A 107,084-nucleotide genomic window follows, 5' to 3' on the forward strand; every position below is an offset into this window, starting at 1 on the left:
GGGGGGAAGGAGGTGAGGAGTCTGGGCCTGGGGAGTTAGAGGTGGCTGTGGCCTCTCCAGGTGAGGCTGGGGTCCCACCGGGCAGGGGTGTCTGGAGCTCCCTGAGGAAGGCTGGGGGCGCGGTGGGACTTGGGGTGGAGCCTCAAGCCCAGAGACGGAGCCCTGGGAGTCGGGGGAGCACCCAGGCTTGTGCAGGGCAGGAGAGGGTGGGGGAGGGCCTTGGGCCACTGCTTAGAGGGGAGGAGGAGCTGGGAGCAGACTGCAGCTGGCAGTCAGGAGGAGAAAGGACACCCTGGGACAGGAGAGGCAGGGCTGGGCCGGGGAGTGGGGTGCAGCCTGCGGTGGGTCCCTGGGGACGCACGGTGGTAACCCACGGGAGGTCGCGGTGCCTTGGCAGCGGGAGCCCTGGGGCAGTTCGGAGGTGATGGAGGCCCAGTCACCTAAGGCTCTGCGTCGGCTGCAGCCCTGGGAGCTGCGGGGGCTCCGGGAGAGCGAGACCCCAACCATGCTCTCCGGGAGTTCCCATCCTGGTAGAAACCAGACCCGTGGGCAGCAGGGAGTGCTGGGGCCTGCTGAGAGGGCGGCGGCCTTCCAGGGGGAGGAGGTGGCCTTGGGCCTGAAGGGCAGAGGCCACTGGGCTCTGCAGAGGAGGCTGGGGGGATGGGGCAGAGGGGACACAGGGAGGCCTGCAGCCTGGGGAGGTTTGGGGTGGGCCGAGGGACCCGCTGGGGAATCTGGGCAGGCTGGGTCCTGGGGGCCCTCACTGCCTGGGCTGTGTGAGTTCCCATTTTGCTCATGTGGACTCGTTCGGATCAAGTGACAGTAAAGCAGAATGGATCCTTCTCTCTTTGCCGTGAGATTAATTAACTAAATTCACGAACAAAGAAGAGATCGTCGCTGTGGCAGAAGCCAAAGTCCACAGTATCTGCAGCCCACCCAGCCCGATGAATGAATCCAGCTCCCTGGTCTGCTGCTGGGAGAAGTAGCTTGTTCAGCGTGAGAACACGGGGCAGCGATGTCTTACCCGCCTGCACTCGAACCCAGTTCTGCCAGGTTCCAGCATGGCATTTGGACTTTGAGCCTCAGTGTTCTCATCTGTGAAATGGGTAACATTGTGCGCCAAACACAGTGGGCGCTCAACCAGCTGCCTTGGCTGCCTCCCCAGATAGCAGTTGGTGTCCCTTAGAGGATCATGGCCTGTCATGTCCACCCATCCATGCCAGCCTCCAGGAGGCCACAGGCTCCAAAGTGATTGTCACTGTGGGAGACAGAAGCTCTACCCTGCGCGGTACAGAATGAGGGGGCTCGCGTGGTCTTTAGAGAACCTGCCAGGCTCCAGGAAGCAGGGAGGTGGCTTCTTGGGCCCTTCTTAGGGGTTTTATCAGCTTTTCCAGTTCAAACTCACACCAACTCCAGAGAGAGCATTTAACCCACCTCCTCCACGCCTTTCAGTAGCAGTTTCAATTGATGGAACCACTTTGGGAAAGATATTTGGCAGTAACGATGTGCACCCCATGGCCTAGGAGTCTCATTATTAGGGATACACCAAAAAGAAATGCCTAAGTGTGTCCCCAAAAGGGAAGGTGCACAGATGTTCTTGGCCCTGTGGATCAGAGCCCCACACTGGAAGGGGCCGAAGCGTGCACAGTCGCAGGGGCAAACCCATTGCTCTGTGTTCACACATCGCCCAATGCATAGAAATGTGGGTAAAGGATGCACAGTGTGCAGCAAATGAGTAATCTCGTGAACAACACTGAGCGGGGGACGCCAGATACAGAGGAGCCTGTACCCAGTGATTCCCGTTGTAGAAAGTGCAGCATCAAGCAACACTGAGCCCTGCTGGTAGGAGTCAGGGTAGTGGTTTCCCCGGGGCAGGGGGTAGGCATCAGATGGGGCTCCAGGAGATTTTGGGGTGCCAATAATCTGTTTCTTGATCTGGGTACAGGATACAGGATGTGTTCAGTATGTGGGAAAAAATTATTGTCAATTTTATATCTGTGTGAATTATACTGAAATTAAAAATCTTTAATTTAAAAACATCAGGTTGCATATCAAGCCCAGGATGAAAGAGGGACCCTCAGCCTGTCCTGCCTTCCCCAGCACAAGCAAGTTCACGGTGACCGTGTGGTCCTCTTGGTGTGGAGAGGCTGCCACCGGGTCTAGGCAGCGCAGCATCCTCAGGGTGACAGCCGAGGCCCAGGGCTCCAGCACGCTCCTGGTGAGCTACAAACAGGGCCACGTCCACCTGCGTGCCAGGATCACCGTCGGGGCCTACCTGCCCTCAAGGTGAGCCAGGGGCCCTGCCCTTCACCACCCACCCTGCCCAGTCCTTCCCTCATGGGAATCACTCACTTGCTCTGACAAATCTGTATGAAAACCCAATGGTTCAGAGGAGCTTTTGGCATAACTCCGTCTCCCTGTGATCTTCCGGCTGAAAGCAGGAACTGCTGCAGGAGGAGCAGAGCCTCCCCCACGGGGACAGTGGCTGCTGACATGCATGTGATCACGCGAGACGGCGCTTGGCAGGCGTGGCAGGGTGCTGACCTGCCAGGCTCTCCTGACGAAGGCAGGACTGTGGGCTTCAGAGGCTTCGAAATGTTTGCAACAGAGGTCAGAGCACAGGGCCGCTTCTGGCCCCCTCCAGAGTTACCCTTCAGAGTCCTTACAGGTCCGCAGCATTGGGACAGTGGCCTTTGGTGTGTTCGATTCCAGGCCCTCCCGGGACCTGCGTGCGGGGTGGATTCTGCCACTTGCCTGACGTCTGTGAATCCCTCTTCCCACCTGAGGAGGGAGGCGGTCGAGGCGTGTGTATCCGAGCACACGGCCTCAGCCTCCACACTGGCTCCCGAGCCTGAGTCCAGGGCTGATGCACAGCTGCTCTGTACTCTGCTCATTTAACGTCTCTGGCCTCACGTTCCCGCCTGTGAAATGGGGCTGGACAGCACCTGCCCCATAGGGTTGTGCTGAGGGTGAGCTGAGCTAATAAATGGAATGGGCTTAGCAAGCAGCCTGGGAGGGAGTGAGCGCTCAGCAAGGGTCAGTTAGTAAAACGTGACTAAAAACAACCGGGCCTTCCTCCGAGGGTGGCTGTGAAGGCTTCGCAGAAGGGCCACACACAGTGGGCTGCTGAATGCACTTGTCACTGTGTTTGAACCCCGCCTCCTCCACAAGAGGCCAGAGAGGGTTAGTTGGTGGGGAGTTCCTGCTCCTGGAGGAGCCCCCACCCTCCCAGGCTGGGCCAGGCAGCCCTCGCATTTCCTGCCACCCAGGGTCAACCTCGCAGACAGCGCTGGTCCCCGTGGTTTGTAATATTCTTTTTCCCTCTCTCCCATGAGAAGCACGCTCAGTGACCTTAGGATCTTCCATCTCTGCCCCTCTAGCCCTGGGCATCGTGCCTGATACAGAGCAGACACCAACCAAGCGTGGTTTTGTTTGGAATGAATGAGTGAGGGAATGTGTCCAGGGTCACCCAGCCAGGCTTCAAACCGAGGCCTCCTGACCACCAGAGCAAACACAGCAAGTCTTGCAGCTGTCTGCCCTGTCCCTCCTGCTCCAGCCATCCAGTCACGCAGCACCTGTCTATGACACCTTCCTGGGCCAGTGCCTGCTCTAGGCCTGAGATGCAGCAGAGCAGAAAACCCACAGAAACCTGACATTCAAGCAGAGGGGGGGGAGAGGGTCCCTAAACCACCTAAAGAACTAACGTATTTTGTCTCTGCTGGCCATGGAGAAAGGAAGCATGCAGGGGTGATGGGGGAGGCAGTTTAAAATGAGGAGGTCAGATCCCATCCCTGAGCAGGTGCGAGTGTTCTGAGAGCAGAGTGGAGGTGACAGAAATCCCCAAGGGCCAGCAGGCATTCTTGGGGACCCCCTGCCACACCTTCTAAGAGAAGGAGCGTTTCACCAGGAGCCTGCGGCGGGTGGGGGAGATTCTTTAGGGCCCTCCCTGGCTGCTGGGCTGGAGCAGCAGAGGCCAAGGCTCAAGCTCACTGTCATGAGCTGGGATGTAAGGTTGAGGAAATGGTAGACATGTCCCTTAGCAGGGTGGCTACCTGATTGGACAAATGATAGAGAAAGATGAGTGTGGGTCTCATATCTTTTAGTTTTTATTTCTGCACGGATAGCAGTTGAGATCAAGGCAATTTACAGGGAACAAAACCTAAAATGACAGGAGCTTAACCAGTAGAGTAGTTTATTTGTCTGTCACACATGAGGTTTCATGCAGGGTTAGTCTGGCTGGTCTATATTCATAAGGGATCCAGGCTTCTGTCTTTCCACTTCATCATTTTATTATGTGGCCTGCATCCTTTAGGTCGGCCCCCCCCCACCCCCGACCCGCCATGGTCCAAAATAGTTGCTACAGCTCCAGCTGTCACATCTGGATTCCACGTAGCCTGAAGGGGAAAGCACTCACCTCTAAGCTGACCTAGTTTCCTTTATTAGCGTTATCAAAAGTTTAGAAGAATAATTTCCACCTACATCTCATTGATCAGAAGTTTGCCCATTAGCCACACTAGCTGCAAGAGAAACTGGGAAATATTTTCTCTGTGCAGTTTGCCATGCTATAAAAAACCGAGTGTCTTTGCCTAGGGAACAGGGGAGTGTGGGAACTTGGAGGGCAGCTGACAGTCACTGTTGCACCCTGTGTTTGCTAGTGCGTGCGTCAGTTCACTCTGCAGACAGTCGTGGACACTGTTGGGGCCAGGCCCAGGCTGGGAGACAGGATCTAGGGAGAGTCCCACCCTCTGCCCTGGGAGGCTGCCAGCCTGTGGGGAAGCAGGCTCTGGGACAGTGCAGTGAGCGTGGTGGAGGCCACGAGTCCCGGGGGGCAGGTGGAGGGTGAACAGAGTAGTAGCAGGAGAAGCCGGGGCAGGGCGCCTGGCTGCTGGGGCACTCGAGGCCCGGTGTTGTGCCTGCTCCAGGGGGACAGCTGAGCCTGTGGGGGTTCCCCGCTGAGGGGCAGGAGGGTTCTGAGTGGTGTCGTGGGACTTGGGTGCTCTCCAGCAGCAGTGAGCAGCCAGTGCAGTCAGGGCAGCGCCAGTGTCAGCTCAGCACACCAGCCCCCTGCAGCTGGCGTGGGAGGTGGACAGGCGCGTCGTGAAAGTCACTGGAACACAAGCACTCGGGAGAGAGACCGTCTTCAGATCCCTCTGCAGGAGCTGCTGTGCCCTCCCCGGGCCAGACTGCACCTGACCCCTCCGTCTGCTTGGCCACGGGGCACTCGTGCTTGCCAGACACCTGCTTCCCGCCGCAGTCACCGACCCCAGTCTGTCTGCTGCAGATGTCTGGCGTGCCTTGTCCCACCTGTGGGTCACTGTGCAAGCCCGTAAGCGCATGAGTCTGGGGGCCCAGCTGGCTCCTTCACTCCATGGGTGTCCATGTAGACTGTACACTCTGACCTGGAGGCTCTGGGCCAAGCGGGTGTGAGCGGGGCCCTCACCTCCGACTGCCCAGCCCCTCTGGCTCCGCCATGTCATCTAGACTGAGTGTGAGTGTCGCTGTGAAGAGGCGTGTAGGTTCTGCGTCTTTCAAACACCAGCTGCCAACACTGGGGGTCTCGGGGGTCAGGCCCAGTCTGCTGTTTCGCTACCCGGGACGCCACGTCCAGAGAGGAGAAGCCTTGTCTGAGGCGCGTGGGGCCCTCCCCTCTTCAGCTCTGCTGTAGGGACATTTGGGCTTTGACACCCACCGTGGGGCCGTCACAGTTCCTGAGTGTCCTCCAGCAGCATTGCTGATCACTGGTCACTGACCCGTCTCCTTGGTACAGGGTTCCAGGTCGCGTCTGTGCCTGGGAGGGAAGGGAATTAGACAGGAAGGTGGGAACCGCAGTCCTCCGGGTGTTAATTCCCGGACACGCAGCCCCTGCCCACAACTCTTTCCCTCCGGGCTGGCCACGGAAAAGTCTTTGGCGAGACGCGCGGTGGCCTGCTTTGCCCAGCGGAGTCTCGCTGGCTGTGAACAAGGGACGTGGGTAGGAGCAGGGGATCTGGGGCCAGAGCAGACCCAGGCCCCCCAGCTGGGCGAAGGTGGTTAAATGGCCCTGCTTTGCTCATCAGGATGAGCCCTCTGCACCACAGTGTGGCGCTGGGTGAGAGGACACAGAGGCCACCTGGAGGCAGGAGCGCTGAGCCCTACGGTGTGAATAGGGGCAGCAGGGCAGCCTCTGTGAGGGCCTGGGGACGACAGGGCCTGGTGCGCTGGAGGAGGGATGCCACTAGTCTGAAGGTGGGACTGGGGCCAGGCTGGGAATGCGCGAATCCCAGGACAGACTCCGAGCCTGTGTTCTGCAGCGGCCTGAGCAACAGGGTAGTTCAATGCAGAGGGGACGTGATCGGGTCTGTGTCTTAGGGAGGGACATCTGGCAGCTCTTTGAGGGGGCTGACCACCCCCTCTCCTTACCTGAGTGTTAATTAGGATGAGCCAGTCTCTAAAGAGACCTCATGTGACTGGTACTTAAAACAGTGTCCTAGCAGGTGGTTTCTATTGTGCTTCCCACATCGCAGCTGGGAAAAGTAAGGTTTGGGGATGTTCCAAACTTGCCTGGGCGGTAAGAGGTGGGGCTGGGGTTCAGCCCAGGCTGTGGGACCAGACACGCTTGGGCTCTGCTTTGCTGCCCTCCCCGCCCTGCCCCCAAGCCCTGTGGTCAGAGAGGGAAGGGACAGACCCCAGGAACGATGAGGCCCAATTCGGCCTGCGTTCCCAGGGCAGAGTCTGCTCTGGGTGTGAGAGAGAATGGCACCGTGGTGGCTTTCAGGGTTTGGACCACCCCGTGTGTCTCCCATCCGGAATCTCCTTTGAGTAGTCCCTTGCCTGCCCGGGCCTCTGCTTGCCCATCCTGGCACCTCGCTGGGGTATGGAAGGAGCAGGCGGGCACTCCACCCGGAAAGCAGCTTTGCACACCCAGCGGCTCTGGGCAGCTCAGGTGTTGTAACCTGCGTTCCCACCAAAGCACCGGGGCGGCCTTCCTGGGGGTGCTGAGGTGCCTGGGGTGGAGGGTGGTGCAGACTGGGACAGGTGAGGGCAGAGGGAAGGACAGCACCTGCCTGGGTGGAGGTTCCCATCCTGGCACTGTTGCACTTGGAGCCAGTTTCTGTGGGGCCATCCTGTGTATCGTGGGGATGTCAGCATTGTCACTGCCCTCTACCCGCTAGGTGACAGGCAACACCCCTCTCAGCAGGGACAGTGAGAAATGTCTCCCAGGGTGGCTGAAGGACCCCCTGGTGGGGAAGGGGGTTCTCATCCCCCATTAGGAGCCACGGTCTGGACGCAGAGCTGGCTTGGGCCGGGCTGGCGGGGCACGTGCCGGGCGGCCGTGGTGGAGATTGTCACTCACTCACTTCCTCAGCACAGCCCTGAGCCCACAGTGCAGCTGCCGGCTTCAGTGTGCACTGCGTGGTCAGCAGTGGCTGTGACCAGTGCTGGGTGTGACGAAGGCATCTCACCTTTGCTTCTTGCAGGTTCCGGTCTCCAGCCACTGAGACCCCCTGGGGGACCTGGCCACTTATAACCTGCAGGGACACCGATTCGACAACTTCAGCTCTCTGAGCATCCACTGGGAGTCCACCAGGCCGCTGCTGGCCAGCATTGAGCTTGACCACCCACGTGGTTGGTGTCCCAGGATGACGGGAGCGGCCAAAAGAAGCTGCATGGTGAGCAGGCTGGCGAGCACGATGGCCCGGGCAGGAGGACAGAGACCAGGGAACCGTGGCCAGACAAGAAGTGTGCCAGGGCAGGCTGGTGCCCCTCGGGAGCTCAGCTGTCTGGGACTCCCCTTCATCCAGAAGTAAAATGTAGGGTGCACTGTGAGCTCCTGCTCTTCTTCAGTCCTGCACGGACACTGAGGTAGCAGGGACAGGCTCAGGCCCCACGGCAGGGGAGTCTCCAGTGCCAGGGTGTGCGGCAGATCTTTCCAGCTCCATCACCTGTGCTACTTTATGCCCAGGTGCATCCGAAATCCCCATAGCCAGAAGTTAAATCTCTTTCCCCAACTCATCTCAGCTGCTCCATGAAGCCTTGCTCAGGGCCTGTTGACTCTCATAGTACACACAATTTCAACAGACTCAGTTACTGGTTTTCAGATTTGAAACTGCAAATCAGGAGGAGGAAGGGGTTGCTTCAGCGGTGGCGATGGGGAGACATCCAACATCATTTCCCTCTTCCTCGACTCAGGTTTGCGGCCATGTCAGTCCATGAGGCGTCGGGAACCACAGCCGTCACTGCCACCGCGACTGGCTACCAGCTGTCCCACCTCAGCACGGCCAGAGTGAAGCAGCAGGTATCTCCCAGGGCCCAGCGGTGGGAGAGGCCGTGGGCAAGGCCAGGAGATCTGATGCTGTCTGAATTCTGCCCAGATTCCACCTGGTGTCCACGTGTCCTGAGAGCCCTCACTGGCCACAGCCCTCAGTCCCCAACGTGCTCCCTGAACTGGGAGTGTGCTCACTGCCTCGGATCTCCCCTGCCCCACACCCCTTCCGTGTGGGCTCCTGGAGGGATCCACTGAGAACTCAGACGGACCCTGTCACCTCTGGGCTCCAGCATGCTCCTAGTAGCCCTCAGACCTTCAGGAGGAAGCTGTCCCCACGCTCCTGCCTTACAGACCACCCAGTGTGCCCGTGGGGGTCACACCATCAACGCACGGTCCCTGCTGTGGGGAACGCCCCCTCCCTCCTCTGACTCTCCCCCACTGGGTAATCTCTGTCCTTCCAGTCCCAGCTAAGATGTCAGCCCCTCCGGGGAGTGTCCCTAAGCCCTGGACACAGACTGGCTTTCTGCCCCAGATCCCAGAGCCCTTGTCCCTCCTGCTGTCACAGCACAGAAACACCCCCCCAAACACGCTGCGCACACTATTGCCACCATCTGTGCACGCAGATCACCGCCCACTGGCCCACCCCTCTCAGCCCCAGCATCTCATGGGGGCTCCAGGAAGAGGCGTTGCTAGTGGGCCCAAATCGTGCATCCGAGGTAGGAGTGGGAGGGGTTCCCCACGAATGGTCCTTCCTGGACGACAGCCACCCCATGGTGGGGGGCGTCAGTGACGTTGTGTTTTGGACAAGGTAGAGGCAGCAGAGAATGGCTGGAAAGGGAATGTGCGGCCTCGGGATATTTCTTCCTCAACACGAGCACCGCGGACATCGTCAAGGTGGCCTCCCAGGAGGCCAGGGGAGTCGCCGCGGTGAGTTGGCTTTAGTTCCTCAACCAGGCCACTGTGTGGTTAGTGGGTTGACTGTTTGATAAGCTGGCACTTAGTCGCACCAGCCAGAATTAGCAGGGTCTGTAGATTCTCCACTCCATTCAGCAACTGTAGTCATCGCCGTGCTGCCCCTGTGGGTTTTACTCCACTTCCACACACTCTCACGCCCTTAGTTACCCAGTGGTTTCCTTCCAGTCACTCTTTTAATCAGGACTAAAACATTATTCATAGGCAGCACTATGATAACCACAAAGAAAATTGTTTTTAGAGGCTACATCAGCTTTTTCTATGAAGACTTTTCCCATGTTTCTTTCCTGACGCTCTCCCTGTTCTCACACGTACTGACTGAGCTGTGCCCGTGGGATGCAAGGATTCGGCACTCTGCCTTTTCCAGTGAGGTCACCCTGAGAGTTTATATTTCTCCCTGCGGTGATACAGGCCAGGTGATAACTTTTGTGCTGTCATTTGTACTGTAGCCGTTCTCTTTTTGTAGAGCATGTGGGTTGTTTAAAACATTTTGTTTTTAAAAAATATAGCAAAGAATAGGATAAAAAGAGCAAAAACAAACGCCAGCATCCTACATGTCTGCACATCTGCAGGATGGATCACTAGGGAATCGTCAAAATTGAACTCACCTTTAAAGGAAGCTCTTACCACTGAATGTGCGGTGAAACCACTCCCGCAAGTCACAAATGCCGAGGCTGGGCACTGACAGCCACCCCTGTGATTTCAGTGGAAGTTAGAGCTGGGCACCAGGCTGCAGGACAACCTGAGGGACAGATTCTGTGCTGCACCGCAAAGTGCACAAAAGTGCTTGGTGAATTTTACATACGAAAGCACCATGTGTCACCACAGTCCAGATCAAAATGCTGAGCGTTTTCAGCACCCCAGAATATCCTACTGTGCTTCCTCCTAGCACGGCCTCCCCACGCCCAGAAGTAATGAAGGTGCTGATTTCCGCCCTGGTGGATCAGCTGTGCCGGCTCCTGCACTCTGTGTCAGTGGCACAACACAACATGTGCCTTCTTGTGTCTTTTCTGTGTGAGACTCACCCATGTTGTCGCCTGCAGCTGTAGTTTGTTCTATTTCCTGCTGTGCAGTGTTCCATTCCTTGCAAATGTTACCACTGATGTTTCCATTGCTTTGCTTTGGTGGTTACAAAGTGTCATTTTGTGGGCATGTGCACTTTTTAAACAAACAGACTATTTCTTTAGAGCAGTTACAGGTTCACAGCAAAATCGAGCTGTGTGAAAGTGCGGAGTTCCCGAGTCCCCTCCCCCCACAAACACAGCCTCCCCCACTGCCCACATCCCCCACCAGAGAGACACATCGTTCCACTCGGTGACCCTACGCTGCCACGTCATTGTCAGCCACACTGACTCCTGTAGCATTAGGGGGGCTCTGTCATAAATCCCTGATGACTTTTCTTGCTCTGACCCTGCTGTGGTCCCTGCTTTCTCTGATTAGCGTTAGCATGATGTGTTCTTCTCCATCCATTCACTGTTCATCTGCCGCGTCTGTGTATGTAAAGTGGGTCCTGGTGGGCAACCTGCAGTCAGGGCTTGTTATCTGACGCACTCGGACAACCTCTGTGCTGTATTTTAACCATTGACATTTAAAGTAATTATTGATAGAGTCGGATTACTATCTACTACATTTCTTACTGTTTTCTATTCCTTGCCCTGGCTCTTTGTCCTTATTTCTGAATTCCCTTCCTTTTCGGCCTTTTGAAGTTTTAATCATTTTTCTATGATTCTATTTTTTTCTGTTTCTTAAGTACTTCTTTTTAAAACTTTTTTTAGTGGTGGTTCTAGAGTTTGCAACTAATCCGAGTCAACTTTCAAATAACACTGTACCCCTTCATGGGTGGTACAAGTACCTTATAATAAAAAAAAAAAAAATCTTATTTCTTTCTTCCTGTCCCTTGTATCATTGCTGTCATTCATTTCATATAGACATAAACATAGAGACACACACACACACACACACACATCTACTTATAGTGAGTGTGTTGGTACTATCATTTTCAATAAACTTATCCATTAGATCAATTAAGAATAAGAAAAATAAAAGTTTGTATTTTTCCTTTACTTATTCCTTCTCCAATGCTCTGCTTTTCTTTATATAGATCCCAGTCTCTGCCCTATGTAATGTTCCCTCTCTGAGGAATTTCTATTAGCATGTCTTGCTAGCCAGGTCTACTGGCAACAAATTCCCTTGATTTTTGTTTGTCTGAGAAAGTCTTTATTTCCTCAACTTTTTAGGAGTGATTGTGCAGAGAATAGAGTTCTAGATCGGTGGCTATTTTCTCTCAGCACATCCAATATTTCACTCTACCCTCTTCTTCCTTGCGTGTTTTCTGAGGTGAATCTGACATAATTCTTATCCTTATTCCTCTATTGATAAGGGATCCCCCCCCACCATGGCTTCTTTCAAGATTTTGTTCTTTATCTTTGATTTTCTGCATTTTCAATATGATATGCCTGTGGGTATGTATCCGTGAGGGGTTTTTTGCTTTTTGTTTTCTTTTTCTTAACAATTATCCTGCTTGGTGTTCTCTGAGATTCCTGGATCTCTGGTTTGGTGCCTGACACTAATTTTGGAAATTCTCAGCCATTATTGCTTCCAGCATTTTTTCTGTTCCTTTCTGTCTTTCTTCTCTTTCTTGTATTCCCATTTTATGTATGTTACACCTTTCGTCGATGACCCGCTGTTCTTGGATATTCTGTCCTATTTTTTCAGTCCTCCCTCCTCCTCCTCAGGGTTGGAAGTTTCTGCTGGAGAATCCTCAAGCCTAGAGAGCCTTCCTCATCTGTGTCCCGTCTTGGAATGAGCCCGTCAAAGGCATCCTTCATTTCTGTTGCCCTGTTTCAGATCTCCAGCATTTCTTTCTTACTCTTTTTGGAAGTTCCATTTTTCTTGCATTACACATCTATTCCTGCATGCTGTTGGCTTTTGTCATTAGACCCCTGGGCATATCTATCCTAGTATATTTAAATTTCCAGTCTGATCATTCCAGCATTCCTGCCATATCTGAATCTGGACCTGATGCTTTATCTACCTTTTGAAACTGAGATTTGATTTTATTTTACTTTTGCCTCTTAGTATGCCTCATGAATTTTGTTGAAAGCTAGACATGATGTCCTGGGTAAAGGGAACCCAGGACAGGTAACAGCCTTTAGTGGTGTTACCATAAGGTGTTGGGGGAGGGGAGGCATTCTTTAGTCCCACAGTAGGTCTAAGTCTCTTGGGGAGCCCGTGCCCTGAGCTGTGACCTTCCCGTGTGCTCTCGGTCTCCTCCCCCACCCCGTTAGGTGGAACAGGATGGAAAGAGTGGCTGGAGTTGGGAATTCCTCTTCCCCTGCGACACTCAGGCTCTGGTAAAGCCCAGTGGGTCAGGCCCTGGTTAAATGGTTTCTCACGAGGGGCCTTGTTAAGAAGAACAGAGTGCTCTGGCTTATTTCCCAGCCCCCTGTGGGAGGCACCAGGGGGATTTTTCTCCAATAGTCCCTGTAAGAGCCTGGTAGGATTCCTGGAGGTAAAACTCACGAAAGTGTGGGGCCCTCGGACTGGGCCTCCTTGGAGTGTGTAACTCTCAGACTTGTCCACACGGAGCCCCCAGCAGTGTGTCAGCTGCAGGTTAGGTTTTCCTGAGCTGGTACTGGTTCCTGGGGAGGTTTCTGCTCTTTGCTCTGTTCTGGTGACTTGTGATCTCTGTATTTGCCTGTCTGTCTGTCTCTAGTTTGGGGGCAACACTTTGCCCTGTCACCTCACTTCTCTGCCAGACGTAGGAAGAGTTGTTGGTTTTTATTAGTTCAGTTTTGGCTTATCGTTAGGACAGAGTGATGACTCCCAACTCCTTGGACTGGACGCTGGAATGTGCACTTACTGTTACCCAGGGGTGAGACTGGGATCATGAGGTATGTGCATATTATGATAATACTGCCAAGGAATTTTCCAGAGTGCTCGTACCAATTGACATCAGTAGTGTATAAGAGTTCCAGTTACTCCACAACCTCACTCGCACTTGGAACTGCTAACGTTTAATGTTTGCCATTCTGCTGTGTGTGCTGGTACCTCATTGTGTGTCTCCCTAACGATGTTGAGCACATTTTCATTCCATGCTGTATTTAACTTCTCTTCAAGTCCCTTCTCTTTGGATTTATTTCCCGAGACTCCTGTTGCCTTCTGAGGTTAGCACTGGTGGTATTTGCGTACATTTCCCCTTTACCTCGTGCCTGCTGCCATTTGCCTGCTCTGCCCAGTGAATCCTGCCCCAGCTTCTGGGACCTCAAGCCTCCCTGTGCTCCAACTACCTGTGGGAGTAATGAAGAAAGTACCAAATTCCAGCATGGTCTTCCTACATCTCACTCCCTCTCACCTGCCACCGAAGCTCCTTGGATGCCCATGTGAATAGACCCTTAGGAGCCCAGCTGGGTCTCTTGACAAATCTGACTATGCCCAGGGCTCATGGTGACTTCAGCACCATCTCAAGCTGGGGCTCTGCCGTGCTTTAGTAAGTCGAGGCACAATCAGAGTATTTCAAATTTTGATTCTGTGGATTTTTACTGAACAGAAAACACTAGAGATAGAATCTGACTCCTCTTTGTCATGGCCATAGGTTTCTTCTAAAGGCCAGTCAGAATTTGCACTTCACAAATACCCCAAACCAGAATGTCACTATGGAGTGACTTCATCAGCACCTGACAGGGAGGGCTGCTTATTGTGAAGGCACAGGCTTAAGACCTTTAGATGATTGAAGCTGTCATGTACCTTTGTGGTAATAAAAATATATGTGCTAACTCCAACAGAAACAATCAGCTCTACACAAAGTCACGGAAACAAAACAACCTACCACTGAAGGATTATTGGGTCAAGGAGGAAATTAAGATGGAAATCAAAACATTCTTTGAACTAAATGAAAAAAGGGACACAAGTTATCAAAATCTGTGGGACACAGCTGAAGCAGTCCTGAGGGGAAAACTTATACCCATAGCTGCCTACATCCAAAAGGCAGAAAGATCACAGATCATCAATCTGATGAATCATCTCAAAGAACTGGAAGAGGATGAGCAAAACAATCCCAAACCCAGCAGAAGAAAAGAAATCCCCAAAATCAGAGCAGAACTAAATGAAATCAGTAATAAAAACCTATACAGAAGATTAATAAAACAGAAAGTTTGTTCTTTGAAAGAATAAACAAAATTGACATGCCTCTCACTAGATTAACCAGAAGCAGAAAAGAAAGGACTCTAATAAGCTCAATCAGGAATGAAAAAGGAGAAATTACAACTGATACCATGGAAATACAAAATATCATCTATGAATACTATAGACATCTCTACACACATAAACTTGAAAATGTGGAAGAAATTGACAAATTTTATGAAACAGCCTATTTAGGCTCAATCAGGAAGAAATAGAGCTTCTGAACAGACCAATATCAAGCATAAAAACTGAAACAGCAATCATAAATCTTCCTTAAAAAAAAAGTGCCGGACCAGATGGTTTCCCACCTGAATATGACTGGGCCTCCAAAGAACAGGTCCTATCATGCAGAAATTATTCCACAGCCTTGAGAATGAAGCAATCCTCCCCAAATGTTTTACAAAGCCAGCATCTCTGTTATCAAAACCAGGAAAGGACTCAACGAAAAAAGAAAACCACAGACCAGTATCTGTTATGAATACAGATGGAAAAATGCTCGATGAAATCCCAGAAAACTGAATTCAGGTGCTTGCTTGAAGCTCTGGCTCAGGGTGGGGGGCAAGGGCAATATATGTCAGCTAAACATTTGTACCCCTATAATATGCTGAAGTAAAAAAAATTAATAATTACGACCAAGTGGGGTTCATCCCAGAGCTGCAGGGATGGTTCAACACTTGCAAATCTTTGACTGTAATTCAATACATAAATAGAAGTAAGTGTGCCTGCAGGAGCATGAGTGGACCTGGAAGGTCCTCTGAAACCAGGTCACACTGAAGGAACCAGAGCCTCTTAACAGCAGAGGGAGACGAGGTTTCAAAGTCCAGACTTCAAGTCCCAGCTCTGCCACCTCCTGGCTGGGTGTCCCTGAGCCAGGTTCTTCAACAAGAAAAGCAGAGACTGAGAACAACCCCAGAAACCATCTCAGGACGGCCGTGTGGCTACCTGAGGCAGAGGATGTGAGGAACTGGGCTCACAGAGAAAGCCAACTGGCTTGGGGACCCAGAGAGTGAAGCTGGGTCTCCCCAGCTAGTCCTACGGTCAACTCCCAACTCAGACCATGCAGCCACGGAGTGGACTTCCCAGAAGGTAGTGAGCTCCCTAGCACCAGAGGTATTCAAGGCAGATTTAGATCTGCACCCTCCAAACCAGGAGCCACCGGCCACATGACTGCTTGAAATGTCGCTAATCTGAACTGCAATGTGCTGTAAGTGTAAAAGAAACACCAGATTTCAAAGACTTATTACACAAAAGAAATGTAAAATACCTCAGTATTTTATATTGATTACATATTGAAATGATACTATTTGGCATAAATTAGGTTAAATAAAATATCTTATTAAATTTAATGTCACCTCTTTTTCCCTTTTTGATGTGACAACTGGGAAATGTTATGTGACATGTGTGGCTTGTGTTATAGAACATTTCAGCTGGACGGTGCTGGTGGAAACCCCGGGTGCTCCGAGTGTGGTTCCTGGAGCGGCGTCCGCATCTCCTGGGAACTGACTGGAAATGCAGAGTCTCAGGTGCCGCCCGGGCCCCACACACGGACTCGGCAGCTGCATTTGCACACGCTCCCCACGTGACTCGTGTGCACACTAAGTGTGAGACGCCTGCAGAGCCCTGGACTGGAGGTCTCAGAGGGGGTCCCATCTTCAGCCAGAGGGGGTGGGAACACCTGGCCTGAAGCCCCGCCCACACCATGGGAAATATTAAGTAACTGATGCCTTTGTCCCTTAGTCACACGCTCATCCGGGATGTCCTTTAAACCCAGCTCTGTCACCAGGAAGCAGCCACACACTGTAAAGAGAAGAGGGCAGCTTTGCAAGGGATTCGGCTGTCTTGCTTAGAAGTGAGCACTCACAGAATACACCGACAGCTGCCCCGCAACCTTTTAAGGGCTGGGAAACAATCTCAGAAAACAACTGAAAAATAGGTCTGTGTGTTTAAAACCAAAAACACAACACAAAATTTAACCAACTCCCCGACCCCAATTCCTTCTTCCTTTTCTCTCAGAAAACTTGGCCAGCGAGCATTAGTGGCACTAAATATAGAAAGGGTGAGCAAGTAAACCACTCAGAGGTGCCACATGTCCCCAGGGCCTGTGTTATGGTTGAGTTGTAAACCGTGGGGAGCTGGGAGCTGTAATCCAAATGCTGACGGCCTCCCAGCTGTGAAGCAGCCAGGAGGGATCAGGGCCAGGAGCGCATCCCCCTCCAGGGGGTGCAGGGAGGTGGTGCCTTTCCAAAGGCAGATCAGCCCAGGTTCAATGTCCTCCGTCGCCATGCAGGACACGGCCAAACCCAAACTCCCCCCTCCCCAACACGCCTGTCTCCTCCCTGAGAGCCGCACTGGCCTCTTTGCCTCCGGGCTCTTGGACTAGCTATTCCCTCCGACTCAAATGCTGTTCCCTAGACGGTCACTTCCTCACTGCCTGTTCACAACTCACCTTCTCAGAGAGGCCTCTCCTGACCACCCAAAATAAACTGCCTCCTCTTGCCATCTCTGCCCTTTCATCTTGCTTTATTTTTTCTTTCCTAGCATTTGTTACTCTAGGACAATAGATTCTACATGCATTCTATTATTTTTTTGTCATGTGCCTTACCCTGGAATGTCAGATCCATAAAGGCAAGTACCATGTCTAATCCCAGAGCCGAAAACAGTACCACACACATTACGTGTTCACTAAATATTTGTTGAATGAATGAATGCATAGATTTCCAACCCTTTCTTTGAGCAGGTGTGGTGATCTCACTGGGAATGTGTCCAAATTTCTAGCAGTGATTTCACCTTTTCACTCATCCATTCACCCAGTTTTCCAAACAACTATTCATCCATTCATCTGTCCATCCAACTAGCCAAGCATCCATCCACACAGCTGCTAATAGCTATTCATCTAACCATCAGTCCATCCATCCATCTATCCATCCCTATAACCATTCATTCAGCCATCCTTCCAAATACTATCTACCTCTCTATACTTCCGGTATCTATCCAGCACCCATCCATCCACACATCCACCCATCCGTCCTACCACTCAGCCATCCACACATCCAAACCAACCCCCCAATTCTTAGATCTTCTATTCTGGGGCCCACAGTCCCTACACTGTCCTCCACCAAAGCCAGTTCATGTCGCCATGTTTGCGTGCAGTGATTCACTCTTCTCCCTCCGTCACCAGAATGGGAGCCCCTCACAAGCAGAAACCGTGTCTTATCTGTCTGATTTCCACGCCTACAACAGCTGACATATAGTAGGTGTCAGCACCTGTCTGCCGAATGAGTATGTTTCTCCCTTTCCCTTATTTACTTGAGCATTTCCTCCTAGATGGCCACGGTGCCATTTCTTGGTCTCTAAAATCTTGCACCCAACACAAAGAAGACACTATAAATATTTAATGAATGCACAGAAGAGAGGAAGGCTAGCAGGCATGTAGACTCTTGGGGCCAGACCACCTGGATTCATAGCCTGGCTCTCTACTTATTAGCTGTGTGACCTTGGGCAAGTCAGTTAGCCTCTCTGTGCCTTAGCTTCCTCGTTTGTAAAAGGGACATAAAGTGCTTACCTCATTGTGTTGTTCTGAGAATCTTATGAATCAATATATATGAAGTACTTAGAATAGTGCCTAGAGTAAGACAAAAGCTACATACAGGCTTTAAAATAAAATATTCATTCACTGCTAGCCCACTGGAGCAGAGTTAGGAAGGTGGGAAGGAGCTTCCGTCTGAGCCTGTGCTGTCCCGCAGGAGGCCTTCCGCAGCGAGCGCTCTCACTTCTCCCAGCCACGCCGGGATGACTTGGCGAACTACCAATAGCATGTCAGGTGGTCACGAGGGCTATGCAGAACAATAAAACATGGGCGGCAACAGGAAGTGGTGAGACCGGTGGGAGGGCAGCTTCAAACAGAGTGGTCGGGAAAGGCCTCCTGGAGAGGTGACATTTGGGCACAGACATGAGGAGGTGAGGAGTGAATGACTGCAAGGAGAGCATCCAGGCAGAGGGGACAGCAAGTGCAAAGGCCCTGAGGCAGGGACTTAGGGGTGTGTGTGAGGAGGCCCGTGTGGGTGGGGCAGTGAGCGAAGGGGAAGGAGAAGGGGCACGGGGCCCCAGCTCAGGCAGGGTCCTGTTGGCCACTTGGGCTTTGCTCTGAGTGAGATGGGAGCCATTGTGAGGTTATGAGCAGAGGGGGATAAGAGGGAACTTACATTTGAAGAGACCACGGGGGCGGGGCAAGCACAGAGGCTGCTGTGCTGCTGCAGGGAAAGGATGCTGGTGGATGGGACCCGGGTCAGGGCGTGTTGTACCACTGCAGGGAAGAGAGGGTGGTGGCTCAAACCATGGGATTTGGGGTGCAGCTGGCAGAGGGGCCGATGCAGATAGACGTAGCTAGAACTGACATTGGGTGTGGGGTGTGAAAAAAGCAGAAAGGTCAAGGCCAAGGCCAAGGTTTTGACCTACACAACTGGAAGGATGGAGCCGCTATTTACCGAAGCAGGGGAGGGAGAGGAAGGCAGGAGCGAGTTTGTGGGGACAGATCGGGAGGTAGGTTGGGCTGGGTGAGTTTCACGGAGCAGCAGACCCGGGAGCAGGGAGGCGGGGGCAGCAGGTCGGGGCAGGAGCCTGGACTTTACGGACAGCTTTCAAGGTCGTGGGCCGTGGTGTGCACTTGGGGACGTGTGGTGTGGGGCTGGAAAGGACAAGGGCAGCGTCCTCTCTGGAGGTGGCTGCTCAGACGTGACTGAGAGGCCCAGATGGACTTTACCTGTCTCAGAGGAGGGCCAGCGTGGTCTCCTGTGACCCTCCCTGTTCAATGAGGTGACAAATTTCAATGACCGCCTGGACAGCTCCATCTCCCCAAGTCCTTCTAGCTTGCTATGTGGCCAGTACATGGAAAGAATGGAGTTTTAGAGCTAGAATGATCCTTAGGACTAGAATGTAGGGATTCAAACTCGGTGGCTACTGCTAATAATATTCACACCAGCACTGCTGTTTTCCCAGCACTCGTCATGCGTGAGGACACAGGAGGAAGCGCTCTTGGTCCTTGTCTCATCTAAGCTGCACAACAGCTCTGAGAAGTCAAGTTCTCATCGCCTTTTTTCCAAGGAGGAAACTGAGGCTCAGAGAGGAGTGACTGCCCACGGGCACACAGCAAATAGCTGCACAGTCAGGGTATGTGACGAAGTGCTCTCTGTGCCCACGACATTTCCACTTCCCACATGGTCTGGCCGGGAGCCCCCCACCTGCCTGCCGTCCAGCCCAGGGGAGAGCGACTCCCTGCAAAGCCACCCTCCCAGTGGCTTGAGTGGACCCAGCCAGAGCCTCAGCTGCCTCACCTGCAAGATGGGCACAGTGTCACCACTCACCTGGAGGACAGGTTGGGCCTTGGCCAAGCAAAAGTGTTCATAAAAGGTCTTGCAAGTTGTAAAGTGTTTTACAAATGTCATGTTAAAATCAGTATCATTTCAAAATACTGCCAGTCCTCCCAGGTCCAAAAGTACACACACGTACACACACATGCAGACACACACACACACACACACACACACAGGTACACAGTTGAGGGCTCAGAACAGACTGCACAGAAGACAGGCAGAGCTTGGGTTGCAGAGCTGAGATGGCTGGGAGGGAAGCCTGGCTCAAATGCCTTTCCCTGGGCAACCTCAGCACCCCACTTAGCCACTCCGCACCTCAGTTTTCCTCCTCTGTTAAATGGGAATAGCAACGGGCCATTTCCTGTGAGATCATTTACGGAGAGCACTTGGAACGGGATCCGCACAGGGGCTAGCCTTGTCCCGCAGGGCCTCAGGATGGAGAAGGACAATGGGGCCGCTGGGCAACGTGTCTGTAATGCACACTCTGAGGCGGCAGAGCAGGCGTCTGGAGCCCTGTGACCTCAGGCAACCCGCTTCACCTCTCACTGCCTCTTTGCCTCGGCTGAAAACTGGAGCGAACACGGCACTAGTCACAGGGAGCTGCCACCAGGATTTCGTGAGTTATTCCAGGTGACATAGTAAGTGCTCAGTTAATGCGAACTAGTGCCGCCATGATTTGGACGCCCTCCTCCAGTGTATCCTTTGCTACAGCTGTGATGAAATGTTGCCTTTCTCAGGCTGCCACCTACACACCTTTGCACATGGCCCACCCACTGCCCCTCCCTCCCTCTCTGTGTCTGCTGAGGAAATTTCTGCTCTTCCTTCACGGAGCACGTCTTCTCGGAAGTGTTCCGTGACCAGCGCTTCTCCCCTCACCAGACAGGTACTCCATGAAGTCTTCCCTCTCCTCGCCGTGTGTGTAGCACCAGCCGCGCTGCACCTTGGCGACAGCGCCACGGGGAGCCGTGGCTGTGCGTTCACACTGCTGTGCGTTCACACTGCTGCGCGTTCACACTGCTGCGCACTGCGGTGGAAGGCTCAGGGAGGGCCGGCCCCTCCTCAGGGACCCCACGGCTGCTCGTGGGTGGCCGGGTGGCCAGGGCCCCGGGGCACATAGCGCACAAGGGCACCCCAGGGGAACCCCAGCTTTGAAAGGGAGAGACCATGCCTGGAGCAATCAGTGACTGACACAGGATCTCCCGGGTACCGCACAGTGCAGAGGACCCCGGGCCCGGAAGAGGCCCGAGTGCCGGGGTCCCCGCCTCAGGCACAGCTCCTGGGCACTGCCCAGTGGGGTGCTACTGGGGGCCCCCAAAAGAATATGGAAACACTCTGCACCCTGTCACACGTTTGACAGTTGACATCTACAACCTTAAAGTGTAAACACAAGCAAAGGCGTACATTCCTGCATGTGGTAAATATTGACATTTGAAAATTAACGGTTCCATCTCTTGTGTGACACTTTCAGTGGCATCTGCAGCTCACAGCGATCGGGTGTCCACCGCTTCCAGTAGAAAAACTACACGCACAAGCGCTGCTGCTTTCGTGACGTTTTACCTCATTTTGTTTCTCTCTGAAACTTGCATTCAACTCCACTGTCCCTGCAAAGTTTGAGCCCAGTGTACTATATTGTCATGCCTGAAAGTCTCTTATTGGTCACCCCATCCTGCTTCTCCATAGCAAAGACTATGGATGTAAACTGAAATGTCAAAACTTTTAAGTTTTCTGTGACCATAATCAGGAAATGCCCTTCAGCCCTTCTCCCTCTCCAGGCCCTCAGCAAGACCTGCTGCTGGTTTTTTGTCTGTCTTAGGAGGGGGACATGTTTGCTTTCCTCTCCCAAGGCTGCTTTCTCAAGAAGTGGCTGCCCACAGGGGCATCTTTGATGCTGCATTTGAAGCGGTGGGCAAGTCAGGGGGACGCCCTGGCCGAGGCCTGGGCAGACGGGCCATGCGGGGAAGGACGGATGCAGGAGCATCCTCGGCCCACCCGCTCCTCCCACGTGCCCTGCCCAGGGCCTGCCCCTTCTCGCTGGGGGGACCTGGGGCCTGCCCAGGATCGTGCCGTTAAGAAGGGGGAGGCTACAGCCCATGACATCCATCTTTGTCAAATGACTTCAGCCAGAGAAAACTGAGTGAATAAATCGCCATTAAAATTAAGGTGAACAACTGAACATGACCCTGGAGTAGACCCTGCCTGGAAGGGGTGGGAGGATGCTCTGGCAGACCCGGTCAGGACAAGCGGCAATATTTGAGTAGGATTCGCAGATTACGGAATAGTATCGTATTAGCGTCAAGTCACTCGATCTTGCCAACTCTCCTGGGCTTGTGCAATAGAATGTCCGTGTTCCTGGGACGCACACACTGAGGAGTTTAGGGTTCAAGGGCCTCACGTGTGCAATCTACTGTCCAATGCTTGGAGGGGGCTTGACTATGCAAGGGGGGGAAGCAGGTGTTCAAACTGGGTGAATCTGAGTTGTGAAGGGGATCCAGGAGTTCTTGGTACTATTCTCACAACTTTTCTGTAACTTGAAAATTATTTCCAAACAAGCAACGCTGGTCTCTGTCGCCCCCTGGTGGCTTCCTTGAGATGTGCACCCTTCGTGTCTGAGACCTTGAAACTTCCTGCCTGGGGAGGAAGCTCCCAAAGTCCCCAGGTGTCCCTGCCTGTGCCAGTTCCATTTCCCGTCACACTTAGGTCTGTCTGAGTCTTTGAATCATTGCAGACCCATTTCTTGTACAACCAAAGCGAAGTCATATTTTTTTTTTTTTTTTTTTTTTTTTTGAGACAGAGTCTCACTTTGTTGCCCAGGCTAGAGTGAGTGCCGTGGCGTCAGCTTAGCTCACAGCAACCTCAGACTCCTCGGCTTAAGCGATCCTACTGCCTCAGCCTCCCGAGTAGCTGGGACTACAGGCATGCGCCACCATGCCCGGCTAATTTTTCTATATATATTTTTAGTTGTCCATATAATTTCTTTCTATTTTTAGTAGAGACGGGGTCTCGCTCTTGCTCAGGCTGGTCTCGAACTCCTGACCTTGAGCGATCCACCTGCCTCGGCCTCCCAGAGTGCTAGGATTACAGGCGTGAGCCACCACGCCCGGCCGCGAAGTTATATTAATCTTGGTTTGAGATGAGCCCAAATTTCAGAGCCTCCAGCCCAGATGCTTTCCGCAAGGGAAACTGAGGCCCAGAGACGGAAGTGAAGGAGCATGACTAGATCCAAAGCCTTCCTGGCTTCCTTTTTTCTCAGCAAGCAGCCGGTGCAAGCCCCACCGCTGACTCTCGAATGCGGCCCGTGTGGCCTCCCACGGCCACTCTCGGACCTCGTGTCCACTCGCCACTGGCCTCAAACCCACTGAGCACACCCACCGTGCGGTTCCCCTGCCCCGACTCCCCACAGGGCCACCTCTTCACCCTGCCGTGTCTCAGGGGCGTCGCCTCCCAGAGAGCCTTCAGTGACCACCTCCGTGACACGAACCCTCCGCCCACTAGTCTCCCCCTCTGTGCCACTGAACATTCATTTATTGTTGTTGGCTTGTTGCTGTCCATCCCCCACCCCCCGCTGGCAGGGGCTCGCGCAGACCACCCTGGCCACCTGCTTTCCCAGTGTGTCCCAGTGCCTGGCACAGAGTGGGGTCTTTGGCAAGGGCGGGAATGTTTGTCCCTGTGTTACCGAGAGTTCTGCGCTTGTCCACAGGGCCGCATCAGAAGAATGAGGACAAGTGGTTTTAGGAGAAGGAAAGGGAGGTTTATTAATTTGCTGGCAGGTGAGGGGGATGTATCATTTTCCTATCTAGAAGCAGAAATACAGAGCTTTTGAATGGAGGGCCTCAGGCTACTGCTGTTTAATCATAGTTGTTGGTCCTGATCTGTCCCATCTCTGTCACAGTGAGAAATCGTGACAGCCAACCAGACAAATCCGTTGAGCATTCTCCTGCGCTACGAAGAACAAAGGGCACTACCCTGGCCCTGACCGCCGGCCTTGGGCAGGAATGCAGGTTTTAGTTCTCAGGAAGAGGGGGACGATTTTCAGGAGAAAAGTTTTAAAACATTGAGCCCTTTCTCAGGCCCTTCCCTCTGTTGCCCATGGCTCTGTTAGTCCCCGACGTTGCTCCTGGTGACCGTGCACGAGAAAATGCCCTCTCTCGAGGCATCTGTGGCTTCTGGGGCGCTCAAGGCCCCAAGGTGGGGAAAGTTGGGGGACTAACGGTGGCCCTGCACTCTGGGGGCTGCGTGCTTTGTAAGTGGAGCAGGACCAGAGGAAGGCATGCTGGCCGCAGTCACCACCCTGCAGAGCGGAGCCAGGGTCAGGGGTCAGGGGTCCTCACAGCAGGCGCAGCCGAGGTCCAGGACCTGAGCCCAAGTAAGCCGGCCTCGGAGGCCTCCCACGCACTGACTGGAGGACCCCGCCAGGCCACCCAAGGGCCCCCTGAGCTCCCTCCCACATCAGAGGGCCCCACCTCCATGGACCGGGGACAGCGGGTGGAGCCAGAGCAGAGCCGAAGGACAGGCAAGGGGCTTTTCCTGCCCCCCTTCAGGCCTTTCTCGACAAGACAGGGCAGGGGAGTCTGGAGCCCCGGCCAGGCCCGGATGCCCTCCCTGGGGCGTGTCTGGAGCACCCATGCCCTGGGTCATCCCACCCTGGCCGTCCTAGAGGCCAGGCGTCCGCCCTGACCCAGCTCTGTCCTGGTTGAGGCTTGGAACAGGCTGGCTAGTGCGGGGACTGGTGTGCCTTAATAAAAACTCTTTTTCGTTAAGATATTGATATAATTTATACCAAGGGAAATGGGCAGATCTCAAATGTGAAGTCTGATGACTTTTTACATAATTACAGTCCGCAAACTCTCTGAACAAAACATGGACAGCCAGCGTGGTGGCTCAGGCCTGTAATGCCCGCAATGCGGGGTCAGGGGTTCAACTCAGACCAGTCGGAGCAACATAGTGAGACCCCATCTCTACAAAAAATAAAAGACATGGAATGTTCCCAGCTTCCAGAAACTTCCCTGGGTCCCCTTCTCAGTCAATCCCTGCCCCCAGCCCTAGCCCCTGACAACCACTGATCTCTTTCTTGTCCCTATAGCTTCGCCTTTTCTGGAATGTCGTATAAATGGAATCACACCGTGTGGAGCCTTCTGTACATGGCTTTGTGATTCGTCCGTGGCGTTTGGTGTACAACAGCTGGTCCTTCGGATCCCACGGTATGGACGGACCTCCATGTGTCTACTGGTCCCAGCTAAGGGACGTTTGGTCCTTTCCAGTTTGGGCAATCGTGATGGGAGCTCTGACAAACATTTGTGTACAGGTTTGTATGGGCCTGTGTTTTCACTGTAGCACATCGCTGTGGGATTGCTGGGTGGCTCAAGTCTACACGGGACTTTTTTTTTAAACAAACTGCTGAATGGTTTTCCAGAGCGGCTGCACCGTTTCCCTGCCCGCCCCCCGCCCCCCAGCCCAGTGCAGGAGGGTTCCCGTGGCTCCACGTCCTCACCAAGGCTTCGTGTCAGTCTTCTTTATTTTAGCCATTTAAGTGGGAGGCGTGGTTTCTTCTGAGGCTTCCCTGCTTGGCTTGCAGACGGCCGCCGGACGGCTGCGTTCTCACACGTGCCCGTGTCCGTGCCCTGGCTGTTCCTGTGCTCGCCCATGTCACCTGCTTTTAACTTAATTACCCCATAAGGCCCTATCTCCAGATACAGTCACCTTCTGAGTTATTGGGGTGTTTTGAACTGGCGTGACACAATTCAGCCATGGCAGATTGCTTCTGCTGAGGGCGGCGGGGCCTGGGTGGGCCCTGAGCCAGGAGGGACCAGGCCTGATTGCAGGTTAATAGGATCCCCCGGGGCTGCCAGGAGAAGGACAGGCTGCAGGGGTGAGGGTGGCCGCAGGGAGGTGTGAGGACGCTGCTGCAATGTCCAGGCAGCTGGGGCTGTGGCAGGGGAGGTGGGCGGTGGGGTGTGGGTGGGTGTGCGGGAGGTGGAGCCAGCAGGTTTCCAGAAGGGGATCAATTTTGGGGGGTGGGGGTGGCCTTGGAGAAGGAAGGGGAGTCGGGGGGATTGGGTTTGGGCCTGAGCCCCCGGCTGAGGGAGGTGCAAGCATCCCCTTCCAGCATCAGTCCTTAGCCTCTAAGCACCTACTGTGTGCAGCCCTGTCTCTGCGGGCGCGGGAGGCGAGGCCTGCAGGCCGGAGCCCAGGTGAGGGGTGCTAACTCAGACCTTCTGCACCTCCGGCCCGGCCTCTTTCCTCCTGGTGGAGGAGGCTGACCCATACTTGGACAAACATCTCGGGGCTGTTTCCGCCTGGCCTGCCGGGAGCCCCAGCCCAGCCTGAGCAAACACTCGGGACTCCTGCTTCCGGCCCTGGCTCTGGAAAAAGCCCAGCCAGGGGCTGCTGAGGCCAACCGCGGAGCGCAGTGGGAAGGAGGAGGCACCCAGGTCCCTGCACAGGGTCAGCCCGGCCTGGCCTGGGCCTCCCGCTGCCTCTGGAGCCACAGCTTAGTGTCTCGGGCTTCAGCGTCCCCCATCTGTGAAATGGGCCCAGCTACACCCTCCTGGGAGCACTGTGGGGAGAGGGGACGCCACCTTCTGGGCCTGGCAACAACAGGGGCTGACACTGTGCACAGGGCTGTGAGTGGCTTGGGGAGCAGGGGTCTCCGAGGTCCAGTAGGGACCCCAGGGCACGCCCTGAAGGCACCATAGTGCTGGGAGGGGCAGACCCTTCCCTCCCCCCACTTCTGCGGCCTTCCCAGTCCTCTTGCCATGTCCACTTCCATTTAGAGCCCTCCCCAGAGCCAACAGACCAGGTGTGGCCCTCACGGTGGCATCAGGCACGGTGCTGGGTGGTGGCAGGCCGTAGCATCACACCCCAGGTGTCCTTCATGGATACTGGTCTCAGGTGGGGCTGTGTCAGGGCAAACCCCGGGCCCCAGGGAGCTAGTACAGGACCAGGCAGGAGGGGTGCGGGGTGCTGGCCACGGACAACAGGCACAGAGGGCAGGGGCTGTGCCAAGGAGCCTGGCTGCAGGGGACTATGGAGCACACAGCGCCCTGACCCCACCCTGACCAGGGGCTGGAGGGTTCTTTATGGAAAGTCTGCTTGAGACTGTGGGGGCTGAAGTGTCCCTTGGGCTGTGGCTCCAGTCCTGTCACATCATTCCAGAGCCTCCTGATCTCCTGGTCGGAGATTAGGAACCAGGCCAGAGGTGGGGGCAGCAGTGGGCATTTCTAACAATGGAAATGCATGGAAATGGTTGACGGTGAGCAGTGAGCTCCCCGTCCCTGGAGGTGTGCACAGAGGTAGCTGGGTGTGCAGGGGGCGACCCTGCCTGCATTTCCTCCTCATGAACTGCTCCTACAGCCCTGTGAACTGTGGCACGGGCCGGGCAAGCGAATGGGCTCTGGGCTCAGACAGCCCCAGGTTCAATCCCCAGCTCTGCTGTGTGCCGGAGGACGGGTGGCCAGGCCCCTCGGTTTTGTGCCTGGAGGGGGAGGCTCGCCCTGCCTCCTGGGCTGTCAGGGACCGGGAGGGAAGGCCGAGGAAGAGCACCCACACGCGCTGTACACGGGGCCACTGTCGGCGGGGCAGCCCCACCGCAGCACCCCACATGGGGACTGCATTTGCCCACTGCTCTGCTGCCGGGGACAGGGCCCGCTTTCCCCACTGCCTGCAGGGGTCCGGGCCTGTGTCCCCTCTTCAGTCCCTCTAGCTGAAAGCTTTGCCAGATAAACCCTCCCCAGCTGGAGTTGGATTTTGTTTCTATTTTTCAGGCAGGATCTGGGAGTGAAGACAATGAAATTCATGTTATTTCTTTTCCTTCCGAGCACTTTGTCCTTGTCCGAGAGCCTGTGGGCTGCACTCCCTCCTCACCCTCCCCACCCGGGCTGCAGGGGGGTGGCAGGAGAGGATGGGTGTGGGCAGGGGAGGTCGGGGAGGGGAGTGCTGGGGAGGTGGGGGGCCTGGGGGGGAAGTAGGGAAAGACTGATGTGATGAGCTCCTCCAACTCTGGCCTCCCTTAGCAGCTCCTGTGCCTCTTTGAGATTAGGCATCACCTCCTCCAGGAAGCCTTCCCTGACCATCCCCCCACCCCCCAGCCAAAGCTAAACTGGTGTCAGCACCTTCCTGCTCTCAGGAAGCTACCCTCCATCTCCCACTGCGGACTGTACTGGTCTGTGGCCGCCTCCTCTGCAGGAGCCTGCGCCCAGCACCGGGCCTAAAGGTGGCCCTGGGTGGGCAACTGCAGAGCTGAGCATGGAAAGGGACACCAGTCTCTGCTCCCTGGTCCTCACTGTCTGCTGAGGGGTCTCCATCTGGGCTGGGGTGTCAGGGGAATTGGGGAGAAAGGAGAGGAGACAGTCACACTCAGATGGGAGTGCCAGGGGCCAGGGTGACAACGCAGGCACAGCGGGGGATGGGACAGTGCACAAGGGCTGGACTTGGACTATCCTGGCTGCGTGACCTTGCGCAGGGAGTTGGCCTCTGGAAGCCTCAGTTTCCTTTCTGTAAAATGGGGATGAGACCACCACTTGGAACGTCCCAGCCCAAGGCCTAGGGGGTGCCCTTGTTTAGCAAGGGCAGGAGCTGGGGTTGGTGGCTGGGTGGTGAGGTCTCTTCCTGGGCGGGTCCAGGGCATGGAGGTGGGAGCAGAGCCCCTGGCCCATGAATCCCATAAAGCCTATCCCACCACTCAACTCTTGGTGCTCAATATAGCGAGACCACCTGCCTTGCCTTCTCCCAGCATCCTCCCGGTGGGGGCTGAGGCTCAGGCAAATGGAAATGATTAGGGGCTGGGGGATCTGAGGGGAGGAGTCACACCTGCTGTAAACAGGCTGCGGCTGCAGCATTTCAGAGCCTTTTTGAGGCTCCCCCCTTAACCTCCCGGCCCCTCCCCAGTCACACGGGGCCCAGTGTTGGGTGGGCCCAAGGAGGTTCAGGTGCTCAGGGCTCCGTCCTGGGCTTCCTATTCCCAAGCCCCATTGGTGGCCTTGAGGTCCAGTGAGGAGAGAGGGACTGGGATGGCGGGAGGGGGCAGAGCGGGCACCTCCGGGATTAACCCCTGCGGTTTCTGTCTGGATCTGCCTAAGCACGCTGCACTGTGGACGGCAACTGGAGGAACCCGGGCAGTAACCAGGGCGTTGCGTGGTGTCCCCGGCCTCCCCCACCCCACCATGCGTGCAAGGCACTAAGGCCAACGTGGTCAGGTGGCAGCCAAGGGCTCTCTGCTGTGGCAGCTGCACCTTTGGCCTCCGACTGCCTGTGCAAATCCTCCTCCGCCAACCCATGGCGCTCCCCCCACACCCTGTTCATTTTTAACACAAACAATACATATCCTCTGAGCAAAACTTAGAAAATTCAGACACAAAGAGGATAAAACTTCAAAACACCCCCCCCAGGAGTGACCACCCGACAATGTGTCTGGGGGTCCGACCTGCCTGGTTCTGCCGCTCCTCGGTCCCGTGCCCTGGGCCTGTCCCCTCAGTGGCCAAGCCTCACAGTGCCCATCCGCAGCTGCGCTGCCCAGCCCAGCCCAGCTCCTTCAGGGGCAGGGCATTCCCAGCTCTGGCCCCGAGGGGGAAGTGAGATGGGCGTGGGGGTGGGGTGACACAGGTCCAGTTGAGGAAGTGAAAGTGCCCGAGTCCTCCCACCTCTGACAGGGCTGCCCACAGCTGGCCTGTGCTGGCCCTGGTCCAGATGGGCTCCCAGGGCGGTGGCCCTGCCACCCAGCCAGCACCAACCTTGGGGTCCCTGGAACCCTGGGCTGTGATGCAGTGGGGAAGAGGGTCCCCTGGCTCCCAGAGACCACTTTGAGCTCCCAGCTCGGGAACCCCAGCTTGGGGTCACCTTCCCAGCTGCAGAGCCCTGGCTTTGACCCAGCCTCGCCAACGAAGCCTCTTGACTGAGGACAAGGAAGTCGAGGCCCTGCTGTCAGGTAGAGGCTGAGCGGGGCCCAGAACCCAGGCCTGGCAGGTCCGTGCCCCCTTCCCAGAACCTGCCCTAGACTTCTTGGTGGCTGCCTCCGGAGCAGTTTTGGATCCGGAGTCCCCCGTACTCCCTGAGGCTCGGAAGCCAGAGAGAGCTCCACGGTCACACAGCGCTGAGTTCAAGCCCCGAGCTGCCCCTCCCTGACGACGTGCCTGGCGAGCCCTGGCCTCTCTTTGGCCATCTGCAAAATGGAGCCAGTGAGACCCTGTGCTCACGTGCAGAGTGAAGGAGATAATTGCAGGCCCAGCCCCCGCAGGGGCCCAGGATGCGTTTCAACTGGGGGCATGGTCCCCTAGCCTTTCCTGTCCCCCTGGACGGGCCCCAGGTGTGGCCAGACAATGGGCCCAGGGGCCACATCTGTGATGACCTCACTGGCTTCCGCAGGTGCCCTACAGGCTGCATGCTTTGCTGGGGAGAGGGTCTCCCCTCCTGTCTCTTCCTCCAGGCCTCCTTCCTGCTGCCCTGGTGGTGGCCCGGCCCTTCCTGCAGGCGCTCAGCGATCACAGCCTAGGTGCCCAGCATCCGCTGGCCTGCTCACGCCATGACTCACTTCCTGTTTCTGGGAGCTGCAAATAGCTTCCCCGGGATGGTGGGGAAGGTGCTGGGGGGCTCCAGGCTGTGCCCCCACCCAGGTCAGTGCACAGCCCAAGCTTTTGTTCTGCTCTGCACCAGCCCGAGACACCGTCATTGCTCACTTACAGAGTAGGAGCCTCTACTGGAGTGTGGAGTGTGGCCCTGGGGTCCCTGCAGTTGACACACAGATGAGGACCCTGCCCTGGAGCCACATCAAATAACCACACAACCGCTGGGCAGAGCTTGTGAGGGCAGCTGAGCCGCCAGTGCGGGGGGCAGCACGCGCACCCCTGAAGGGATTGGCATGGACTGGGGAGCGCTAACGGCAGAGGGGAAGCGTGCGGAGGGCGAGGGTAGCACGGAGGGGACAGCAGGAGCCGAGGTGGCAGGGAATCTAGTTAGAGCACATGGGTGACCTGAAGCGGGTGGGGCGGGACCGGCCAGGGAGGCCACGGACTGAGGCAGGGGGACAGGGCTTTACCCAGGGAGCTTTTACAGGGTTTGAAGTTGTAGAAAAACACTAACAGATACGAAATTTGCAAATATCCCTCAGGAAAAGAGATTTTGGGAGAAGAAGGGAGGAGGGCAGCAGGGAGAAGGAGCAGGAGGAGCCACAAGGAGGGAGGGGTTGGAGCTCGGACCAGTCTTGGGGCTGGAGGAGACAGACTGATGGGGGGTGCTTGGGAGGTGACCCTTGATGGAGGCAGGAAGGGACAAGGACTTCTGGCAGCACCTGCAGGATTGGCCTCAGGCAGCTGTGTGGGTGGTGAGCTGGGGCCATGGGGAATGTCCACCTTGGTTTAGGACACCTGAATTGGAGCCTTTGGCCCTGCCACTGACACCCCTTCCGTCCCATTAACGCTGAGGGAACACACTCTGGAGGCAGGCTGCGGGGCACAGCACACTACCGACAAGTTAGAAGAGGTCGGGGGGACACGGGGAGTCACAGGCCTGAGTCCTCTGCTGGCCTTGGCCTCAGTGTGCTGCCACCACTGACGCCCTAGGACTTGCAGGTGCCAGGAAGGGTCCTTCTCCTCCCTGGCCGCCCTCACTGCTGCCTCGCTCACCCTCCTAAGGGCTCTCCCTGCCTCCGCCATCCCCGCACAGCACCCACTCCTCTGCCCAGCACCCTCCCCCACTGCCCCTCACCAAGGGCAAACACTCAAGTCCTCACAGTGGCCCGCAAGGCCCTGCGAGACCTGCCTGGTGACATCAGGGACACAGGTGCACCTCCAAAAGATCTAGCTCTTGAGGAGCCCCCTGGTTGGCAGAGAAGCTGGAGCAACAGAGAAATTGTCACCCGGTGTGGGTGCTTGGAGTTTGGGAGTTCGGGGCCCCATGGGAGTCCAGAGGAGGAGGTCCAGGAAGGCGGCCTGGAAGGAGAGAGGCGAGAGCTGAGTCTCGGAGACACCCTGGAAACCTCACCAGGGAGAGAAGGCAGGAGGGAAGTTCAGGGGCATGGCGGGGCTTAATCTCTCGCTGAGTCACTAGGGGATTCAGATGCTAGGCAGGGGTGGGGGAAGTCTGGGGGAAGTCACAGGGAAAGGGTGGTGGCTCATCCTGAGACGCCAGCTGTGGTTCACGGAGGCTGCTCTGGAGTAAGAAGGATGATGTCACCCCAAATTCCCTAAAGAACCAATTTTAAGTTCCTCAACAAAGAGGACTGTTTGGTCAGGGGAATCCAGGTTGACTAACTGCTCGCAGGCTGGGCTGCCCACGGCCAGAAGCCAGACCACTCGGAGGTCGGAGACTGCACCATCCAAGGGCAGGCATCAGGCTATTGACCGTAAAAATTCTTCAGCCCCAGGGGCAGCAGGACCAGGCAGGGCCCGTTACAGAGAAGGTTCTGGTGGCCTCCAAGGGCTGGAATTCCCAGGCTGGATCCCGCCGATCCCGAGTCCCCGGCAGCTGCAGGCTCCCAGCCCTGGTGCAGTGCGCGGCCCTCAGCCTGCGGCCCGGCAGACCTGTGTGCACACTCGGCCCCCACACAGACCTGGATCCCCGTCTGTGTGCACGTGACCCCGCCGTGTACCCCCCACACACACACTGTGCACCCCTGCTCACCTGTACACCCCTCACACGTGTGCACAGACGCCCTCCCGTGCCCGCGCGCTCACACACGATGGGCTCTGCTGGCTGCTGCAGACTGGGCAGAGGCTCGTGGCTAGGGTGGGCCCCACGGGGCCCTGACGCCTCCCTCTTGGTGGCTGGGAGCTGGGTCAGGGGCAGCAACAACCCTCACCCCCCACAATCCCTGGGCAGCTGTCCCTGAGAAGGCCCTTCCCCCTTCAGAGCCGTCAGGCTGGGTGGGGAGCTCCACGCGGTGGCTGCGGAGGAGCCTGCACCAAGTGACCCCGGAGGCCAGGCTGGGGGTTGGGGCCCCTCAAAGTTAGCACCCCCCAACAGAGCTCTGGATCCTCCACCAGCCTGCCTCCAGCCTCAGGCAGAGGCCCCTGTGCTGTCCTCTGCTCCACCCACAAGGGCCTCCTTTCTGTCCCTCCAGGGCTCCCCGCTGCCACCCACCTCTGAGCCTTTGCCCTGGTGCCCACGGGGACAGCTCTCTCTTCATCGTACTAATTGCTGCGCATCCTGCAGATCTCAGGCCAAGGAAGATGGGCTCAAATGTCTCTATGAGAAACTCTTCTGGAACCACCTGGTATCACCCCTTCGTGGGATGTGTGGCCCTTTGTGGTTGATTAAAGACTGCGGCCCCCTGAGGCAGGGCTGAGGACACAGACCAAGCCTGTGGGCTCTCCATGATATCCCCGGTGCCTGGCACACGGTAGGCGCTTAGTCAAGGGGCCTGGAAGGAAGGAAGGACAGACGCAGCGTTCGGCCTGCACGTGGAGGTGAGGTGAGGGGGCAGGACCTCGGAACTCTGCCAGGAGTCAGGTGTGAGGGTTACCGTGAGGGCCAGTGGGTCTCCCACGGGAAAGCAGGCAGAGCAAGCTGCTCTGCTGTGGCCTGCTCTTGTGAATGTGGCAATCGGAATGGCCACAGCTTTGGCGAGTCTGTCTGGCACTGCCCAGGGAGCGGCCGCCAGCGGCCGACACGACCGTCCTGTCTGCTAGGCAGGTGTGTCCTGGGGTGGTGCTGCCGCCGTTCACCCTTCCCCACATGCAGTAGTAGTGACCACGCGTCCTACCCTGGAACACCTCCCGGTCCCCTGGGAAAGACACGGCCTCATCCTGGTGAGTAATTTCAGGGGAGGAGCTCTAAGGGCGTGGAAGAACACCTAATACTGCTCTAATGCTCAAGGAAGTCTCCAAAGAAGGGCCATTTAGACTAGGCCTTGAAGGATGCCTAGGAGTTCACTGGGAAAGACTTTCCAGAGGAGGTGACATTTGGGCCAGGTCTTGAGGGATGCAAAAAGTTCCCCAGCAAGGCAAGAGTGGAAACATCTTTTCTGGACACCGGGTTCTCCCTAGGGGCTTGCGCAGGCCGTCAGGCCAGTAAGACCAAGAACACCTGGGCCCTGCTTGTCCGTGCCAACCTCTCCTATCCACCCAGTTTGTGACTGAATGAAAGAGAGCCCCTCCGTTGCCCTGTCTTGGAGCAAAGAGAATTGTCCCGGTTGGTGTGTGTGCTCAGCACATGGCGAGTGCTCAGCCAGGTGGGATCTCAGAAGGGAGCAGTTAGTCCAATTTGGGGCCACACCTAGGGTAGGACATCTCTCCTTAGGGCCTCCTGCTTGCATATCCCCAGTGACAGGCACTCAGTCCCTTGCAGGCAGCCCTTACCCCTTTCAGACCCAGTAGTGGTTTCAGAAGATGACTGGCACCTTGTCAGTCCCGCTGCATTGGCTGGGACTGAACCAAGCGGTCAGGTTTGGGAGGCTGGAAGAGGGCCTGGTGGGGAAGAGGCTCTCCTACATTTCAGCCCATACCTGCCCAGCCCAGCCCCAAGGCTCCAGGGACAGCTTTATTCTACCCAGGTCTCCCAGGAAGCATCAAAGCTGAGAAAAAGTTCTCATAAGTTTACTGGGGAAGATAGGGGGCCAGGAGACATTATAGGGTGGGAATTGGTCTGATGTGGGGGGTAGGTGTGTGCCAGGCCAGGACTTAGAGAACCCTCTGGGCCCACTGGCATTGGGTCTGGGGCCATGGAGACTCAAGCTCATTGGGAATGAGGACTCTAGAATCCAGGCTCCACCACGTACCAGCTGGTGACCTTGGACAAGTCACTTCAGTGCCTTCTGCCTGTTTCCCCAACTGTAAATGGATAGCACCTTTTTTGTAGGGCTGTTGTATGGTTTAAATACATTAATATATGCAAGTACTTGGAACTGGGCCTAGACCACAGGAGGGCTGTAGAAGTGTACGCTATTGTTTTGAAGAGATGGGGTCTCACTATATTGCCCAGGCTGGACTCGAACTCCTGGGCTCAAGCAATCCTCCCACTTCAGCCTCCCTAGTAGCTGTATTGCTGTTGTTTTGTTATCTGTAATGAGGCAAAGAAAGCTCACACGTTTGCTCTGCCAGGGTGGGGAGGCTGGGGTGCCTGCAGGAGCAGCTACTAAGCACTAGGCTGCAGGAGCCGCTGAGGACAGACCCAGCCCCTGCTGTGGGCAGAGACCCAACATTGGCCGGCACTGTCGGGGGCACATACTGCGTCCCCTGTTACAGAGGAGGACGCAGGCTACGGGAGGGTGTCAGTCTGCACGGGCAGGAGGGGTGCCGATCTGAAGCCCTGGTGGGCGGGCGGGCGCGGGGCAGGGTACAGAAGGGGATGTGGAGGAAAACTGCCCTGTGCACATCTGACGAAACACCAGAGCCAGCTCTGAGCCCCGTCCAGCCCTGGGGCAGGGCAGGGGAAGCACCTCCCAAAGTCAGAGCCAGGAGGAAGGGCGGGAGCAGGGACACCTTCTCCCGCCAATGATTTAATAATAAATGTCACTGATAAGAGTACTAACCATGGGCCAGGTGCTGGCTAAATGTCCCCGCAGCCTGCAGAGATAGTGACCCTCATTCCCGTATCACAGGTGTGGAAACTGAGGCCCAGAAAGGTAAAGGGACTTACTCTGGGTCACACAGGCAGCACAGGGCTGTCATCGGAACCCAGGGCCAGGACCACCGGATGACAACTTCACAGCCTTGACTTGGGTCCCACCTCCCCTCACTGGCCCCCAGCCCTGGTAGGGAACAGCCAGGCCTGGGTGAAAATCCCAGCTCGGCCTGAGCAGCCTGAGGGCCCCGGGAGGCGCTTCCCCTCGGGGCCTCAGTCTCCCCTGTCCAGGGGCCTCACAGTCCCCGCCTTGTGAAGGTGAATGTTGGCCACTCGCTAACTGTGTGGGCTGCACAATCCCGGCTCGGGCCACACTTCCCCAGGAAGCCCGCCCTGCTGGCTCCCATCCGCCTGGCTGGCTGGCGGCTCCCTGGCCATCCCCTCAGCCCTGCTGCCTCAGGTCATACTCATTGCTGTGTCCCCAGGGCAAGCAGTAGGTGCTCACTCAGTCATCTGATGCAAGGCACATGGTCAGACAGACGGGTTCAAATCCAGGACCAGAGCCTCACCTCTCCGAGCCTCAGTTTACTCTCCATCAAATGCTGCTGGGTGGCTTTTGTAAGGACCAGCCAGCAAACCACTAGCGCACAGTAGGTACTCAACCCACACGATGCCCGTCCTCATCAGCTCAGCACTTGCCCTGCCTCCCCGTCGCTTCTGTCACTGGGGACGCCACATGCCGCTCCTCCTGTCTGCTCAGGGAGCGCCTGCCTGGGGCGGCTGCGGCCGGGAATGTGGGTGGGGGCCCCTGGGGCAGCCCTGCCCCTCTGTCGCTGCTGCTGGACAGAGGCCTCAGTGTGGAGCTGCCCGGGGTCCTTTCTCGGGCCCAGACCCATGACTGGACGTCTGAGAATGCCGCCCATTATCCCACTCACACAGCACAAAGGGGCCACGCAGCAGCTCGGCAGGGCAGGCGCCCACGATGAGTGCACGGGGACTTCGGGTCCCCTCCCTGGCCTGCAAGTCCCCTGACCACAGAGGGCAAGGACTTGCCGGGAGCAGAGAAAGGGCATCGCTGACACGCAGGAATGAGAACCATTTCCTCCAGCCACACAGGGACACAAAGAGGAGAGAAATGACCCAGGGGGCTGGACTCCCACAGGCGAGCGCAGGCCACCACTGCTGGCCCTGAAACCAGACCCTGAAGGCGGTCCCCGGGGTGGCATCCAGAGGAGGTGGCAGTGGGAACACCCAGAGCCCAGAAGAAGGCCCCTAGAATGCAAAGGGGGACAGACCCCCTAGTTCTCCACGACATCCGTAGTGGGGGCCCCGGCCCTGTGGGGAAACAGCAATAGAGAACCTGTCACTCCAGCACCAACTGTCTGTAATTTGAACACATTGGTCTGAGGGGTGCTATGTCACCTGTCAGCGCTGCCACTGGAGGGTCACCCCACCCCTCTTGGGCCACGCCAGTGGGATGTGGTGGCAGTGACAGGAGATCCAGTGTGGGGGAGTAAAGGGGACAGGGTTCACTTCAGCTGCCTATTTGCTGTGTGACCTCGGGCAGGCCCCTAGGCCTCTCTGAGCCTTGGCATCCGTGCGTATGAGAAGAGGGGAGGGAATAACCACACAGGCCTCTGGAGACCCTTTGGAGAGTTAGTTAAAGGAGGTGACCTGCATCAAAGCCCTTCATGGCGCCGGGCACAGAGGACACCTCCTCAATGGCAGCCGCTAGGAGGATGACACTCAATACCTCGGTGGCGGAGCTGTCCTGGGGGTACGATGAGCGAGTCCAGCAGCCCACATGGCTCCTCTCGGGGACTCCAGGGGAGAGGAACCCCAGATTCCAGAGCTCGAGAGCCAGCAGATAGCACATTCATGACGCCCGGCACCGTGACACGTGGGTACGTCTCCACCCTCACAGCAGCCCCGTGAGATGGAGGATACTCCCCTTTTCCAGACATGGAAACTGAGGCACAAGGAGCAGTGGTGCCACATGGTCACACAGGAGGACAGGGTCAGAGCCGGGCCTGGAACTCAGGTCTCTCAGCCCCAAAACCTGCCTCTCAGGGTTGCTCCCAGGGGAAAGGAGACAGGTCAAGCCCGAGAGCTGCAGTGACAGCTCCTGGCACTAACCAGGCCGTGGCTGGGCTGCTGAGCTGTTCCCAGCACCTTCCTTGCGATAAGGCAGTGCTCAAGGAGTCAGCCATCAGCAGCATTTCCTGCAGGGCAAACATTCTCAGAGGCCAGGCCCGGGGGCGGGAGGGCAGGAGCCCCTTCCTCCCAGCACAGCCCTGGCCCCACTGTTGTTTTTTCCAATTGAAGAAGAAAAACATTTCCTCCTCCTCCTCCCAGTTCTGCCGGGGCAGGCAGAGCGCGAGACCCACCCCCCCGGGCCAGCCTAGCCACTGACCACCGGGCGCTCCGACAAGGGCCTGCCCCTGCCTGGAAATTTGGGAAACGTTCGACATTTCCCAACTTTCCCAAATTCCAGGCATTTTTATGCCACCTGGATTATGCCCTGCCTCACATTTGCCTTTAACGTACATTTTAAAGCCGTCATTAAGGGCGCTGACCGGGAGCTTTACACCATTGTGGTGCTGGAAAACCAGTCCCACTTGCCAAACCCGAGAGTAACTGCAAAGAGAAAGGAAACGAGCTGTCCCCAAATTCTAGAATGCTGATGCCAACAGCCCTGAGCTTGAGACCTTCTCTCTGTTAAGAAGGGACAATGACAAATGTTACAGAGTCATTAAGGACATGATAACCCCAAACCCAGACCTTTTCCGTGATGAAATCAGAAGACGTGAAGGAAAACAGACAGGGCGGGACTCCACTGAGATCGGGTCCCGATGCTCCAGGGCTGGCTGGCTGATCCCACCCGACCCTGCTCCTTCCTGTCGCCTGTCTCCTCTTATTTCCTCCAAAATCCCTTCTGGGAGAACTCCCCATGGCATCGTGGCAAGGCTGGGAGCTGTGGGTTTGTTCGTTCCTTCATGCATTCATTCTACCCCTAGTCAGCACGTCCCCGCCCAGCCAGCGGTGTACGGCAGCTGCCACCGTGACCCACCTGGCCCAGTGGCCTCCCAGCTAATGGGTAGAGAGGAGAAAGCACAGGATCTGGAGAAAGACCTGGGTTTGAATCCTCAACTTGCTAACGTCCCATCAGTGAAATGGGCCTCAGGACCCAGCCTGGCAGCAAGGACACTGTAGGATCCTGTAGGGCGCTGCTGGGCACAGGACTTGGCCCTTAGTGGACACTGGCTCCGCTAGCCACCACGGGGCTCAGGACAGGAAGTGGGGCCCTGGTCTCCTGTTGCAACCCTCCACCACCCACCTCCAGCTCTAGCATGGGCTTCAGGGGACATTATCCAACGCCACAAGGGGAGAGAAACCAGTGTTTGCCAAGTGCCTGTGATGTGCTTGCTGTTACCTTATGTTGTATTCCCCAATCTCACCGCACCAGGGGCAGGTGTGCTATTATGACTGTCCTTGTTTTACAACTGAGGAAACTTGAGGCTCAGAGAGGATGAGTGCCTTGCCCGAGGCCACACAGCACTCCTCACATCCCTTTTATTTTGGAAAACTTAGATTCCGGAGCCTTACCTGACCCCCAAATGTCCCTAGCCAGAGGCAGCTCCCGAGCCTCACTGGTCAGCTTGGCAGGGAGTTTGTGTCCCCAGTGCCCAGAACCATCCACTGTGTGCTGGTCCGAGATGAGCTGACACAGAGCAGTATCCTCAAGGCTCAGTGGGGGGAGCTGCAGGATGTGGCAAGATGAGCTGGAGACAGGAAGGAAGGAGGGGTGAGAGAGGGAAGGGGTGGGGATAGGGAGGGAGACAGAGAGAGAGAGAGAGAGAGAGAGACAGACAGAAAGTGGACAGGGGAGGGCAAAGAGACTGGGAGAGAAGGAGGGACAGAGAGAGAAACCAGGAGGAGCAAGAAGACACACAGAAGCAGCGGCAGGGTGGGGGAAGGGCAGAGAAGACAAGACGGGCAGGATACATGGGGGCGGGTCGCTGAGGAGGGCTGGGAGGAGGAGCGTTAAGGCAGGCCCCAGGCACCCCTGCTGGGCTCCCCAGTCTGCTGGCAGGGCATGGGCCCTCCCTACCTGGAGATGGAGGCAGGGACATCAGTCCTATTGCACAGTCCCCTGAGCAGCCCTGAGCCTGGGTGGATGCGGCACTGGGAAAGGGGCCTCCAATTTCCTGCAGCTGAACACCCCTTGGCCATCACAGCCCTGGCCAGACCCAGGGACGAGGGGGTGGGAACAAGGCAGGTGGGAAGGCAGGAAGGGGAGGGTGTTGGGGGCAAAGGAAGTGGGGGGCGGCTATAGGCCCAGCCTTTTCTGCCTGCCCCATGGCGCACATGCCCCTTGCCCTTCCTTCCCTGTCAGGTGGGAGCAAGGAAAGTGAGGTGAGACCATTTTCAGCATGCCGGCCACCAGGCACCATGTGGCAGCTGAGGGCCTCATGGGAGACCCCGTTTGAAAGACTTTGGTTTTCAAACACTGTAGCTCTGCTCCTTATGAACTGTGCAGCGTGGGCCAGTCCCTTCCCTTTGCAGCCTCAGTTTCCCCATCTTACAGATGGAGAAACTAACAGTGCCAAACTCAGAGGGTGTCTGTGAGGACAAAGTGGGTCAACACATGGAAAGCGCGGATCACAGTGCCCAGCGCAGGGCAGGCCCTGTCTGAGCACCCGGCTGAGCCAGGTGCTGTGTGTGGTCCTCATCTGGCCTCTGGGACCTTGGGATCCTGGCCACCTGCCTCTGACCCCAGTGCCCGCCTGCTCCTTTTGAGGACGAAGGAGAATTGTGCCCCGTGCCAGCTCGCGTGTGGCTAATCTTCCACTAAGTCTGGGGAGATTTTAGGTTCTTCCATAGTCCAAGGCTAAGGAAAGAACCAGGCGGGCGCAGGAGGGCTGCAGCGCCCAGGGCTGGGTCTCAAGAGGAAGCAACTGTGGGCCTCCCCGTGTCACTGCCCCCAGGACCAAGGCCTTGCTCTGGGTGTCTGCAGAGCAGCCCGGCCTGCACATACCAGAACGACTTCCTCTCTCCCTGTTTTCCTGATTTGTATGTCTGACCCCTGAGCACTGGTCCCACTGTCCCTGCCACTTGTAAACCGCTTTTATGGGACTGGGGCATGAGGTACAGATCATGGGGTCTGGGGGGCCTGGCTGGCCCTGGGGGTGCCTTGGCCAGGGGACGGAGAGTGAGAGACGGTGAGGACAAGATGGGGAGCGCCAGGGAGGCGGAGACCTGGGGGCTCGGAGGGACAGGAGAGAAACAGCGTCGGGAGCCAGAGAGGGAGGGACACAGTGCAGGGGACAGCAAAGCTGAGAAGGGAGAAAGAGAATGGGGGGGGTGGAGACAGAAGGCAACTGGGAGTCAGAGGGAGAGAAGGGGAACCAGAGACTGAGAAAAGGAGAGAAACTCAACCCACGGAGGGGGAGCAGAGACACACAGAGACACAGAGAGGAGAGACACAGGGGAGAAACGGAGAAAAAGAAAACAAGCGGGAGTGAGGCAGGCCAAGCGGCCAAGCGGGAGGAAAGAGACAGAAGAACTGGGGACCGAGGCGGGGGCAGGGCCGTGAGGGAGCCCGGTCCGCGGGCGCCGCGCAGGAGGCGCTGGAGGGCGCGGGGCGGCGAGACCCACCGACAGCGGCGGGCGGCGGGGCGCCGTGCGGGGGGCCGGGGACCCGGGGAGCTCGCGGCCGGGCGGGGCGCGGCGGGGGCGGGGCGCGAGGGCGTGTCCGCCGCGGGGCCGCCCCCGCCCCGCCCCCGGGCTGCGCGGCACTGCCGAGCCCCGCCGGGGCGCCGAGGCTGGGGGCGGCTGGCGCGGGCAGGAAGCGCCTCGCGGCCCGGGCCCGCCCCCGCCTCCTGCGGCCTCCGGGTTCCCGGCTCCGGCTCCCGGCCGCGCCGCGCCCCATGCACTCGCCGCGCCGCGCAGCCCGCGCACGCCCGGATGGCTCGTCGCGCCGCGGGCGGCGCACCCTGTAGCGCCCGGGCCGCCGCGGCCAGCCCCCTGCCGCCGCGCCCGCCATTCCGGACCCCGCCGCTGGTCCCCCCGCGGTGCCCGTTGCCGCTGCTACTGCTGCTGCTGGGGGCGGCGCAGGTCGGCGCCCTGGAGATCCAGCGCCGGTTCCCCTCGCCCACGCCCACCAACAACTTCGCCCTGGACGGCGCGGCGGGGACGGTGTACCTGGCGGCCGTCAACCGCCTGTACCAGCTGTCGGGGGCCAACCTGAGCCTGGAGGCCGAGGCGGCCGTGGGCCCGGTGGCCGACAGCCCTCTGTGTCACGCCCCGCAGCTGCCCCAGGCCTCGTGCGAGCACCCGCGGCGCCTCACGGACAACTACAACAAGATCCTGCAGCTGGACCCCGGCCAGGGCCTGGTGGTCGTGTGCGGCTCCATCTACCAGGGCTTCTGCCAGCTGCGGCGCCGGGGCAACATCTCTGCCGTGGCCGTGCGCTTCCCGCCCGCGGCGCCGCCCGCCGAGCCTGTCACCGTGTTCCCTAGCATGCTGAACGTGGCGGCCAACCACCCGAACGCGTCCACCGTGGGGCTGGTGCTGCCGCCGGCCGCCGGCGCGGGGGGCAGCCGCCTGCTCGTGGGCGCCACGTACACGGGCTACGGCAGCGCCTACTTCCCGCGCAACCGCAGCCTGGAGGACCACCGCTTCGAGAACACGCCTGAGATCGCCATCCGCTCTCTGGATGCGCGCGGCGACCTGGCCAAGCTCTTCACCTTCGACCTCAACCCCTCCGACGACAACATTCTCAAGATCAAGCAGGGCGCCAAGGAGCAGCACAAGCTGGGCTTCGTGCGCGCCTTCCTGCACCCCGCCGCCCCGCCGCCCGGCGCACCGTCCTACGCGTACCTGGCGCTCAACAGCGAGGCGCGCGCGGGCGACAAGGAGAGCCAGGCGCGGAGCCTGCTGGCGCGCATCTGCTTGCCCCGCGGCGCCGGCGGCGACGCCAAGAAGCTCACCGAGTCCTACATCCAGCTGGGCTTGCAGTGCGCGGGCGGCGCGGGCCGAGGCGACCTGTACAGCCGCCTGGTGTCCGTCTTCCCCGCGCGCGAACTCCTCTTTGCGGTCTTCGAGCGGCCCCAGGTGTCTCCCGGAGTTCGCGCGGCTCCAGCCGCGCTCTGCGCCTTCCGCTTCGCAGACGTGCGAGCCGCCATCCGCGCCGCGCGCACCGCCTGCTTCGTGGAGCCGGCACCCGACGTGGTGGCGGTTCTCGACAGCGTGGTGCAGGGCACCGGGCCGGCCTGCGAGCGCAAGCGCAACATCCAGGTACGCTTTGGTGGCGGGGACGCGAGGGACTGGCCCAGGCACCCGCAAAGTGTAGAGTGCAAGTAACCAGGTGGATTGTGAGCTGAAGAGGTCACAGGTGTGAGCGTGAGTGGGCCCAGATGTGCATGTGCAAGGACCCAGGTGTGCACGTGAGGATAAAAGTGTCCCCCAAGGGGTACTACTGGCGCCTGTATAGCCCAGGTGGGCAATTTTCAGGACTCAAGTGAGTGCTGCGTTACAGGTGCGCATACCTAGGTATATTGGGAGGAGTCTAAGTTGCTGCAAGTACCCAGGTGCTAGCTGAAGAGGGCTGAAGGTGGACATACAGCCCAAGTGTGCACGTGTGGGTCGCAGGTGCATGCTGAGTGCGCAGAAGTTCATGCATGCCTCGCAAAGGCTGTGTCTGGGACAGCTGTGTCAGCCTGTCCGAGCTACCATTGCACAGTGGCAGATGTGTGCCTGGGTGTGGCGGGTGTGCAGCGAGGCACACAGGTGTGCAACAGGGTCTTGCAGATGTGGAGGGGGCAGCAGAGCGGAAGCAACGGGGGCGTGTGTACCTGACCTGTGTGCCAGCAAGCGGGGCCTGCAGGAGCACAGGGCGGCCGAGTGCTGCAGCAACACTGGTGCCACAGGGTGGCCTGGGTGTGCAGTTGGAGGTCTGTGGCAGGGGACATAGATATTTGGGAACCGCTAGGTACTCTGGGGAGGCTGCATGGTTGGCAAACAGGTGTGTCCCTGAGACCAACTTTCATTCACTCGTTCAACAAATATTTCCTGAGCACTTAGCATGTACCAGGCATGGGGGATGGGGGATAACAGGAACCCTGTGGAGTACCTGCTAAGTGCATCGCATGTCATGACTCTCAGTCCTCAGAAAAACTCTCCGAGGTAGGCTCTATTCTCATCTGTGTTATACAGATGAAGAAATGGGCACAGAGAGGTTAAGTAACTTGCTCAAGATCACACAGCTGAGAACTGGCAGAGGTGGGCTTTGAATCCAGGCTGTCTGGCCTCAGCATCTGTGTTCTTAGTGCTGAGCCTTTGCTGCTTTCTGGACATGGAGCTCACTGTGGGGAGGGCGGGGTCCAGGAGCCTCTGGCAGCTGAGGTGGGCAGATGCCAGAGAATGGAGGAAGGTGGACAGGGGTGTTGTGGGGCAGGAGAGGGCCAGTGGGGCTCAGGGAGGCCTACGGAGTGGCCAGAAAGGCCTGGGGCCAGGTGTTGGGCAGAGGCAAGAGGACCAGGTTGAGGGGATGAGTGTGTGTGTTGACCTTGGGGGGCATGACACAGGGGTGCAGAGGGGACGTGGGGCAGTTCCCCTCAAGGGAGTCCGCCAGCAAGGGGTCACTTCTCCCGTCGGCCCTGGCAGGTGGGTCTGTTGGTCCCCATTTTTGAGGAATGAGGTTCTGAAGTGACACCCTGGGCTTTTTCCATGCTCTCCATGCTGGCCCTGAGTCTGGGGAGCCCATTTCGACGCCACAACTTGCCATTCCCCTCGGGAGCCTGGTTCTCCCTCAGCCAAATGCCCGACTCGGCCTTCTCCTGGTGACCATGGAGCCTTCCCGGAGGCCCTGCCCATCCTGCTGCGTGGTCCTCAGGCTGCGCAAGACTCTCAGGAGATTAATATTCCCCGTGGGTGTGTCCAACACTGGGGCTTTGAGAAAACCGAGATTCCTTCTCCCAAGGTTGGGCTCCCAGGGCTGCCGGCCACCCTGAAAATAGGTGGCAGTGGGTGAGTGGGGCAGACAGTCCAAGGGAGCAGCCCCGCGCCCCAGGGCCCGGGTCGGGCTGGCCACCCAGGCAGGGCTGGGATGTCCACCATTCCCCTGCCCAGAGCCACAGCCCCCAGCAAGGCTGTGTTTGGCGCGGGGAGTCTCAGGGTTGTAGGAGGTGAGTGGGAGTCGACCTCTGCACCGTGGCCCCTGCTGAATGGAGGGAAGGTCCTGTGGGGCTGGGCTGAGGCCCGGACACCGTGTGGCCTTCCTCGGGCACTTCCAGGCCCTGTGTCGGGGCCCCTGGGTGTCAGCTGATCTGTGCCATGCGTCAGGACAGGCCAGGTTCCCCCTCCCCCTCTGCCAAGAGCCATCCTGGTTCCCACGGTCCCTTGTCCCCAGCTTGGCCTGGTACAGTGACTCACCCTGCTGAAGGGGGCTGGGGCTTCCCTCTCCCTGTGGAAGCAGGGCCTCTCCAGGGACACAGCCCCAGCGGCAGAGTGGCCGACGGCCTCCTCCCCACCCCAAGGCCAGACAGAGTCCCAGCTGAGGCCCCCTCGGTCACCGTCTCTGTGTTCTCCACACCCTGTGTGCTTCCCACCCTGTGTGCTTCCCCATGGCCAGCTGTGGGCACGGGCCAGTTCCGCTTGGCAGTATCTCCCAGGTGAGCCCGAGGCCCTGGGATCTAGGCCTATAGCATGGGCGAGTGTGAGGCAGTGACCTTTATTCCTGCTACAGGCTATTGCCAGCTGCCCAGTTACAGGTTAAAAACTTAGACTTTGCATCAGGCTGCCTGGGTTCAAGTCCTACTGTGTCAGTTCCCAGCTGTGTGCCTTTGGGCAAGTAACTTAACTTCTCTGGGCCTCAGTTTCTTCATCTGTGAAGTGGGGCCAGTAAAAACCAATACTTATGTGAAGGGTTGTTTTAAGGACTAAATGAATTCATCATTGCAAAGCACTGGTACCTGGTGCATAGTCAGGACCAGATAGCTGTCAGCTGTTCTTACTGTTGTTATTACTCTAGGGGCCAGTACCAGCATGGTTCTGGGCGTGGTCCTAGCCAGCAAACAGGGACCCAACCTGGCTTGTTCTGCAGCAGTAAAGACCCCCCCATCTTCTACTCCTAGCCACAGTTGGATCTCTCTGAAGACCAAGGCCTACTGTGCGCCCAGCCCCATGCTGTATGCTGGGGCCTGACGGTCACTCACTTAACTTCTGCTCCTGTTGACTGCAGGTGAGCAGAGGACGGATGTGTGGCCAGGCACGTCTAGCACACGGTGCTGCATGCCGTGAGAGGAGAACCCGGGCAGAGAGGGTCCAGAGGGCACCTCGAGGCATCCCGAGGGAAGTGGGTGTGTGAGCAGAAGGTAGCCGGGTGAAGCCGGCAGGAGAAGAGGAAAGGGCTGGGGGCAGGGGAGCAGCCCCTGCAAAGGCCCGGACGTCGGATGCAGCGAGGTGGGCTAGAGGAAGTGAAGGGTGGTGTGCGTGGCTGGGTGAGTGGAGTAGGACACGCATGAGGGAAGGGCTGGGGGTGCAGGTGGGCTGTACTGAGGCGTCTAGACTTTATCCTGGGGACACGGGAGCCACGAAGGCTTTTAGGCAGAGGAGTGGTACGATCTCAGTGAGCACCTCAGTTTCCTCCTCTGCAGAATGGGAATGCTAATAAATTCTATCTCACAGAGTGGTGTGGGGATTAAATGAGATAATACATGTGAAGCTCTTAGTAGCGTGCTCCGCACACGTGTTTGTAATTACTATAATTATTTTTAATATGATTTGGGGAAGTCCCTAGGTAGCTAGTGAGAAGGAGAGATGGAGGCAGGGAGGGTGGTTGGGAGGCTGGTGCCGCCTTCCAGGAAGCAATTCAGTCACTTGGTCACAAGTACTTCTTGAGCACTTCCTGTGTTGCAAGACGGGGCTGGCCTTGTTCTCTGGGGATGCGCTGAGGGCCTAGAGGGTGGCAGGTGGGTTCTGGACAGATTCAGGCGCTGGGACACAGCCCCAGCGGTAGGGGACCGACAGGAGGGAGGGGCAGAAATCTGCCAGAGTTCGGCCCAGCAACAGGATAGAGGTTGGTGCCCCTGGAGTGAGGAATGAGCTGGGGGTGCCTCTGGAGAGAGCATGAATTTGGTCTGGGGGTACCAGGGGCCTAGAATCCCTTTCTCCCCCAGTCCCATCTTGCCTGCCTTCTCTGGCACTGGGTGGTCTGAGTGGGGCTGCCCATGGAGACAGGACCCTGCCTTTCCCTCTGGTCCCCAAGGCTGCCTGACCTGCTAGCAGGAGGCTCAGCCAGGCCTCTGGAAACCCAGCCTCCTGCTCCTGCTTTGAGGACCCTGGGCCCAGCCAGGAATCCTTCCGGCTGCCCACAGCTGCAGGGTTCAGCCCGGGTGGCCTCTGCCATTCCACTGCACACCTGGCAGGATGTGCCGTCTGCTCTCCCCCTTTAGGACAATGAGGACCCCCCTGCCACCCTCCTCCCAGAATGCTGGGGAGCTGCTGCTGAGGTGTGAGGCCAGAGGCAGAGCTCCTCTGTCCCCCGCCCTGCAGAGCCCCCGCTTTGCCCCCGATTGTGTTCAGCGTATTTGGGGCTGTTAGAAATCGTGAGAGAGAAACTGAGCGAAGGAGCCGGCCTGCATGGCTCGTCACCTGGCTTCCTTTCCTCAGATCACAGCCTCGCAGCCTGTTTGAAGTGCAGGCAAACTGGGAAGCTGTCACGTGCTGTTGATGAGGGAAACTGAGGGACACGGTCACCCAGCAGGGCGCAGGAAGGCTGAGTCTAACTTCCTTCCCCAGATCTTTCGCCTCAACCTTTGAAAGACCGTAATATGTGCATTTTTACATTTTTTTTGAGAGAAGGTCCCAGGCTCGAGAGTGGTGGCGCGATCATAGCTCATTGTAAGGAGCAACTCCTGGGCTCAAGGGGTCCTCTTGCGTCAGCCTCCCAAGTAGCTGGGACTACAGGTGCACATCACCACACCCAGCTAAGTTCTTTCGTATTTTTAGAGACAGGGTCTCACTATGTTGCCCAGGCTGGTCTTGAGCTCTGGCCTTAAGCAGTCGCCCCTCTTCGGCCTTCCAAAGTGCCGGGATTACAAGTATGAGCCACTGCCACCTGGCCAATATTTATATTTTTAAAACAAAAGGAAAAGCGACAGGCAAATGTCAACGCTGCTTTTTCAAGGTATCTTTTTATAGTAAAGGTGGAAAAAAAAGCAGTTTTTAACTGGCATGCGGTGGGTGGGTGCACCTCGTCAAGAAGGCATTTTTTGTACCAATTTAGGGGCTTAGATGCCAGGTGGGGGTGGAGGGAGAGACAGCTTCCAAGAAGGAGTTTACATTTGGGTTTGGGCTGGGGGCTGGGGGCTGGGGGCTGGGAGTGAACTCCCCATGGCCAAGGGTGCCGGTAGAGACACTCAGTGGGCTGTAGGAGGGGTGGTTCCAGCAAGGTTGACCAAGATGACCTTCTAGCCTGAAGAGACAGACGGGGCTTGGGCCAGGAGACAGTTCACAGCCCTCCTAGCCCTGAGACTGTCTCCCAGGGGTAACGCTGAGTCCTGTTCTTTTGACCATGGAGGACCCCCCCGGTCAGGTGCTGTTACTGTCTCCAGTGTACAGATGGGGAAACTGAGTTCTGGGGGCGGACATTACTTGCCCTGAGTCACACAGCTGGCTAGTGGGAGTCAGGATCCGCAGCCGGGCTGTCTGGCCGCAGAGCCCGCACACCGCGTGACGGCCGGTTGGCTGTGAGCTCTCTACCGGCAGTTCTGCAGTTCCCTCTCCGCTGGGCCCTTTGTACAAAACCCCCTTCTGTGATAGCAGCTCAGAGCTGCCGTGACTCAGCCCCGGAATGGGGTGAGGCCGGCGGGGCATCTGCAGAGGCCAGGCCGGAACGTGGGGTCTGGGGCTGGCTGTTACAGCCTCCTGAGGAGGTCGGGGAGGCAGGAAGCACCTGGGTGCCTGCTTCTCTGAGATGTCTGGCCCCTGGAAGGAGCGAGCCCTCTGGCCATTAGGGTGTGCAAACAAGAGATGTGGGCTGAATGGTCAGTTTGAATTATGACTTCACAAATCCCTTTCAAAATTGACAGTGGGAGTCCCGACCCCAGCCTGGGACCGTGCTGGGTACTGGGGCTGAGCAGGCCACCTCCTTCCCTCCAGGGCAGTGCCTCACTGTCCTGCTGTCCCAAGAGGGTGGATGGAAGATCTGTCACTGGCCAGGACATGCTGACGTTTTAGGCCTTCCACGCCCAGGCAGGCCCAGAGCGGTAGGTGAGAGCAGGACCCTGGTGCCAACTCCCCAGATTCAAATCCTGCCCCCACACCTTCCTAGCTGTGGCCTTGGGCGAGTCTCTTAGCTTCTCTGGGCCTCCATTTCCCCATCTGCACAGCGGGTCAGCACAGGCCGGGTGTGGGTCTGCAGCATCGGCTCCCACGAGATCACCCTCTGCAGAGTTTGCTTTGTACACCCGGGGTCCTGTTTCCGTGGAGATTAAGGAACAGGCCCGGCTTCCACGTCCCGATGGCTGCAGTGAGAACAGGAATGGCGTGAACGGGAAAGGGGCAAAGGGCAGGTGTTCCCTTCCCCTCTCTGGGCCTCAGTCGCCCGACCTGAGTTAGGATGTGGGGTGGCCAGGAAGCCCCCACTCTGGCACCAGAACTGCCCCGATTGCATCATTACTATTGTTACTGTTGCTGTTTCTTGAGAACTTACTCTGTGTCAGCCCTTTGCAAAGGCACTTTGCGTACAGTATCTTTTAATACCCCCAGAAAGGGAATGAGATGAGTGTTATTCCTAGTCTACGGAAGGGGAAACGAAGGCCCAAGAGGTTACATGACTTGCCTGAAGTCACGCAGCGGGTAAGGGTTGGAGTGGGCATCTGGCTCCTTGTCACCTCTGCTCCCTGTTTCCCCCAGAAACATTGATTGAAGGGGTACGAGCCAAAGGGGGTGGGAAGGGGTGAATGGGCCCATTTTAAAGGTGGGGTAAACTGAGACCCAGGGAATTTCTGCCCCTGCTGGGGCTGCTGTGGGCAGTGAGAGCTTCTCAGCATGGTCCTGGGCTGCGGTCGGGCCCCCAGCTGTGAGCTCCTGCCCCTGGGCCGGCAGCTGGCTCCACCCTCGCACACCGGAGTCCAGCACCTCCTTGGCAACATCCCTTGCCTGTCTAGGCTCCTGGCAGAGGGTCCTGCTGGAGGATTCTCTAGAGTGTAGGGATGAGTGCGGGTGGAGGGACTCAGCTGTGTCCATGACAGGCCCCAATAAGGACAAGTCAGACCCTGCCCCTACTCTCCAGGAGCCCCGGAATGGTCAGGGAGGAAGTCAGGGCAGCAGACGTGCTACACCTAGTGCTGCACGCTGACAGCCTCGTCAGAGGGAGTCCAGGAAGGCTTCCTGGAGGAGGAGATGTTGGAGCAGAACTTTGATGGGGCTGGGGACGGCATTCTAGGCAAAGGGCACAGCAGGGACACAGGCCTGGAGATGCTGGAATGTGGCTTGGGCAGCTGGCAGAGATGAAACCGAGAGTGTGCTGGGCCTTGCTGCAGGCCAAGGATTTGGACACTGTCCTGTGAGCTGTGAGGAGCCAGCAAGGCTTTTGGGGAGGAGGAGACATCATTGATCTTGTTCCGGAAGGGACCCCGTGGCTGCTGGTCCCAAATTAGTTCTGCCAGGTCCTGGCAGGACCCACAGACAGAGGCTCTCACCCAGAGCCCCCATGGTGGCTGGACCAGGTGACGCCCGAGGCCTCTCCAGCTCTGACAACGGTGTAGGGATTGCCATGGAAACCAGCCGGTCCCCAAGTAGGGACAGGCCCAGAAAGTCTCCCAGCGCCAGACACGTGGACTTGGATCCTGGCTACCCCCAGAGTGCCGCCGTTTTCTTCCTTCCAAAGGCCACGTTTGGGCCAGAGCCGAACCAACAGGCCGCCCAGACAGGCGTCCGGTGGACGGGCCCCTGCACCGCCCACTCTCGGCTGATACTCGATGCCGCCAAGATCTGCCGGGCCAGCGAGGCCTCCCCCCATCGTCCACCGTCCTTTACCCTGAAACTCGATAAATCACGCGCTGGAGGAGGGAGGAAGCTCGCGGCTCCATTACGCGGCCCGGCAAGGCCCCAGCGGGGCGTTAATCATGTAGCACTTTGTGCTCTGATCGGTAAATAATGGGGGGGCAGCGGGCAGAGGCCTTGGCGTGGAGGCCGGCCCAGCAGCAGAGCCAGGCAGGGCTGGGTAGCCACCCCCACGCCCTCTCCAGCCTCTACCACTGTGTTGGAGGGGGTTGAGCCCTCCAGAACTGGCCATCGCCTTCGTGGGCCTCAGTTTCCCCAGCTTGCAACCCAGAGCCTTTTCGGCTCCAGGAGGCTGGTTCCCGGCAGCTGTGTATGGCTGCCCACGGCGCGGGAAGGGAGGCTGTGGTTGAGGCGAGGACGCTGGAGTAGCCTGCCTGTGTTTGAGGCTTGGATCTGGCCATTCTGGCTGTGCGTCCCCAGGCAAGTCACTTCAGTCTCTGTGCCTCCGTTTCCTCTAAAGTAGCGTCGACTCATCGGTGCGGTGGGGCCACGTGAGGCAGGACAGGCAGAGGCCCCGGCGCAGGGTGAATTGTATGTGCCAGTTACCACTGTCTGGTGTTGACACTGTTGTCCTGTTAGGACAAAGCTGTCCCTTCCCATCTGGGCTGGGCCTCTGAGCTGGGATGTAGGCAGCCGAAGAGAGGGGCCCATGTCACCTCCATGTCCCCAGGACGTGGGACCCAGCCCAGAGATGTTTGCCAAGGGCCCCGAGCTGCCCTGTCCTAGCTGTGCCCACAGCGACGGGGGATGACCCTGGGCCCAGCTGAGCGGAGTTCCTGGAGGAGGGCATGGCCTGTTGCCAGGCATGGGGGCCAGACCGAGGCCACACGTCCAGAGGACCAGGGGCTAGGGAGGGGGTGTGAGCAGGACTCTCCTAGTCCCTCCAGGCCCAGGAGGGGACAGCCAAGGTCTCCAGGAGAGGCAGCTGTCCCTCAGCTCCTGGCCCGGGTCCCTTCGGAAGAGGAAGCTGGGACAGAAACGGGTGAGGGTGAGGAGGGACAGGCGTCAGGGCACGCTGCCGCCCCGCCCCCACGGAGCTGGCGGGAGGGCAGGGAAGAGTGCGGGCTGCCCAGCCCACACTGCGCTCCTCTGGGACCGGGGGAGGGGAGCTGGAGATGGGGCCAGGCTGGGCCGGAATGAGAAACAGCTTCAAGAAGGGGGAGCTGGGCGTCTGGGGGCCCGTCCAGCTAACAAAACAATGGCTGCTTGAGTCAGCGGCTGTGGCGGGGCTTCCCAGGCAGCCCGAGCAGAGCGGGCCTTGGCCGGAGCTCCCACCGCTGCGTCCCCAGCGAGGGCGGTGAGTCAGGGCCTCAGATGCTTGACTTCGGGAAACAGTGGAGTGGCTTGTCCCTGTCCTCGGGAGCCCGCACAGCTAGTTGGGAACATCTGTTGAGCACCTACAGTGCTCAGCACTGAAGGCTACTGTGAGCCAAGCCCTTCCCAGCAGCCCTGTTGGGGGGGCCCTTACTGTCCCCATCGTACAGACCAGCAGGCCACGGTGCAGAGGGGAAGGGGCATCCCACAGCGAGGTAAGAGCCGCAAGACTCGGCATGTTGGGAGCCTCGGCTTCCTCGTCTGTGAGATGGAGACGCACAGGAGTGCGGGCGCACAGTAGGTCCTCCATCCCGCCAGGCCTCTGACCGCAGCCTGGGGCTGCCCCTCCCGCTGTGCCTGTGGCAGGTGGGCTGGCGTCTCGTGCCCCGTGTGGTGTCCCCAGGGCAGCCTGGCTGGCTGGTGCACACAGCCCTTCCAGATGGTGCCCAGCTCTCCTGGATGACCTCAAAGTCCTGGGGCTGGGTGACCCACCTCCTCCAGAGGGGTCAGGGAAACTGAGGCAGTCCTTCCTGTCTTTCTGGAAGGGTCTGCTAGAGCTGCCGGCCTTTGCCATTTCTGTTCTTCCTGCCTGGTCCAGGCAGCCTGGGGCCAGGCGGGGAATTGCTGCCCTGTGTGTTCTGAGGAAGCCTCTGCCCCTCCCGTGCCTTTGTTTCCCCAAAGCGCTCCTCCGTGCTGCTTTTCCTCTGTGGCTCAGGGCCAGGCCTCCTGACTGCTGTTCTTTGGCCGGTGTGGCCATCCCGTCCCACCCTGACCCCTCCAGGAAGCATCTTGGTCAGCCCCTGGGAGGTGCTGGTATTTCCTTTCTCAGCGGCAGGCGGTTTCCTCCCTGGCATGGGGGGCTGTTGCCAGAGGCCACCCAGAACCAAGGCCACGCTACCCTCTCCCAGGGCTGGCACACAGTGGGCCCATGGCTCTTTCCATGCCTCGGTTTACCCTCAGTGGAGGCGTCAGCTGGGTGGAGCCGTGGTGTTCCAAGGCGTGGCATGTGCTGAAGTGAGAGGAAGGAGCTGAGGTTTGGGAGCCACAGGTGTGGCTGCACATCAAGCCTGGCCATGGCCATGTGCCAGCTTTGGCCATTTGACCTTGAGAATCCTTTCCCCTTTGAGTCCCAGAGGGGCTGAGGCAGAAGGGGGAGAGTGTTGAAGGGTAAACAGGTGGAGGGAGTGACTGGACTTTGCAGGAAATGACAGTCCAGCATGGTTTAGTGGCCGTTTTTCCTAGGCCTGCCCTTCAAGGCCTCCCACAGTCTGTGCCTGTCAGACCCCCTTAGGTTCCCTGCCCGGTCCCTGCTGTCCCTCTCCCTGTCTGTAGGGCCTTCTCCTGGCCTGGTGGAGGCAAGGCTTGCCCTCGTTCTGGTCCAGGTCCTGAGACTGGACACAGGACTGGGCTTCAGGGGCAGCTGCTGAGCAAATGCCAGGTCGCTCCACTCAGGCGAGCCCAGGAGACACTGGCTCCACCTGGGCTGTCCAAGCTGAGGGAGGAGTTGGCTGTGACAGGGGCTTGAGAGAGGCCACAGAGGTCAGGGCCTGTTGGAGCAGGGCCTTGAGAGCCCAGGGGCAAAATTTGGGTTTACAGTGAGCACTAGGGAACCATCGAAGACTGTTGAGCTGCAGAGGGGAGATGACCTGCTTTACAGGGGTTTTTTTGTTGTTTTGCGGTTGGTTTTTTTTGTTTTTTGTTTTTTGTTTTTTTTTTTTTTGAGACACAGCCTTGCTCTGTCACCTGGGCTAGAGTGCTGTGGTGTCAGCCTAGCTCACAGCAACCTCAAACTCCGGGACTCAAGCAATCCTCCTGCTTCAGCCTCCTGAGTAGCTGGGACTACAGGAACACATCAATCACCACGCCTGGCTCATTTTTTCTATTTTTAGTAGAAACTGGGTCTCCTCTGGCTCAGGCTGATCTCGAACTCCTGAGCTCAAGCGATTCTCCCACCTCGGCCTCCCAGAGTGCTAGGATTATAGGCGTGAGCCACCGCGCCCGCGCCCGCGCCCAGCCTTTACAGGCTTTATAAAAAATAAACTTTTACCTTTGGAATAGTTGTTGTAGATTTACAAAAAGTTATAAAAAATAGTACAGACGCTTCGGGTATACCTTTCCCGGGTTTCTCCTTTGTTTCTGTCTTACCGTGGCCGTGGTACATTTGTCAAAGCTAAGAAACCACCACTGGTTCTTTACCCGGCAAATGTCCTCTGTCTTTTTCAGGATGCCATGTTGCATGTACGCGTTGCAGTTTTAAAAGTTCCCTTTAGCTGCTTTGGAGGGTCCATGGGAGGGGACCTATCTTGAGGAGGCCTTGGGGGCTCCAGACAGGCCAGGCCCCGGCCAGAGTGTGGTGAGCTGTAGCCACCCTGCGGTCTTAATACCCAAAAGCAATTGTGTGCTTCCAGCTCCCTGGCAAGGAAACCTGACTTTGCCAGGATCATGAACAATCAGAAACTTCAGGCAGAAAGGTGCCCTCACTTCTCGAGTACAAAGCCCCAGCAGCCGGTGTGGTAGTTGTGTAGTCTATACCTGGGACGGAACCACTGGATTCTGCAACCTCCCAAAGTGCCCACCCTTACTGCCGCATCCTGTTCAGAGTGCCACCTGGGGTGGGACTGAGGCTTTGTGGGGTCTGCGGGCAGGATGTGAGGCCCGAGACTCTGGGCTCTTGAAGCTCTCCCTCCACCTGGCTTCCTGGGGAGAGAAAATCAACACAATTACAGTTGGTAGTAAAATCAATATGTCAGAGTTTTAATGGGAGAGTGGGCAGAGCTGAGCTTTGGCCCCAGGAGGCAGTCAGCTGGAGAGGGAGGGGGCCTCCCACTCTCAGAAAAGAGCTGAAACCAGCGGCCATTGTTCATCCCATTTTAGAGAGGGATAAACCGATGTTCTTAGAGGAACCAAAACTAGCAGCCAGATGTTTCCTGGGCCTGAACACCCACCTCCCCTGTGTTGCCAAACATGCAGTAGGCACACACATGACCATATTTTCCTCTCAGTTCTCCAGCACTCAGCATGGCCCTGTTGCTCTCAGTTACTCGGCTTGCAAAGCAAGCAGCTTACTACTTTAGTGAAAAAGCTCACGCTTTAGTGAAAATTAGTTCCCTTTGTTTAGGTCAACACTCACTCCAGAGCGGTCTCCACCCTGGAGAGGCTCACGCATACGCTGCCATGATAAATGCAGAAGCGGTGGCCAGCACAGTACCATCAAGGGGAGAGGGGGACTTTCTCAAGCCACATCTTGAAAGCTATCTAAAACTTGCTGTCTAGGCACTCTTGGAAAGGGAACAGTGTGGGACTGAAGTGCCCAGGGAAGTAGCAGTGGCTCAGAGGGGTGGAACGGTCATTGGCTGGTGAGGGAACGGCATTTACAAAGGTGCCGGAGCCCTGGCAGGAACGTGTGGCGCGGTTGAGGACCTGCGGAGATGGATGTGGCAGGAGCAGCGGGCGGGGTGGAGGGAAGCACCCAGGTTGGAGGCCTGCGCGTTGGCAGGAGCTGGAGCACAAAGGGCTCGAAGGCCAGGCGGGGCAGCTGGTGCGGGGTTTTTGTCCGGGACGGGCTGCCCAGCCTTGCGCTGGAGTTAGCTGGGCTTGTGGACTGGAGGGGGCTGCTGGGGAAGTCCAGCCCTCCCCGCCCTCGGGGAAATTTGAGTTTTGAAAGCCCTAGGCCAAGTGAGACTTGGAGGAGGGCAGTGTGATGGGGTCGGGGTGGTATTTTGGGCCCGTGGAGCTAACTGCCCCTGGAGACCAAGTTCGGCTCAGGCCACGCTCAGGACGGCTGCCGATCCCGGGCCCCTCCCCCTCCCCCAAAGGGGCACGTTTCCCCAGCCAGGCGTCCGTTCTGAGCCACTCCGCAGCCTTGTGATCTCCCCTGGCAGTCGGAGAGTCAGCTTCCCCATCAGGGTACAGATCATCTGGAGCAGCTGACGGCGTACTTCTCCTTTAAAAATTTTTTTTTTATTTTATTTTTAGGATCAGAAAAAAAAAGTTGGGGAAAGGCTTTTTAGAAAATTCCTTCGGTGCAGAATTAATGGCTTGTGAACATCAGGGCGGGTGGCGAGGGGGCTGCCGGGTTCCCAGCATGCTCCCGCCTCCCCCAGCCGCCCTGGCCTGTGGATCACCCCAGTTGGGCGCCTGCTCCAGCTCTTCCCAGGACCCCCCACCCTGGCTGGCCCGGGCCCCTCATCACATGGCCCAGGGCAGAAAACCCCAAAGTTGTCATCTAGGGCCTCCCAGTCTCCCCTCCCAGGGCTTACGTCCCCTGGGGGAGGGTTCACAATTTTAATTTTAAAACAACTTCTTAGTGATGCGAGTTATCCATATTCAGTGGACGGAAAGTTATATAACCCCTAGGAAAAGTCCCTCCCAGCTGTGCGGAACCCACCGCACCTCCCTGCAGCTGCAGGGTTGCCGAGGGCAGCTAGGCCTGGGAGCAGCAGCTGGAGCGGGGAGGTCAGCAGCAGCTTTTCAGGGCTGTCCCCAACTCAGACACAGGATGGAATCTTGCAGGTTAGGGGTGAAGCTTAGGGACATTAAGGGGTCACTTATGTGACAGTCTGGGGGGCGGGGCTCCAGGCAGAGGGCAGGGCCCAGCTTGTGATGCTCAGAGCCCAGAAGGGAGGCCCATGTGGCTGCGGCGGAGGAGGGAGGGTGTGGGATGGGGCAGAGGGCTGTGCCCGGCCAGAGGGGAGAATTTAGGGTTCAGAATTTACACAGTGGCCTCGCTCGGAGGGCTGCAAGCGGGGAAGACCTGCTTTGCGCGTTTGAAGGGCTCTTTTGGCAGCTGTGTTTGGGGATGGGAAATGTTGGGGACAAGAGTGGACCCAGATCACAAGGGGGCCTGGGGGAGCCATGCAAGTGAGAGGATGGCCGCCTTGAGGCATTTTGTTTTGTAATAATAATATCGGCAACAATCATGTGGGAAACACAATAGCATCAGTTAACACTTCCGGCACTTACCATGGGCCATGCACTGTGCAAATACTTTACCACAAATTCTCTCATCCCAGTGACTCGGAAGGCCGAGGTGGGAGAATTGCTTGAGGCCAAGAGTCTGAGACTAGCCTGGGCAACATAGTGAGACCCTATCTTTACAAAAAATAAAAAAATATTAGTGGGGTGTGGGGGTACGCACCTGTAGTCCTACTTACTTGGGAGGCTGAGATGGAAGGATCTCTTGAGCCCAGGAATTTGAGGCTTCAGTGAGCAATGATGGGGCCACTGCACTTCAGCCTGGGCAACAGAGCAAGACCCCGTATCTAAAAAAACGAAACAAAACAAAAATGAATGATCGCATCCCAGCCCCTAAGAGGGTAAGTACCATAGATGTACTCATTTTATAGTTACGTAAGTGCCTTGCCCAGGTCACCCACAGTCATCCCCGGGAAAATAATTCACTCATGGGTTTTGGTCCAGGGTGCTCCCAGCCCCACCCCGGCTCAGGGCTTGGCCCCCCCAGGGACTTGCTGGGAAACAGCCTCAGCCAAGAAGCCCACTGGGCCTCAACTGTGTTTATTTGTCCAAGGACAGAAGGGTCCATTATTGTTTTCTTTTGAAAAGTAGCTGAGCATGTGTGCAAAAACCAGGCGGGCATGGCAGTAGTTAAGACTTGCAAGGGCACAGATAAGGAATTTAAAAAGAAAAATCTCTCTGATGCTTCGCCCTAAAGATGGTTCTGATACTACATTCTGGTGACTTCCCTGAGTTTCTGCTCGGAGCCTCTGATGTGCAGGTGCAGTGCTGGTGTCAAGGCCTCGCAGCTGGCAGTCTTCCCCCCCGAGCCTCAGTTTCCCCATCTGCGAGATGGGATCTGACAGGGCTGCCAGGATTCCAGGAGTCGGTGCACGGGCCTGGCACAGTGTCAGTTCCCGGTGAACATGGCCTGTTACTATGCTTACTGTCATGACAATTACTCTATGTACCAGTTTTACCAAAATGGCCTTATGACATCCTGCTAGTTTCTCGTAATCGATACAGACTTACAGTGTCAGTAAGAAGTGGGGGCTGCTCTCCTGGGCTCTGAGCCATAACATACATGCTCGAGCCCACGGACACGGTGCCATGTCCCCTGCTCACTCTCCTACACACCCTTGTGCCTGCGCTTTGTGGATTTGCACACACACCATCTCGGGCACTTCCTGGCCTGTTTTATATTTTTGTGCAAATTGCATAAGGAAATTTTAATGTACCAACAAGACCCAGGGAAAGGCAGGGAAGGCTAGAGCAAGTCCAGGGAATAGCCAGGGCCTGGGGTCTCCTCCCACAGCTGTCCAGCTCTTGTGAGCTCGGGCTGGAGGGGCGTGGCTGTACTGGGCCAGCGTGGACACAGGACTGTGCATCCGGGCACACCCAGCCTCGGTTTGACCCCTGTAATGTGGGCCCATGAGGGATGGGTGCTTGGGGAAGGAAGGAGGGCCTCAGTTTAGGAGTCCCCCATCCTGGAGTATGGGAGCTTCAGGGGCTGGGGGTGGGGGTGGTCCTCAGGTCAGGGCGGGACACCTGGCAGGAGGAGAGCCCATGGGTGCCGTGGAGACACAGGGGCAGCCAGGGCTGTAGGAAAACAGCCCAGGCAAGAGGGACGCCTCTTGGGTGTCAGCAGGTAAGTTGAAGCAGGTGACGGCCTCAAGTGATCTGTGTGACTCCTCTGTGACCGGCCAGGAGGTCAGCTCCAAGGGCGTGGGGTGTAGACCTTACCCTCTCCGACCTCTGTGTCTCTTAAAAGTCAACCTTTGCCTTGTTCCCTCGCCAGCTGTTCTTGCCTCCCTCACGCAATTCCTGCTGCTTCCCGTGTACCTTAAACGTCATCTCTTCTGGACTGTTCTATGACTAACACCAACCGAGGTCAAGGCCAGGCCTGGGGTTGGGGACAGGGTCCCAGTTGTGTCTGGGCCTCTGCCAGAGCTGGGGGTGTAAAATAGGAACAAGCTTTGAACGCTCTGAAGCCGAGGTCTGAGATACCAGCCGGCTGTGCGGACAGTGGGCTGAAGAAGGTTCCAGAGCCGAGGTCTGATGCGCTGTTCCTCTTCTAGCTGCAGCCGGAGCAGCTGGACTGTGGCGCTGCCCACCTGCAGCACCCGCTGTCCATCCTGCAGCCCCTGAAGGCCACGCCCGTGTTCCGCGCCCCAGGCCTCAGCTCCGTGGCCGTGGCTGTGGCCAACAACTACACGGCGGTCTTCCTGGGCACCGTCAACGGGAGGCTCCTCAAGGTAGGGTGGGCTGGGGGCGCCGAGGGGCCCCGGCCGGCCAGTCTGCACACGTGGCCTCTGCAGGTCCCTGGGATCTGCCGTCTCCTGTCGGCCCAGCACCCTGGTCGACAGAGCATTTTCTAGTCTGTTTTTCCCCAATTGCTCATAACGCTGAGCGGCCTGTTGTGCAGAAACCGGGGAGTCCGGGGCTCAGAGAGGGCCCTTCTTTGAGGGTCTCAAGGACTGGGGCTTTGAAGCCAGACGGATCTGAGTTCGAGTGTCTGGGCTTTGCCACTTGCTGGCGTTTTGACCTTGGACAACGCACATTCTCTCTCTGGGCCTCAGTTTCCCCATCTGTTAAGGGCTGTGAGCCGTTGTGCGGCTTGACGGAGTACGGGTCACCACCGGGCAAGCAGGGGCTCTCGCTCATACCTCCTCCCAACCCTGCCGGCCACCCCGCCCCCAGGTGACTGGTTTCTGGAGTGCGTAATATGCCGCTGGCCTGCGATCCCCGAAGCTGGGAAGGGATGCACAGGATCCGGGTTCCCTACTCTGGTGCAGGGTGGACACGGTGGGACCTGGGCTGGGCCCCCAGTGAAGCCCTGGACCTGCCCCCAACCTCCCCTCCTCTCACACCCTCCTTGCTGGGAAGTCAGCTGCGGCTCCGTGCTCCAGGCCAGCCTATCAGCTCAGGTCCGATAATCCAGTTCCCCTCGGCTGCCTGGCCAGGCACCACGGGCCGGCTGGGGGTGGGGAGCGGGGTCCCGGCCGGCCCGGCCCCGGGACCCCACGGCAGCAGTGGGCACAGCAGGGAGGTGGGGCTCAGGGTTCAGGGTCCCCAGATGGAGGAGGCAGTGGTCAGTGGGGCTCGTGTTTTGGGACCAGATACTTAAATTGGCCTCTAGCCATGTGACCCAGCGGCAGTTGCTTCTGTCCTCTGAGCCCTGTCTGTCCTGGGGAAGATGAGCTGGGCCTTCTGGGACTTTCCAGGGTCCCCCCACCCCCACCCATGAAGCCACAGTCGGCAGGTGCCCCGTGTCTCTCCGGTGCCTCGAAGGGCACATCGCGGGCATCGTCTCATTTAATTCTCAAACCCCTTCGAGGGAGGCAGGGCGTGATCCCCAGGTCACCGATGGGGACATGAGGCTCTGAGAGGGGAAATGACTGCCCCAAAGTCACACAGCCAGAGGCGGGGCTGAATCGAGGTCCGGCCGGCCCAGAGCCCACCCTGCACTTCAGCCTGGAAGCTCTTGGCGCTGCCCGGCTCAGCGTGCCGTCCGTCCCGCCACCTCTTCCCTGCCTGGCGCCTAAGTGGCAACACCCAGCCCAGGCCGTGGAGCACAGTGGGTGCCCAGTAAATGTCTGAAAGAGTGAAAATGAATTGAGTGTCTGCTGGATGCCTGGAGGTGGGAGGTGAGGTGGGGGCAGTGAGAGGCCACCTGGGAGGAGGGTGGCTCGGGCTGGGACAAAGCCTGGGGCGAGTGTGCAGAGAGCTGCTGGGCCGCGTTTGCACGTTAGTGGAAGGGGCGTGGAGAGGAGTGTTCCAGAAGCGAGCACAGCACGAGGCCTGGAGGCTGGAATGTATGAGTGAGGCTGAGCGAGTGGAGGGGCTGGGGGTAAGTGGGGGTCAGACCATCAGGGCCTCACGTGCCAGAACAAGTTTATTCCAGAAGCACAGGGAGCCACTAAGGGTTTTGGAGCCCCGAGAGGAAGGCTGGAGGCAGGAGGCCTCAGGGAGCTGACCCGGGGAGGTGTCTGGACCACTGGCCCCACTTTGAGATTCTCAGCGCGGGGCCTGGCAGGACCTTGACGAGGCAGCGGGAACAGGTGTGGAGGTGGGGACGAGGTCCCAGGGGACGACAAGGTTGGGAACAAGTGGGGCCAGGTGAGAAGAAGCAGAGTTTCGTGGACATTGTCAGACCTTGGGAGGCCATGCAGGGGGGCCTCAGAGCCAAAGAAGCTTCCAGGCCCTAGCTAGTCCTGGTCTTCTTCCTCCTTGGACCTCGGCCACCTACACCCCTCTGCCTCGGCCTTGGACTCGGGTCCGACAGGCCTGGGTTTGCATTCATAGCCCTGAGACTTCCTCATTTTGTGACTTTGCCAAGTCCCTTGGCCTCTCTGGGCCTCGGTTTTCTCATCTGTGAAATGGGTGTGGGAGGAGAGGAACGAGGAGTGTGGCCCAGCAGCTCCGTTGGGTCTGGCCCCATCAGGTTTTGCCTGTAGCTTCTCGTGTCACAGTCCCCACAGTCCTGCAGGGCAGGTGCCTTCGTTAGCCCCGTTAACTCAGGAAACAAGCTCAGAGAGGAGAAGTGACGTGAACAACGTGGACATCTGTACAGCTTGTAAACATCAAAACCAGAATTCAAACCCAAGTCCCTGCTCTTAGCCGTGACACCAAACGTCCCCCAGAGGATGCGTGTGCACATTCCCAGGGTGGGGTGTTCCGGAGAGGAGCTGGGGGTCGTTCCTGGTGGGGTATAGCAGAGGCAGAAGCCCAGAAGCTGCACCCGCTGCCCTCCCTTCCGGGCCTGCCATATCCTGCCTGTCCTGGACAGGCCCTGGATGGGCCGGGGAGGCTGAGGCCCCAGGTTCTCCTGTGTTCAGCCTCCCCCCACTCTGGGCACCTCCTGGCACCATCACCCCGCCTTCTGCCACCCCCACAGATCAACCTGGACGAGCGCATGCAGGTGGTGAGCAGGCGGGTGGTGACGGTGGCCTACGGCGAGCCCGTGCACCACGTCATGCAGTTTGACCCAGCAGACCCCGGCTACCTTTATCTGATGACGTCCCACCAGGTAAGGCCAGAGCCCCAGCCTGACAAGGTCCCTCCCACGCCGAGCTCCCCTGCTCGCCGGGCCCTTGCACACGCTCTTTGTGCTCCTCTGCTGGGATCACCCTCCTTCCCCATCCCCCCGCCCCCTGCCTTGCCCTCCGCCTCCCAGCACAGACCTCACCTCTGCAGGGAAGCTTTGTCTCCTGTGTCCCCATTATAGCATGGAGCCTCAGTTTCCCCAGCCTCTCATGGCCTTGCCGTGCTGCCCACACTGCCTCCCCAAGGGAGGGGCCGGCAGCCCCGCTGAGCTGCGCCCTTCCTCTGCCCCCAGATGGCCAGGGTGAAGGTCGCCGCCTGCAATGTGTACTCCACCTGTGGGGACTGCGTGGGTGCGGCGGACGCCTACTGCGGCTGGTGCACCCTGGAGACGCGGTGAGGGGGACAGCGGGGCCGTGGCTGGGCCAGGAGGACAGCGGTGGGGGTGGGGAGGAGCCGACCTGGGTCCTGACCCCACAGTGGCGCTCCAGGTGCACCCTGCAGCAGGACTGCGCCAACTCCAGCCAGCAGCACTTCTGGACCAGCGCCAGCGAGGGCCCTGGCCACTGTCCCTCCATGACTGTCCTGCCTGCTGAGATCGACGTGCGCCAAGAGTACCCAGTGAGTCTCGCAGGAGGCAGGACCCACCTCGGGACAGGGTGGGGGCCTCCCTTCACCCAGCACCCAGACCCCAGGAGATGGAGACTCCTGCCCACAGTGCCCCAGGGATCTGTGGACGAATAGTGAGGACAGGGACAATGACTGGGCTCCCCCGAGCACCCGGGAAGTGCCAGGCACATGCTGCATGCGTGATGTCCACCTGTGAGGCCTCGCACGACCCTGTGAAGTAGAAGCTTTCAACAGCCCCATTTTGCAGATGAGGAAGCTGAGGCACAGAGAGGTGAAATGACTGGCTGGAGGTCACAGGGCCAGGGAGTGGCAGAGTTGGAATTTGAACTCAAACCTGTGGTGTTTCAGAGTCCCAGGAGGGAGGGGCAAGTTGGGGTTGGGAGGCAAGGGGGTCATCACCTGCCCCCCCCCTCCTCTGGCCCCAGCGCAGGGGAGGGGTGGAGGGGCCTGGTGCTACTTCTTGTTCTCAGAAACAGATAAACCTGCAGCGTGGAGGCCAGGAGCCTTGGCAGTGGGGGTGGGGGAGCTCCAGGCCCTGGCGGGGGGTGGGGCTGAGGGTCCGACAGGCCTGGGCCCCACCCAGCCTGCTCTCGGTGACTGCTCTGAGGATGGGAGTCCTCACCTGTCACCCTGGGGCTTCTGACGGCCCAGCCGGCCTGGGTCTGCTCCACATCTGGGGCTGCCCTGCCCGTCCCCATCCTCACGTACCACAGAGCCCGTCCCTCTCCGTGTCTCCTCGGGCAGACTGGGCATAGGTCCGTCCATTCCTTCAGTCATTCGGCAGATGGTATTGCACACCTGTGTGCCAGGCACAGTTCTAGACTCTGGGCCACATCGGTGACCACGATAAACCCCTGGCCCTTGAGGAGCTGACATGCTCGTGGGGGAGGGAGAATAGCAAGACACAGTGTCAAGGTGCTGATAAGGGCTCTGCAGAGAAAGAAAGAAAGAACGTGGCCGGCACGGGGCCTCCGCCTGTAGTCCCAGCACCGAGGGCCCAGGCGGGAGGATGGCTTGAGGCCAAGAGTTGAAGGCCGCAGTGAGCCATGATGACACCACTGCACTCCAGCCTTGGCAACAGAGCAAGGCCCTGTCTCAAAGAAAACAGAAAGAAAAACAGCACAGAGAGGGGCTGGGAGGCGAGTGGGGTGCTGTTTAGAGCAGTTTGGGGGGCGGTGCTCACTGCAATAAGATGCAAAGGAGGCAAGTCAAGACGAGTGTCTGGGGAACAGTGTTCCAGACAGAGGGAACTGCCAGCACAAAGGCCCTGAGGTGGGAACAAGGTCACGGGTTCGGGAGAGCATCAGAGGATGGGGGCAGAGAGGTCACTGGGGCCAGATCATGCGGAGCCTTCTTGACCACTGTAAGATGATGAGTCTCATCTTGCAAATGGGGAGACGGGCTCAGAGGGTCACACGTGGGGTACAGCCCTCTGGCCTCAGGTCCTGGCCATCCCCACCCCTTCCCCCAGGGCACACTCAGGCAGGGCCAGACCCTGGGCCAGTGCTCGGACCTAGGACAGGGGCCGGGCTGTGAGGGGTGCATGGCCGGAACTGAGTGCCCGTTGCCCCCAGGGCATGATCCTGCAGATCTCGGGCAGCCTGCCCAGCCTCAGTGGCATGGAGATGGCCTGTGACTACGGGAACAACATCCGCACTGTGGCCCGCGTGCCCGGCCCTGCCTTCGGCCACCAGATCGCCTACTGCAACCTCCTGCCCAGGGACCGGTTCCCGCCCTTCCCGCCCCACCAGGGTAAGCACCCTTGAGCTGTGGGCACAGTCCCCGAGGGCCGTGCTGGCAGAATCTCAGGCATAGGGACAGCAGGGGCTCCTGACACCACAGCTTCTGATGTTGGTGGAGATCACCCACCCCCATGCCCTCTCCCCGGCTCCCCCTCCGTTCCAGACCACGTGACCGTGGAGATGTCTGTGAGGGTCAACGGGCGGAACATCGTCAGGGCCAATTTCACCATCTACGACTGCAGCCGCATGGGCCAAGTGTACCCCCACACAGCGTGAGTGTGGGGGCTCATCTCCGTGTGGTGGGGGGGAGAGCTGCATCCCCAGGGAAGGGGCTTTGCTCTTGGGGAGGAAAGATCATGGTGTCTTCCAGGGAGACGGGACTCTAGGTCATTCACTCACCAGCTCATTTATTCATGCAACAAACTCTTACCGCCCAGTGCCCGGCCTCTGCAGACACCCAGGCTGGTAGGGGCAGAGAGAAGTGCTTTAATTACACTTAATTTAGTCTCCTAAGGGCTCTGCCAATCTAACTCCTCTTTGTATACCTCTTGTAGCGAGGAGCTCACGACCTTACACAGTGCCCAACCCCTCCCAGGCGGCTCTGATGATGAGAAAGACCTTTCCTTGTGCTGGGATCTGCCTTCTGGGTCCCAGTTCCTGGGGACGGGGACAGGGACAAGGGGAGGGTGGGGAGCCGAGCCTGAGAGGCCCCTTGTCTTCCAGTTGCACCAGCTGCCTGTCCGCACAGTGGCCCTGCTTCTGGTGCACGGAGCAGCACACCTGTGTCTCCAACCGGTCTCGCTGTGAGGGCTCACCAAACCCCACGGTAAGCCGGGAGGGGGACCCGCTCCACCTCCACTGTTTGATGCCTTTTTAAAAATATTTCCTGTGTTGAGAATATTTCCACGTCTTGGCGTGTTCCTCCCTGGTTTGGGATTTAACAGCTGTGTGGGGCTCATTGCACACCACAGCTCATTTAACTGATCCCCTGTTGCTGGACACACCGCTCACTTCGTGTCTCTTTTTTACATTTCCTTTCAGGAGGCAGGGTCTTGCCCTGTCGCCCAGGCTGGAGGGCAGTGGCACAATCATAGCTCACTGCAGCCTCGAACTCCTGGCCTCAAGCCATCCTCCCGCCTCAGCCTCCCAAACTGCTAGGCATGAGCCCCTGTGCCTGGCCTCTTTTTTGCATTTTAACGCAGCCGGGACACTGTGCAGATGCTTCATTATTCCCTGAAGACCAAACCTTAGAAATGACATTTTGGGGTGAGAATGTGGCCATATTTTTACGTCTTAAACTCAACTGGCCTCTAGAAAGCCTAAGCAATTCATGCTCCTGCCCACATGTGAGTACCTGCTGCCACCCATTGTGCCGATCTGGGGCAGTGTTTAATTTTACCTTCAATATATTCGTCAACCCCAGGCAGTTGTCCCTGAGGCCTAGGGAGGTGATTTGCCTAAGGCCACCAGCCAGGAAGCATCAGACTTGGGCCTTAAACTCAAGTCTCTTTGGCTCTGGAGCCCCTGTTCTCCCCTATTCTGAAAATCAGGAACTGGGGGACAAGGCCCCTGGCCTTGGCTTCCCCGTGGGCGGTGGGGCCCTGGTGCGAGTGGCGCTGTGGCCGTCCTGGGCAGGGAGGCGGGCTCTGCAGGATGCAGCACTCCCAGCTCCCTTGCCGTGCACGTCCCCGGGCTCCGCAGGCTGGCTGCATGCTGGCCGGGCCAGGCCCGCCCTGGCGCTGGGGAAGGCTGGATTTAATCAGTTCAACAGGAGCAGGGCGGGGGAGGACGAAATACACACCTGCCCCTGGTTGGTTTCTGGGATGTGTTCACGTGCCAGGTGGCCTCTCACCTTTCCCCAAAGAGCCTCTAGGGCCCCTCCAGCCTGTGCCAGGGATGACCAAATGGGATTCCTGGGACTTTGGCCAGGTGGAGTGTGCCAGGGTCCTGAGATCACAGCTCAGCCCTCTCAGAGCTGTCAGCTGGGCCCCCGTTCCCTATCAGGGCTGCGAGGGGCTAGGGTGAGGCCCCAGGGCCCTGCCTGCAGCTCATGTCTCCAGGAAAGGGATGCTCCCACCCATTGTCCTATTGCACGACTCAGGTAGCCAACGTGAGGCCTGGGGCCCTGGCTCACTGCAAGATGTTACTGGGGTCTGCCCTGGGGAAACAGCCACAGCCCCAGCCCCAGAGCGTCTGAAGCCCCAGCCTCCTGGCCCCAGGCTCAGAGAATCTCATTGGGAATCCTCGAAGCCCATCCACACCCAGCGGGTGCTAAGGAGGGGTCTGCATGGCCTCAGCCAGGACTCTGCTCCTGGCACCTCCCGCCTGATCCGCATAACTGCTTTGAAGGAGAGTCCGGCAGGAGCAATGCTTCACTCAAAGGGGTGCACAGCCGGGCACAGTGGCTCACGCCTGTAATCCTAGCACTCTGGGAGGCTGAGGGGGGAGGATCGCTTGAGCCATGAGTTGAAGACCAGCCTGAGCAAGAGCGAGACCCCGTCTCTATCAAAAATAGAAAAAAATTAGCCAGGCATTGTGGTGCTCGCCTGTAGTCCCGGGAGGCTGAGGTAGGAGGATCACTTGAGCCCTGTTTGAGTTTGAGGCTGCAATGAGCTATGACAATGCCACTGCAGTCTATGCAGGATGACAGAGTGAAACTATGTGTCAAAAAAAAGAGGGCACAGTACTGTGGCTTCTAGCACTGGGGGAGAGCCCCGGCCCCGGGTGGGCGTGTGGCTGAACCAGAAGGCAGCTGTGAGCGCTGGACCTCAGGATTCCACAGTCAGGGCCACCCAGGACTCTTGCTCTTGCTTGAGGACCCCATCTCAATCACATCTCTTCCGTCCAGCCCAGGGCTGAGGACACAGCAGGGACTCAGGGACGTCACTGCGGAGCATTTGTGCTGGCAGTCTGCCTCCTTGTGCTCTAACCCAGATGGGTGGTAGGGCAAGGAGGACCCAGCCTCATCACCATCCAGCCAGCATACATTGAGTGCCTTCTGTATGCCTGAGTCTGTACTGGCCCCTGGGAAAGAACCCAGTTAGACGTAGCCCTGCCCTTCCCGTCATGAGCCAAGAGCCTGCGGAGTGAGTTGTGGCTGTGCCATCCTAGGTGACCTACTGAACCTCATTATGCCTCTGTTTCCCCATCTGTGAAATGGGGACTACCTCAAGGGCTATGGTGGGGATCTGGAATGACACCTGTAAGGTACCAACTCCATACTTGGCACAGAGTAGGTGCTCACTAAAGGGCCACCACACACCTTGGGAGCCGATGGCTATTCTGCGTGGGTGGGCCAGGGAGGACTTCTCTTGAGAGGGGACCTCGGTGTCTGGTCTGGAGAGGTGCCTAGGAGGGCACCAGCTGAGCGGTGTTTCCGTGGCAGCCCCCATCAGACCACTGTCCCCAGGCCTGCAGTCCTTCAGGCCAGGAGCTGGGGTGGGAGCGTGGCGGGAGCCTGTCCTAGAGGATTACCGTAATCTGGCAGGAGACGAGGCAGCCGTGCCTGGGCCTGCAGGAGGCTCTGAACCAAAGCTTAATTTGGCATTTAATTAAGTGCCGGTTAGCCGTAGAGGCGCCGAGCCTCTCTGGGCCGGCGGGCAGCAGGGTCTGCACATCCACCTGGGCCCCTTGGGAGCTGGGAGCAGAAGTGTCCCTGTGAAGGGGGATGCTAAGAACTGAGTCTCCTGTCACTTTCCCACTGTCGCTCGTGGTCCCCACGTAAAGGAAGTGGGGATGCAGCTGGGTGGAGGGCTCTGGCTTTGGGGGGCAAAAGAGGGGGTGGACATGTGCTCCATTTTGGGGGGCCTGAGGGATGGTGTCGCCTCCTCGAGGTGGCTTTCTCAAGGCGGTGTGACATTAGGCCTTGGAAGCAAGGAGGGTCTGGACAGATGGGGGGTGGGCTCCCTGGTGGGGACCCAGCCATCAGGAGCCAGTGCAGAGAGCGGCTCGGTAGGAACATGGGAGGGGCCTGTGGGGTGTAGAAAGGCAGGGAGGGGCCAGGTCAGGTGGATTCGGGGTCCCTGGGCCAATCAGTGCTCCGTGGGATTGGGACACCAGCTCTCGCCCCTCAAGCTTGGGAGGGACCATGCGAGAGTCTCGAGGATTCCTGCAGCCTCGGTTTCCCAACTGGCCCATGAGGGACCCGTGCCCGCCCCACTCTGCTTTCCATGAGCTCCAGCCAGTGACAGGTGGGGTCCTCTGTGAAGCATGCATGCTGGCCCACATCAGGGTTCACTGTGGCCCTGTCCCCACTCCCATTGTCCTGCCTTCTCAGCCCTGCCCAGAGCACAGCCCGTCAGCCACAGGTTCCTGAGCCTGCAGGCAAGCCCTGTCCCACACTCCAGCAAAGGGGAGCGGCCACTGTCCCATTCTGGGGCATTGGTGGCTGGGGCTGGGGTAGAAGAGGGAGGCCCAGATGCTTTGGTTGCAAGCAGGAAAAGCCTGGCCCAGGGTGGCTTCAGTCCCACAGAATTAATTGGCTTATGCCAGTGAAAAGTCTGGGGTTGGCATCAGCTTCAGGCACAGCTGGATCCAGGGGTTCCAACAATGCCGACAAGGGCCTCCCGCCCCTCTGGGTGGGCTCCGTGTTCAGACAGGCCCTCCCCTCTCGGCAGCAAGGAGCCCTCAGTAGCTCAGGACCAGCTCCTGACACCACTCAGCCCTGCAGCCCCAGGAAACCAGAAGAGCTTCTCTCCCTCCCCGGTTCTGCAGAAGTCCTGTAGTTGAGGCTCAGTGGCTGAACTCGTGTCACATGCACTTCCTGAGCCATTTGCTGAGGCCAGGGTGGGCCAGGAGCACGTGCCTGTCCCTGGGCTGGGGAGTAAGGTCAGTCTTCCCAAACCACAGGCCTGGCCAGAAGGCCTGTCCAAGGCAGACAAACTTGGGGGCAGATGGTGGGGGCTGGAGGCCACACCAGCTGGCCCCATGGAGGCACAGCAGACCCGGGGGGTGAGGTGGGAGGCAGGCGCCATAGGAGGGCAAAGATGTGTCAGGACTATCAGCCTCGGTTCCACTCTATAGAATAGGCACAAGCATCCAAGTGGCCACAGGTTACAAGCAGTCACAGGGAGTGAGGTGGCACTCGGGGATGGTCCCATTATCATTCACTCCTCCTGGCCCGACCCTCAGCCCTGGCCCCTCCAGTCGGCCACCAACCCCCAGGGGTGGTGCTGGGAGGGTAGAGACGCTGGGCGCCCAGCCAGCCGCAGAGCACACCTGGCGGCATCTGGGAAACTGATTGGAGACATGTGGGTTCCATTCCCGGGGATTCCACGGGGTTTACACACAGCATCGGACGGCAGCCTGGGGGTGGCTCTGTCCGGGGGTTGTGCCTTGAAAAGCCCCATGACGTAGGTGAGCACACGGAGGCCCAGAGGGGGATGGCACCGTGTGTGTTTCACACGGAGCTGGACGCCAGCTGCTACCACCCAGCCCTCGTGGCCGGCTCAGGAGGCCCCGCCCAGCCGAGGCCCCTGTGGCCTGCACCAGGTGGCTGTCCCCAGGGAAAGTCACCCTCTGTCCTCATGGTCAGCGAACTGTCAGGACAACCACAGCGTTGCTGCGCTGCCCATTCCAGCTTGGGCAAACCGCTGTGCTTCCCTGCGTGTCAGTGGCCCCATCTGGGAAGTGGGTGTCGGGACAGTGTAGGCCTCACAGGGTGCTGGGGGGAGGGTTTGGTGCATGAACACAGTGCGGAGTGCTGGGGCTGTCCCGGCTCAGAACAAGGCTGTGTGAGCTGCTGGTGCCATTTCATCTTGATCATCACTCACTGTTCTCGGCATTGGCATCCCCTCCAGGTCTGGCTTTGTGCTGGGGTCCCTGAGGGGAGTCGGGCCTGTCCTGCCCTCGAGGAGCTCCCTCTTTCTGCTTTGGAATAAAGAGGCAAGAGCTCAGGAAGGCCAACTTGCAGGCTGCCTGCCGCCTCCCAGCGAATCCTCGCCCCTGTGTGACCCTCCTCGTGTTTCCACTGCAGAGCCCCCAGGACTGCCCCCAGACCCTGCCCTCGCCCCTGGCGCCCGTGTCCACCGGCGGCTCCCAGGACATCCTGGTGCCTCTGGCCAACGCCGCCTATTTCCAAGTAAGTAGAGGCCGGGCCAGACCCGGGTGGGGGCGGGAGGGGCCAGGAGCGCACAGACCACCCACCGTGGCCCGTGCCCGGGATGGTGACCTGCTCTGGCGCCTGCGTGGGCTTTGCTTTCCTTCCGCTTAGTGTCCAGGTTCCCTGTGAGAAAGCCCGGCGCTGGTTGCACAGCCGGGGAAAGGGAGGCGGTGGTGAGGGCCAGGCCCACGCTGCTGCTCCGCCAGCGCCCCCAGGGCTGGACGTTGGGCCTCACCCTGCCCTGCCCCTAGGCTGAGCCTGCCTGCTCAGTTGGTGGCTTCTGTGTCTTCCCTGGAGAATGACCAGAGAGCCCCTTATCCCCTCCATTCCCCATTGTCCAGTGAGGCCCAGGATGGGGAGTAGATGACACCGGGTCACGCAGCGTAGGGCTGGACTGCCCTTACCCTGGACTCTCGATCCAGTGCTCTGCTCAGCCCTGCACCGGCTCCACCCCCTATCTTGGTGGGGGAGGGTACACAGCCCCTTTCTGGGGCCCTCCTGGAGGAGCGTCCTGGGCGGGAAGTGTTGACAAGTTCTGGAAGCGTGCCAGCCACCCCCTCCCCAGCTCCCTGGGACTTGCCATCTGTCGCTCCTACGGAGGCTCTGAGGCCCGTGAGGGCTGTCACACGTGGGGGCCACGTGCCAGGCATCTGGGAAGTGTCCTGGAGCCTTGTGGCAGGGGCTGGAGCCCTGGGAGGGCCGGGGAAGAGCCTGCCCTCAGCCCTCAAGCCCCACCCTGCAAGGCTTGGGGCAAGAGCCTCTAGGAACAGCAAGGGGTTTGGGTGGGTGGGAAGGGCAGTTCTGCCCCCTGGGCTGGGCCACAGGAGCCGAGACAGGGAGGCCCAAGCCCTGATTTGAGTCCTGGCTGATTCTTTCCAGCTGTGTAATGGGCCAGTCTGCTCTCACTGAGCCGCAGGGATCCCTACTCTCCTGCCCCCCGGGGTGCTCTGGACACTGAAGGCAGGCCCGGGGGGTGGGGCCTGGGCTCCGCTGCAGCCGTGTTTGCTGAGCCTACACCCTGGGAGCCCCAGGACAGGCTGGATCTGCTGCCCCGAGATAGCCAAGGGCCCTAAAAACGGACCCACTTCCAGCTCAGCGCAGCAAGGCATAAACGGGTTTTTGGTCCTGGCAACAGCCACTTTCCTGTATTGGCTTCCAGGGTGGGTCCCAGAAAGGGGAAGGTTGACTTGCTTTCTCCTTAGGGGGTCACATCTCCCAATGACAGGCGCAGAAACAGGGAGCCCTGCCACGCAGCTGGTTGGGGGCGTGGCTTAATCCGTGAAACCTGAGTTGGTTCACTGAGCAAACACTGATGCTGCTCCCGAGAGGGCAAGATGAGACTGGGGACTCGAGCCCTGTTCATTCATTCGACAAGTATTCCTTGAACACCTCCTGCATGCTAATAATAGCAAGCACATATTAGGCACCTACAGTGTGCAGCCCACTAAGATACACGATCTCCAGTTTCCTCAGCCACCCTGCAGGTAGGGAAGCCTATTCCTGTTGTACATTTAAGAAAATCGAACCTCAGAGCGGTAGAGCGACTTGCATAAGGTCACACAGCAGAGGTGGAATTTGAACCCAGGCCTGAATGAGGTAGAACCTGAGCTTTTCTACCTGCTGCCCTTGGTGGTGGATGTCAGAGGGTCCCTCCCCACCGGTTGAGGAGACAGGTGTAAACAGAGCCGGGGCGAGGGGCTAAGGGTGGTGCCTGACACGGGGGAGCGGGACGGGGGCGCCGGGGGGCGGGGGGAGCAGGGGGGGGCAGGCTTTAGGAGCTTCACAGAGCCCCCAGCACACACCCAGACAGTCACTGCTGAGTGAGTGGATGCACCATCAAATGAGGGAGCCCTGATTTGAGGGGAGCATCTGGGAAGGCTGCAGAGCGTGGCCTGTTTGAGCTGGATCTTGAAGGTTGAGTTTTGCTGGTGGTGAAAAGGGAGACGGGCTGTTGGGGTGGAGGAGGGGGTTGGGCAAGGCCCGGGGCAGGAGAGTTTGTGCCGTGTGGAAGGGTGTGTCGGCCTGTCTAGGGCATGACCTTGTAGGGCAGAGGTGGGGAGGCCCTGCTTTAGGCCACTGGGGGATATTGGAGGGGCTTTTTTTTCCCCCTGAAACAGGGTCTCACTCTGTTGTCCAGCCTGGAGTGCAGCGGCATCATCAAAGCTCACTGCAGCCTCAAACTCCTGGCTCAATGATCCTCCCACCTCGGCCTCCCAAAGTGCTAGGATTACAGTCATGAGCTACCTTGACCAGCCAAGAGGCTTTTAGTGGCACAGAGAGCACAAGGCCAAAGTTCTGGGTGTTTATGCACCCCTGGCCTCCCTCAAGCACTGGACGTGATGGCCAGGAAGGGAATTCTGGGGCACAGTGCAGCCCAGGAAAAGGCCTGACAGTAGGACCCAAGCCCACCTTTTAGGGCAGCAGTCTGTGATGTCCTATGGGATTTAGGGGGCAGTGAGTACAGGCCTGGCTCCCCTCAAACCCCCTTTCCCCTCCCTGTTGCCCACAGGGTGCAGCCCTAGAGTGTAGTTTTGGGCTGGAGGAGATCTTCGAGGCTGTGTGGGTAAATGAATCAGTCGTACGCTGCAACCAAGTGGTGGTGAGTGGTGTGGCTCCAGTAGGGGGGTGGCAGGTGGTGGCCTGTATAAGCCTGGATGCTGCACCCTTTCCTGCCCACCCTACCCCACCACCCTTTGTTCCCCCATCCCAACAGCCCTGCCCTCATCTGTCTCCATGACCACCCACAGCAGCAACCGGGACCCCACCCAGGCCTCTCATGCTCTTTCCCATGCTTTTGCAGCTGCACACGACCCGCAAGAGCCAGGTGTTTCCACTCAGCCTCCAACTAAAGGGATGGCCGGCCCGATTCCTGGACAGCCCTGACCCCATGACAGGTGGGCACCCCCACCCACTCCATATGGCCACGGGGGGCTCACCACAGTAGGTGGGACTGTGCCTTGGGGGACTCATTTGGGTGGTTGCCACAGCGCCAGGTCCTACCCCGAGGTTCCCCAGCACACACACAGACTTGGGTCCCAGCCCTGCCACTCTGCCAGGCCCCAGGTCCTCGAGCATCTCCACGCCGATGGCTGTGCAATTTCTGCGACTTACTAACCCTTGCTTTTCTGTGTCCCCATGTGAGACGGGCAGAGTCACTTCACAGAGGGCTTGGTGGGGATTTGCTGAGCTGATGCACAGCAGCCTTGAGAGCGATGTCTGTGGTGTGGTCAGCACCCCAGAGGGTGGGTGGTGCCGCCACCGTCACGACATGTACTGAGCCAGCGCTCCAGGGGCCTGTCTGTTCATGGGGAGTCTTAGACGTTCCTGGTGGACCTGGGGCCCTCCTGATTCCCATGAAGGCCACAGAGAGGCCCTAGAACATTCCTGCACACCTCAGACTCTAGAGAACCCTCGCTGCCCTCCTCCTTGGGCCACTCGAGGGTTTGCGGCCCCGGTGTCCTCAGGGCTGGCATTATTCATGGGTTCCCCAGCATCCTGGGCCCCTGATGGGGTTAATCCGACCACCAAGGCCTGGGTGTGAATCCCAGCTCCGCCGCTCACTGGCTGTGTGAGCTTGGGCAAGTCACTCCTCCTCTCTGAGCCTCAGTCTCTTATCTGTAAAATGGGGCTAACCAATAGCTCCCACGCCATCGAATCGCCACGAGGAGGGAGGAGCCCAGTGAGGCTGTGGCTACACTGTGCTTGGCACAGGCCCAGGGGTTGGAGAAGGTGCTGAGAACCTCACGGGGTCTTGACCCTCAGAACAGGACCTGCCTCTGGGTGGGGCACCACAGTGAGAGGGCGCAGCCCTCTGGGCATTCGGTGAGGGTGGAGGGGACGGTGGAGATGGGGGGCGCTGCAGAGCGGGGCTGACGCGTGCTGCCCCATGTCTCCCCCAGTCGAGGTCTACAACTGCGCCATGGGCAGCCCCGACTGTTCCCAGTGTCTGGGCCGTGAGGACCTGGGTCACCTGTGCATGTGGAGCGACGGCTGCCGCCTGCGGGGGCCCCTGCAGCCCCAGCCTGGCACCTGCCCCCCCCCTGAGATCCGCACGGTAAGCGTGTCCCGGGGAGGCTCCTGCACCCACGCGCCTGCACAGGCCCCACACGGGTCCCGCATCCTTGAGGTCTCACGGGCACACACCCAGGCACATGCCTGTGGTGTCACCTGCAAACCAAATGAAGTCCCCACCCCATGGAGCGATGCTCTAGCGAGGGAGGTGGGCAGTAGTGAACGAGGAAATAAGTAAATTATACCTAGGGCGCAGTCAGTGCTATGGAGAAAGATTGCAGGGCACAGCGATCGGAAACGGGGGGTGGAAGAGACGCCGGGGGCTGAGCGTCGCTAGTTTTTGTAGCAAAGTCCAGGAAACCTTGGACGTATGATAATAATTGAGGCCACCAGTGAATTGAGGCCTCCATTTTAATTACAAAAAAGACCCAGGAAGGACTCTGATTGGTCAGGTGTCCACCTCAGGCCTGGTTAGCTGTGGTGGGATGCAGGGTCCTGCGGTTAGACACGGCCACTGGGGGCTGCCCTCAGTGTCCCCCAGGAGACCCCCTGAGTGGCGACCCCAGACCCACGGGGCTCAGTAATGCACACGCACATCCTCACCGGCAGGCCCAGCGCCCGGCAGGCCCAGCCCTCCCCGCACCTCCCTGGGCGAGTGCGGCTGTGGGAAGGGAATCTGCCGGCGCCCCAGCCTCAGAGCCCCATCCGCCCCTCTCTGGTCACCTGGCAGATTGAGCCCCTGAGTGGCCCCCTGGATGGCGGGACCCTGCTGACCATCCGCGGCAGGAACCTGGGCCGGCGGCTCAGCGACGTGGCCCACGGCGTGTGGATTGGCAGCGTGGCCTGTGAGCCGCTGGCCGACAGATACACGGTGTCAGAGGAGTGAGTAGCCGGCAGTGCCCAGTCCCCCGACTCTGCTCCTCTCTAGAACCTCTGGCATCAGGGCCCCGGGGCTTTGCCGGGGCCGTTCCCATCATGCATCCTGCCCGTTTCTGCTTGGGACAGTCCTCTTTGTCCCTCCAGACCCGGCTGCGATGCCCACTCCTCTGGGAAGCCCTCCCGTGCGCCCCTGGCCCAGCCTGCCTTCCATATAGCCTGATGACAATAGCGTGCAGTTAAGAAGGCTTGGGGGCGTCCGGCGTGGCTGAAGATGTGGGTCTGCAGCTGTTGGGCCTGGCCCAGAGGGGCCCCAGGAAATGTTTGTAAGCAGGAAGGAGCTGGATTTCCACGGTCAGGCTTGTAGATAAGCCCTCAGTCTACCAGCCAGTGAGCAAGCTCACGATCAGACGCCATCTCCTCCACTCCTCGTCTTGCAACTGCACAACTGTAGGAAACTTGGGTGGGGGATGAGCCCCTGAGCCTGGCACCAGGGTGGCCTCTGGGGGGCTCCGGGACCTGCCAGCTGCTGCCGCTGACCACGGCTGCCTCCACTCAGGATCGTGTGTGCCACAGGGCCGGCCCCGGGGCCGTTCTCAGACGTGGTGACGGTGAACGCCTCCAAGGAGGGCAAGTCACGGGAGCGCTTCTCATACGTGGTAAGGGAGGCGGCAGCCCACCGTCCGGCCCACCTCCCTGCACGACCCTGCGGCCTGGCCCGAGGCCTGAGCGCCTGCCTTGTCCCCACAGCTGCCCCTGGTCCACTCCCTGGAGCCTGCCGTGGGCCCCAAGGCAGGCGGCACCAGGATCACCATCCTCGGGAGCGACCTGCATGTGGGCTCTGAGCTCCAGGTCCTGGTGAACGACACAGAGCCCTGCACAGAGCTCGTGTAAGTCTCCGGCCCGGCCCAGAGAAACCCATGGGGTTGGGGGCTGGCAGGCTGGGGGTGACATCCTTGCACCATATATCACCCAGGTCATTGTTGGCTGTGTCCCCTTAGGCAAGCCCCTTCCTTCTCTGAGCCTCAGTTTCCTCATCTGGTAAGGCCAGTACCAGTGAGCTGTGGAGCGTGCCCTGTGCCTAGCGTGCAGTAGGTGCTCCACAGGTGACAGCTGCAGTGAAAATGGTGGTGATTGCACACACTCTGAGATCCCCTGGCTGGCCCAGGGGTGTGGTTAGTGGCAGGGCCATCGTCTGGAGCCCCTTGGTGAAACATCTTTGTCTTTACTATGTACTTACTGTGCGCCAGGCCCTCTGATGGGCATCGCTGGGGGCACCAAGATGAGCCCAAAATAGCCCTCGAGGGAAAGGTGGACACACCCACAGGAAATAAGAACATCCCGTGGGTCCAGGGTTGGGAGAAAAGTCCTTCCAGGGCTCTGAGGGGACAGCCCTCTCCGGGGGGGGGGGGGGGGGGGGGGCAGAGGGATGGGAGAGGAGATCTGAGGCCTCCTGGAAGAGGTGGGATGAGGCGAAATTGGGAAGTCGGGCAGGGCCCCGGAGGACAAGCGAAGGAGAGCGCGGGGAGGACAGCCTGAGCATGGGCATGGCAGTGCGGATGAGGACACGGCTGGGCGTCAACAGGCCTCTGTCAAACGGGGCAGAGATGAAGTTGGGACAAGTCGAGGCCACCTTGAACCTGGGCTAAGCACTCGGGCCTGTGCCCTGGGGCGTGGGGCATTGGCAGTGGGTGGCAGTGGGTGGCAGGCCCCGCTGACAACGCCCACTGTCCCCACAGGCGCACCGACAGCAGCATCACCTGCACCATGCCCGGGGGGACCCTGCCAGCCGCCGTGCCCATGTGCGTGCGCTTCGAGCACCGTGGCTGCGTGCACGGCAACCTGACCTTCTGGTACATGCAGAACCCGGTCATCACGGCCATCAGCCCCCGCCGCAGCCCCGTCAGGTGAGGACCCGTCCATCCCAGGCCTCACTCTGGGACAGCAGGTGGGCTGACGGGTCTTGCTGCCCCCCACAGCGGCGGCAGGACCATCACGGTGGCCGGCGAGCGTTTCCACATGGTGCAGAACGTGTCCATGGCCGTGCACCACATCGGCCGGGAGCCCACGGTGAGGGGCCAGGTGCCTGACGGGGAGGTGGGCCGGGGGCCCGGACTGCATCTCCTCACCCCTCTGCCCCTCTCTGCCTGCCCTGGTCTCCGTCTCTCCGTCACGGGTCCCTCCCTGCCCCTCTTTCTCTCCGTCTCCGTAAACCTCACTGTCTCCCATCTCTCCGTGTCTGTCTGTCCGTCCCGCGTCCCCGGCCTTGGCCCGGGTCTCCCGCACCAGCTCTGCAAGGTTCTCAACTCCACCCTCATCACTTGCCCATCCCCCGGGGCCCTGAGCAACGCGTCGGCGCCCGTGGACTTCTTCATCAATGGCCGGGCCTACGCGGACGAGGCGGCCGTGGCCGAGGAGCTGCTGGAACCCGAGGAGGCGCAGCGGGGCAGCAGGTTCCGCCTGGACTACCTCCCCAACCCACAGTTCTCCACGGCCAAGAGGGAGAAGTGGATCAGGCACCACCCCGGGGAGCCTCTCACCCTCGTCATCCACGTGAGTGTGGCGGGTGCCAGGTGGGCGGGAGTGAGTGGCAGGGCGCGGCCGTGGGCCTCGGCCAGCGTCTCCCGCGAGCACCTCCTCTGCGCCCACAGAAGGAGCAGGACAGCCTGGGGCTCCAGACCCACGAGTACCGCGTCAAGATTGGCCAGGTGGCCTGCGACATCCAGATTGTCTCGGACAGAGTCATCCACTGCTCAGTCAACGAGTCCCTGGGCACGGCCGAGGGGCAGCTGCCCATCACGGTGAGCGCAGGGGCACTGGAGGCGGAGGCGGACCCAGCCCCAGACCTGCCCCACTGCTGAGCATTTGCACACTCAGTAGCTTAGGCAAGTGAAGCAAAGCAGAGCTTTTCATCCCCACTTGACAGATGAGGAAACTGAGGCCCACAACCTTAGTGACCGGCTCAAGGCCAGTGATTGGCCCCATCTGGGCCTGGTGGGGCTGGACTTTCAGAAGCCAGAGGTTGTCCCCGTCCCACTTGGCGTCCCACCTAGAGCCTGGGCTGCCAGTCATCACGTAAAGGCATGGAGAGAAGGGAAGCAGGAGGAACAGAGAGGGCCCAGAAAGTGGGCTCTTTTCTGCATTATATCTACTTGCATGCCTCCTAGGATGGGAAGCTCACTCCCTCCCAGGCAGCACATGCCACCCCAGGCAGGACAGCTCCCTTTTCACCCACACCTCAGTCCCATCCCTGCCCTGCCCCCTGGTCCAAGGGCAGCCCTACAGATACTTGGGGACCGCATCCACGCCCCATGAACCAGCCTCCTCTGGCTCCTCTGCTACTGCTTGCAGCCTGTAGCAATAATCACAGCCCTCTGTATTGAGTCTTGCCTCTGTGCCAGACCCAGGACCAAGGGCCTGACAAAGCATCACCTCATTTACCCTCACGGTGTCCCCAGGAGGTGGACATGGTTATCTCTGTGTTATCAATGCAACATCTGAGGCTCAGAGAGGTTAGATGACTTGCCCAAGGCCACACAGCGAGTGAGGAGAGGAGCTGAGGTGTAAGTCCAAGAAACTCAACCCCTTCCCCCACCTCTGTGCAGATCCAGGTAGGGAACTTCAACCAGACCATCGCCACGCTGCAGCTGGGGGGCAACGAGACGGCCATCATCGTGTCCATCGTCATCTGCAGCATCCTGCTGCTGCTCTCCGTGGTGGGTAAGGAGCCCCACCCTCGGGCCCCGTGGGGGGCAGGCCTGGCCCCCTTGCCCCGGCCCCTCTGAACACTGGCAGATAGGAGGAGGCAGGGTGAGCTGGGGGCCCGGCTTGAACAAAGGTTTGGAGGTGGGAACAGGTTAGGCACCCAGAGGCGGGGGCAGGTGTGCCCTGGTGACAGCACCAATGGCTGGCAGACGGCAGATGTTGGGGGGGGGGCGTGTTGAATGCCAGGCAGAGGCATTTGGAGCCATGTTCTCCAGTCAGTAGGGAGCTACGGAAGGTACTTAAGAGAAGGTTGTTCAGGGAAGGTTAAGTGTCTGGTGGGCTGTGCCGGTGTTAAAATAATGGTGACAAAAGCAATATACTCAGTGTAGCAGAGAAGTTGCAACCTCATTCTCTGCGGGAGGGAATGTAAACTGGTGCGACCAAGTTGGAAAACACTTTGGCAGGTCCTCGAAATGTCAACACAGAGTTACGCTGTGACTCAGCGACTTCCCTCCTAGGTGTCTGCTAGAGAGAAATGAAGACAGGTCCACACAAAAACGTGTCCACCAATGTTTATAACATTGTTATTTATAACCAAGAGGTCAAAACAACCCGAATGCCCATCAGCTAATAAGTGGATAAAATGTGATACAAGCACATGCTAGAATATTACTCAGCGGAGAGGAGTGGGGCCCGACATGCTACATCCTGAACGAGCTTTGAGAGCAGGATGCTAAATGAAGGAAGCCGCTACATGCTGTGTGACTCCCCACATGAAATGTCCAGAATGCACAAAGCCACAGGGACAGAGGCTGGTTCGTGGTTGCAGGGGCTGGGGGAGGGGCACGGGAGTGAGGGTTTAATGGATGCGGGTCTTCTTGGGGCTACAACAATGCTGCAAAATTAGTGGTGATGGTTGTACGACTGTGCATGTACTAAAAAGCATTGAGTTATACACTTTAAATGGGTGGATTATATGACGTGTGCATTACATCTCAATACAACTATTTTTTAAAAATGAGTATATTCAATGCAAAACATTCTAGAGAACGCTGGGAAAAGATAAAAGGAAAAAAATTACCATCATTAACACCCTGTGTATTTTTGTACATTTCCTTTTAGTCTCTTCTAAAAATAGTACATACGTAAAATATTTTACACATTTTATATATACATATATGCACCCCATTGCCCCGAAAAAGGATTATAATGTAATACTGCTTTGTAGTCTTGTTTTGAAAGTTTCTTAATTCATAAGTAACACCTGGTCATTGAAGAAGGAATAGAAAATGCTAAAAGGCAGAAAGAAAACAGAAATCGCTCATAATTCTCTCACTCAGGAAAAGCCACTGTTAACCACTGTTATACACACACACACCCTTTTCTCCAAGAACAGGCCATGAAGCGTTGCCGTTGCCGTTGCCGTGCTGGCCGTTCCCCAAGCCCTCTGCCCTGCAGGAGCTGGCGCCCCGGGAGGGGACTGCAGGGCTGAGGGCGCCCGTTTCCCGCCCCACACCTCACCCAGAGGAGCTGGAGCCCAGGCCAGTGGGCAGGGCCTCTCCCTTCAGGCTGGGGCCCTGCATACAGCAGGTGCCAATAAAGGCTTTCCAAAGGGCTTTGGAGGCCTGACCCCCCTCCATTGCCCGCAGCCCTGTTCGTCTTCTGCACCAAGAGCCGCCGCGCCGAGCGCTACTGGCAGAAGACGCTGCTGCAGATGGAGGAGATGGAGTCTCAGATCCGCGAGGAAATCCGCAAAGGTAGCGGGCGGGGACTGTGCAGGATGGGGCCTCGGCTTTCCCATCTGAGGGATGGGTTCTCGTCCGCTCACGGCTGCCCACGTGTCCGCCAGGCTTCGCTGAGCTGCAGACGGATATGACGGACCTGACCAAGGAGCTGAACCGCAGCCAGGGCATCCCCTTCCTGGAGTATAAGCACTTTGTGACCCGCACCTTTTTCCCCAAGGTCAGCCTGAGCCCGAGCCCACCCCCAAACCCGTGCTGGCCGCCTCAGGGGCCACTCAACCTCTCTGGGTCTTGCCCCCCTAGAGAGTGCCTTGAGCAGTGGAAAACCTACACAGCTGTCCACAGCAGTCCTGGCCGCCTCTCTCCATTTTCATTCTCCGCTCACTTGATGTTTAACTGTGAAGCCAGCTGCCACCCCACTGTCCTGGGGTGCTGGGTCTGCCTCTTCCCTACAGAAGTGGGCACAGGGGTGGCCAGGACTGCCCCGCCAGCCTCTCTCATCTCTGGGCCCCTTCCCAGCCAGGCTTCTCTTGGTCTCCATGTCGCCGCCTCCTGTTGTCTAGGTGCTACCCCGTCCCTTCCATGCCCCCCATACTCCTTGCCCTGCCATGGGCCACTCCCCTCTCCTCACTCCCCTGGCCTTTCCAGGCCTTTGTGCCAGTGGCCAGCACCCTCCCTTGCCCTGGCCACACCACCCCCACCGCAGCAGACACAGTGAGCCTTTATCTGACTACGTCACTTTTCATGAAACCCCCCAGTGGCTCTTCCCAGCCTCAGGATGAAGCTCAGGCGCCCACAGCAGCCCTCACATGACATGGTTGTCACCAGCCTGCCTACCTCGCTTTCCTCCGTGGCACACTGAGCTGCCTTCACTTTCCCCTGAGCCTCATGCCCTCTTGCGTTGCCACACCTTGGCTCATGCTGGTTCCTTTGCCTGTGACCCCTCCAGGGAGCCCTCGGGGACGCCCCCCTCCCCTGGAATCCCATGGCCCCCTGGGCCTGGCCCACTGCCTCTTACTCTTCATGTGGGGTTATTTCGGTGTTGGTTTCCCCCAGCAGTGGCCCACTGGGCCAGCCAGGCCAGCGCCCCTTTCTTTCCGTTTGTGAGCACTCCTTGCATGCCAGGCAGGGGTCTCCAGCCTGCTGAGACGCGGGGGGTGTCTGCCCTACAGTGCTCCTCCCTGTATGAAGAGCACTACGTACTGCCCTCCCAGACCCTCAACTCCCACGGCAGCTCCCCGGTGCAGGAGATCCACCCGCTGCTGGGAGAGTGGAAGGTGAGTACCTCCCCCCACACACAATGCAGGCTGCTTCACGACAAGCCTACCCCTTCCTGGGTCCCCCTTTCCAGCTCATCTAATCCATTAATCCCAGTCCTGGGGAGCTGGGAGTCATCTGCCATTGTAAGGTACTGAGCCCCCCATCCCAGAGGGTATTCAAGCAGCCACTCGGGGGGTTGTAAGTGCTGACCCCTCAGGCCAGGTAGAGAGGACAGAGGATTGGGTCCTCCTGTACACTCCATTCTGCCTGCTGCTTAGAGAACAAAAGGTGAGAGTCTCCCACCCTGGGCTGCTGGGTTACCTCTTGGCACCCTCACTCTGCTCTGGGCCCCACTTTTCAACTCAACTGAGCCATTGTTCCTAGTTACAGGGAGTTAGGAGGCATGCACTGTTGGAAGGTAGTAAGGTCCCCATCCCAGGAGGCATACAAGCAGCCTTTCATGGCACCATACTGCTGGAACCCAGGGCAGGCAGGGGCACTGGGTCCCTTCAGACACCCTGTCACCAGTTGCTTCTGCAGATTCCTGAGAGCCGCCGGCCCAACATGGAAGAAGGGATCAGCCTGTTCTCCTCACTGCTCAACAACAAGCACTTCCTCATCGTCTTTGTCCACGCACTGGAGCAGCAGAAGGATTTCGCAGTGCGCGACAGGTCAGGCTGCAAGAGATCTGGGGTGGGCGGGGGAGAGGGCTCTGGGGCTCCTGAGACCCCCATATCCCTGCCCTTCCAAGGCCTGGACGCCCAAGACATGGGGTCACAGGGCACAGTGGTTGCCGTGGATATTAGTGCAGGCAGCCCCTTCCCCAGCCCCACTCGCCCCGTCTGCAGGAGCCTCCCACACAGGCACATCTGGGGTCCCTGGGTCCAGTGACAAGGCAGCACTGAGGCCCCAGGACCCAGAGATCCCAGGACCACAAGGCGCTGACGCCGCCGTGCCGCCCGCAGGTGCAGCCTGGCCTCCCTGCTGACGATCGCGCTGCACGGCAAGCTGGAGTACTACACCAGCATCATGAAGGAGCTGCTGGTGGACCTCATCGACGCCTCGGCCGCCAAGAACCCCAAGCTCATGCTGCGGCGCACCGAGTCCGTGGTGGAGAAGATGCTCACGAACTGGATGTCCATCTGCATGTACAGCTGCCTGCGGGTGAGGCGGCCAGCGGGAAACATGGGAACCCAGGCGCGGGAAGTAACGGGGCCACGTGACAGCAGTGGCTACCACCTCCTCAGCTGTCCCTCGGTAGATCTGACATCATGAGACCCTCAGGCCGACTGCCGGGAGGGAGGCCGTGCAGATATGGAAGGAGGGGCTCGGGCAGGGACAGGCCCATAGGACCTGGTACGCCGATGGGGCAACTGAGGCTCCCAGAATGCCGCCTGGCTCGCTGCAAGGGTTCAGAGTGTGCTCGGAGCAGGGCAGAGGTGGCGTCGGGCCTTGTCCCTGGACGTTGTTTTCTCATTTAACCCTCCCTGGTGTGGCCCCAGCCCAGACCTGGAGGTTCTCTCCCGCCGTCGGGGAGAGATGTGGAAACTAAAGAAAACACAGAGTGATGAATGCCACACAGCAGATCCGACCCAGCAGGAGGGCTCAGGGTGGCTTCCTAGAGCAGGTGGCTCATGCTGAGCCCCGAGGGCTTGGTGGGAACGAGCCCGGTGAAGAGCCGAGTGTGGAGGGAGCTCCGGGCACTGGGAACAGCAGGGGCAAAGGCTGGGAGGAGGTGTCCGCTGACCCTTCCGATGGCAGAGCAGGCTGGCAGGTGGTGGGGCAGGAAGTCAGGGCCCTCCGTTCTGCCAGGAGGACCCGTGTAAGCACTTTTCATGGAACAGGAGTTGCTCGGCCCCTGGTCCTGTGTGGCTGTCCAGCTGTGCTGTGGTGCCAGAGGCTGGAGGGTCATCTGGGGGTCTTGGGGGAAAGGCAGAGGCCTGGCTGGAACCCAGAACCAGGGCGTCAGATGTCCTGGGCTTGAGTCCAGTCTTTGGCACAGCCTAGCGGGGTGACCCTGGGCAAGTCACTGCCCTCTCAGGGCCTTGGTTTCTTTCATCAAATGCAGCCTCTGCCTCTGGGCCTGGGGCTGGCGAGGGCCAGGCAGCCCGGGGCGGGGGCGGGGGGCAGTGGGGTGGAACCAGGTTGGGCCCGGGGAGTGCCCTTTGGGGTACCTAACGTCCTGCCAGCTGCCTCATTTTGGGCCATCGGGGCCGTGTCAGGGACCACAAAGGCCACGTGGGCTCTGAACCCAGCTCCCCTGGCCTCTTCATGTGAACTCAACCAGGCCTTCCCCTCTGGGCTTGTTTCTTCCTCTAGAGAGTGGGGCAGGGTGGCCCCGGCCGCCAGACCTGGAGGCTTGGCTCAGGAAGAAGGCTGGCGCGCTGCCCTCATAATCTTTGCCAGATCTGCCTAATACTATTACGTACTCAATGTTTCCTTTAAATCCAACTCACTGTTTTTACTTGCATGTCCACCACAAACGGAACACCTGGGTTACTTACTAAACAGGGGCCATGAGAATCAGCTCACGGCGTGGGTGGCGGGCGAGCCCCTTTGTGGCAGGGTGTGCTTTTGCCATACAGAGGTGGGCAAGAGCAGGGGTGGAGCCCTGACTTGGCCTGCGACGCTCCACAGTCGTCAGGCCGTCATCTGGGTCAAGAACACATCAGTGTTCTGGTTCCACCTAAACGCACCCTGGGAGGCTCCCACTTAGTAGAAAGAGTCACAGGCTTGACAGGTGGCCAGGGTTCAAGCCCAGCTCTACCGCTACCCTGCTGGGTGACCCTGGGCAACTTGCTTGCCCTCTCTAAGCCTTGGCATTTTCGGCTGCACAGTGAGGACGACACCTCGTACCTGGAGGGGTTCCCGGGACGATGAAATGAACACACCTGCCCCGGCTGGTGATGTTTGATAAACACGAGCTTAGAGTCCGGGCAGACACCCCAGGGGTGGCATTGGCACCGGAATCAGCTCAACAGGAGGATGTTAAACAGGCAGCCGTGGGCGTTGGGAGATGGGGTCGTGAGGTGTTTGCCCCGTGCTGTGGGGGCTGGAATGTGGAGGGTGGGCTGGGAGGCCGGAGGGCTGGGCCTTGGCCCTGATAGCCCCGTGCCCGCCCAGGAGACGGTCGGGGAGCCGTTCTTCCTGCTCCTGTGCGCCATCAAGCAGCAGATCAACAAGGGCTCCATCGACGCCATCACGGGCAAGGCCCGCTACACGCTCAACGAGGAGTGGCTGCTGCGGGAGAACATCGAGGCCAAGCCGCGGGTGAGCCGGGGGGGCTGGGAGGGCCCTCGGGCCTGTCTGGTCCTGGCCTCCACCTTGACCCAGGCAGGCCGCTGCCACCTGGGCTCCCGCGTAGCCACAGCAGCACCTCGCTGACTCTGTCCCTCCCTCCCTCCCTCCCGCAGAACCTGAACGTGTCCTTCCAGGGCTGCGGCATGGACTCGCTGAGCGTGCGGGCCATGGACACCGACACGCTGACGCAGGTGAAGGAGAAGATCCTGGAAGCCTTCTGCAAGAACGTGCCCTACTCCCAGTGGCCGCGCGTGGAGGACGTCGACCTCGGTGGGTTGGGGTGGTGGCGGGCGCCTCCGTGTTGGACCACTGCAGGCCAGGACGGCCCTGCCTTGGCCAGAGCACTCCTTTCACTCGGCGTGTATGCATTAATAGTGGCCCTGGGGACACACGATCAGACAGGTCTCCATCGGCAAGCAGCTTGTATTCTATGGGAGACAGGTCCTGCAGTGTGAGCAAGCTGCAGGCAACTGCAGAAAAGCATTCGGGAAAGGCTTCCCGGAGGAGGGGATGTCAGAGTGGGTTTTGAAGGATGCATAGGAGTCTTGGTTAAGCCAGGAGGCGGAGGCCCTTCATTCCCAAGACCATAGATAGGCTGAGCAGTCGCTCTGTGCCGGGCCCTGTTCTGAGCACGGGCCTGTTACGGTGAACGGGCAGGCGTGGCAGGTATCCACATAGAGCAGGGAAGCTGGGGTGACCACTGGGGCCAGCATGCAGGGGGCAGGCGGCGCAGGCGCTGCATCCCCTGGAGCCCAGAAGGGAAGAGTGTGGCACTCGGGTTGTGTCCTGGGAGGCGGGTGGCTACTTTCGTGCCTGGTGCCTTTTCTTGCTTCCTCAGCAGTTGTCACCCTGCGGGTGGGGTCGTTTCCAGAGCTCCTGCTCCGTGCCACCACCCTGGCACTTTGTACACCTTCTCCCCCAGCACTTTGTCCCCCTTCACACGTGAGGAAACAGGCCGCTCCCTGCGTGGCCGTGGCCCTGACTGCCTGCTCCTTGCCCTGCAGAGTGGTTCGCCTCGAGCACGCAGAGCTACATCCTGCGGGACCTGGACGACACCTCAGTGGTGGAGGACGGCCGCAAGAAGCTTAACACACTAGCCCACTACAAGGTGCGGCCCCACCCCACCCGAACCTCTACCCCCACCCACACTGACCTCTGACCTCTGACCTCTGCCTCTCCCCTCCCGTCAGATCCCAGAAGGTGCCTCCCTGGCCATGAGCCTCATAGACAAGAAGGACAACACACTGAGCAGAGGTAGCAGGGCGCACGCGGTGGGGAGTCTAGGTCGAGCGTGGAGCGGGGGTGCTTCCATACCATGCCCCAGTGGGGAAACTGAGGCGCCAAGAGGATAGGGCTGGGCCAGGTTGTGGCCTCCTGGGGCAGGGGTGCCGGGCCAGCCTCCTCTGACCCAGTACTGCCCGGGCAGGGCCTGTGGCCAGGCCTCACGCTGACTTCCTGCGGCAGCTGGGGACAGGCCCGGGAGGGCGGGACGTGGTTCTCTGAGGTCTGGGCAGCCGCCAGGCCAGAGGGGAGGCTGGCGTGCCCATCTGGGCTTTGGGCCGCGGCCCTGGCTCACGTGCCCCATCCACACCATCTGATGCCCCAGGCCTAGCCGCCCGCTGCCAGGCCCGGGAGCCTGGGCTCCTCTGGGCTCGGTCCCCTCCCGAGGTTGAGGGCAGAGTCTTGGTCTCCCCCGGCAGCCTGGGGGCTGTGCTGGGGCTGAGGGCAGCCAGCCCTGCCCACTCGGGGCCTCCCCCTTCTCCCTCTGTGACTGTCTCTCTCTGCCTCGCCCTGTCCCGTTCTCTCCATGTCTCCCTGGACTTCTCTCTTCCCTGTCTCTTCATGTCTCTGCATCTCTGTATCGTTCTCTCCACGTGTCTCTTTGGATCTCTCCCTTTTTCTCTGTTTCTCTCCCCATCTTGCTCTCCCCCCTCTCCTCTCCCTTGTTTATTTATCATGTGTGTTTTTCCTCTTGCAGTGAAGGACTTGGACACAGAGAAGTATTTCCATTTGGTGAGTGCCTGGCCTGGGGCCCTGGGGAATCCAGCCCCTCACTGGGTGTGGCCTTGGCTTTCTGCTGCCTTGGGCCTCTGGGAAAAGTGCTCCCAGACCCTGGGAAAGGCTGGGGGTGGGGATGGGGCCAGAGTCAGGAGGGAGCCACAGCCCTTGTGTGAAGAGAAGCCCGGCAGAGCCAGGTGCCCGTGGGCACAGAACGGCCTCCCACAGACGGCCGAGGGTGGTGCCTAGGGCAGGTGCTGACCACCGCCTGGCCTCCCAGGTGCTGCCCACGGATGAGCTGGCCGAGCCCAAGAAGTCCCACCGGCAAAGCCACCGCAAGAAGGTGCTACCAGAAATCTACCTGACACGCCTGCTGTCTACCAAGGTGGGCCCAGCTTCAGTCTCCCCTCTGTACAGTGGGTGCAGGACCCAGCCCCAGCTCCGGGAGGTCAGCACCCTAGCGGGTCAGCTGCACACAGGCCTGGTGGGGGGAGGGGTGTGGGTTCTTCCCGTCCCCTCTGTGGGGCCGAGTGAGCTCTCAGGGCAAGAGGCTGAAGGCTTAGGGCCACGCCTAAGGAGGCATTGCTTCTGGCCAGGAAAGGTGCCTGAATACTTCTATGTTAGCCACGTCACAGGGGGGTCAGTGATGTCCCCAAGGTCACATGGCTTGGTGGCAGAGTCAACACCCTGCAGCCCACATTCTCAGCTCTGTGCCCTGGTGTCTTGATTAGACCTTTCAATACCGAGGCAGGTTTCACCCCCCCATTTCTCAGATAAGAAAACGGGTCCAGAGAGGTTAGGTGACCAGCCTGATGCCACATGGCTTCCCAGTGGGGAAGCCAGAGCCACCAGGGTGCCCACTCACCCTCTGCGCAAGGCCCTGGGCTGATGGTGGCCACCCCCTCCCCCACAGGGCACGCTGCAGAAGTTTCTGGATGACCTGTTCAAGGCCATCCTGAGCATCCGGGAAGACAGGCCCCCGCTGGCCGTCAAGTACTTCTTCGACTTCCTGGAGGAGCAGGCTGAGAAGAGGGGCATCTCGGACCCCGACACCCTGCACATCTGGAAGACCAACAGGTGGGGGCAGGCAGCCAGGTGGGGAGGGCTGTGCAGACTTCCTTGTATTTCTGGGGCGGCTGTGGCCTGGGGCTTCGGAGCCCAGCCTCTGTCCGGCCCCACCTGCTAGGGTCAGTCCCTCCTCTGCCGTTTCCCAGCTGTGTGATCTTGGGCAAGTGACTTAACCTCTCTGTGCTTCAGTTTCCCCTAGCTATAAAACCAGAGCAATCAAAGTAACCCACTTTAATTGTAAGAATTAACGAGAAGGATGCCCAGTGAGTACTATAGAAGTGCTGCCTGCACTATCACGCTCCCTCCAGCCCTCTTGGGTGGGCACCGTCAGCTCCATCGTACAGATGAGAACACTGAGGCTCACAGGGAAGCAGTACCTGCCCAAGCTCCATAGCCCTGGGATGGCAGAACCAGCTCAGCCCCACGGGATCCGAATTCCATACCCAGTTCATAGCCCTCCTTTGAGGCACGTCTCAGCTTTCCATGGTCACACACCTGCACCAAGAGGTTGTTGAAAACTCAGCCTGACCCTCAGAAAAAAATGCCAGCAGCCCAGAAGTTTCTGTGCAGTTTCAGGAACTTCTCCGAGCTCTGGGGATCCATACGCCCGGCACGCCAAGTCACTGGCCCTGGGGTGGAGGTGGGGGTGTTACCAACCCTCTCTGAGCTCCCAAGGACAAGGACAAGGCTGCAGGCACCCCCCTCTCCCTACCCCCAGCTGCTGCTCAGTGGCCCCAGCGCTAATGCTGGACTTCCTGCTGCCTGCCGGGGTGGGGGGAGGAGCCACGGGCTGCCCAGCACAGCGGTGGGGGAGCTTCTAATGAGAACCAGGGCCTGGCTTGAGGCCCCCTCGTGAGCACGGAGGAGGCTGGCGGGGGCGCAGCAAGGGCAATCTGGCTGGGCCCTGCAGCGCCTGCTTCGCTCCGGCAGAAACCCTGCTCTCGGCCGCTGCCACCCAGCTGGCCAGGGATGAGCACGCTCAGGTTCCCAGAGGGCACATCTTGTGCCCAGGCTCCACCGGCCCTCAAGGGCCCGAGCCAGCTCCCTCCCCCAGGGCTGCCTGGCCTGCCTCCCTTGGCCACTTGCTGTCCTGCCCCCACTGGGGTGGGTGGGCTCACCCCGCCTCTGCCACCCCCACCCCACAGCCTTCCTCTCCGGTTCTGGGTGAACATCCTGAAGAACCCCCAGTTTGTCTTTGACATTGACAAGACGGACCACATCGACGCCTGCCTCTCGGTCATCGCACAGGCCTTCATCGACGCCTGCTCCATCTCGGACCTGCAGCTGGGCAAGGTTGGCTGCCCCGGGGCCTCAGGGAGATCTTTCTGGGAGGGGAACCGGAGGAGCTCGGGTCTGAGGACGTGGGATGAATGGGTCCCGCAGGTCATTCAGACAGGGAAAGACACCGAGAAACTGGCACCTGCCATCAGAAACTGCATTGCTGTAGCCCAGCCTCAGGGTGCCTGGCACCAGCTCTGATATTTAGGCCAGAGAGCCAGGTGTGGGGAAACCCGTGAGCGTGGACAACAGCTTGGTCAGGCACAACATTGGCTGAGAATCAGGCCAGGCTCCAGGCGGCGGCCCCCGAGGGTCCAGAGCCATTTGAGCAGGGCGTTCTGTGAAGGGTGGACAGAGGGGGAGACAGGTGACCAGGACCTGTGACATGCAGGAGGGAGACACAGGCGTCTGCCCTAGGGGAGAGGGTGGAGATGCGGGAGGACAGCCCCCCAGGCAGAGGGAGAGCCCTGGTTGCCGAGGGCAGGGATGGGATTGTGCGGTCAGAGCTGGCGCCGCAGGACTGGGGCGACACAGCCCCTCGTTTGGCCCGTGCATTTCAGAGACAGCAGGAGAGAGAGAGAACGTGAGAAGTGATGGCTTTATCTCAGAAGGGGGGACACCCCTGACAAAGAACTGGGAGTGTTCCTGGCACTCTTGCCTTCGGGCGTGAGAAGCACGTGGGGGGAAGTGTGCCACGGAGCCAGTGCTCAGGCTCGCAGACCTGCAGCCACCGAGACCTGCAACCCTGACAAGGACACCTCCTTGTCATGCCGAACTGGCTGCGAGCAGCCGAGAGCTGGCACGGGGCCCACGCACTCCTCCCCTGAAAGAAATAGGTCCCACTCTGGGCCATTGCCCCACAGTCCCGGAAAAGCAGGGCAGGGGTCCCACGATAAAGGGCGGCAGAGGGAGGGGGTGAGGAGCCCCCACTCCGAGGCTGGCAGAGTGGGTGACATTGATGGACACAGGGCCCAATGTGCCCATTGACATGGCAGGAGGGATGAGGGCTTGTCCAGACAAAGAGCAGCTCCGTCCAGTCCCCACCCGCTAACGCCCTCCCTCCTCCCTGCCCAGGACTCACCAACCAACAAGCTGCTCTACGCCAAGGAGATTCCCGAGTACCGGAAAATCGTGCAGCGCTACTACAAGCAGATCCAGGACATGGCCCCGCTCAGCGAGCAGGAGATGAACGCCCACCTGGCCGAGGAGTCGCGGGTGCGGCGCCTGGGCTGACGGGCTGCGGGTCGGGTGGCCTGGGCCTCGCTGCCCCCACAGACCAGAGCGGGGGGCGCAGACGGCATTTCTGGGGTGGCCGCGGCTTCCTCTCGTGCACCTGCAACTCCGTGGCTCGTTTTTCCCAGAGCTCGGGGTGTGGGGCACGAGGGTCCTTCCCAGAGGGGAGAGGAGAGGAGAATTTGGGGTCCAGAAAGCCATCTTCATGCGCAGGATTTGAGGGGCCTGTTTACCCAACTGGGAAGTTGCAGGGGGCATATAGCAGCCAGCCCTGCCGGGGGTGGGTCCTGCTTTGACTGCTGGGTTAACCACCCAAACATCCTGCCTGCTTGTTTCCCATAGAAATACCAGAACGAGTTCAACACCAGTGTGGCCATGGCAGAGATTTATAAATATGCCAAGAGGTATCGCCCGCAGGTGAGCACGTACCCCCCAGGTGAGGCACCTGCCCCGGGCAGGCGGGCTTCCTGCTCAAGTACAGGCACCCTGGGACCTTTATACTGATGCTGGTCACTAGTTGCGGACATTCGGGGATGTGTCCTCCCTCGAGAGCCAAGGTGGGACCCCTGACCCCCAAGCTGTGGCCTGGCTGACCCCGTGGCTCCCCTCAGATCATGGCCGCCCTGGAGGCCAACCCCACAGCCCGGAGGACACAGCTGCAGCACAAGTTTGAGCAGGTGGTGGCCTTGATGGAAGACAACATCTACGAGTGCTACAGCGAGGCCTGAGCCGCACGGGAAAGAGCCCGTCAGAACTGCCCGGAGAAACAGGTCACCCGCTGGCCTGGGCTCAAGCTCATGTCTGGTGTCCCTGCCTCAAGCTGGGAAATACTTAGCAGAGATGGCTGGGGCGGGCGGGCCCCCTGGGCTCCTCTGTCCCCTCCCACCTACCCCCAGACTGCCTCAGGGATGGGGACCTTGAATGCTGCAGCCAGTCCCTGCTGAGAGCGCCCCACCCGTCCAAGTGGCCCAGCACAAACGGGGAGAGGAGGCCGCGGCCCAGAAACACTACCTCATCCAAGCTGGCGCAGGGGGGGTCCTTGAACCAGCCCTCAATTGGTTTCTGCTTCAACTACCGAAAAAGTTCTACTCCCCTCACCCAAGAGGACCGTGGCCACAGACAGTTTCCAGCAGTGATTCTTGTTGCTGGAGCAGCTGTTGGTAGAGGGGGCAGTGCCTGCTGGCCGCGGAGGGTGGGGGCTCTGGGGGCATCTCTGTGGGGGGGGGAGGGGCCGGGGAGGGGGACAGGTGCTCAGAGTTCCTGGCCCCAGGGAAGGAGGGGTTCCAGTCCACCGAGGCTGTAGCTGGGCTACTCGATCTTGCTGGAAGTGTTTCTAAAGATAGCACCACTTTCTGTTGTTTTCTTTTAAAAAGCTTTTATATATTAAAAAACTTATGCACCAACTGTGAATAGCTGCCGCTTGTGCAGAGGACCTGGGGAGGGGTCCCGAAAGGCTCCCAACGCAACACTGGAAATGACTGTTCCAGAGAACGCGCAGCTGGCAGAGCCCCCCCCCCCCAGCACCCTGAGAAAACCACCTGTTCCGTCCTGTCAGCAGGGACCCTCGTGGCCAACCCAGCCGCTCAGCCCCTCGCAGCAGACCCGGCCAGTGCCGAGACTGGCTGGGAGCCCTCGGGGGCTGCAGGGAGGGTGGCCAGGACTCTCTGGAACTTCCTTTATAATAAAAGCCTGACGGGAAAACCTACTGTGGGCTCCAGCCTTTGTCCTGAGATGGCCAAGCAGGGAATGGGGTAGCTTCTTCACCCGTTTTTAACAGGGAGGGGAGGGCCCGACTTGTGGACTTGTGGTCCTGCCTCGGCCGTTCCAAGGTTTGCGGACCCGACTGGTGTCTGAGACGGCAGCCAGAGGCGGGAAGATGGGCCAGGCCCAGAGCTGACGTTCCGTGGACTCCGTGAGCGCCCAGGGGACCTGGGAGGGTGGCCCGGCTGCTGTGTGCTCCCCGCCCCGGCTGGGCCCTGCTTACCTCCAGCACAAGCCCGTGGGGAGCAGTTTCTACAGCTGCGTGATGGGGACAACACTGAGTCTCAGCAGAGTGGAGGACTTTCCCAGGTCACACAACCAGGAAGGGGCCCCTCGTTCCTCTGTCCCAGGCCTCCTCCAGGGTCAGTCTCCACGGTGGCCCCAGGTTGTGTGGAGAGGTCAAAGGTAACCACCCTGGAAAGGGAACTGACGTTTACATACTTGCCCTCATTGAGCTTGAAAAGTGTGTTAAGCCCATTTTTCAGACAAGGAGCTAACCCTGGACTCTGTTCTCAGCAGGGCAGGCCGTTCCTCCCCGCAGCCCGCGGGCAGGTAACCTGACCCTGGCTCCTGGCCCGAGCTGGGGTGAAAACCGCCCCCCACCCCAGGCAGACTAGGGCCCCGGGCCCCAGCTGAACCCCAGTCCACTTCATTGTCAGCCCTTGTGAAGGAAAAATGGTTACACGCATATTGGTCGAGAACAAGAACTAGGACAAAAGATTCACAAAATTTAAACAAAATCCCACAAATACCAGTTCTAGAATTAATGAGAACAGAAAAGTGAGAAAAGTAAACAACCTTTTGCTTTAAAAATAGCTTTTTCCTATAGTGGCTTCTGGGTGGAGAGATCTTTATATCTTTCAAATTTTCTATTCTGAACATCAGTTCCTTTTTATTAAGCAGCAGATTTTCTAAGTTATCGGCACATTTGATAGTGTTTAGGGGGGCAGGGGGAGGGTGTGATTCTGGAATGAATACACATTTCCCAGAGAAGCACGAAGAAGGCGGCTGCCCTGATGGCCTGTCGTCCCCCCAGCGCCACCCCACGCCGAGCATCTCGGGGTGGGACGAGAAGTAAACTGGCGGGGGGGGGGTGTACACACGATTTTGCAACCTGAATTTTCCTCCCAACAATATGTCAGTGACATCTTTCCATGTCATTAAATATTCCACAGGCTGTCGTAATGTCTGATTAACATGCAATTCATTCTTGAAATCCAGAAATGCATTTGCAAATGAAGGAAATCTCTAGTTTCCCAGGTCACTTCTCAGCACAGAAGGTGGCCAACTTCCATGAACTATCCTACGATCCTGGTCTGGGACCCTGAAGACCAGTGGGCAGTCTGAGGACTCTGAGGGTCCCAGGAGGGTGGGGACCCCTGATGGAGCATCCTCAAGCTAAACTCCTTTACAAAAAAGGGGAGAAGCCATTACGGATAAGGGAGGTGACTTGCCCACCGTCTCACGGATGCCAGACACTGCCCCACCCCTGCCCACAGTCTCACGGAGGCGAGACACCCGGAGGTGGCTCCCGCAGCCCCCAGCCAAGCCATGTAGGAACCGAGGCAGAAGCAGACCCCTCGGTGGGAAGCGCCAGCCCAGCCCAGCCCCCGCCCGTCTGCTCCCGGTGCCCCTCGGGGCCCTGCTGGCAGCCACATTACAGATACCCCAGGGAAGCTGCCAGCAAAGCTAGACAAAGCCTCCTGTGGCCTCCAGGAGGAGAGGGTGGAGGGAACAAAGCAGGGGCACAAAGGGAGCAGGCTGACACCCCATGCTGGCAACCTGTTTCCCTCCCCACCCCATCTGCCCCCATCTCAAGTCCCATCTAGCTTACCTCTGCCTCCCGTTTAACCGACCCCTTCTCCCTCTCCACCCTGCCTGGCTCAGCTGTCACCTCCCAGCCAGACCATCTCTCACAGCCTCCCAGCTTGGACTGGGTCCTCATCTCACGAATGGCACTGTCTAGACACAAACTCTGCACTCAGTTTCGACCCCTTCTACATCCAACGCATCAGCTAATCCCAAATGACCTTCAGCTTCTACCCAGGACCCACCAGCCAGGCCCTCTCTCCATGAGCATCCTCCTGGCCGGCCACCACCCTCCCTCCCCAGGCTGCGGCAAGAGCCTCCTCACTGGCCTCCCTGCCTAGCCCATGTCCCCCTGCAGTGACCACTGCTCACTGGCCTCTGATGGCTCCCTACGACAGCAGAGATAAAACCCAACGTACTTCCTCTTGGCAGACGAGGCCCTTCCTGACCTAGCCCTTATCTACCCTGTAGCCCTGTTCTGGTTATCTATTGCTGCGTGACAAACCACCCCAACACCCCATGGCTTCAAACAGCAGCAATCACTTATTTGGCTCATGGACCTACAATTTGGGGCAGGACTGGGCAGGGAAGGCTGGGCTAAAGCTCCAGTTCCAAGATGTACACTCACATGGCGGCACATTGCTGCTGGCTGGTCCGAGAGCTCGGCCAGGGCTGAGAATTGGGTGCCTTAGTTCTTCCGCACGAGCTGCTCGGGCTTCCCTACAGAATGGTGGCCGAGTTCGAGGAGTGAGTATCAAATAACAAAAACCCCCAAAACATAGTAGAAGCTGCCAGTCTCTTAAGGTAGGGGTGCAGAAATTGTCACAGGGTCATTGCCACCGGATTCTATTGGTCAAGCAGTCGTGGAGCCCAGATTCAAGGGGCAGCGACACAGACTGCAGCTCTTCCTGGGAGGGGTGTCAGGCATGTTCAGAAAGCCCCACACGCCTCACCTCCCATAACCATCCTCCCTCACCGGGCTCCGGCCACACAGGCCATCCTGAGCTCCTGAGCCTGCCAGCACACCCCCGCTCCCGCCTCCCGGCCGCCGCACCTTCTCTTCCCGCGTCCTCCCCCTCCTCAGACAGCCCCCCACCCAACTAAAACAGCAGCCAGCCCCCCGTCTCCCTCTGGAGACCCACCCCCGCCTCCTCTCGGCACAGGCTCCGGCTGGCCCATAGGTCGGTCTCCTCCGGCCGGGGGCCCGTGGACCACAGCGGTGCCCGGCCGGTCGCACTCGTGACCAGTCACTGAGGGGTCTCCAGCTCCTCTCAGCTCCTGTCCTCCCTCCTTTCCGCAACCAGAGCGCTGTTTCTAAACACACACATCAGTCACCCCCTGCCTATGACCCTCCCTAGCTCCCCACTGTCCCCAAGTCACTTCTGCCCTGCAGGCCTTCCCATCCCCCCACCCCAGCGACTGAGGCCTTCCTCCCCAAAACGCACCTCTCAAAGCCTCAGATCGCCGTGCTTCACCCACACCTTCCACACCCACCCCTCACACTGTGCCCTCTCCTGTCTGGCAACTGCTACACATCCTTCAGGGTCAGAATCTACCTCCTCCTGGAAGCACTCCCGGCTCCGGCTCTCGGGCTGGGTTAACACCCCTCCTGTGCTCCCACAGGCCCCTGAGCCCCGACATCAGTGCCCCAGCCCTTCACACCCCAGTCTGTGTCCCCCAGGACAGGAGCCTCTGCACCAGCCAGGAAAACAGTAGGTGCTCAGTGGATGTTTATGCGGGACCAAATGGCCAAACCCTTGAACCTCAGGCTCCGCCCACACCAATTTGTGAGGAAAAACAAAAATCTTTATTGATAAATAAGTTACAGTTAAATATACACAGCAATGGTTTGCTGGGGAATAAAAACTCGAGCGGAATCTCAGTCTTTCCACCCCCACCTCTGGCTCTAGGCTTCGGCCCTCTTGCTAAGCACCTTGGATGCCGCGGCCTTAACGGGCTGCCCAGGCTTTCTTGGGCCCATGGGGGCCTCCGTCTTCATGGCCAGGTGTGCAGGTGCCATCTTGGACCCACTGCCCTTAGCAGGAAAAGCTGCCCTGGCGTTTGGTCCCTCCCTAGACCCCTGGGCAGCTGCCCCTTGAGGGGCCTTGGCCACCGTCTTCTTCCTGGCTGGGGGAGCAGCCCCAGTCTTGCCCTGTAAGAAAGCAATCATGGAGCAAGGAGACGGAGCTGGGCAGGGCTCGGTGCCCACAGGGGTAAGGCTTGAAATCCCAGCCCCGGGTGGCTTTGGACACCTGGCCTCGCCTCTCTAAGCCTCAGTCCCTTTTCTGTGAAATGGGTGCTGGGGGCCCAGAGAGAGGGTATTCCCCCAACCCCCGGCTGACCCTGCGGGGCTGGCTGTGGGCCACCCAGGCTCTGGCCTGCTCAGGGCAGGCAGCAGACCAGGGAGTCACACGGGCACCTACCTTGCTCACTGTGGGTCTTGAACTCTTACTCTCAGATTTGATTTTCCTGTGGGCCTCGGCATCTCCTGCAAGTTGGGGTGGAGTGTCACGTGGGCAGGAAGGTTCGGGGGCTCCAGAGCCCCCTTCCTGCCTGGGTCCCAGGTCCTTACTTGGCTGTGTGACATGGGGCAAGTTGTTTGGCCACTCTGAGCCCTCGGTGCCCCAGTGCACAAGCTGGAGATCACAGTGGCTCCCTCCCAGGGGGTTGGGTGATGAACTGGGCCCCTTGCTCCCTGCAAAGCACCAGGCAGACCCGTGCTCCACGCCCACCCACACCACAGCTCTGAACAGGCCTGTCAGCCTCTGGTCTGTCTTCCACACAGCAGCCAGGATACATTTTAAATACTAACTCTGACCCCAGCTGCTCCCTGTCCCAATCCTTCCATGTCTCCTCATTGCCCTCCAGATAAAGTCCAGGCTCCGGCTGCCCTTTACAGCTTTTCCCTCCCGACACCGCAGACAGAATATGTGCAGTTCCTTGAAAGTTCTATCTTCTTTATGACTCCAGGCCTTTGCACAGGCTCTTCTACTTGGGACGCCTCCTCCAGGAAGCCTTCCCTGACCCCTGCTGCCTCAGGAATGAGCCAGGCTCCTGGTCTCTGTTTCCCCTCTTCATCGTCCTTGAAACATTTGCCTCATTTCCCCGACCAGCTCCTGCGAGTCCCCTGTCCCTCCAGGTCAAGCCAAGTGCTCAGGGCACATTCGCTAGATAAGCATAACCCCCCTTCTCCCCAGAGCCAGACCCTCCGTCCCACCCCAGCAGCTGCTGCAAACCACCAGCCCCGCATGCCCCACCCCCACTCACACACCCACCTTGGCCGTTCCTACTGCCTTCGACCTTTGACTTTTTGCTGAGCCTGCTGGCATTGGAAGGGGCCCGTGTGGTCTTGTCTGGCTTTGGGGGGGCCTTCGTAGCCTCAGCCAGTTTTGCCTTGATGTCCTTGACCTTGTTGCCTTTCTTGGGGGCCTTCTGCTTGGCTGCACATGGTTTGGGAGGCTCCTTCCTCACCTCTCCAGGCTTCTCCGCTGCCTTTTCCACCTTGCCCAAGCTGGGCGGGCCCTTCTTTGCTGTGCTTGGTTTCTTGGGGACCTTCTCCTTGACCTCCCCAGCTCCCCTGGGGGCCACCGAGGCAGCCGTCCTCCTGGGCCGGATTTTCCTCTTGTGCTTAGGAACTAACTGGAGGAGGACAGTGTGGGGGTGGGCTCGGGGGCAGTAGTTCTGGGTGTCTCACGCCCCTGCACCCTCTGCAAGACTCCAAGGAGGCCCCATTCCAAATGGGGGAGCTAAGAAGGTGGTTGGAGGCACAGGGCGAAGATACAGGGCCACCTCCTAGATACCTGGCCCTTCTTCCACCCTGTCCCGGAGACGTAGCCTATGGCTCTCATGACCCCCATGCACCTCGCCTTCCCACGGACTGTGGCTCGGGGCCTCCCCCATCCCATGCCAAACAGAACACGGGCTTCAAGGCAGCTCTGAGCTCACAACTTCCTCCAGCCACGTCTTCTCATCTATACGTGGGGGCTGTCACCGAGGGCAAAGGGCGTGAGGGTCACAGGTATATGAAGGCTCCTGGCAGACAGGTGTCTCTGCCCATCGAGCCCGGCTCCAATGCCATTACTCTCCTGTCCCCAAACCCGTGCAGCTCCCCATCACCCACCAGGAGCAGAAACGATTCCCAGCCCCTCCCGCCAGCACACCCCCCCACCCCCCGCAACACCAGGACCCCAGAGTCCCCTTCCTGCCTCCTCTCCCCTCAGCCCACCCCGCCCCACCTGGCCTGGCCATGACCTGAGTCCAGGCTCTGACCCATGCCCAGGAGTCCCATGGGGTGGGACTTCCCATGATCCATCACCCAGTAACCACAGGGACCAGCACATGGTAAGCCGAGAATGTTCTACGGTGTTCCACAGCAACTATCAGAGAAGCTATGTGCCAGAAGTTGAGCAAGACTCCAGGTCACAGCAATGAAAGACAGGCCCTATGTCTGGGTCCCTGAGGTTTTCCTGGTAGCCAATGGCAGTCATGATGCTGGGGTTCGATTTTGTCCCAAACCTCCCCTCAGTTGTGGATGACCCCAGACAGGTCCCCTCCCGAGACTCCTTGCCAAGATGAGACCCTCTGCTTTAAAAGGGGAGGATGTGACAGCTCAGGGAGGTGCCAGGCCTCGCCCTGAGTTAGGAGCCAGAGAGCTGGGAGCAAACCCCTTGCTGTGGTGAAGTTTCCAGGGCTGCACACAGGACCCAGAAGTGAGCACAGCCACACAGTCCCTGGTCCCTGACAACGCCCCGACAGGCATGAAGATGGACACCATCGGGGGACCAGGCAGAGGGGAGCTCTGCGAAAACAAGCGCCGGCCTTCCCGGAGGAGGGGCGTCTCTGCTGAGGGTACAGGAGGAGCAAGAGAGGACAGGAGGGGAAAGGCATTCCAGGCCGAGGCCGCGACCGTGCAGAGGCCGGGGAAACACGAGCGGCACTGACGTTCAAACCCCATGCTCACCCTGAAGCTGCCGGTGGCCCCCTTGGCCTTGGAGTTGAGCGGCCTGGTGAGGAGGCCGCGATGCATGCCCGTGGCCAGGGCCTGCTTCAGCAGGTACTTGAAGCGGGTGATGTCCACCGTTGGGTACTTGTGCAGAATGTAGCTCTTGATGGCCACCACTGACATGCCCCGGCGCTGCTCCCCCTCCTGCAGGGCCTCCAGCACCATGTGCAGTGTTGGGGGGTTGCGGCGGCCCATCTGGATGGTGCTCTGGCCTGCGGACAGACAATAGGGTGTCACCAGAGCCCAACCACCCTCAGGCCCAATCACCGAGAAGGTGGGCCCAGCACTTCAGCAGACACCAGCATGGCCCTGTGGGAGGTGGGGGATGGGGGGGCTCTGAAAACCAGATAGATACACCCTGCCCCCGTCCCCATCCTGACAGCTGGCCCAAAAGGGACGGCCACTGTCTCCTGATGAAGCCCAGTCTCTCTTTTTAAAGAACTACATATTCCTGGCTGGGCACAATAGCTCACACTTGTAATCCTAGCGCTTCGAGAGACCAAGGAAGGAGAATTGCTTGAGCTCAGGAGTTTGAGACCAGCCTGAGCAAGACTAGCCTTTAACATCTCTACTAAAAATAGAAAAGTTAGCCGGGTGTGGCGGTGTGTGCCTGTAGTCTCAGCTGTTCGGGAGGCTGAGGCAGGAGGATCACTTGAGCTCAGGCATTTGAGGTTGCAGTGAGCTATGATGATGCCACTGCATTCTAGCCCAGGGTGATAGAGCAGAGACTGTCACATCAAAAAAAAAAAAAAAAAAAAAATCCTAAAAAACAAAACCAAACCTAAATCAGATCAATTGTCTAGAACAGGGGTGGGGAACATGGGGCCTTTCCAAGTCCTTAAACGCATCCTCTAGACTGAATCTAGATTTTACAGAACAAATCTTTTTATTTTTATTAATACATTTTTGCTTATCTTTTACATTTTCATTTTTAAAACAAATGTATTTAAAATACCAAAGGAAAAAAAAAGTTTCAATGAAATAATCCGCCCAGATTGACCGGCACAATTAGAACATCAGTAAGCCATGAGGCCTAAACTGACGGCTGCTGTGCTGATGATTTAGTGCTAACTTCCCACCCGACTGGCGCCGCCACCGCACGAGGCTGGGTGGTGAGAGTTCATGGGGTCGAGTACGCCAGTCTGTTGTAAGCTTTTGACAACGGTGCGCTGTGTTTGTTTGAAGTGAAATTTGTGAATAGTTGCATAGCTTGACAGTATTTTTTAATTCTGTCTGCTTAACAGCCCATGTCAAAGACCAAGAGAACACTGAAGAAAACATTTTTAAATGAGGATTGGGAATTGCAATATTATCTTGCTTCTGCTAAAGATACGATTTGCTTGCTTTCTGATACTACAATATCAACATTAAAGAAATTCAATGCTCATCAGCTTCATATACTCATAAGGACCACAAATATTTTAAATCAGAGGGAGAAGCATGAAAGGTTATACTGTAGAAATTAAAAAATAAAAATTAAAAGTAAAGACAATTCTTTCAAGCAGCAATTAAGACCTGGAAATAATGCCGCTGAAGCAACTTACAAAGTGGCTTATATACGCAGGGAAAAAAAAAAAATGAAGCCATTCAGTGACATAGAAATTCCGAAAGAATACATTGTTGAAGTTGTAGGATGATTAGACCCAGATAACATTTCAAAGTACAAACAATTGCCTCTTCCAAGGGGAACCATAACTGATCAGCAGCATGAATTAGCCTTTAACTTAACAGAACAACTTCATGTAATACTTCAAAAGGAAAATATATATTATTCAATCACTTTGGATGAATCAATTGATACTACTGACTCAGTGCAAGTTTTATACTTCATTCTGATCATAACAGAAGAGTTTCTTTGCTATGAAGAGTTACCCACTTTGGGCACTCTTGCAAATAGAACACAGGGAACAGGTATCTTCAACAACCTTCCAGGTAAATGTGAAGTTGAACTGAATTTGGTAAATTTACTGAGTGTATGTACAGACAGTGCACCTTCCATGACAGGAAAACATGAAGTGTGCATTGCACAGATTAAAAAAAAAGAGAAGGTATTAACAGATCCAGATGCTTTCATTTCCTTTCATTGTATCTTGTGTCAGCAAAATCTGTGCTGAAGCTACTATTTTAAGAGACGCTTTGCAACAAGTTATAAGTATTACTAACTATATTCCTGCAAATGCAAAAAAGACATTGCCAGTTTTGTAACAAGCTAAAGTTGAACCATGAGGTATTCAGTGTGGATTTGCCATATCATTATAAAATGCATTGGCTATCACAGGGACAGGTGTTAGCCACAATTTTCTCTCTGTGAGAACAGATAGTTAAATTTTATGAAGAATAGAATCATCAATGTGAATTATTGAAAGAAGATTTCTATAGGAATGCAGTATTTCTGTGTGATACCATGTCAAATCAAAATGACTTGAATATTTCTTTGCAATGTAAAACTAAGTCTATGTATGATATGTGGCAAAAAACCCAAGCATTTCGGAAAAAAGCTTTTTTTCAAAACACTTCAAAAGGAAATTTTAGATGAACATTTTCCCTAGTTAGCAAAGGTCATTGATGAGCAGGATGATCTACGCAAGTCATTTGAGGACTACGCAGCTGTTATTGACCTATTAGTTGGAGAATACAAGGAAAATTTCACTGACTTTGAAAACCATGACATCACACTCAAATTAGCATTTCAGCCTCACCTGCTTGATATCACCAAAGCACCTAAAGAACTGCAGATGGAATTGATTGAGCTCTCAGTAGATGACATTTTAAAGTCATTGTTTGATGCTAAGAAAGATCCAATTGACATACAGAAAAATGCAGAATACCCATGATTTTGGCAACATGCCTGAAAAATGCTTTCTTGCTTTTCAACCACTTATTACTGCAAATCTACATTCTCCCACCTAACCCAAATCAAGATGTCCTTAAGGTCACAAATGACTGACACCCATCTAGAGGATCAACTGAACCTGTGGACCTCCATGCTGCAACCAAATATTCAAATGCTTTCCAACAAAAGCAGACACAACAAAGTCATTAAAAGATTAGTTAACTTTAAAATTAACAAATAGCTTTCACTTTTTGAAATTATTAAGTACATAGTAGTTAGATTTTTACAGAATAACGTACATTTTTAAGTATATCTAATTGAAGTTTCTTGAATGAGGCCTTCCCACATGAAAAGTCCCCCACCCCTTGTCTAGATCTAACTACCAGTTTACAGGACCTGCAGGGGCTCTGTGAGCCGGGCTCGGCAGAACCCAGCCTGTGAGGGACTCCCCAGGGCACACCACCTCGTTTCTCCTCCTATGAATAAATAGGAGGGAAAGAAAAAGTAGGAGGGTACTTAGGAAACCTCGCAACCAAATGCAGCGGGGCTCCCTGCTCAGATTCAGAGCAGGATTTGGACGATCCAACTGGGGTGGGGGGAAAGCAACCAGATAAATGTGAACACTGGGAAGAAATATTGGATGGTATGAAGGATAATATCAATTGTTTCAGGTGTGCTAATGGTATTACAACTACGTTTTAAAAGATTCTTATCTGTTAAAGATAAATACTGGGCTATTTACAGATGAAAAGGTAAGTCCAGTATTTGCTTTGAAATAACCCAGTAGATGAAACAAGAGTAGCCTGGAGCCCATGACATCGTTGAAGTGGTGTGATGGGTGCAGGGGATGGGAGTCACAGAACGTTCTTTTGCATCTGTTTCAAAGTTTTCATAATAAACAGTTATGAAAGAATTTCACTCCTAGGTATATATCTGAGAGAAATGGAAACATGTTCCATACAAAAATCTGTACGTGAATGTTCATAGGAGCGTAATAGCCAAAAGGTGGGAGCAGCTGAAATGTCCATGACAAATGATAGATGAATGATGAACAAAATTCGATGTATCCATTCAACGGATTATTTAGCCATAAAAAGGAATGAAGCACTGACACATGCTACCAGCAGGATGAACCCCAAAAACAGGCAAAGTGGAAAGAGCCAGTCACAAAAGCCATGTGTTGCACGGTTCCATTTATATGAAGTGTCCGGACTGAGCAAATCCACAGGTGCAGAAAGTAGATCAATGGTGTCCCGGGGCCGCAGGTGGGGATGTGGAGGGACTGCTGATGGGCACAGGTGTTTTTAAAGGTGATGACAATATTCTAAAATTGATTGTGAAGATGAATACACAATTGTGAAATACTTTAAATGGGTAAATTGTATGCTACGTGAATTATTTCTCAATGAGCCGTTATTTTTAAAAAGTTTCAAGGGAGAATAGGACCAACAGGTTGGGGGCAGAAGCCAGAGAAAGTGTGAGTCATCACTAGGTGCATAAAAGGGATTTAAATATGAAATGGGATGTAAAAGTGGTAATTGGAAATGGTGGTTTCTGATCAATTTGCAGAATTTAAAGACTTAGAAAGAAAAATTGGTTGCAATGTTAAAATTTTTTTTCAAATAGGAAAAAGACCCACCTGAAACCCTAGATCTAGAGTGAAATTATGAACAGACCTAATTCAATCCAACCTTCTGCCGCCTGGCCAGGAAGAGCCTAGTGCCTGGGAACATGCATTTTGGGGCCAAAGCCTGTGAGTTGGCAGAGGCCTGGGTCACCCCCAGGACCTCGGGAGTTTCACTCTCCCCTCTGGGCCTCGGTCTTGCCATCTGTACAGTGGGGCAGGGGCCTCTAAGGAGGTCTGAGCCCTCCCAGCTGCAGTGTTACAGGTTTCCCAAGAGCCCTCGGCCTGACCTCAGGTGGCAGCTGCAAGCCCTCCCCTGCCTCCCCCGAACCATGCCCATCCCAGAGCCACTTCCAAAGGTCTGCCCCCAGGCCCGTCCCCTCCCTCCCTAGCCCCTCAATTCAGCAGTTAGTCAATGCCTGTTGTATACCAGGATGTAGACGTCCTCCCCTGCCTCCCCCAAACTTGCCCCCCACCACTGCCCCGTACCTACCCAGACATCCAAGCAAGAACCCAGAGGCCATTCTGGGGCCCCTTCCCCCCGGCATCCACTCTACACCTCTCCATAAGCTTCTCTCTCCGTCCCCACAGCCCCGGCCTCCTCCTACTGCCTCTTTCCCCTTCCGACGAGTTCTCCTCACTGCATCACACAATCCCCCACTCCCTGCTGGAGGCCGTCCGTGGCTCCCCACTGCCTTCGGTGTAAGAGCCGACCCACCTGCAGACGGCCTTGGAGGCCCTATCTGACCACCCCGCCCCCTCCCACCGCTCCTAGACAGAGGCCAGGATGTTTTCCCCTGTGCCCTGACCCGTGCTGTGCTCTCTGCCTGGGACGCCCCTCTCCCTCTTGGTCACCCAGGCCGCTTTTATTTGTCCTTCAAGGCTCAAAAAGCACCTTGATCTGGACACCTTCCCTGGCTTCCCAATCAAGAGCAAGCAAGTCTCTCCTCGTACCCTTGGCACCTGGACCCCTCCCCCCATCCCCGGAGCCTTTGCAAATATTCAGAACACTTCCCCTGGGTGAGGATTACCCATCCTCAGGCTCACCTTCACCGGGAAGCAACCTCCCCCCAGAGTGGGCCAGGGGCCCCCGCTTGGCTCCTACAGCCCTCTGGTTACCACCATTAAAGCCCAGGCCACATTTAATGGCATCTGCTAATGAGGCAGCCTTCCCTGTCAGACTGGGAGCTCTTCAAGGGAACGAACTGGGTCCGGCTTGCCTCAGTGGACACTCATATCCAGAGAAACCCTGAATCGCTTGTTGATTGAAAACTGCGATGCTCAGCCCTGTAGCAAGCGCCCCTCGCCCCAGCCCCTCCAACTAGATGCCCCGCAGCTGCAGCCCTGCCCTGGAAGGAAACAGGCTCCGGCTGCCAGGCCCTGCTCTACTCACCCTCTTTCCTGGGGTGAGGCAGACCCCCGCCCCCAGGCCCTCCCTGGCCCCTGCTACCTGTGGCCTCAGCTTTTCTGCCAAATGGGCTGGGCGATTGAACTCAGCAGCTTCCAGGGCGGGTGCTGGGGCCAGGCTGGGAGAGAATAAAGAGAGCTGGGGGGCAGGGTCCAGCACAGCCCAGGAATGGGCTTGCAGGGGTGAGGGAGGGGCTGCCTCCTCTTGCTCACCTGGCTTTTCGGACCCAGGAGGTCCGGTTGATCCTGCCATGGAAGTCGAGGAGGTCGAGGTTTCGCCGGTGATGCCCCCAGAAGCGACCATACAGGCAGCTGCAGCTGGCTAGCACAGGCGTGACGCCGCCGGGCCTGCCTGCTCGCTATATACCAGCGGCCACACACGGCTCCAATTAGCCCTGATTGGGCTGGGAGGCCTTAGAGCCGCTGACTAGGGCTGGAGGGTTAGGATGGGTCACGCCAGCCCTGCCTTCTACACCGGAGCCCCAGCTCGGCTACCCACTCCTGTGTGACCTTGGGTGGGTCACTTGACTTCTCTGGGTCTTGGCCCCCACGGCAAAATGATAGGGGCTGTGACTCTAGATCCCGCCCATGTCCTCTGCCCCCCAGTGGCTGGAGGTGCTAATTGGGAATTGGGGGCACCTGTGTTGTCAGGGTGGCTGCCCAGGCCCTCTAATCCCACCAGGTGGGCAGCGGGCGACCCCAGCGTGTGCTCCTGTTTGCAGGCCCCTGCCGGCCTCAGTTTCTCAAACTGTAGCAGCTGGAGGCTGCCCAGCTTGGTTGGACCTGAGCAGACACCCCCAGGTCGGGCAGCAGCTCCTCCTGAGGTCAGCCTGGCTCTCTGGGCCTGAGCCCTCCTTTTGTTTTGTTTTTTAAGAAATAAATGATTAAGGGATGAAAGAACAATTTTTAAATAAAATTGCTTAGCAGAAGTCTTCATAAATAAGGACAGTGTCCATTGGGAAAATGAACAAAGAATGGAAATAGGCAATTCACCCCTAAAGGCTCATAAACACAGGAGAAAATATGCTTCACCTCCTTGACATCAGGGAAATTCAAACAGAAACCATGATGAAATATTATTTTTCTCATCAAATTGACAAAAATTGAAGTATGAGCAAGGATATAGGGAGCCAGGCCTCACTGCCCCTGCGGGGTGTAAACTGGGGGACGGCCCACTTCGGGATGGTGACCCCTGAGCCCAACGACTCCACCTCTCGTCTAGAAGTAGTGCTGCATTATTTGGAAAAGAAAAAAAAAAAACTATGCCAGCAAACATATAAAAAATTGCTCACCATCTCCAGTCAGTAGGGAAACGCAAATCAAAACCACAATGAAGGCCGGGCGCGGTAGCTCACGCCTGTAATCCTAGCACTCTGGGAGGCCGAGGTGGGCGGATCGTTTGAGCTCAGGAGTTCGAGACCAGCCTGAGCAAGAGCGAGACCCCATCTCTACTAAAAATAGAAAGAAATTATATGGACAGCTAAAAATATATATAGAAAAAATTAGCCGGGCATAGTGGCGCATGCTTGTAGTCCCAGCTACTCGGGAGGCTGAGGCAGAAGGATTGCTTGAGCCCAGGAGTCTGAGGTTGCTGTGAGCTAAGCTGATGCCACGGCACTCACTCTAGCCTGGGCAACAAAGTGAGACTCTGTCTCAACAAAAAAAAAAAAAAAAAAAACCACAATGAGATCTCACTTAACTCCAGTGAGAATGGTTTTTATCAAAAAGTCCCAAAACAACAAATGCTGGTGTGGATGCAGAGAGATAGGAACACTCTTACACTGCGGGTGGGACTGCAAACGAGTACAGCCTCTGTGGAAAGTAACACGGAAATACCTCAAAGAACTAAAAATAGAACTACGGTTTGATCCAGCAATCCTACTAGTAGGCATCTACCCAAGGGTAAAAAGACATTCTATAATAAAGACATCTGCACTCAAATGTTTATAGCAGCACAATTCACAATTGCAAAGATGTGGAAACAACCCAAGTGCTCATCAATATATGAGTGGATTAATAAAATGTGGTATATGTATACCATGGAGTTCTACTTAGCCACAAAACACA

General features: G+C 58.0%; 2 protein-coding genes across 2 annotated transcripts; one reads left to right on the forward strand and one right to left on the reverse strand.

The window, feature by feature from the left end:
- The first annotated feature begins 41,223 nt into the window (after window positions 1-41,223).
- On the forward strand, window positions 41,224-92,253 carry PLXND1 (plexin D1). Its single transcript, XM_069483950.1, has 36 exons — window positions 41,224-42,555; window positions 58,674-58,850; window positions 61,493-61,624; window positions 61,934-62,034; window positions 62,130-62,259; window positions 63,843-64,020; window positions 64,174-64,282; window positions 64,734-64,836; window positions 69,985-70,089; window positions 72,620-72,709; window positions 72,911-73,004; window positions 74,010-74,164; window positions 74,852-75,003; window positions 75,557-75,656; window positions 75,748-75,887; window positions 76,737-76,904; window positions 76,977-77,067; window positions 77,287-77,550; window positions 77,649-77,798; window positions 78,603-78,717; window positions 80,352-80,459; window positions 80,552-80,664; window positions 81,617-81,721; window positions 82,245-82,375; window positions 82,670-82,868; window positions 84,828-84,974; window positions 85,118-85,274; window positions 86,009-86,112; window positions 86,195-86,258; window positions 86,983-87,017; window positions 87,283-87,387; window positions 87,916-88,079; window positions 89,216-89,363; window positions 90,423-90,563; window positions 90,924-90,998; window positions 91,193-92,253. Exons 1-36 carry the CDS (start codon window positions 41,224-41,226, stop codon window positions 91,307-91,309), a joined length of 5,799 nt encoding a protein of 1,932 aa, XP_069340051.1. The 3' UTR covers window positions 91,310-92,253.
- Window positions 92,254-96,057: 3,804 nt separating this feature from the next.
- H1-8 (H1.8 linker histone) lies at window positions 96,058-105,321 on the reverse strand. The gene is made up of 5 exons (XM_069484008.1): window positions 105,231-105,321; window positions 99,112-99,365; window positions 97,427-97,790; window positions 96,575-96,639; window positions 96,058-96,303 (listed from the first exon to the last, which is right to left on the reverse strand). The coding sequence occupies exons 1-5, from the start codon at window positions 105,319-105,321 to the stop codon at window positions 96,058-96,060; spliced, it is 1,020 nt and encodes a 339-aa protein (XP_069340109.1).
- Window positions 105,322-107,084: the final 1,763 nt, after the last annotated feature.

The sequence above is a fragment of the Eulemur rufifrons genome, chromosome 10, assembly GCF_041146395.1.
Source record: "Eulemur rufifrons isolate Redbay chromosome 10, OSU_ERuf_1, whole genome shotgun sequence".
Classification (NCBI taxonomy): domain Eukaryota; kingdom Metazoa; phylum Chordata; class Mammalia; order Primates; family Lemuridae; genus Eulemur; species Eulemur rufifrons.

What these genes read in the sequence shown, in the direction of transcription:
- H1-8 (XM_069484008.1), bottom strand. Translation starts at nt 105,321, where the DNA reads ATGGTCGCTTCTGGGGGCATCACCGGCGAAACCTCGACCTCCTCGACT. An exon ending in TCCTGGGTCCGAAAAGCCAG is followed by an intron (nt 99,366 to 105,230) that starts GTGAGCAAGAGG and finishes GTCTGTCCGCAG; the next exon opens with GCCAGAGCACCATCCAGATG. An exon ending in CAAGACCCACAGTGAGCAAG is followed by an intron (nt 96,304 to 96,574) that starts GTAGGTGCCCGT and finishes GCTTTCTTACAG; the next exon opens with GGCAAGACTGGGGCTGCTCC.
- PLXND1 (XM_069483950.1), top strand. Translation starts at nt 41,224, where the DNA reads ATGGCTCGTCGCGCCGCGGGCGGCGCACCCTGTAGCGCCCGGGCCGCC. An exon ending in GGGAGCGCTTCTCATACGTG is followed by an intron (nt 75,657 to 75,747) that starts GTAAGGGAGGCG and finishes TTGTCCCCACAG; the next exon opens with CTGCCCCTGGTCCACTCCCT. An exon ending in ACATCGAGGCCAAGCCGCGG is followed by an intron (nt 84,975 to 85,117) that starts GTGAGCCGGGGG and finishes TCCCTCCCGCAG; the next exon opens with AACCTGAACGTGTCCTTCCA.